This window comes from Monodelphis domestica, chromosome 2 (genome assembly GCF_027887165.1).
Source record: "Monodelphis domestica isolate mMonDom1 chromosome 2, mMonDom1.pri, whole genome shotgun sequence".
Taxonomy (NCBI): domain Eukaryota; kingdom Metazoa; phylum Chordata; class Mammalia; order Didelphimorphia; family Didelphidae; genus Monodelphis; species Monodelphis domestica.
Window position 1 is genome coordinate 164,615,513 of NC_077228.1, and position 144,179 is coordinate 164,759,691.

Genomic DNA, 144,179 nt, shown 5'->3' on the forward strand with positions numbered 1-144,179 from the left:
CTTGTCAGCTCTGGGAGAGGAGGGAGATAACAAGGATCATATAACTTCATAAAACTTGGGTGGAAATTAAAATTAAAGCAATTGTCCATTTCTGATATATATATATATATATATATATATATATATATATATACACACACACCATATAATCTTCTGTATTTGGTTATGTATTTGTTGCATTTTCCAACTTTATTTTTTAAAGTGACTTGTCAGTTCCTCACACAGCATTTTGGGTACTAAGATAGTGGAATCCAAAAGTAATTAATTCCAATGTAATTGATGAGATCATAGAAATTCTGGTAGATGTTTTACTTCATGTCTACATGTTGTCCTCCTTAATTGTTTAGTATATAGATCCTTTTAGGATAATTTTGCTTACCTCATTTCAATTTCTCTAAAGCCCGATACCTTTCTCAATTGTTTTTCAGTGTCTTGAAAGGGGAGATTATGTGTAATCTTCTGTCATCCCATTCTAGAAAGTTTTGTAAATGAGATTGACTTCTAAATCTCTGCTGCCCTTCCTGCTGGATAAATAGACAAAACATTGCCCTGGGAAAATGATTCTGGGTCCTTTGCTTCCTTGTAGTAATTTTTACATAGGAAATGATAGTCTATGTTTTAATTTTGCTCATTTCCCAGTTTTTATAGTTGAAAGCTTATTCTAACATTTTGCAGATGCAAAACTGAACAGAATGCCTTCTCTTTATCATCTCTTAATTTAGCATTGATTTTTACTTTTGTTCTAGTTAATCAATCGAATATTTATTTAGTGCCAATTTTGTTCTAGGCACCATACTAGGCATTGAGAGAACAGAGAGAAAATGTAAACTAATCTCTGCTCTCAAGGACCTAGCAAGTCAGTGATGTGACTGTACATGGATAGATTGTTTTGAGATGACTACAACATTTGTAACCAGTTTTCTCTGTTAGGCAAAAGTTTTGTGTATGTCTGTGTGATCGTTTGGTACATGCCATAAATATCTCCTTCTGACTCTCATTTTAAAGAGAATATTAATCATATGCCGGATGAGGTTTCTGAATAATCTCCAAGCAAGGCAAAATTCTTGATACTTAAATACATTTTTCAACAGTTTTCTTTTTTAGAGAATCTTGTTAGGTGGAATTTCTCTTCTTACTCATCCCCAGCAACAGATGATGTCACCTAAGCGGCAATTATTTTCAGGTGGTCTGTTTGCTTAAGTTTATCTTGAGGGCTACGAGGTAGAGTCACTAAAGTGTGGCATCAAGCAGTGTGGCTCAGGAGAGGGAGGGCTGGACCAGTGTTTGTATCCTGGCTCGGTCATGACTTTGGGCAAGTCTTTTCACCTCTCTGGAATTCAGTTTCCTCATCTGTAAAATGACCTCTATATAGGAGAATTTCTCCCAATCCCTCAAAGTCCTATATTATTATTTTTTTATGTTTATAATGAGAATGTCAATAGGGGCATGCTTCAACTTTGAGACTTTGCCCTGGGATAGATCTGCTTGGACTGGAAAGAAAGTAACTCCTCACCTCAGCCCTTTTCATCTAACTGGGCCCCAGTTGGCTTCATCCATTCAGTCATCATCTACAAGTACCCCAGGGCCTAGTGAACACAGGCATCTTTCCATCTCTCCATCACCTCCAACCCTCTTGACATCTATTGCTGAAGGAATAATTAACCCAACTTTACTAATCCTTTGAGACCATGACAATCTACTGCTCTAAGGATCCATTCATAATCTCTAAGAATGCTTAGGCCAGAGGTTTTTAACCTGGGTTCCATAAACTTTTTTTTTAAACCTTTAAAACCAATACTGTGTATTGGTTCTAAGGCAGAAGAGTGGTAATGGCTAGGCAATGGGGGTTAAGTGACTTGCACAGGGTCCCCAGCTAGGAAGTGTCTTGAGGCTAGATCTGAACCCAGGACCTTCCATTTATAGACCTCACTCTCAATCCACTGAGCCACCCAGCTGCCCACTAAAAATGGTCATTCTTAACATCCTCTGTCTATCCCTTTTTATTTTTATCACTTTGCCAATGGTACTAAATAGAAGGGGACACTATAGAACTGAAGACCCTTTTATATTTTTATCTGTTTCATAGGTTACTCTGGCAAACAACTTAATCCTCTAATCTCTTAATACTCCTTCTGGTGATAAACTGAGCACAGTGGGTCCAAGGGAGCCTCTCTGGATTTAGTGAGGCTGGTCCTTGGACAGCAGATAAAGGCTTTGCTGGAACCATATTAGGAGTCCTGATATCGTGGTCGAACCTGTCAGAGGTGTTTAGTTTTTGAAAATTCTTGCCACCTTCATGCCAAAATGAAGGTCTGGAAGATCTTTGCTGAGTATAGTAGCTTAAATTTTCACAGCTCTTTACTATTTGCAAGGCACTTTGATATACCTAATCTAATTTGATCCTCACAACAGTCCTAGTAGACAGTGCAAATATTATCTTCATTTATAGACAAGAAAACTGAAACTGAGAGGTCAGTTATTTATCCACAGTTACATAGCCATTAAAGTTAGAACTAGCCCTGGAACCCAGGTCTTCAGCTTCCAAAAATGGTGTTCTTTTAATAGAGTAAAGAGATTTTTTTTTTTTGGTTCTGTCTTAGAATGGATACTAAGTTTTGATTCCAAGGCAAAAGAATGATAAGGGCTAGGCAACTGGGGCTAAGTGACTTGCCCAGGGACATTTGAACCCAAGGCCTCCATCATCTCTAGGACTGTCTTTCTATCCACTGAACCACCTAGCTGCTTCCAAAATGTTTTTCTGGGAGTTCTTTACTCATACAATTCTTTTCTGCACTTTTCTCAGAGTTCCTATCTAGGTCTAGGGACTTGGACCCTTGAGATGACTTAATTAGATCACCTGCTCTTCTATATGTCATTTTCCCTCTTGGTCCCTGAAAGGCTCTCTTGGATTAGGCATGGATCTCTCTTAAGGGACTATTCTCAATTACCCTTCAAACTGAAGCAACAGACCTGAATTTCAGGTTGCAAAATATTAAAATATTTATTGTCTAGATTGGCTATCCACAGTTATGTCTATAGGGCAACATTCTCCTATAGTCTCCATCAGCCCAAACTTGCTTGCATTTATTCTCACTCTGCCTATATTACTCTTATTCAATTCCCTTCCCTTTTTATCCTCACTCCTTATTTTACCCATGTAAGCACGTCCTACTTGCCCTCCCCAATCCTAACCATTCCTTGCTTTTATCTAGTTCCTATCATCTTCCTAGCTAATACCCATGAGCTGTCAAACTACCCTCCCTCCCTCCTTCCAGAATTCTTTCTGTCCAGTGCATGGTGTCTCCTCTGCTGAGCTCAGTAATATGTCTCCTTCTCCACCCAGCCTGTAGAAGAAATGGAGCCAGGGTTAATGAAATGGATTAGTAGAGCCTGGTGAAGCTGACTCTTCCAGGCAGCTTGGGTCAGAGCAAGGAGTGCCTGGAGAAGTAGGAATGGGAGAACAAGATGGAGGCAAGTAATTAGGGTTGTAGGTCTAGGGGCTAGAGCCAAACGATACTGGGGGTGGGGAGGGAGAGAGAGAGCGAACTTGTGAGCATGTGTGCACATGCATAAGTAGATTGGAATCTGGTAAGAATGGTGGTAAGTCAAGGGATTTGAGCAAGAAGGCATTATGTGGGGGATGGGTGGGAGGGTATGAAATTGTGAAGTAGGGTTGGGTCCAGGGCTAGACTTACCTCCAGGGTGCTTCCGTATTATACCTTTTCGAATCTCATCATAAAGGAAAATAAGTGCACTATAGGGGATGGCGCAGACCCACCAGACAAATCTAGGGAAACAAGAATGTGGCTATTTAGCAAGGTAGAAAATGATATGTGCATACCCATATACCTTGGTTATCATCAGAGGGAAGGAAGCACAGGAATATTGGCAGCCCTTATGGGGCAAGAGAAAATCCAAGCTTCTCTTCATATCCTGAAACAATAACTCAGACCTAGAACATGTGTGTGTGTGTGTGTGTGTGTTTGTACACACATACTCACTGGAAAAGAGACCAAACAAAGTTAGTCTGGCTGTTAGATTGATTTACAAATATATCTAAGGGAAACCAATGCCAAGCTAATCACACCAGGCACATATAATATACAGAAAAAGACACAAGACTTCCAGAAACTTTTGTACACAGATATGTAACTTATAGAGCTATAATTACACAAAGACTACAAGTAGTCATAGACCCTAGACCCATATTGATACTGAAATTTAAGCCAAAAAGGGGGGGGAGTCAATGTCAAAGAGAAATAATAAGTACAATTGGTTTTCAATTTTGGGATAGAATTTGGAATAAAATGTAATCAATGTAATTATAAAAGGAGTACCAGTGAGGAGGAACTAACTAGTACCTCTGGTGTGAGGGTTTGCTGAGCCCTTTTCAGGGCTGCTCTCCTCCTTTGGTATCCACTTGCCATCCAGCTTTCACCTGTGGCTCCAAAAAAGTCTGGCCTATACAATGGCCACCCCCACTAAACCACCACAGTAGATCCATTGGTGAATTAGGGGAGTATCTACCCCAGGCATCTGAAGACTTGCCCCAGAAGAAGGGGCAGATGAGAACAATTTGTTCCAATGACCATGAAAGTGGTGGAAGCAGGCACTGTGGAGTGCTTAGAGCTTGGTTAGACATCAAAGGAGCCAAGATCATCCTCTCCATCCTGAGCCAATGCCAATCATTTTGACTTGTTTCATTACTGAACTTCAATGACTCTGGAAGAGAGAGTGAGGCTAAAGACTTTGTGTGGTTCTGTCTCACTTAAATACAATTCATTCATGAGTCAAAAAAATTACCAGTCACGTCATTTTGGTCCTCATTGAATATGAAGAACAACTACTAATGTGGCACAATTGAACATTTGAATTGAGTGGTAAGGGCTAGGTCTCTTCTGCCTTGGAGCCAATACACAGTATTGACTCCAAGACGGAAGGTAAGGGTTTAAAAAAAAAATGTCCATTATGTTCAATTGTGCCACATTGTATTAGTCTTTGTGTACAATGCTCTCTTGGTTCTGCTCCTTTCACTCTGCATCAATTCCTAGAGGTCTTTCCAGTTCACATAGAAATCTTCCAGTTCATCATTCCTTTTTGGGCTTCTCTTGTGTCCTGTGTTTGAACTTCAAATTTTTTGTTTAAGTCTGGCTTATTCCTCAGGAATGCTTGGAAATCTAGATTTTGATCTCACTGTGTACTTGATTTAATCAGGCACACCCTTGATTGTCTTGTCTTGGAGCTCCACCCCGAGATTTAGGCAAAAAGATCAGTACTTAGTACTCAGTACTATTAACCACCCCAAAGTGTGAACTAAGTCCTTATCTCAAGCCCAGACTAGAACTCCCTGGACTAGGGCTCTGGATTTCTCCACAGGTTTGCAATTTCAAGGCATATGGGTTGGCTTGTACCACTCTTTGCCCAGGCAGGATCTCAAGGTATGGATATTGGCTTGAGTATAGGTTCCTGAACCTTGGACAGCAGATGTGGGGTGGGGGTGTGTGGCTTGCTCTTCTTTCCTTGCTACAGCTTTTTGCTGGCTCTGTTCTCTCTCACCCCTGTGCCCCAGTTGTTCTTTGCCTTACCGTTTGGGTTTTTCTTTTCTTGAAAATTGTTTTACTGTCTCCTTATTGGTTCTTTCACTCCTGTATTAGTTTTGTGATGATATTTTTATCTTGGTTGAAGAGGATTCCAACTAATTTTTTTTTTTTCAAAATGACAATATATTTTATTCCCCCCTCCACCCAATTGCCTGTAGAAACAATTTAAAAATTGTTTTCTGACATATTGTGAGCCAAAGTTTCTCCCTTTCTCCCTTTCCCAAGACAACAAGTAATCTGAATTTCATTCTAGTAGATTCAGCCAAGATCTTTCTGGATCCTGATGGTGATCCAATGTGTTAAGCTATTTCTGCCCGCTTTGTATCATTTGCAAATTTGATGAGCATGCCATTTGTACCTTTATTAAAGTCTATGGTAAGCATGTTAACCAGAGCAAGGTCAAGCCGAGAATACTGGAACACTCTAATGGAGCCTGCCTACCAAGATATCACCAAATATCAATAACTGTTCTGCATGTAGCCATTCAACGAGTTCTAAAACCACCTAATTACATTATTGTACAGTCCACCTTTTTCCATTTCCTCACCATGTGTGAAGGGGAAACTAGGTAGCTTAGTGAATTGAGAGCCGAGTTTAGAATCAGGAAGTCCTGGGTTCAAATGTAATCTCAGATGCTTCCTAGTTGTGTGACTCTGGACAAGTCACTTAACCCTCATTGCCCAGCCCTTACCTCTTTTCTGCCTTGGAACCAATATACAGTATTGATTCTAAGACAGAAGGTAAGGGTTTTAAAAAAAGAATAACATGGCATATTTTTTCAAAAGCTTCATTAAAATCTAGGTAAACTCTATCTATAGTATTTTCCTTATTTACCAATTTAGCATCCCTGTTTAAAAAATGGAAATATGTTTAGTCTGGTGTAATTTATTTTTTATGAAGCCATGAAGGTTTTTTTTTTCCAAACCCTATCTTCTATCTTAGAATTGATGCTAAGTATCGGTTCTGAGGCAAAAGAGCAGTAAGGGTTAGGCAACTGGGGTTAAATGGCTTGCCCAAGGACACGAATGATGGTTTTTTGTAATATTTCCCTACTTAGATTTCACCAACTGGCTCTATTCTAGAAATTTTCCAGGAAATGAAGTCAGCTCTAGTCTATAGTTTGAAGACTGTTTTCTTCCTTTTTTGAGAATTGAGACATTTGCCCTTTACTAATCTTGTGGTACTTCTCCCATTTCTCATGATCTTTCTAACACTACTGACAGTAGCTTAGCAATCACATCTGCCAGTTCCTTCTGTATCTAAGGACATGGTTCATTTGGACTAAGTGAGTTGAATTCATCAAGGCCAACTAGGTGCTCTCTTACTAACCCCTTCCTTATGCTAGGCAATTAACATTGTTAGTTATTTTGATTTTGTCGTTTCTAGGGAAGAGATCAGTCTAGAGAGAAAAAAGTTGAAAAATGAGAAAGGAACAGCACTTCCTTCCCTTTATTTATTGTCATCCGAAGCAATGGTCCTATCACTTCTTTGCTGTTTCCTTTCCTTCCCCAAAATTCAAGCCCTGTTGTCCATCTCCATCTCCAACTTTAGTTCATTCACAGTCTTAACACTTCTGATACTGTTTTTATAGGACTTTGTCATACCCATAATCATCTTGTCTATTGTCCTTGCTTCCGTAATTTGGAAGATTCTTTAAAAAAAATTAAGTTGTTTTGTAAGTTCCCTATGCATTTATATCTTCAGACAACTACTGTTTTTATTCCTAATTAGGAATGTTCCCCTTTGTGTCTTTAGAATTTAATTCCTCAGCATTTCCCATTCCTCCTGGGCTGACTTCACTAGTTGACTTTTAGTCCATGGGATTGTACCTATTTTTTCTTCAGATCCTTGAGATCTGATTTCCTTAGATTTGAGTAGTCATTTCTCCTACCATTCCTATCATTTCTTCTCCAGTAATCAGTTCTTCCCTATTAGTGCGAATCAGCTCCAGAATAAAAGTTCCCCTTGTTGATTTCTTCACCTTTTGAGGGATGAAATTACCATTAAGACAAGCTGAGAAGTTGTTAGCTGTTCTGTTAGAGAGTTCCAGTCGATGTCTAGTTAATTTGAAGTCTACCATCAATATTATACCTCTTGGCCACTTTGGTGATCTGTTTCTGAAACTATTCTTTTCTGAAGTATATGCCAATGACAGAATCATTTCTATATCTTCCTCCAACTGATTTTCACTCAAATTTTCTGCATTATGCTTCCCCTGGAAATTCCTCATATGAGCATAACTTTTGAATATATACAACTTTTTTCTAAACCTGCTTTTTTAGAATAAATTATGCCCACTCAGAGTCAGAATCTGACTATGATTTTTCATTCTAATAAATCTCAATACCCCCAAATGCAGGGCCTTCTTTGTCATCAATAGTAAAACATTTTCTCCCAAATCTTGACAGATTCTGTTTTTCACCTGTTATCTTTATTTGGCTTCTTTCAATAGGACCTCTAGTTCCTCTTGCTTTGGATGTCTGAAGCAATAGTTTTATATATTCTCCTTAGATTTCACTGGCTATGGTGTTTTGGATATGTTAACTATCCCTCACCCCCACCCCCACCCCCTTTATTGCAGTAACAATCTAAAAATCTATTTTTTTTTAACCCTTACAATTCTGTCTTAAAATCACTATTATATATTGGTTCCAAGGCAGAAGAGCAGTAAGGGCTAGGCAATGGGAATTAAGTGACATGCCCAGGGTCACCCAACTAAAAAGTGTCTAAGGCCAGATTTGAACCCAGAACCTTCTGTCTCTAGATCTGACTTTCAATTTACTGAGCCACCCAACTGCCCTCTAGAATCTAGTTTCATAGTTATATAAAATCAGTCATCTCTCACTTCCATCCTTTTAAGTTAAATTTCTTTTGATTAGACTTGTAAGGCATCAAACAAATAATTCTTTGAAGCTTTTGCTAAGGCATAGTCCTTCTCTGACCAGGAACCTGTTATTTTCAAATTTTAAGCTGTGCTCCAAAGTCCAATTCTATTCTCAGAAAATACTTTCTTTAGTAAACCACTATTTACTTTACAAATATTTTTCCTCTTCACTCTTTGCCTTCCTTTCCTTGTGGTTTCAGTGAAAGACAGTGTCTATTTTCTAAGAATCAACTTAGTTAAACATATGGAGAACCTTATTACTGGTAGGTTGGCAAATAGGTGCTGAATTCATGGAGCATGGCAGCCCATGAAACAAAGAAAAATACAAAATGGACCTTGGCCCTCTTTTTTTTGTTTTGATGATCAAAGTGACAGAAAAAAAAGGAGGGTGTTGTTGATGTTGAGAAATGGGTAAAAGGACATAAAAAGAATACCACTGTAGCTTAAATCTAAAAAGTCAAATAAATCTATTGCCACAATGAGGAGATAAAAAGATCTTAGATAAGCACTGCTGGGTCTATACCCCAAAGAGATAATGGACAAAAAGACTTGTACAAAAATATTCATAGCTGTGCTCTTTGTGGTGGCCAAAAACTGGAAAACGAGGGGATGCCCATCAATTGGGCAATGGCTGAGCAAATTGTGGTATATGTTGGTGATGGAATACTATTGTGCTCAAAGGAATAATAAAGTGGAGGAGTTCCATGAAGACTGGAACAACCTCCAGGAAGTGATGCAGAGCGAGAGGAGCAGAACCAGGAGAACATTGTACACAGAGACTAATACACTGTGGTATAATCGAACGTAATGGACTTCTCCATTAATGGCGGTGTAATGTCCCTGAACAATTTGCAGGGATCCAGGAGAAAAAAACACTATTCATAAGCAAAGGATAAACTATGGGAGTGGAAACACCGAGGAAAAGCAACTGCCTGAATACAGCGGTTGAGGGGACATGACAGAGGAGAGACTCTAAATGAACACTCTAATGCAAATATTATCAACAAAGCAATGGGTTCAAATCAAGAAAACATGTAATGCCCAGTGGATTTACGCGTCGGCTATGGGGGTTGGGGGGGAGGAAAAGAAAATGATCTATGTCTTTAACGAATAATGCTTGGAAATGATCAAATAAAATATATTAAAAAAAAAAGATCTTAGATACCACTTTAGGGAAAAAAAAAACACTTTAGTCAGTAAATATTTCTCTCTTTGCTAAGTAGAGAAATGGAATGATCAAGAATTGGTTTAGAACATAAACTCATTGGGGCAGACAGGTGGCTCAGTGGATGAAGAGCCAGGGCTGGAGATGGGCAGTCCTGAGTTCAAATATGGTCTCAGATACTTCCTAGCTGGGTGACCTTAGGCAGGTCAATATTCCCCCATTGCCTAGCCCTTCCTGCTCTTCTGCCTTGGGAGGATACGTAGTATCAATTCTAAGACAGAAGGTAAAGATTAAAAAAAAAAGAATAAAAACTGATTTGTGAAATTTATGGAAGACAGTACATTATGATCAATATTGCTTCACAGAATATTGAGCATGATTAGAAGGAAAGACAAATTTATAGAAAACTTGGAAGAGATCCAAATATATCTCATCTTCTTGCAAACACTGTAGGACCAAACTCAAATAAAGACAACAGATGAAAAACAGAAAAGATCTATCAAGATTTTGGGGAAAAAAATTTTACTATTGAAGACCCTGCATTTGGAGTCCAACACCCTACTTGCCAATGGCAATCCCATCAGACTGGCAATGCTACTAAATAATGCAAAGTTGGATACCAAATTCTTATCAGAGAAACTTGATTCAATGATGTCCTAGATTACCACGCTCATGATGTTTTGAGGGAATTGTGGCCTCAATTCTTAAGTAGTCTGGGAGAAGGAAAGATTCCAAATTTTTTGGAGAAAATGATAGGTTTTTTAAAAAACTCTCACCTTCTGTCTTAGAATCAATACTGTGTTTTGGTTCCAAGATAGAAGAGTAGTAAAGGTGAGGCAATGGGGGTGAAGTGACTTGCCCAGGGTCACTCAGCCAGGAAGTGTCTGAGGTCAGATTTGAACCCAGGACCTCCCATCTCTAGGCCTAGCTCTTAATCCACTGAGCTACCCAGCTGCTCCCATGTAGATATTATTACTGCTGAAAAAAAGGTTACTGACAAAATGTCAGTAACTATAGCCTCATTTGCTTAATTTCTGATCTCTACAAAATCTTTGTAGGAATACTCTACCCACATATTGAGGGCATCCTTCTATCCTTGCTGAAGGTATGAGAAGGAATAGTAAAACTTGTACAAATGATATTCTAGGAGTGGGCAGAGGGGGGAAGAGGGGGGAAGAGTCAAGACGACAATGTGGCAGGAAGCAGAGCAATGTGCTCCCTCTCAATACTCCTCCAAAGAGATCTAGAAAAAAGTATTAGACTAAACCCCCCATGGGGAAATCAAAGAAAAAGCCCCAGTGAGTCAGCCTGGCTGCCATAAGGAAACAGAGAAATCTGTTAATTCTGGGGAAATGTCTATCTAGGAGTGGCTACACGAAACATTCCAGGATAGGGAGAGGCTGTGCAGTAGGGCAAAAAGAGGTCCCAGACCCATTCCAAGCAGAGCACGGTGGGAGAACAGGTGCCGCCCGACAGCTCTCGTTATCAGCCATTTTTGGGTCTTAGATCCAGGGCTGACTGCAGAAGGAGCCCTCTACCCAGGGATGATGTTCTGGGCTGAGAGGAACAAGTTCAAAAGCAAATAGCAGTACTGTGATTCTGACCTCAGAAGTGGAGCAAGGTTCCAGTTCCAACTTGTAGCCCAGAGTGTCAGCAAATCATTCTTAGCTTGTGGGCTGTATGAGCACAGGTAGGATTTGGACTGAATTTGGCTCAAGGGTTGTCATTTATTGAATCCTTTCTTCATAAGAACTTAGTAGGGCAGAAATTCCAGACTTAACCTTGAGCCTTTGTTCTGTGGCTTCAGAACTAGCAGAGCTTCCTATCTCTGGTAGGGGTTGAACCCAACAGTAGTCTAGTGTTGTTCAGTTACCAACTCAGGTGTAGAGACTTGTAGACTTCAGACCAGATCGGGGGCAGCAGTCAGACTTTGTTTTGAATTAGACAACTTTGGGAACACTGCAAGCTTACAGGTCTTCAACCAGAGCTAATCCAAGAATAATGAAACACTTAAACCCATAAAAAATCAGAAACAGGGTTATCCCAGTCCTTTTCTCTGGCAATGTAAAGAGGTGGGCCCTAGCCTCAAGTCCAAAGTCATGAAACAGCCTGGAAGGAGGAGCAAATAAAGAGAGAATCCTGCCACAAAAATTCGTTATGGTGAAAGGGATGCTTAAGACAAAAAACCCAGAAGCAGAGAATGACTCCAAAACATCGACAAGCAAGGCCTTAAAGAAAAACACCGCTTTTTAAATTAAATTTAAATTTAAATTAAATTAAATTAAAAAAATTTTTTAAATTCAATTAGAATTCCTGGGAGACATGAATTGAGAGTTTAAAAAAAAGAATGAAAACATTTTCTATTGAATGAAATGCGAGTGCCAGAAGAAAAAATTGGAAAAGAAATGAGAGGAAGAAAATTGGGAAGGGAATTAATAATTTGTTGTGAGAGACTCCATAAAAATTAGAATTGACCAAATAGTAGCCAACAACTACACAAGGCAAGAAATATTAAAAGGATGTCAAGAGACTGAAGAAAAAATAGAAGAAAATGCACATCTCATAGTAAAAAGAACTAAGCTGCAAAATAGATCTTGAAAAAAAATTTAAGAATTATTGGACTATCTGAGAATCATGTCCAAAAAAAGAGCCAGATGTCATATATCAACAAATCTTGGATTCAGGGCCTTGTGATACCTAAGGAGGCAAATGGTGTCTTCCCTTTTCTGAGCCACTGAAGGAGGAGGTGGGAGTGGAATAAGCTATCTGAGCAATTATAGTGTAAATAGCAGCAAAGACAGATCATTTGGAAAGAGTCACCCAAAGAGAGAACATAGAGAAAGAGTTCACTTGGTGTTAATTGGATTATATTCATTGGAGATAAATTGTAAAATAGCTAATAGCTGAGTAGATCTATTCCAGTTGTCCCAAAGAGGCTTGAACAGTAGCTTTTCAATTGATTATAATCATTCTATGATTCTTTCAACTCAGGGCTTACCACCAAATAAAATGGAGATGTCCATCTACCCAGCAGAACAGAAAGAACATTGTGTAAGAAGCTTGAAGTCTCTTTAATGTACAACTTGCTTTTCTTTTTTAACTATTAAGTTCAACTTGTAGCTTGGAAAGCTATTCTGCTCCTGATCCCTTCTTTGCCTTTCTTTAACAACTTTCTTTTCTTTTTTGCCACCTTATTCCTACCTTCTTTGCTTTTCTATGCCCCACAATAAACAAAAAGGAAAAGCAAAATCCTTGTAATGAAATATTAATTATCAAACAAAGCCCCACATTGATTGTGTCTAAAAACGTGCATTATATTCTGAATCCTAATCTATCCCCTTTGTCAAGAGGAAGGCAGCATTCTTAATAGTCAATCCTCTAGCATCATCCTTGGCCATTGTCTTGATCAGTCATTCTGTGACATTTTCTAGGTTAGTATTTCCTCTTCTGCATAAGAATAAGAGTTCCATTTCCATAACTGATCCATTTTTGTACCCTGGGTACTTTCCTCTATTCTGCCTGTGAACTGATAGAAATCTTATGGTTTATGTGACAGCTTAAAAGGAAGGGAAGATAGGAAGGTGGGAGAGGGACAAATGCCAAATCAGGACAAATGTCTAGAGATTAGACCCCTGATTTGGGGTAAAATCAAGGTCAGATCTCAGGGTCAGGGAAAGAATGTCCAATTTTGGCATGACTTGCATACAACCATTCCTTAAAAACAACAGTAACAAGAACAACAATCTAAAACCCTTTACCTTCTGGCTTAAAATCTATACTGAGTATAGGTTCTCAGGCAGAAGAACAGGAAGGGTTAGGCAACTGGAGATAAGTGGTTTGCCCCAGAGCTAGGAAGTGTCTGAGGCCAGATTTGAACCTAGTACTCCAGGTCTGTTGATCACAACCATTCTTTAAGACTAACTTAATCAATCAATTAGCGTTTATTAAGTATCTGCTATGTGGCAGGCACAGGGCTAAGTGCTGGATATAAAAAGAGGCAAGAGTCCCTGCCTTTAACATGCAAAGGGACCCTCACAAAGGAAACTATATAGGGGATGAGTCCTCCTTTGTCTCATTTCAAAGAGGACCAGTGACATCTCTTGACTTGTGCATGAATTTTAAGCAAGGCAGAGTTATACAGTCATCAGCCTCACTCTCTCTTGCAGAGTCGTCAAAGTACAGTGGCTGTACAAAAGTCAAGATGATTGGAGGCCTGGGATGCAGTGGATAATCTTGGTATCTTGAATGTCTGACCAAGCTCTAGGCACTCCATAGTGTCTGCTTCCGCTGCCTTTGTAGCTGTTGGAACAAACTGTTCTCATCCACCAATTCTGTTGGGGGAAGCCTTCACATGCTTGGGGTGGACATCTCCTTAAATCACCAAGGGGTTTGAGATCGGTCAGTTACTCTCAACCTGATTCAGCCTGCCTGCTGAGACGAGTTTACTGGGTTATGGCTACTTCACATGCTATTGCTTCTTAGAGCCACCTGTGAGAGTTGGGTGACAGGTAGACACCAAAGGTGGATGAGCAGCCCTGAAAAGGGCTTGGTAAGCCATCATCACACCTGAGGTGCTAGCCCTCCCATCACACTCTATACAAGATAAACAGTAAATAATTAAAAGAGAGAAGGCACTGGAATTAAGAGGGGGCAGGGAAAGCTTCTTGTAGAAGGTGGGATTCCTTCCCTGTTTGTTTTTGTGTTTACCAAGCTAAACTTAGGCTATGAGAAAAAACATGGAATAGTGAAAAGGAATGCTAGATTTGGAGAGTCCAAAGTTCAAATCCTACCTCCAATTCTAACTATGTGACTATGGGCCAGTCACCTAAGCTTTCTGAGTTTGAGTTGCCTCATCTGTAAAATATAAATAATAATATTTGTAGTATCTACTTTTTAGGACTTGTTTTGAGGATCAAATGAGATAATCCACGTATTATACTTTGCAAGTCTGAAGGAGCTCTCTAGTATTGAGCAGAGTTTGCATTTGACCTAAATTGACTTCAAATTCAGTATATACAAAGTCAACATAAGGCAATTTTGGCATAGGAGAACATGGGTCCCCAAAAATATGTGCTCAGGTGTAGCCAAAATTGCCATATGTTGACTTTGTACCCATTGATATGTGTACATGTTGTTTCCTAGGTAGAATCTGATGGTCTACATGAGGATGGGGACTGTTTACGCTTTTTTTGTTTGCTTTTTTTATCCTCTTGGCCTAGATTAGTACCTGACTCATACTATGGATAGGGAAAGGGATCCGATCTCTGATTTCACTGGTCTAGGGAACTTGCAGGGAAGGGGATGTCTTTCTACTAATGCAGGTTGGAACCTTTCTTGCAATTTAAGAGTCAGAGAGTTTCCCAGAGTACTGAGTGCTTAAGTGATTTTTCTCAGAGTCACACAGCTAGTATGTGTCAGAGGACAGAGACTTGAACTTAGGTCTTCCTGGCACAGAATAAACTTCTGATAGTAGGTTGCCCCCAAATTTCTCTTCTACTCACTTGAGAGGGTACATGCGAAGGGCTTGGTCCATGCCTGGGCAGTAAGACAGAAAGGCTGCCAGAAATGTCTCCTCGAATATCCCAAAGATCAAGACTTTGTTCCTGGGAAGGAAATGTGCATAGGTGTCATACAGGAATGGGGAGGAAAGTGGGGAAGATGGTTAAGACTCTTAGGAAGGAGGAGGATAAGAGGGGAAATACAGAGTTAGGTTGTCAAGGTAGAGTAGCCTGAGAACATCCTGAGAGGTGTCTCTTTTATATGTGGCTAAGTGGTCATCTCTTTTGATATCAGGAAGCTATGGAGGCTTAGAATACTTGTGCAGTGGGAAGCTCACTTCATGCCCTGATGGAAGAGAGAGTTTCGACGGGTCTTGCAGATGATGAGGTCAGCCCATTGCACCTCAACAATGCTGATGAAGAAGGCAGTTTGACATGTGAACTCTATCACCTTCCGCTGCTCATAGGTCTGGGAAGAGGGCACATTGAAGATTAAGATCAGAAGGTAGAATGGGGGGCAACTAAGTGACTCAGTGGATTTGAGCGCCAGGCTTAAAGATGGGAGTTCCTAGGTTCAAATCTGAACTCAAGACACTTCCTAGCTGTGTGACCCAGGGCAAGTCATTTATCACCTATTGACTAGCCCTTACTGCTTAGTTTCAAAGAATAAGAAAAAGGAGGAGGAAGAGGAGGAGAGTTGACATAGGGGAGAGTACAGGTAAAGGAGAGGATAGAGTTGGAGAAGGGGGTAGAATCAGAGGGAAGGATTGGGTTAGAGAGGAGGCAGGAAAAAGTGAGCTAGTCTCACCTAACCTAGGATACACCAAAGGTAAGTTATTTTATACAAGGTAAAACTATATACATGGATCACAGAAATATGATCCAGACATGGGCCTGGTCCTTAGGGCCAAGATTCCCAACTGTACTTTTAGGGGTCCACAGGGCATCTGCAGATATCTGAAGGAGGGGGTACTAAAAGGTCTTTAAATAAAATTTATTTTATTTCCTTTTAATTTATAAAATAAATACATGTCTTGTAGTCCTTTGAGGAGGAAAAGGAGTATATTTAGACTTCAACCTAATAATTAATTGGGAATCACTGACATGGAGAGTCAAGGCAAAGCACCTAGACATACAAATTTGTACACATTCTGTTTTTAAGGTGTTTCTTCTTTGGTATTTTTTTTTTGGTGACATCTTTACCAAGATGTTGATTCTTTTTTAATTATTTTCTTGCACCCTTCTCATTTCTTTTCTCAGTTTTCTATCTCTCTCTTATTTGATTTTTAAAATCCCCTTTGAGTTCTTCCAGAGATCTTTTTTGGGCTTGAGACCAATTCACACTTTTCTCCAAGGCTTTGAATGCAGCAGTTTTGACTTTGTTTTTTTCTAAGTTTGCATTTTGATCTTCCCTGTCACAATAAAAACTGTCTATAATGAGTTTCTTTTTTTGGTTATTTGCTCATTTTCCCTGCCTTTTTAAAAATTGACTTTTACCTTTTAAAACTGTTAAAGTTGGGCTTTGTTCCTGCAGTGCACTGTCCCAAGCTTCAGGTTTTTTGTACAGCTGCCTTCAGAGCTAGTTCAGGGGATCTATAAATTTTCAGTTCTTCCAAGGTGGTCTGATCTAAGGTGAGGTGTGCTTATCACTCTCCTGGCCTGTGCTATAGTCTTGTGAGAGATCACAAGCATTCTTTTCTGCCCTGAAACTTTTACCAGAGCCCTCAGCTCTTCTTTGGCCACAAGTGCACATGTGTTTGTACCTCTCTTGCTTTGGGAGGACTACAACCTGGGACTGTGACCTGAATCTACAAATGGGCAATGCAACAGAGTCCTGCACCCAATGTCAGCAAAGGGACCCTTGTAATCTCCTTTTGACTGGTGGTCTGACCCCCTTACCATCAGTGGGCTGAGAGCTCCAGAAGTCATGGCTGCTGATTCAACCACCCCTAAGGCCTGCCCTGGTGTGCTGGTCTGTACTCCAGTCTTACCTTTCTTAATAATCTTCTACGTTATCTTAAGTTGGACAATTATTTCAGCTCATCTTTTTTTTGTGGGTTTTTCTGCTCCAAAAGGTATTAGGGAGCATTATTTTAAAGTTGTTTGGATAGGAATTTGGGAGAGATTAGATGGGTCTCTTACCTTTTCTTTAACATATATACATGTTAAAATGTGGGTGTGTGCATGTGTGTTTATGTGTGCTCTTCCCAATTACACAGAATGGGATTGTAACTCTGCTCTAACTCTACTGAGTTTGTTGATGTTTGGTCCCTCTGGAGAGATATCCTTTAGGTTCTGAGAAATTCAGGGATGGATATGTGAAGATTGTGATCCTAAAAAGCTAGACATATTGTTGTGGAACTTTTTATCTTGTAGTATCTGATGTCAGGAGAAGAAGCACAAGGAGAAGAAAGGGTTCCCATGCTGGTCCCTAGAGTCTTAACTGGAAGCTAAAGGGAGAAAAGCTAGCAAAGAAAACCCTCTATAACATAGGGAAGAGAGATAGGATCCCTGGGCACAAGGGAACAGGATCAACAGATCCAACAAAACTAGGAATGAGCACAGCAGTTGAAATTGGCATAAAAAAGTTCAATGGAAACAATAGAAGAATATTAAGGAAATATTTTTGGGGTTGAGGTCAGTTGGATGGAAGGCAGGGAGAGGAATGAAGGAAAGAAGCTGTGCCTATGAATCCCAATGCCCTTATTCTTCTATTCCTTCCCATAATTATGATTTCCTAACTTCTATTATCATTTTCAGTTTACTTACCCACTCCTGTCCATAACTATCATTCAGGTCACTTACAGATGCATCATCCCAGTGAACTCTGATGCCCAACAGAAAACCGGGCAAGAAACCATTCTCAGCCAGGATCACAAAGTAAGTGAAGAATCCAGCTAGGGCCTGGATCATTCCTGTGGGAAATTGGAGGAAAATAAGGAGGATCTGGGTCAGAGAAGGATGACAGAGTTCAAACTGAGAATGGAAAAAGGCATAGAGGCCAGGGACCCTGGGTGCCATTTGCATTGGTGTATACTCCACAGAAATGTGGGACACTCAGAATTTCTTCAATTCTTGCAGGATCCATTATTCGCTCAACTTAAATGACTTCAATTTACATTTGATTCCTAACTCCTACCTAGATTTTAACCTTGATTTCTTCCAACATCTAGTCAGTCCTCAGTTCCCTTTTCATTCCCAAAGTCCATTTCATTACCTCAAATAATTAAGGTAGTTTCCTATAGTACTCTTCTCCTGCCTCTCCACCCCTCCTACAATCCAATGGGTGCATTATCCCCAGACTATTCCTAAAATGCTACTCTAATGCTAGTCTAATTGTAAACCAGAATTACTTCCCACTTCTTATTGGATGAAGTGAAAACTCCTTAGTCAGGCATTTCAAACTTTCTATAATCTGACTCTCATCTTGGTCCAAACTTTCCTCCTACTGGTTCCCCTTTCGTGGACCCGTGGGTCCCCCCAACATCTATACACTTTGTGGCCTTAGTACTCTGAGCTTGGCGATCTGTAAGGTTGTTGTCTAAATTCATTTCTACTCCCTGGATCTTCCCTTTCTCTCTTCTCCTTTTGTCTAAGTCATCCTCCACTTTCCCAACATAGTTCAATTTCATCCTCCTTTCTTCCCTCCCAGCTGCCTGGGTAGTTGGTCTCTTTCCTGTACTTTCAGGACATTTATTGTTTATACCACTCATCAAGGCTTTACCACCCACTGCCTTATATTGTTGTTTATCTGGTTGGTTCACACGGCTCATGTCTCCAATAGATTATAAATCTTTCATGAGAAGAGAACATGACTTGGAATCCCCTGTATCCCCAGTGGTCAGTGCCCCACCTAATTGTATTTATTGAAGAAGAAAATGACCCTCCCACCCTCAATATCCATACTTGGGCAGCTCATATAACCTTTGGATAGAGCCCTGGGCCTGAAGTTAGGAAGATCTGAATTAAAATCCAGCTGCAAACACTAGTTATGTGATCCTAGGCAACTCACTTAACTTCTGTTTGTCTCAGTTTCCTCATCTTTAAGAACAGGCATAGTAATGGCACATACCTCCCAGGGTTGTTGTGAGAATCAAATGAGATATTTGTAACCAGTGCTTAGCACAAGATTTGGCACATAGTAGAGTAGGCACAGTATAAATGCTTATTCCCTTTTCCTTCCCCACCTTCCCTTTGATTCTTTCCCATTCACTATCTGCCCTCATTTTGTCTCCCAGAGCCACACCGATTTGCCCATAGGCTATGCTGATGAGTCGCTGATTCACCAGCTTGTCTTTCTGGGGGTTCCTAGGCATGCGCTTCATTATGTCACTCTCCGCTGATTCATAGGCCAAGGATATTGCAGGGACCTAGGTGACAGAAGTGACAGAAGGCTCAGAAGGAAACTCAAACTACCTAAGCTTCGACCCTTTTCCTTTCTACAGATGTTCCCTACACCCCATCCCTTCCCACTGAAGAAGCTCTTCCCTTGGTCCCAGCTGGATCCTCACCATATCAGTACCCAGGTCAATGCAGAGAATGGTGATAGTGCCCAGAGGCAGGGGTACGTTGAAAAGGATGAAGACCAAGAAAGGGCTTATCTCAGGAATATTGCTGGTCAGGGTATAGGCAATGGACTTCTTCAGATTGTCAAAGATGAGCCGGCCTGTGGAGATGTAGTTGGGGTACTGGGGAGATTAGATGGGAGGCTGCTGGGCAGGAAGATTAAGAGGTTTTGGGGGGGGAAAGTAATGGGAACTTGTAGGTAGAATTTTTGAGTTCTTGCCAATGCCCACCATAGTTTTCTAGGAAATTGGGGTATTCACTTTGGTTCATGCAGATAAACCTTAGGGCTCAGTATATACTAGGTCTTGATGTGCCACGATTCTTCAGGAATCCATTACTTAAATGATGGGCTGGTTTGGAGGCATCCTGGTTTTTTGTGGAATGCTATAAGTTTATGGACTATATATACTGACTTGAATTCAGTTATGAAAGGATCACAACATTAGTTCCAGGTGACCAATCTGATCTTTCATGCTATTGGGAGGGGAATATCAGATGGATCTAAGTTGCTATATTAGTATCACCATAAATCTACCAGGTTGGAGCTGGTGGTTAACTGTGGAGAGTGCTAGAAGGGAATGAAAAAGAGATAATCTTGGGCATCTCAGTCCTATTGAAAGTGAAGTGAAAAAGGTCAATTCCCAGGTCCGGTGACCTTGCTTCTATCCCTTACCTTCCTCCACACCGGTGACAATGGAAGCAAAATTGTCATCCAGAAGGATCATGTCAGCTGCATGCTTGGAAACATCAGAGCCAGATATCCCCATGGCAATGCCAATGTCAGCCTTTTTCAGGGCAGGAGAGTCATTCACTCCATCACCTGTCACTGCCACGATGGCACCCTAGGTGGGAGTTGGATGTACAAACAGAGGCTATGAGCTAATGCAATGCCCAAGACCTGGATTAGCTCGGAGATCATTGTGGTTACAAGGCTCCTTTTTGCCTTTGTAAAAAAAGGTAGGTAAGATTTAGTCCTTATCTCCCTTGCCAAATTGGAGCCTCCTGCAATCTAGCCTTTCTCTCAAACTGAGTCCATTTCAGGGTCCTCTAATTTAGCCCAGACTCTTGTTATTGGCCTTGAACTGAGTTAGAATCATACTAGCTCTGGTGGACTCAGGAGCTAGGTTCAGAGTTTCTGCATTACTCCTCCGTCTACCTATTTCAAATCTGAAATGACAGAATGTCAGGACTGGAAAGGACCTCAGAGATTACCCCATGGCCCCACCCCCTATTTTACAGGTGAAACCCAGAGAGGTATAGTGATTTGCCCACCATCACCCGGCTAGTTTGCGGCAAAACCAGAACTAGAACCTAGAACTAGAATCTATAACCAGAGATAATAAATTTGAGTCTACTTCCATCTGTCTCTGAAAGGTGATCTTTCTCCCAGCACCTGTCTCTGACATCCTTCCACAATGATGAGCTTTTGCTGAGGTGAAGTTCGGGCAAAGACGATCTCTGGATGTTCTGTGAGGATTTGGTCTAGCTGCTCTGATGTCAAATTCTTTAGTTGTGCGCCATGTACTACAATGGCTTTAGCACTCCTGGGGAGAAAGGGATTCCCTAAGGTAAGTTCTGGGGGGTTGGAGGTCCTGGAGTTCCCAAGCAGGATTTTCCTAGGAGACTCTAGTTTTTTGTCCTATCAATCCCCAGAATTCTCCTAAATATGCCATCCCTATGCATAATCATGGGATTGTAGAATCCAGAAGCTGAAGACTTTTGAAGTCAGCATCCTTATTTTATAGTCTATAGTCTTCACACTCCTATTCATCACTTTCCCCATCCAGGGGCCTCATGGTTTCCTAGCACACTAATTACCTTTCCTAATCCAATTTCTTATTTTTCTGTCCTTCTTTGTTCTCCTGCATTATTTCCCAATATGGAGGCATTTCTCTAGTATATGATGTTTCTGAATATGTATAAATTTGGTAAGTCTCATCTGTTATGTGCCAGGAGACCAGGACAGTTGAAACTGCTGGGATAGAGAGTAAAGGATGAAGGACATGAACTGGGGGGTCTGGCAGGCTCACCTGGGATCCACCTGGCTGAGAGGAATTTGTAGCCGGGCAGCAATATCCTCCACAGTTTCACTATCCTCAGAGATTATTCCAACACCTTTGGCAATGGCCTTGGCTGTGATAGGGTGATCCCCAGTTACCATGATTACCTGGGAGGTGGAGAACTATTATCAGTGTTTTCCCTGGCCTTTCTCTCTCCAAGGCATAGAGGACCATATCTTTTCTGAACAAAGGATTAGATGGCTCAGTGCTGGTCAAGTTCTAAAATAATGGAGTTGTATGAGATGACCTTTACTTTGGTTACCACCTATGAGAATGGATAGTATTATAAGAAGATAAGAACCAGGAGAACCTGGGGGCGTAATTTTTCTAGAACATGAATATATCTTATAATCAGATCCATACAGACAAGATTGTGACTACTAATAAAGAGAAATCTAATTGGTTCCATTACATAGTTAAATCTGGTTCTGGTTTGAGTCCATAAATCAAAACTAGTCCTGAGGTCTAATCATTCCTATTGCCAAGGCTTCTGGGGTTATCAGGTTAGTCTTAGACCTTTTAAGGACCTAGTTAACTCTTCAGGGGCTCATGCCTCAGGTTCAGTCTGGGGGTTTCTTGGTCTTATGCTGGAGTAATTCAAACTGAACTTACTCTCTAAAGTCCTGTGAAAATGGTGCCAAGACAGTTAAAACTCAGTAATAACAGGAATAATTTCGTTTTATATTGCATGATAAAGTTTACAAAGTACTTTCCCCATCCATATTAACCCTTCTATTTCCTCCATTTTACAGATAAAGCCAAGGCTTAAGGGAAATTATGTGTTTTGCTTATTGTTACAAACTAGTAAGTGTGGGAGATGGAATGCAAGTTCAGTGCTCATTTACTTTGGGAATTCAGTGTATGCAGGGTTTCATAATTGTGAGCATAGATTGCAAGCTAGCCCATGCCTCCTCATCCTAGGAAATTCTAGTCCATATTCTTCCACAAATTCTACATAAGGAATTTGCTAAATATTGCTAATAATAAGTACTAAATACAAAAGGGGGGGGGGCTTTAAAAAAGTTGGTGGGCAAATGTATGAAACCCAGAGCCTTTCCCTAGTAGGAAAGTAGTCAAAGGACATGAACAAATTCTTCTCAAAAGAACTGCAAACTATTAAGAACCACATCAGAGGTTGTTCCAAATCACTAACCAATCGAAGTCACCCTGAGGTTTTACTCAGCAAACCGGCAAAGATGACAAAAGATGGAAATAATGTTGGAGGGGCAGCAGGAAGGTAGACTCACTAAGACACTTGGTCAGGTCATGAATTGATTCAAACATTATGGAAAGCAATTTGGAATTATGCTCTAAAAATGGTGTAAATGTCTACACCATTTGACTCAGATCCCATTGCTAGGCATCTATCTCAAGGAAATTAGGAAATTATCTCAAGGAAAGACAGAAAGATTCCCCGTGTATTTAAATAGTTAGTGGTACTTTCTGTGGTAGCAAGAACCTGGAAAACAAGTAGAGACCCATTGATCAAGGTAGTTACTGAACAAGCTACGTTACATAAAGGGAATGAAAATTTATAAGCATACCTGCAGAAATGATTAATATGAATAATTGAGAAGCTTGGAAGACTCAAATGAACATACACAGAGTAAAGAAAACAATGTGCTTCATAATGACTGCAATAACGTAAATGGAACAACAAGGACGACAACAAAACCCTGAATACCATGTAATTATAATGACACCAAGGCTGACCAGAAGAAGAGAGGAGAAAATGCATCTTCCTCCCTCCTTCCAGAGGGAGAGATAATAGGTGAGGGACACAACATATACTGTCAGATTTAGTCAATATTTTGGTTGTTTTTTTTTCTAAATCGTGTTCTTCTTTCACTCTTTTTTATTATTGTTATAAGGGAAGGTTTGCTCTCCAGGGAAGGGAAGAGGGATCTACTTGGAAATGAAGGCTATGCGAACAAATATAAAGAATGTTTAAAGTTGTGTTGGGTGGAAAAGTTTCATTAAGTAAGGAAAGGAACACGGGTTAGGAGAGATTAGAAGATGTTGGAAAAAGGGAAGCTAGATGGTTCAATGGATGGCAAATCAGGCCTGGAGATGGGAAGTCCTGGGTTCAAATTCAACCTCAGAAACAACCCCAGTTGCCTAGAGCCCTTACCACTCTTCTGCCTTAGAATTGATATCTAGTCTTGATTCTAAGAAAGGAGGTAAAGGTTTTTTAAAAAAGGAAAAAAAAGATGATGGAGAAAGATAAAAATGCCTTGTTCTCTTTTGTCTACCAAGACTGATTTTCAGACTGGGAGGCTAATAATACCTAAACAGAGATCTCAAAACTCCAAATAACATGAAAAAGTGATAGGCAAGGTGACAATATTTCATGTAATTGGTAAATTCAAGTCGTTCAGTTCAGAACTACAAACTAAGATACTAAAAGAACTAGTAGATTGAATTGAATTATTGAGCTACTACTTTCATTGGTCTTGGGAAAATATGAACAAACCAGGGATGGGTTACAGACCAATACCCCGATTTTCAAAACTATAACCATACAGCAAACATTTGTGAAGTGTTTACTCTGGGTAAGGTTCTCTGTTAGGTGTTGAGGATACAAAATAAAAAACAAAATGGTCCCTGCCCTTGAGGAGCTTACATTCTACCAAGGGATAGAAAGTAAGCATTTAATTCCTAGTCCTCAGTTTCTGTAAAATGAGGCAGCTGAACTAGATAGCTTCTGAGGCTTCTTTCATCTATAGCATCCCTTAAGGCTCTATTCAGCCACTTGCTTTTTTCTCCATATACTATCTTATCAGCTCCAATGAGTTCCACTATCCTCTTTATGCAGATGATGCTCAGATCTATATGTATCCATCTCTCTTTGGAGCTACAGTTATGACTCACCATTTATCTCATAGACATCTTGAATAGGATGTGCCAGAGGTATCTCAAACTCAACATGTCCAGAACAGAATTTATCTTTCTTCCTAACTCTCCTCTCTTCCAAACTTCCTTCCAACTATTGAGAGTACTTTTACCCTTCCAATCACCCTAGCTTATAACCTCAGTATCATCCTGGGCTCCTCAAGATCATTCCACTAATTCAATCTATTGCTAAATCTTGTAGTTTCTTCCATCATAACATCTCTCCTTCTCTCTACTTATATAGCCATGGTTATAACTCAGGTCTTCATCACCACCTGTCTGGTATAAAAGGGGGATTATTTGTTCTCCTTGAGTTTACACTTATGAAAGGGAATCCTTTATTCTCTTTGCCTACTTGAACTAGGTGGAGGAGCTCACAAACCACTTAGTGAATTCACATCCTACTAAGTGCTAAATGAGAAGGGAGCTCCTCTACCTAGTTCAAGCTTGTGTTGATTCAATCAAAAGGTAGACAAAGGAGAGTTAATCCTGTCTTCACATTCTAGTGAGGTACTTAAGTTATTGTTAACCAAAATGTTAGCCCCAATTAGGCAAAGAATATAAAGGATTCCCTTTCACAAATGTAAACTCAAAGAGAACAAAGAATTCCCTTTTACACTGGACTACTGCAATAGCCTTCTACCTCCCCTCTAATTCATCTGAAGGAAGCTAGGTGGCACAGTGGACAGAGTGCCAAACCTGGATTCAGGAAGACCCGAGTTCAAATTCAGCCCCAGACACTAACTGACCATATGTCTTGGGCAGATCACTTAACCCTGTTTGCCTTAGTTTCCCCATCTGTAAAATGAGCTAGAGAAGGAAGTGGGGAACCAATCCAGTATCTTTGCCAAGAAAACTCCAAATGGGATCACCACAAGCCCTACATGACTAAGATGACTGAACAACAACAAAGTCATATTGCATTCAGCTGCTAAAGCGATCTTCCTAAAGTATAGGTCTAATTTTGTCACTGCTCTGTTCATTGAGCTTCAATGGCTCTCTGTTACCTCCAGGATCAAAAATAAAATCTTCTCATGCAAATCAAAACAACCCTGAGATATTACACCTCACACATATCAGATTGGCCAATATGACAGCAAAGGAAAGTGATAAATGTTGGAGGGGACAAGGCAAAATTGGGACACTAATGCATTGTTGGTGGAATTGTGAACTGATCCAACATTCTGGAGGGGAATTTGGAATTATGCCCAAAGGGATGTAATATCACTACTAGATCTGAATCCCAAAGAGATTTTTAAAAAAGAAGAAAGGATCTCTACTTACAAAAAAAATATTTATGGCGACCCTTTTGATGGTGACAAATATTTTGAAATTAAGGGGGTGTGTATCAGTTGGGGAATGACTGAACAACTTGTGGTATATGATGGTGATAGAATAAATACTATTGTGCTGTAAGAAATGATGAACAAGATTTCAGAAAGAACTGGAAAAATCTAGATGAACTGATGCAGAGTGAAATAAGCAGAACCAGGAGAACATTGTATGCAGTAACAGCACTATTGTGGAATGATCAACTGTGAAAGACTTAGCTACTCTCAGCAATACAATGATCCAGGACAATTCTGAAGGACTCATGACAAAGAATGCTCTCCACCTCCAGAAAAAGAAATGTTGGAGTCAGAGTGTAGATCAAAACATGCGATTTTTCACTTTAGTGTTTTGGGATTTTTGTTTGGGGGGGGTTGTTTTATATAATATTCTCTTATAAAAATGAATTTGGGAATATATTTTGGATGATAATACATATATAACCCATATCAAATTGCTTACCATCTTGGGGGTAGGGGAGGGAAAGGAAGGAGGCAGTTTGGAACTTAACATTTGAGAAAACTAATGTGGAAAATTATCATATGTAATTGGTAAAATAAAATATCTTTACCAAAGAAAACTGATAAAACTGAAAAACTCTTTGGTATTTAATGGTCTTTAGCACCTGGCCTCTTCTTACCTTTCCAAACTTTGTAGACCTTCCTCCCCTTTACACACTCAGTAATCAAGGTCTATTGGCTTATTTGTCATTCCTTAAAAATGACTATTCCTTCCACTCTCTGTCGCTCTACACTGACTGTCCTTCATGCCTGGAATGCTCTGTCTCCTCATTTTCCTGGCTTCCTTCCCTCACAGTTCTAATCACAAGTCTGAAGGAAGTTTATCCTTGTCCCACCAGGTACTTTTGCTTTCATATTTTAAGGTTACCTTTATCTACTTTGTATATATCTTTTATGTAGAATTTTAAAAATTATTTTCTTTGTAAGAATGTGAGTTCCTCGAGGTGAGACCATGAAATGGATTCTATTTTGTAATTGAGTCTATTTTAATCACTGCTAATATTTTGTATAACTATGGAGCTAAAATTTTTTTTTGTCTGAGTTTTCAGAAGTTCAGTTTTCCTTCTGAGTTAAGTTTAGAAGTTGTTTCAAAATCATTTTATTTAAAAGAAAACTAAGGGGCAGCGAGGTAGCTCAGTGGATAGAGTTAGGCATAAGAGATGAGAAGTCCTGGGTTCAAATTTGGTCTCAGATATTTCCTAGCTTTGTGACCTTGGGCAAGTCACTTAATGCCAATTGCCTTACTGTTCTTCTGCCTTCAAACTGATACTTAGTATTATAAAGTAAAGTTTAAAGAAAAAGAAAAGAAAACCTAACATCTCTCTTCCACTAGCTGCTCTTGTATAATTAGAAGAAATCTATCAATACCTATTAAGTTGTTAATTATACTGGCAGATGGACTAGATCAGTCAGAATTTCCTACAGGGAAGGAGGGGTTGTAGCTTCCCGCTAATTATATTGTTCTGTAAGCCTGTTGTAATGCTTTAGATTTTGCAAACAATTCTATCATTTTCTCCATCTATTATGTTGCTTACTGGTTTTTGGATGGTCCTTCTTTTGACGGTAAATATGATCTGTCTGCTCTTATTTATTTATCTATCTATGTTTATTTATTTACTGGCTAGCTGAGATGCTAAAGACCCCTTTTATTGGTAACTGCTAGTCCTACCAATAAAGTAAATGTTGTGCCTCAGTTTACCTTAACTTCAATGGAGACAAAGGACAGGGACTTCTTTTGCCTTTCTTTGAATCCTCCCAGATGGGGAAATGGAGGCAAACAGGGTTAAGAGACTTGATTGCAGTCATAACAGAGCTTAAGTTGTTCTTTACTGATAGATCTCAGCTCCCTGTGATAGTATGCTTTCAAGGACAGCCAGGCAAAGGGCATATTAAAGTAACACAAATTAATTTTGAGAGGAAAAGAATGCTCATGACTGGAAGGTGATAGGGGAACTTGGAAAGGTGTCTCCCAGGAAGGTAGGACATGACTGGATTTGAACTGCCTTTGGAAGGGAGATGAGAGTACATTCAAGAGATTTAATGTCACGAACACAGCTGATGGGTTTGACTGGAAAGAAGAGTGTGTGAAGGAGAGTAATGTGAAATAACAATGGAAGTGGGGTTAGGGAGCTCCAGATGAGGATTTTGTATTTCCTCCTCAAGCAGTGGGGAATCATTGACGGTTTTTTGATTAAAGGGGAGGACCGATGGGGTCAGGTGTGTATGTGGGGGGTAACAATCTGGCTGTGGGTAGAGAATGGATTGAAAAGCGGAGAGACTGGGAACAGGGAGATCAAATGCATCAGGGGGCTACTGCCATGGACATCCAGAGCAGAGATAATGAGAGGCCGGCTTGGGGTGGATGGAGGCTGTGTGACTTGAGAGGAGACAAACATGTGATGTTATCCAGCAGTGATGGGGAACTTATAGCATGCTGAATGAGCTCGGTGGGCATGAAGCACCCTCCCTCCCTGCCCCCCAGAGTTGGTTACCAGAAAGGCAGAGGGACTGGGCAGAGCTGTTCCCCTCCCCCTCTCCATCGTGCCTGACATTTTTCCCCATCCACTGCCCCTCTGCTCAACAGCTCAATGGTGGTGCACAGAGGGTGAGGTGGGTGGCTCACAGGGGGCAGAGCTGGAGGGGAGCAGAGTGCTCCGGCCACTTCCCTTCCCCCTCCCTACACTGGCCAAGGACCTTCCTCACTTCACCCACCCCTCCACCCAGTAGTCCAATGGGAGCACTTCCTCCCTCCCTTTTGTCTGGGGGGGGGGGAGTAGGGAGGTGTAGTGGGGGGAGGGGGAAGGCACATGGTCACTGGGGGTGGGGTGGGCATAGCACAAAGTCTGGGAGGGTGGGATGGGGCAGGGCCTGGCACTCTGTCTCTAAAAGGTTCACCATCTCTGCATAGAGGGTCACATTCAGCCTATGGAAGAATGCTGACAATTCAGTAGAGGAGAAGAAATGGTCAGAAAGACAAGAAAGCAGTGCCCCAGAAAAGGAAGGTAGGCAGTGGGGATGATCAAGAAAGCTGCAGAGAGGTCAAGGAGGAGGAGAACTGAGAAGAGGCAACTGGGTGTTGAGAGAGATAGAGTACTGAACTTGGGAGTCAGAAAAAACAACAAAAGAGTTCAAATCTGGCCTCAGACATTTGTTAATTGTGTGACACTCCCCACCTCCACCCCCACTCCCAGGCAAATTACTTTAACCTCATCTGTAAAATGGGTACAAGAGCATCACATACCTCATAAGGTTGCCTTGAGAATCAACTATATCTAAAATACTTTGCATGCCTTAAAGTGCTACATAAGTGGTTTGTTGTTCAGTTGTGTCCAAGTCTTTGTGGCTCCATTTGGGAGTAAATTTATATATATATATATTTTAATATTTATTTTATATATTTATATATATATTTAAGGCATAAATGCATATATGAAGTAAATGTATATACATATACACATATTTAAGGAGTAAAAAGCCTATCCCATCTAGCTTAATGTATATATATTTTTATACTAATGTGGATAGAACACCCAGCCTGGAGATATGAAAACTCATCATCCTGATTTCATATCTCATACACTCACCCCACATATCCAATCCCTTGCTAAATCAAATGGTTTCTCCCATCACAATACTTCCCCCTCCTCTCTTCTTAGCTATAGCTCAGGCTTTCACCTCTACTTGTTTGGAACACTGCAATGGCCTTCACCTCTCCCTTCAGATTAATCTTAGGGAAGCTAGGTGGTGCAGTGGATAGAGTGCCAGGCTTAGAGTTAGGAAGACTTGAGTTTAAATCCAGTTTCAGATGCTTGCTAGTTCTGTGATACTAAGTCAGTCACAGAACCTTTTATAGCCTCAATTTCATCTGTAAAATGGAGATAATGATGGCATTTCACAAAATGATTGTGAATATCAAATGAAAAAACTTTGAAAACCTTTTAGTTGGGGCAGCTAAGAGGTTCAGTGATTGAGAGCCAGGCCTAAAGACAGGAGATCCTGGGTTCAAATATGGCCTTAGAGACTTCCTAGCTGTGTGACCCTGAGAAAGTCACTTAAACCCCACTGCTTAGCCCTTAGCACTCTTCTGCCTCAAAACCAATATACAGCATTGATTCTAAGAAGGTAAGGGTTTAAAAAAAAAGGAAAGAAAACCTTTTAGTATATAATCAATGCTAGCTATTACTATTATTGTTATTTTACAAATATGATCTTAATATTTAAAACAGAGAGAAACAGGGCAGACAAAGATAACAATAGCTCACAATTCATAATGAACATCGATGCAAAAAATTTAACTAAAATATTAGCAAAATAGCTATGACAAAATATGTAAAAGTTTATCTATTATGGTTGGATTTATGCCAAGAATGAAGGGTTGACTCAATAAAAGGAAAACCAAATATATAGTAAATCATATTCTAAGGGAAGAATTTATGACCAAACAAGATAGAGAACATTATGAAAAATGAAATAGATAATCTTGATTATATTAAATTCAAACGGGTTTGTACCAATAAAACCAATGTACCAAGATTAGAAAGGAAACAACAAACTTGGAAAAAAATATTATAGTAAGTATCTCTGACAAAAGACTCATTTCTCAAATATATAGTGAACTGAGTCAAATTTAAAAGAATACAAAGCATTCCCCAATTGAAGATTGGTCACAGGATATGAACAGGCAGTTCTCAGAAGTTTTAATTTCTTAATATCTGTAGTCTTGTGGGGAAAATGCCTCAAATCCCTATTAGAGAAATATAAATTAAAACAGCTCTGAGATACCATCTCAAAACTACCAGATTCACTAACATAGCTAAAAAGGGAATAATAAATGTTGCAGGGGGTGTGGGAAAACTGGGACACTACTATGCCATTGGTCGAACTGTGAACTGATACCACCATTCTGGAGGGCAATAGGGAAACAGGCTCAAAAGGCCACACAACCATGCATACCTGTTGACCCAACAATACCACTATTGGGTGTAGATCCCAAAGACATCAGAGACAAGGGGAAAGGATCTCTCTGTACCAAAGTATTTCTAGTACCTTTGTAGTGGCAAAGAATTGGAAACTGAGGGATGGACCATCACTTAGGGATTGGAAGAACAAGTTGTGGTATGTGTTTGTAATGGAATACTATTGTATGATGAGGAATGATGAACAGGAGGAGTTCAGAAAAACCTGGAAAGATTTATATCAACTGATGCAAAGTGAAGTGCAAAGAACCAGGAGAGCAATGTATATACTGTAATAGAAATGTTATGTGATTTTGTAAAGGACTAAACCATTATCAGCAAAGCAAGTCTCCAGGATAACCACAAGGGATTCATGATGAAAATGCACAGCCAAAGAAGGAACTATTGAAGTCTGGTTGCAGATCAAAACCTGCCCCCTTCCACTATATTTCCTTTATGAGATTTCTATTGTTTATGTGATATGTGATTTCTATCACAACATGAGAAATATGGAAATATTACATAAATAGGCATTTAAAAGGCTTTTTACAAAATCTAATATCCATTTTTTTAAATCAAAAAACAGTTTGACAACATTGGAACACATGGGTCTTTCTTAAAATGGTACTTATTTATCTAAAACTAAGTCATCAATTTATGTGACAAAGGTAGGATTTTTGTGGAGAGAGTTAATATAGTAAGTGACAAAAATCAATCTTTAACATCTTAGGCTGGGATGATGGGCTGGCATGAAATTTAGTTGATATAAAAGTAAATTCCTCTACTTTTTAAAAAAATAAATTGCACAAGATTAGGATAGATAAGCTGCTCACACCAAAACAATGAGGCATTTTATTAGGCTACAATCGCAATATGAATCAGCAATGGAATATGATAACTCCAAAAGTGAATATAATCCTAGGCTGCATAAATAAAAGGGTAGTGTCCAAGAGAGAGAGAAACATTTTCTTTTGTCTTGACCAGGAGAGTAACCAGGATGGTAAGGGGCCTGGCAGTCATGATATGAAAAGAGAGGTAAAATTAGTACTCGAATTAGTACTGGAAAGGCACTCTAACCTTTTAGGACCCTGAAAGGAGAGAAGTAGTAGCTAAAATTTTGAGAACTCAAAGGACTAGTACAAGTGGGGATTGGAAGAATGCTTTGAGAGAGTGTGCTAATAAAAGGAACTGGAGATATTTGGAATGGAGGTAGCTTAGGAAGTAAAATATGGCTATTTTTAAATAATTGAAGGTTATCATAGTTGTGGAAGCATAAGCCACATTCCCCTTCTGTTCATTGTTTCAGGGATACTAGGAAATTATTTTTCCAATGTTTTGGTTTAAAATCCTTGGTTGAACTTGAATAAAAGATCTAGTCAATTTTCCCTTGTAGAGAAGTGAAGAATATTGTGGTCATAAGTCTTTTTTGCCTCATTCTTTTTTTAAACTCTTACCTTCTGTCTTGGAGTCAATACTGTGTATTGGCTCCAAGGCAGAAGAGTGGTAAGGGCTAGGCAATGGAGGTCAAGTGACTTGCCCAGGGTCACACAGTTGGAAAGTGTCTGAGGCCAGATTTGAACCTAGGACCTCCCGTCTCTAAGTCTGGCTCTCAATCCACTGAGCTACCCAGCTGCCCCCTTTTGCTTCATTCTTATCAGAGACTTAATCAGTTTCTAAATGGAAAAACCTGATCATTGGGAAGGATCCCTCTCCCCATCAGCCAATTGATTAAAATAAGAGGAAGAATGTTTTTGATCAATTCAATTAAGAGAAACATTTCTTCAATTCATATTTGACCAGGAAAAAAAGAATTCTTAGAGCATGAGTTATTAACTTTGAGTCTGTGAATTAAAAAAAAATTTTTTTGAAACCGTATTTCAATTTGTCTCTGTAATCCTACATATTTTGTGCTTTAGAAACAATTTATTCTGGAGGCAGCTAGGTGGTTCAGTGGATTGAGAGCCAGGCCCAGAGATAGGAGATCCTGGATTCAAATCTAGTCTCAGATACTTCCTAGCTGTGTGACCCTGGGCAAGTCACTTAACCCCCATTGCCTAGCCCTTACCACTCTTGTACCTTGGTTCTAAGGCAGAATGTAAGGATTTAATAAAAAACACATTAAAAAAATTATTTTGTGGAGTCTGCCAAAAGGATACATGAGCTTTGGAGCCAAGATGGCAGAATAAGGCAGAGAAGCTCAAGGTCACTATTAGAATCCTCTCCAATCAATATTAAAAGAACACCACAAAATGAATATAGAAGTGAAAGAACCAACAAGGAGACAGACAGTAACAACTTTCAAGAAAAGAAAAACCCAAAAGGGAGGCAAAGAACTTTTGGGGCACTGGGGTGAGCAGGGATCATAGTCAGCAAAACTATAGAAAGGAGTTAAGAGCAAATCAAGAGCAAGCTACACACCCCTACCCCACACCTGCTGTCCCAGGTTTGGAATCTAAGCTTAAACTAATAGTCAGATCCTGAGACCCTGTCTGGGCAAATAGGGGTCCAAGCCAACCAATACCCCTTGAGTTTTCAAACCTGTGGTGAAGTCCCAAATCCCAGCCCAGGTCAGTCTGTGGTGAAGTGGGCTGATCTGTGTGGGCTCAGAGGAATCCCAATCTGAGCCTGTGGTGAGGATATAGACCCCAGCTTGGGGTAGTTGGTTGAAACAAGGGGGGACTGCATCTTTTTGCCAGGGGCTGAGGACAGAGCTCCAGGACAGGGCAATCAGCTGTGTGCCTGATTGGATCAAATACACAGTGAGTCCAAAAACTTGTGCCTAAGACTGGGGCTAGAATTTGATCAACCCCTGAACTGATCAGGTTCAGAGTGAGATCAAAAGCTTATGTCCAAGCCTGAGACAAATCTTTAAGCTATCAACATCTCAATGGATAATTGAATCAGCTGTGGGAGGAGGCCTTCATAGCTCCCAGCCCTTAGGTCATCATACTACCTTGGAAGATCTAAAACTGGCAGAAACTCTCAAAATAAGCTAAGAGCAGCATCAATAAAGGACTGAAGTTTAAGAGGGTATCCCCACCTCCCAGAAAACAGAGTCTACCTACCAAAAGGTAGGAAAGATAAGAAAACAACAAAAACTCTAACTAACTAAAAGACTTTTTATGGAGACAAAAAACAAGACACAAAAGGGGTCAGTAAAAGCAAAGCAAACACATGCAAAATCCAAAGGAAAAATATGGATTGGACACAGATTCTGGAAGAGTTAAAAATGACTTAAAAAACCAACTAAGAGAGGCAGAGGAAAAGTGGGGAAGAGAAATGAAAGTTATGCAAGAAGAAATGGGCCAATTGAAAAAGGAGAACCAAAGACTGACACAGGAAAATCAGGTTTTAAAAATCAGAATCGACCAACTAGAAACTAATGATTTCATGAGAAATCAAGAAACAACAAAGCAGAATCAAAGGAATGAAAAAACAGAGGAAAACATGAAATATCTTATTTAAAAAAAAAACCAACTAACCTGAAAAATAGATCCAGGAGAGCTAATTTGAGAATTATTGGACTATCTACAAGAAATAATTAAGAAAAAAGCTTGGACATAATAATACAAGAAATTATCAAAGAAAACTGTCCAGATATCCTCAAACAAGAAAATAAAATTGAATTTGAAAGAATTCACAAATCACCTCCAGAAAGAAATCCTTGAATGACAACTTCCAGGAATATAATAGCTAAATTCAAGAGTCCCCAAGCCAAGGGAAAAAAAATACTACAAGCAGTCAGAAAGAAACTATTCAAATACCATGGATCACCCAGGACCTAGCAGCGTCTATATTATATGATCAGAAGACATGAAATATGATGTACAAGAAGGTAAAAGATCTGAGTATATTTTTCAGAGGGAAAAATAGACATTCAATAAGATAGAAGATTTCTAAGCATTCCTGAGGAATAAGCCAGATCCAAACAAAAAAATCTGAAGTCCAAACATGAGACCTAAGAGAATCCTTAAAAGGTAAATAAGAGAAAATTTAAGAGATTCATTAAAGTCAAAATGTTTATATTTCTACATGGAAAGAGAATATATGTAATTCTCAAAAATCACTTTTAGTAGTAGAGAAGATAGAAGGAATATACTTAGAAAGAGGGTGGGGAAGTAAACTGACTATTGTGAATCTTAAAAACTCTCAGACCCTACTTCATAAGATTTGGTTAAGACCATTCCCCATTTTAAACAATGAAGGGACTTAGTCAGGAATGTGAGAACTCTACTCCACCCATACTTAAGCATACTTTAGGGGAAGATAAAGTTGTAAACTCTTTACTGAATAATGAAAAAGTACTTAACTCATACTTATAGTGAAGCAAAAGCCTTAAGCTAAGTCTATTTTTAGATCTAATACAAAAAGGTGCTAAGTACCTATGAAGGTCAAATTAATCACCAAAAGGTCAAGCAACTTGCAAACTTGCAAGGGACAAAGAGGTGTGAACTTACTCAGAAGTTTTAGTCTACTCAGGTGTGAATTACTCAAAAGTTTAGTCTACTCAGGTGTGAATTAAGAATGGCCTGTCCTTTGGAAAATGTCTATTGTGATTGGTAGATGTGAGAACTTAGGGGAGGTGATATAGGAGAAAATTCTCTTTAAAAGGAACTCTTTCTGAGAGAACTGGGTGGCTGGCTGAAAATTCAGTTTGCCAAAGCTGAATTGGAGCTCTGACTAGTTGGAGTAACTGGGTCTCTCTGAACACTAGAATCTTGCTTGGGACAAATCTTGTGGTGAGTGGATTAAAGACTGACTAATCTCTCTTAGGGCTTGGGCTGAGGTGGGCCTAGGCTGGCCTGGGCTGGCCTACCCCTTTTCTCATTATTTCCTCCTTCTCTCTCTCTCCCTTTCATTAATTCCTTAATTTGTATTAATTAAAATCTCCATAAAAACTCAGCTGACTTGGGTATATTTCATATTTGGGAATTTTCCCCTGGTGACCACTTTATATTTTGATTAAAATCAAGACACTGTCTTGAACCCGTATTTCTGGGTCACAATTTAAGAAAAACACTCTTTTAACTGCCACAGTTTATGTCAAACACTCTTTTAATTGTTACACTATGATGATATGATGTATATGATGATATATGAGATGATGTATATATAAATGTGATGACATGAAACAATATGCATGATATGCTATATAAGCATATGATGTAATAGTTAAAAAAATCAAGGGCTGAAAGAGAGGGTTTCACTGAGAGAAAAGAGAAAGGAGAGAAGGAATGGATAAATTATATAACAACGAGGCATAAAAAACAATTATAGAGAAGGGAGGATAGGATGGTAACGGGCAATGCTTAAATTTTACTCTCATTGTAACCGACTCAGAGAGGGAAAAACAAATATACTCATTGGGCTATTGAATTATATCTTACCCTATAGAGAAGTAGAAGGGGAGTAAGACATGGGAGGGGGGGTGGAGTGGGAAGTGGAGAGGATGATAAAAAGCAAAATACTGGTGAGGAAGAACGGAGTGAAAGAAAATAGAGCAGGATCTAAAGAGGAAAATAAGGTGGAGGGCAATACACTGTTAGTAATCATAACTTTGAATGTGAATGGGCAGATAGCAGAGTGGATGATATGAGTATTGGATGTGGGGTTTTGGTTTTTAAAAGATTATTACAAAAATGATTAATATGGAAATAGGTATTTAGGGATAATACATATATAACCCAGTGGAATTGTTTGTTTACTCTGGGATGGGGGAGGGGAAAAGAGGAGGGAAAGTACATGAATCATGTAACCATGGAAAAATACTTAAAAAAATAAAAGGGTACATGACACCAAAAATGTTAAGAACTTTTGCTCCCTGATGAAGTAGAGGAACTGAATGGTTCTGGAGAAATGGTTCTCCAGGGCACACACAAAAGTTAGGTCCTGATGAATCAGGATTATTGCCTAGATTTTGTCCTTCTGTTTGATCTTGAGTATAGAACTTTGTCCTTGTTCTTGAATCCTATAAAGTTTAATTCAAAAGGGGGTTAGATAGACTTTCAAATGTAGCAGACACTTTGTCCCTTTGAATTTTCTCTCTCTTTAAGCAAAAACTCTTAGAAGAATTTAATTACTAATTTGTTTCTGGTAGATTTGTGTCCCAAATGCGGAAACAATTTTTCTTCCATATGTAGAAAAATGAGCAGATTTGTTATACGTCAGAGAGAAGAACGAGGAGCAACAAGTAGAAGTTATAGAGAAATGGATTTCAGCTCAACATAAATAATTTTCCTCAAATTAGGATTCTTTAAAAATGGAATTGATGGACTCAAAGGTTGCTAGTTTCTTACTACTGGTGGTCTTGGGCAGAGACCAGATAAGTATAGCATTCATGCTTTGGATAAAGTAGTTGGATTAGTTAACCAATGAGATCTCTTCTAATTCTTTAAGTTTTGAACTACTCAGGATGTATTCAGAAGGAAAGATTCTTTTTTTAAATTTTTATTTTTAAATATTTTCCATGGTTACATGATTCATGTTCTCTCCCTCCCCCTGCCCAGAGCTGACAAGCAATTCCACTGGGTTATACATGTATTATCACTTGATACCTATTTCCATATTATTCATTTTTGTAACAGTAATCTTTTAAATCCAAAATTCCAAGTCCTCTACCCATATAAACAAGTGATAAATCACATATTTTTCTTCTGCATTTCTCCTCCCACAGTTCTTTCTCAAAGTCCCTCAGGATTGTCCTAAATTTGCTACTAGTAGCAAAACCGATGATATTTGAGTGTACCACAATGTTTCTGTTACTTTGTACAATATTCTCCTGGTTCTGCTTATTTCACTCCACATCAGTTCATGAAGGCCTTTCCAGTTCATATAGAAATCAAGCAGTTCATCATTCCTTTGAACACAATAGTATTCCATCACCAACAGATACCACAATTTGTTCATCCATTTCCCAATTGAAGGACATCCCCTCATTTTCCAATTTTTGCCACCACAAAGAGTGCAGCTATGAATATTTTTGTACAAGTCTTTTTCCTTATTATCTCTTTGGGGTACAAACTAGTAGTGGTATTGTTGAATCAAAGGGCAGACAGTCTTTTATCGCCCCTTTGGGCATAGTGTTCCAAATTGCCTAGAAGGAAAGATTCTAAAGAGAAGAGACTAGGGAAAAGGAAAACAATTAGGAGGATAAGGACAGTCTAAAATGGGGTAGGTACACTGAGAGAGGAACTGGACACTCATTAGATGTGGGGGTTTTTAAGCAGAAAGCATAAAAAAATGATTGAGTTTCCCAGCCTGGGTAAATTATGGGGGAAAGGTTCTCTTCAGGAAATGTTGAGTTTAGTTTGAAATAGGATGAGTTTGAAAGGCTGGCAGAACATTCAAATGGAGTCCTTGTTGGCAAATCAAAATACAGGTTTGTAGTTCAATTCTAGAAAGATTAAAGCTGGGGATGTTTGTCAAGTCTTGTTTATGGTGGTAAAGATCTTATATAGAAAGCAGTTAGTTTATTGGAAGAATCAGGACTACTGAGATTTTGAAAAAATCGAGATCATAGACTTCATTTTTTGCTGCCACTTATACTCTCCTTCCATTTTATTGTCTTTTTTTTCTGTGAGAAAAATCTGTGATAAGCTAGCTATATACATCATCTATTTTTTCATATCTATAGGTGGTTGTAATTATCAACATCTTTTAATTTTAAAAGAATTTAGACTAAATTTTTGTATCCTTAATTGTATCCTAAGTGTTTTTGTTAAAAATGGATTCATCTTTTGGACATATTTGCTTAATCTGGCTGGTACAATAATTTGCTTTACTTTGTATTTTGAATTTTTTTGACTAAGTAAGAAGTTCACTTTTGGATTTTTTTTGAAAAGGCTAGCTGATTAGCTTGTTGCAAATGAAGTCAAGATGGGTACCTAATAGTTGTTCCCATAAAAATATTAGCTGTTGTAATTTAAGTGTCTTATTCTGATTTAGAGATGATCTTAAGCTTTCCTTAATAATCCTGTTTTGTGGGAATCTTTAAGGGTTCTGCTTTTCTGAGAAAAGACCATACCTTGTACTCTAATTCTTTGGAGTTTCTAATATAATTTTCTAAAGTACATAAAATTTTTTTCTTCTTGTTTTTAAGGGTTATTGGGGGCATATAGATAACTCAGTGGATTGAGAGCCAGGCTTAGAGACAGGAGGTCCTAGGTTCAAATATAGTTTCAGATACTTACTAGCTGGGTGACCCTAGACAAGTCACTTAACCCCCATTGCCTAGCCCCCAAAGCACAGTATTGATTCTAAGACAGAAGGTAAGGGTTTAAAAAAAAAAAAAGGTTATTAAACTCTGATGACTGCCTTTTTGTGTTGGGTTGGAACTCTCTCTTTTCCTTTAATTCTGGATGATTTTGTTCAGCTTCCACCTTTGTCTGGGTAGTTTTTTGGGTGAAGTCATTACACAGACTATGGCTGGAAAGGATTTCTCCCTTGGGAATTTCTTTTTTTCTTTTTTAAACCCTTATCTTCTGCCTTAGAATCAATACTATGTAATGGTTCTAAAACAGAAGAGTGGTGAGGGCTAAGCAATGGAAGTTAAGTGACTTGCTCAGGATTACACAGATAGGATCTCCTGTCTCTAAGCCTGGTTCTCAATCCACTGAGTTACCCAGCTGCCACCTCCCTTGGGAACATAACTCCCTCCATAAATGAGGAATCACTGTATTTCAGGTTGACTGTCCTGAGATGGAGTGTCTTGAGAATAGGGATGTTGTCTCAGTCTCTTCAGATCTTTGCCCCCAAACAGGATAGAGTTTTAACTGAAGAAAGCTTATTTGCCTATCAAGGGCATGCCTATAGAGGAACAAATCACTGAAAATTCCTAGGAGTGTGATGACGGTGTGGGGGCTCAAAGTCCAGATATCCTACCTTGATTCCAGCACTGCGGCACTTGCTTAAAGCATCAGGTACAGCAGCCCGGGGTGGGTCAATCATCGATATGAGCCCCACAAAGCAAAGATTATGTATTGGGAAGTTAATTTCCTCTGCATTAAACTCAAAGTCGCCATTGAATTCCTCAGGGAGGTCCAAAAAGCAGAATCCTTTGGGAGAAAAAAGTAAGGAACAAAGATAATTCCATTTCTCCCTCCCAACACTTTCCTGTTTCTTAGCACCTTATAACCACCTTCCCCAGTCTTCTATGGCCAGTTTTCTTCCCTAGCTTCTAGGGTCTTCCTACCCCCCTCCTCAAGACTCCACTCTTCCAAACCTTTCCTTCTCTTCTATCCCTTTTCTAGTTTATGTTCCCCGATGTCCCTCACCCAGGACACGCTCCCCTAGCCCTCCCAGTTCCATGTAGGCCTCCTGGAATTCATTTTTAGCCTCATCGTTCAATGGCTTCTTTTCGCCATGCAGTAGGATAGTGGAGCATCGATCTAGGACCCGTTCTGGAGCCCCCTTCATCACCAGCACATGACTCTTGGACTCCTCATCCCAAAGGTGGATCGATAACTAGGGGAGGGGAGAAAAAGTGTCAGGGAAGGAAGAGATGGGGATTGGGAGAAGAGGGGCCCTTGTTTCTTTTCCCTCAAAATGGGGTTTCCACTACATTGTTCCAAATTCTGCTCAAGGTTCAGCCATTACTCATAGGATTGAAAATTGGAAGGAGCCTTAAAAGATTATCTAACTTAACCCATTTACTTACTAGATGAGGAAACTGAAGTTCAGAAAAGAGTGGCAGTTTGGCTGTGGTCCCTCAAGTAGTAAGGAGCAGATCTGGCATTCAAACACAGATCCTGACTCCAAATGAACACTTTCTACTATACGGCAAAGTAGATGCTTACTGCCTTTGAATTCAATTCATATCAACACAACTGGTTTTTGTTTCCTACTTTGTATACAGTAATAGTAATCCTGCTAAAAATGGCCATTTCCCTTCATCATTACATAGTTCTTACCAATTGATGAAATGCCAATCCTTTGATTTTGTTTTAACATTTTCTTGTTTCATGAAATCATTGCTTTCCATTTGGCCCATTTTAATTTTCAGGGTGTTGAATTCTGTGTATGGTTAACTATTACCTGTTTTAAATTATTCTCTTTCTGTTTCTTTCCTCCCTACGCATAGTTTCCTTTAACATTACATTTCTTATTTCATTTCTTCCAGGTACTCATAAGTCCTTGTGACTAGGACATCTTTGTCTCTAAGTTGCTGGTAGCTTATACTCTTTCCCACAGCAGAAGACTGACTATTCATATCCACTTATTTATGAGGAAAGGACGTTTATTTGTTCTTACACATTGGAATCAGTTCCTTAAATGTCTCAGAGATGAGACCTTTAACAGAGAAAAGTGCTAAAAATATTTCCCCCTCATTTACCTGTTTTCTACCTAATTTTAAGGGCTCTGGTTTTGTTTAGGCAAAACCTTTAAAATTTTATATCATCGGAATTGTCCATTTTATCATATTGTCCATTTATCATATCATATCATATCATATCATATCATTCTTCCTCTTCATGGTTGTGGAAGGTAATTTCTTCTTTGTTATTTTAATTTATCATGTTTGCCACATTTTATATTTAATCATAGATCCACCTGAAATTTATTTTGGCATATAGTGTGAGATGTCAGTTTATACCTAACACTTGCCAGGCTTCTTTCTACTTTTTTCTAGCAATTTTTATTATATGGTGAATTCTTATGCCAGTAACTGGAATACATGGTTTTTGTTAAATACTATGCTACTATGTTCATTTGTTTCTGTATAGTTGTTCTTGTTCAGTCATTTTTCAGTTGTGTTTAATTCTTCATGGCTCCATTTGGGGGTTTTCCTTCTTCAGCTCATTTTACAGATGAAGAAACTCAGGTAAACAGGGTTAAGTGCCTAGCCAAGGGTCACTCAGCCACTTTTGGCACAACATTTTCTTCATTCCATCACTCAGTTGCCCTTTCAGTATAATGTCTGATGCCTCATTTGTTCCAGGAATTGACTTCATTATTTTATAGCCAGTGCCAAATTATTTTCATCATTACTGCTTTGATATGCAGGTCCTCTTTCTGACCATTAAAAAAAATTCTTTTGGAATTCTTTACCTTTTGTTATTCCAGATCAGTTTTGTTATTTTTTCCCTAGCTCTCAAAGTAATCCTTTGATAGTTTGATTGGTATAGCACTGAATATATTAATTTAGGTACATACACTGCCTTTTTTTTTTAAACCTTACCTACCTTCTTAGAATTGATACTAAGTATTGATTCCAAGGCAGAAGGAGGTGAGGGCTAGGCAATGGGGAATTAAGTGACTTGCCCAGGGTCACATAGCTTAGGAAGTGTCTGAGGTCACATTTGAACTCAGGATCTCCCATCTCTAGGCCTGGCTTCCTATCCATTGGGCCACCCAGCTGCCTCTGAATTGTCATTTTTATTATATTGACATGGCCTACCCAGGAGCAACAGATATTTCTCTACTTATTTAGGCTTGCCTTGGTTTTTCTAAAGAGAATTTTTAGTTGCAGGCTTGTAGTTCTTGTATGTGTCTTGGTAGATAGACTTCAAAATATTCTTATACAATCCATTGTTATTTTGAATATAATTTTCCTTTCTCTTTTTCTTGAATTTCTTGGTAATATACTAAATGCTGATTATAAAAGCAGATTTATTTTACACCCTGCAATTTTTTTTAAAAAAGTTATTAATTGTTCCAATTAATTAAAAAAATTTTTTTGTTCTAGGGATAAACCATTCTATCCTCCTCAAAAAGTGGCAATTTCCTATTTGCTGAGGTTTATTCCTTTGATTTCTTTTTCTTGTCAAATTGTATAGCTAGCATTTCTTGCATAAGAGTAAATGACAATGGTGATAATGAGCGTCCTTGTTTAAGCCCTGATCATATTGAAAAGGGGTCTAACCTTTCTTCATTTGATAAATTGATGACTTAATTTTAGGTAGTTAATTACAATATTAAGGAAGGCACGTTTGTTTCTATGTCATTTCATTTTTTTTTTACAAAAATGGATGTTTGATTTATAAAAAGCCTTTTAAACCTCTATTGATATAATCATGTGGTTTTTATTATTTTTGTTATGAATGCAATTTATCATGTATATGGTTTTCCTTTTATTGAGCCAACCCTTCATTCCTGGTGTAAATCCAGTTATAATGATAAATTTTTTAATATGTTGTAGCTTTGCTAATATTTTAGTTGATGTTTTTGCATCAGTGCTCATTAGGGATATTAGTCTATAGTTTTCTTTATCTGCCCTGTTTCTTTCTGTTTTAAATATCAAGACTATATTTGAATACTACCACTACTACTAATATTAATAATAATAATATTAGCTGATATACATACACCAAGAGGTTATTTGTTTGTTTTTTACCCTTACCTTCTGGTTTAGAATCAATACTGCATATTGGTGCCAAGGCAGAAGAATGGTAAGAGCTAGGCAATGGGGGTTAAGTGACTTCCTCAGGGTTACATAGCTAGGAAGTGTCTAAGGTCAGATTTTGAACCCAGGACCTCCTGTCTCTAGGCCTGACTTTCAATCTATTGAGCCATCCAGCTTCCCCCACTAAGAAGTTTTCATATGTGTTTGATCTTCATAATCACTTTGTGAAGTAGGTGCCATTATTAACCCCATTTTGCAGATGTAACTGGAGCTGTAGGAGGTTCTGTAACTTGTCCAGAGTCACAGAGTTAGTAAGTTTCTGAGGCCAGATATGAATTCAGATTTTCCTGACTCTAATACCAAAATTCTATATCTTCCTATATTTGTCACCCACCTGCCTTGTAACAAACTATGGAAGGATCCTTTCCTTTCCTATATTTCTAACTAGTTGATATAATATTGTAATTGTTTTTTGCATGTCTGATGATTCACTTGTAAATTCATCTAGTCTTATTTAAAAAAATTTTTTTGTAGCTTAGTGAAGTCTTATTTGATTTCTTTTTATGATGTTGGATTTTTTAAATGATCTATTTTATTTGAATATTTTATATATCCAAATTATCAGTTTCATTGGCATATGATTGGATAAAATTATCTTCTGACAATTTTCTTTATTTCATTTTCAGTTGCTATGAATTCTTTTTTATTTTTGGTACAAACAATTTGGTTTTCTTCCACCTTTAAAAATAAATAGTACCAGCTATTTGGTTTTCAGTTTCATTATTATTACTTTAAATCAGGCTTTTATTTATTTACTTAATTTTTAAAACTTTTCAATTTTGCTATCTCTCCTTCAATTTCAGAATTTCTACTCTGCTATTTGTTGATTTTTTTTAAAAGTTCTAGTTTTTTTTTACCTATGTGTCCAATTCAATGACCTGTTAAAATGTAAATACTTCATCATCATATAGTCCTTCCCAAATGATCAAATGCCCATCCTTTTTATTCTGTTTTAATAGTTTCTTGATATCTTATGGAATCATTGCTTTCTGTTTGGCTCATTCTAATTTTCAGGGTGTTGAATTCTTGGGCATGGTTTATGGCCATTTGTCCTAAGCTACTAATTCTCCTTGTTATTCTTTCCTCTGTATTTATTTCTTTTAATATCCCATTGTTTATTCCATTTCTTCCAGGTTCTCATTGTCCTTTTGGCTAGGACATCCTTGTCTCTGTGGCTCTACTTGGACTTGTGGAGCTACTCACTATCAAGTTGATAAGGAATGGAGCTAGAATTCAAATCCATATCCAGTGAAATTTCCACTACACCATGCTACAATTCAGTGCAGAGTTTTAAAGCCAGCAGACAAGTATTAGACACCCTCTTTATTCAGGGGAATGTGTACGACAAGCTATATGGACAAAAGTGAAAGCTGTCAACTTCACTTCTCATTCTTCTGTTTTTGAGAGAAGGAAATACTCTCAATGAAGATAACAACCTTGCCATTCATATCCTGATGCTGTGTTTATGAACATTGCCTAATAACCAATTAGGTTAATAAAGCGTAATCCTTGTCTCCCAAGTTTTGCCTGTCTGCCCTCCCCTTCCTGATTTTATTCTCTTTGCATAGTCTTCCTTAGCTCCAAACCTGGTACTTGTTGGTGGAGTTGAAGGGGATCTCTGCCTTCTTGGGATTAATTTCCCTCATCTTCATCACTGGGGCATAACATTGTTCGATGAACTTGAGTAGGGCTGATTCAGAAGCATCACCTGTTGTTTCCCTCTGCCACAGAGAGACTGGAGTCACCCCTAGGAGTATAGCTTTTGGGCACCAGGATCCGGGAGTGTCCCTGGGAGCTGTTGGGCCCGCCCGTGGAAACAAGGGGATGAATGGCCTGGGGAGAAGCCATGCATGCTGGATAATGAAGCAAGTAACTGAAGGCTGGGAGGATGGGACTTTGGTGATATTTCCTTTCACCATCCCGATACCTTAGTGATAGGGGTGTGTTCCTGATCTGGTTTAAATTCGGCTCTGTTACAGATAGCAGCAACTAGGGCCAAGATGTGCCAGGTTTTAGAATCCTTGTCAAACTTGGTCCCTGAGGAAAAGAGGAATTTGTGAGTGTGACTACCAGGGGCTAAATTGGGGAAATACCTTTATATCCCGTTTTTCATTCAAATACTTCTTAGGGTCATCATTCCTCTTCTTAAGCCCCAAATTTCTCCCCTCCCCCCAATCCTGCTATTCCCTTCCTTCCAATTCCCTCAACTCCTCCTTTCTTCCACTTCCCCCCCAAATGCTCCCAGTCACCAGTTGAGTCCTCAGTGGTGTCAGATGCAAATATTTCCCGGTCAAACCAGAGGTGAGCCACAGTCATCCGGTTCTGGGTGAGGGTGCCTGTCTTGTCTGAGCAGATGGTGGAGGTGGAGCCCAGGGTCTCCACAGCCTCAAGGTTCTTCACCAGACAGTTCTTTCGGGCCATTCGCTTGGCTGTCAGGGTTAGGCACACCTAGGGTGAGGGTAGTAGCAGGGAGAAGGAAAGTCAAAGGAGTTCAATCTGGTATTTTTTTTTGCTGGAGTTGTCACCTCGACCCCCTAACCGTTTACATCCCAGGCTCAAAGCTTTCTGTAATAATAATAATAATAATAATAGCTAATATTTATATAGTGCCTAATGTGTCCCAAGCATTGTGTTAAGTGCTTTACCATTATCATCTTATTTGATTCTCACAACAACCCTGTGAGATGAGAAAACTGATACAAAGAGAAGATAAGGGACTTGCCCAAGGTGACATAGCTAGAAAGCATCTAAGGTTGGATTTGAACACAAGGTCTTCCTAAAACTCCAGGACCATCACTCTGCCAACTGTGTCACCTGGCTGCCTAAAGCATCAAGAAGATACTTGTCCAAGAAGCTGCTGTCCAAGCTGAGGTTTTCAGAGGGTGGCTTCCACCTAGTAAGATTTGCTCAAGTGCTTCAGAGAAATGAGCCATAACTAGTCAGAGCCTAATTTGATCTAGGATATGAAGAATGAAGGCAGCAGAGACCATAGATTTGATGCTGAGAGGAGGCAAGAGCTAGGAACAGAGAGAATAATATATTATTCTTCACATATATTATACATTAATATATTGTATTATATGTAATAATAAAAATAGAACATCTCATGCTTCCCTAGTTGTTTTACAGATGAGGAGGCTTAAGTCCCAGAGAGGTTAAATGCTTTGTCTAAGGTCACACAGGTAGCTGGGATTTGAACCTAGGTCCTATGACTTCAGACCCCTGTGTTCTTGCAGGAACACGTTTAAATATAGTGCCTACAATATGGAGTGCTAGAATAGTTTCTGGAGGAAAACACCAAAGAAATTGAAGCTATAGACTTTGACCTTTCTGAATCTTAAAAATAGAAGAGGGAGCCAAGAGAAGCACATACACATGTAGACATGCATTCACATGGCCCCACACACAACACACACAAACAGAAGAAATGTATCAAAGAACACATAATCTGAAAAAAATTATTGAAGCCCTGCAAAGAAATGCCCTTTCCTTTGCTGAGGTGGGAATTAAATTACTGTGGGGGTGGTACTATAAACCTGTGAATATTTCCCTGGGGAGAGAAAGATGAGCTCTACTGAAATCAATCTGGGTAGAACTTTGCAAATGTGGCAGATTGATGCCCTGCCCCCAATCCCTGACTTTGGAAGTTGGAAGTTGGTGGTAGGGGTTGAGAGGGGTCAGGGACCCATTAACTTGGCATGAAAAGAGAGTTCTGGGAAATGAATTGAGGCATGTCTAGGGAAGGTACAACCACTGAATTTTCTCCTAAGGCTAGTGTAGTAGTGGATCAGCTGGTGACTAAGCCAAATGCCAATTAAAACCAAAGAAGGGTCTATTTATCCCGATCATTACTGACCAGACTAGGGATGCCTCTCCTCTGAAGTCCAGCTCCAATCATAGCTGATTGAGTTGTGTTAGAAGATCTGGGTATAAGTCCTGACTTTGCCACTTTATTGACACTGTGACTTTGAGCAAGTAACTCAACCTTTCTGGACCTTGGGTTCTTTATCTGAAAAATGGTAAAGTTTGACTAGATGGCTTCTAAGATCCCTTCCAGCTCTAAATCTATGATCCTGGTAAGTCCTACCAACCTGGAAAGGCTGCAGAGAGCCAATCGAGCTTAGTTTGGAGAAACTTATCATTAAAAAACTGTCTGCTAGGTGATAGATCTTTTTACTGAGCATAAGATCATATGGATTGAGAATCAGGCCTGGAGATGGGAGGTCTTGGATTCAAATATGGCCTCAGATACTTCCTAGCTTTATGATCCTGAGCAAGTCACTTAACTCTGTCTAGCCCTTACCATTCTTCTGTCTTGGCACCAATGCTTAGTATAAATTCTGAGTCGGAAGGTAAGGGTTTAAGAAAAAAAAAAGATATGGAGGGTTTATCGTATATATTGGTAGAAGGGGCACCTCTCATGACAATGAAATCATAAGTCATTTACAATATTCATGTAAAGATTATTTTCTTATCTGTAGCTCAATACTTCTTTTCTCGGTGTGTAGTTAAAACAATTTTTGTTAGCTTATTTCTCCTATGTTAACAGTAAAATACCTTTTCAAAAACTCAGCCTGGGTTTGATAATGCAGTATGGAGGAAAGAAAGTAGTGTGGGAGCCAAGAGAAGCAAAAAACAGGGGTAGCAGGAGAAAAACTGTTAGGGTTTCTAAAGCTTTGGGGTGATGGTGAGTAAAGATCTAGTAAGAGTTTTATAATAAAAAGAGGAAGTGGTCCAAAAACTCAGGTGGGAGTAGAATCCAAATGGTCCCTTTTTCTGATTGGAGTCCTGAAGCTTTGAGTGGTAGATATAGTATTGGTATGGTAAGCCAGAAGTTGAGTTAGGCTATGACCCTATTGGACAATAAACATGGAGAAGATAACACAGCATCCTGTGTGAGGGAGGTAGTAAGGAGTAGGGGCAAGCGGTCTGGACTTGAAATGACGACGGCCTGGGTTAGAATCCTGCCTCAGATACTTAATAGTTGTGTGACTCTGGGAAAGTCCCTTAGCTTCTCTATGACTCAGTTTTCTCATCTGTAAAATGAGAAAGTTGGACTTGATGACCTCTCAGCTCTAAATCCATGACCTTATGATTCAAGGAATAAAGGATTTCCCCTGGGGAGATGACCTAAGGTGCAGTTGGGAGTTTTCTGGTAGGCAATCATCTGACAGGGAGATGAGTAGATAAAAGTTAATTTCAAGTCAGTTAATAAACAATGCTGAAGCACCTACTATGTGCCTGGAAACTGACCTAAGTGCTGGGAATACAAAAAAAGAGGCAAAAGACAGTCCTTGCCCTCAAAGAGCTCACAGTCTAAGAGGTGGAGACAACATGCACACAAATATATACAAAACAAGCTATAGAAAGGAAAAATAGGAAGGATTTGCTAGAGGGAAAGCATTGGAATTGAGAGGGTAGGAAAGTCTTCCTTTAGAAAATGGAATTTTAATTGGGACTTGGCTCCAGGAAAGCCAGTAGGTAGAAATGGAGAGGGAGAACATTCCAGGCATCAGAGACAGCCAGAGAAAAATACATGGAGCCTAAAGATGGAGTGTCTTGTTTCAGGAACAATAAGGTAGACCTGTGTCACTGGGTTAAAGAATTTTTGTCAGGAAGTAGTAAGGTATAAGAAGACTAAAGGTAGTTAGAAGCTAAAATTTGAAGGGCATTGAATGTCAAACAGGTATTGAATATATTTGATCCTGGGAGCTGTAGAAAGGACTGAAGTTTGTTGAGTAGGGAGAGGATAATGTGGTTAGGTCTGTTCTTTAGGAAAACCCAAGGGTGGCTGAATGGAGAATGGATTGAAGTGGGGAGAAGCCTGAGGTAGGTAGACCCACCAGCAGGCAAATGCAGTAATCCAGGTGTGAGGTGATGAAGGTGTCTGCACCAGGGTGCTGACAGTGTCAGAGAAGAGAAGGAGCTGTATTCAAGAGATACTGAAATCAACAGGGCTTGGCAATCACTTGCAGACAGTAGTGAGAAATAGTGAAGAGTCAAGGATTACACCTGAGAGTCTGAGGGACTGGGATGATGGTCCCTTTGATAGGAATAGAGAAGTTTGAAAAGGAGAGGTTTTGAGGGGAAAGATGATGAGTTCAATTTTGGACATGTTGAGTTTAAAATGTCATATGAAAGACATCCAGTTTAAACTATCTAATAGGTAGTTGGAGATGTAGAACTGGGCAGTAGCAGAGAAGTTAGAGCAAGATAGGTAGATACGAGAATGATTATCATAAAGATGATAATTAAATCTATGGGAGTCAATGAGATCACCAAGGGAAGTAGGAGGAGAAAAGGGCCCAGGACTGATCCCTGTGGAACACTGAAGGTTAGAGGGCATGCTCTAGGTGATGATCTAGCAAAGAAGACTGAGAAAGAGAGGTCATATAAGTGGGAGAACTAGGAGAGAGTGATGTTCCAAAAACTTAGAGAGAGGAGATTATTAAGGAAGAGAGGGTGATCAACAGTGTCAAAGAGTGCAGAAGGGTCTGCTCTAGAGAATGAAGATTGAGAAAAGGTCATTAGATCTGGTAAGTGAGAGAACATCAAAAACTTTGAAGAGAATAGTTTTGGTGGAATGATAAAGTAGGAAGCCAGATTGTAAGGATTAAGAAAAGAGTGAGAGAAGAGAAAGTGGAGTTATCTTTTGTGGATTGATTTTTGAGGGGTTTAGCCACCTCAAAAAGGCCAGAAGAGATGGTTAGGATAGCAATTACTGGGGATAGAAGGGTCAAATGAGTTTTTTTGAGAATGAGAAGACATGGGCATGCTTATAAGGTCCTAGACAAGAAGCCCATAGATAAGAAAAGATTGAAAATAAGTGGCAAAATGGGGACACAATAGGGGAAATCTGTCATAGGAAATGAGAAAAAGATGGGAATTGTTTGAGTAGGTAGAGGGATTAGCATTGGCAAGGAATAAAAGGCCACTTCATCATCTGAGACGGAGTTGAAGGAGGAGATGGTGGCAGAAGGCAGTGTGATATGATATAAGAAGGAGCTATTAGTGAATGGCCTCAGTTTTTTTCTGTGAAATATGGAACAGTTCTCAGCTCAGTGTGAAAATAGAGGAGGAGCCATGGGAGATTTGAGGAGAGACGAAAAAGTTTTCCAGAGGGTGGTATTGATAGGGACATATAATAGGAAGGGCCCCGTTGAGGTAGTATATCAAATTTGTTGTGGACCCAAGCAGAGTGGCTATGTGATTTTCTCCACCTTCACTCACTAACATAGAAGTGAAGGTGGCAGATGGTGGGAGTGATATAATGCTGAGGCTTGGCTAAGTATAATTGACAAGGAGGCTAGAGATTCAAGAGAGGAGGACAGTGGTGAGTTGAATTAGTTTACCGATGAGGAGAAGAGGATAGAGTGGCTAGTGAAGGAGGGATGGCCTGGGAGAGAATTTAAAGGTCAAGAAAGAGAAGATCATGGTGTGGGTAGAAGTAGTTTGGTAAGGGAAGGCAGAGGGAGAGGTAGAAAACCAATGGATTATAGTTGGTTATGGGGATTTTGGAATTCTTAAACATGGAGGTGGTATATCTGTGGGTTGTGAAAAGATCTAAGATATGAGCATCCTTGTGTGTGACTAAGGTAAGATGAAGTAAGTCAATGGTAGTGAGTAGATGGAGGAACTGACTGGTTAGGGTATTTGCTAGAGAGCCCATATGCATGTTGAAGTCATCTAGTATTGTGGGTAACAGATAGAGAAGAGAGAAAAAAATATGAGTCATGAATCAAACTCACTGAAGAAGGAAGGGAAATGACCTGGAGATTTCTAGACAACAGCTTCCAAGATTTTAATTGGGCGGTAGAGATGAGTAGCGTGAAGTTCAACCGAGCAAAAAAAAGAACCGGGAAGTGGCAATGGGGAGTAAGGAGTATTCTAATTTTCTCAGGTGTCCAGAAAGGCTATTGTTGGGGAAAGGGAAGAACAGGTATATATATATATGTGTGTGTGTGTGTGTGTGTGTGTGTGTGTGTGTATACATATATATATATATATATATAAATAGAATATGGAAGGAATGGGAAACCAAAAGTTTAAAGATAAAGGGAACTTTGCTGCCCACAGGTCAGGTTTCAAAGTCATATCCTGTGTCTTCAAGATCAATATCTCTTAGCACTGTTTAACCAATATAATAAATTCAGTGTCACAACAAAGAGTCCCAAATTTCCCCACTGGCAAATACTTGACTTAATGGCAGCCATAAGTAAGGTTGGTTTAGAATGTAAACTTGTAAAATCTTATGGAGATGAATAATGGAAGATTATTGGCAGCTTCACTTCATAAAAAGAATAGTGGACAGTAAAACCAGTTTAAAGAAAGCTTGGTATTTGACCTTAGAGAAAGAATTGAGAAAAGTTCTGTGCTTCTCTTTATAGAGGTGGGGGACTTTGGGTATAGAATATTTGCCTATTGTTATGTTTGTTTTGCTGAACTGCTTTTTTCTTTTTTTTTTGTATTTTTGTTATAAGTGTATCAGAGTGTTGTACTGGTATATATTGGTAGTTTTTCCTTGGAACTGGGGTTGTATTGGAGGACCTCCCATGGAGCTGGACAAAGGTACATGGGTTTCATGGAGAAGGACATTTGTGCACTGTATCTCTGCTAAATGTTTTACATGACCCTCTAGAGAATCTTGAGTGGGACTTTGGTATCCATGATGGGGATTGGGGGTAGGTCAAGCTACACCAAAGGGCTAAGCCAGGAACAACTGCATACTTTGTGAGTCATAAACTGCTTCCAGTTTCTTTCTTTCAAGGATTCTTCTTTGCTAGCACATAGCCAATGCCCCTTTTGTCAAGATGTTGGGGCATGGTGAAGATGGGGTCTCTCTTCTCTTCCTCCCTCCATAGAAACAATGATGGTATTTTCATGTACATAGCAGTGAGAAGTTGAACTTGTCTCGGTGAGCTTGAGATGGACTTCTCAAGTCTGTAGCTAACTTTCATGCTTCCATAACTTGAATAAGAATACTGTGAGATGGATATTTTTAGCCTTGGTAGCTTGCCTTGTGAGCATAGGGGGTCCCAAATCATTGAACTGGGTCGTGGCTGTCAATGAGGGCTACTCTCTACAACATTGTCTTTGTCCAAGGCGATGAATACAAACAAGAGGATGAACAATATGTGCCTGGCTAGCCAGAAGACAATATAGATCCACGGCGAAAGGGAAATACCTGTTCTGTAAACCCACAAAATGGCTCAGGTTTACATACCAACCTCTTGATAGAGTACTATAGAGATGGTGGTTTAAAGATTATATTTTAATTATGTATACATGTGTGCTTATGAGTCTTTTGTGCTTTAAGCATTTCTTTAGTGGAAAGGAAATAAATCCTATACCTGACGTTTACCAGTTTGTCAAGTATTTTTTCTGGAAGGGAATGCTTTTCACAGGAAACTTAGACATGAACTATACTTAAATTTGTTGTAGAGATTCCCCCCAGAATTCAGGAGTGGGAGAATGATGAGACGGTGCAATAATCCCCCCAATATTGAATCTAGTCTGGGATATGAGTGCTTTCTGGGTCACACACAGATAATTCAAAGGATGTTTGCTTTGGTGAGGAGACAAAAGAATGGAATATATTCAGAAATTAAAGTGATGTTAAAAAAAGATTAAAAGGGGGGGGAAGAAAGATTGGCAAGAAACTCATATAAGCAAAATCATTACAGGAGTATTTAAGGATGAGACTTAAAGAACAATAAACAGATGAAAAACAAAAAATCTACAAAGAATTTTCTTTTTTAAACCCTTCCATTCCATCTTAGTATCAGTTCTAAGATAGAATGACAAGGACTAGGTAAGTGGGATTAAGTGACTTGCCCAGGGTCACATAGCTAGGAAATGTCTGAGGCCAGATTTGAACCCAGTTTCTTCTGACTCTAGATCTAGAGCTCTATCCACTATGCTACCTAGTTGCCCTTAATGTACAGAGATTTTTATAATGAATTTTTGAGCATAAAGAACAGTAGAGTCATCATACTTTGACTATAACTTCTCAGTTTAAGAGAGTCCTATAGAAGAAGGAAAAGTGGCATGAAAGAGAGCAAAAATATGCAGAGAAGATCTGGGTTGGAATCAATTCCAAAAGTATCTGAAAGATATAAAGATGCTAACGGTATGGACAAAAACCTTGGACCTTATTGATACCTTTTCAGATAAACTCAAATTAATCAATAAACATTTATTAAGCACCTGAAATACATAGATAAAAGCAAAACAGGTCTAGCCCTCAAGGAGCTTACATTCTATTGTGTGAGACTACATATACATATATAGTCTATGCAAAATATATAACTAAGGATGAGAGTCAGTTAATCAGTTGGTCAATTATTATACTCCACTTAAAGCATGTGTTAAGATGCTATACTTTGATATCTTCACCAGGTGATTCTCTATTGAATCAGTCAACCATAAGATTTATCCTAAATGCAAAAAAGTTCTTGATCAATTAAAATATCTTTGAAAGCCATTGATTAACCTGGAGTAACATTGAACAGTAATTGGTTGAAGAAACTTGGTCATGCCCTATGGATCATTTATAAAATATTACAATTGCTTAGAATTGAGGATATGAGTGTCTGCAGGAGAAATGCTGAGCCCCTGAATTATAGTGGCTGTGTTAGTGAAGAAAAGGGGACAGATGTTAGAGATTGGTTATTGGAAGACCAGATAGGATTTGGCAACTCATTGGATAGGAGGGATCAAAGATAGTGAGGAGGCAAGAGTGATCCTGAAATTGAGATACCTTAGGTGTAGAAGGATGTTAATGCTACCGAAAGAAATAGGATTGACTTTGAGAAAAACATAATGAATTCTGTCTTAGACATGTTGAGTTTGAGATGTCTATGGAATTTCTAGTTTGTCTTACCCGGACAGCTGAGTGACTCAGTGGATTGAGAGCCAGTCCTGGAGATGGGGGATCCTGGATTTAAATCTGGCCTCAGACACTTCCTCATTGTGTGACCCTGAGCAAGGCACTTAATCCCAGTTGCCTAGCCCTTACCACCCTTCTGGCTCAGAACCAATATTTAGTATTGATTCTAAGACAGAAGTTAAGAGTTTAAAAAAAAAAGAAATGTCTAACAGATAGTTGATGTGGCAATGAAGCTTAAAAGAATGACTAGGGCTACATATGTGAGTCATCTGTATAAAGATGGTAATTAAATCCATGAAAGCTGATTAGGCTACCAAGAGGGGACTGGGGAGGGAATCGTGTGGAACTCCTATTCTTTTTTTTTTTATTTTATTTGATCATTTCCAAGCATTATTCATTAAAGACATAGATCATTTTCTTGTCCTCCCCCCCAACCCCCATAGCCAACGCGTAAATCCACTGGGCATTACATGTTTTCTTGATTTGAACCCATTGCTTTGTTGATAATATTTGCATTAGAGTGTTCATTTAGAGTCTCTCCTCTGTCATGTCCCCTCAACCGCTGTATTCAGGCAGTTGCTTTTCCTCAGTGTTTCCACTCCCATAGTTTATCCTTTGCTTATGAATAGTGTTTTTTTCTCCTGGATCCCTGCAAGTTGTTCAGGGACATTACACCGCCACTAATGGAGAAGTCCATTACGTTCGATTATACCACAGTGTATTAGTCTCTGTGTACAATGTTCTCCTGGTTCTGCTCCTCTCGCTCTGCATCACTTCTTGGAGGTTGTTCCAGTCTCCATGGAACTCCTCCACTTTATTATTCCTTTTAGCACAATAGTATTCCATCACCAACATATACCACAATTTGCTCAGCCATTCCCCAATTGAAGGGCATCCCCTCGTTTTTCCAGTTTTTGGCCACCACAAAGAGCGCAGCTATGAATATTTTTGTACAAGTCTTTTTGTCCATTATCTCTTTGGGGTACAGACCCAGCAGTGCTATGGCTGGATCAAAGGGTAGACATTCTTTTGTCGCCCTTTGGGCATAGTGGAACTCCTATTCTTAAGGTCTTGGAGGAAGATGATGATCAAGCAAAGGAAAGAGAATGTGAAATAGTTGGTTAAAGAGGAAGACGGCCAAGTGGCAACAAGGCCACCAGAGCAAAAAGAAGAAAGCATTCAGGAGGTGTGGGTTGTTGACAAGTGTCAGAAACTGAAAAGAGATAAAAAAGATGAAGAATGAGAAAAGTTCATCAATTTAGCAAGAGATCACTGATAATTTTTAAGGAGAGCACTGTCAGCTAAATGAGAATGGAAGGCTGATTATGAAAGGCTGAGGAAGGGGAAGAAATGAAGGAATTAAGTGTTGAAAGCTTTTCCCAAGAGTTGGCTGAGAAATATAGGTAGGAATATATAGATTGTCACTTGACGTAGAATGTAGCTTGAGTGATCAGTGGGATTAAGTGAAATTTTTTTCCAAGTTAGTAAGTGAGTTGTGTATATTTACAGGCAGGTTGGAAGGAACCAAGATAGGGAAGAGATTGAAGATAAGAGACGCAGGGGATGATTGCGAGAATAATATGCTAGGTTTGGGTATGGGTTTGAGTTTAGGTTAGGAGGGGTTGGGATCAAAGGTACAGGTTGAGGGTTTGGCCTTGGGGAGAAGGCCCACCTCTTTATTTGAGACTGAAGTAAGAGAAATGATAATGAGAAATGTTAAGGTTTTTTGAGATGTAAGAAGTTTGCTGCAAATTTTTTCTGTTTTCTCTTTGTTCTCAGTAAAGTATCAGGCAAAGTTCTCATATGAGAGGGTGATGTGAAGGGTTAGTGCAGGAGGCTTGAGAGGAAGAGGGACTGTTTAGAACAGTTCTTGTGGGAAGTGCAATAGAAAATCAATAAGAGAAAAGTAGAAGGTTTACTTTACTGTAGTGGGGGGCCCTATGAGGCTAGATAACAAAAATTTGCAGGGAACTCAGGCACTGCAATTGCCTAATTTCCTCTAGCTCCATTCAGCAGCATGGGACTGTGAATGGAGAATGCATATGGTAGGAATAATTCAAGACTGGGATTTAGCAGGACAGGATCGGCAGAACAAGGAGCTGAGGGATTTGAGGACAGTGTATAGTTGAACATGTTATTATAAAGTCAAGATTGGGAAGGAAGGAAGGAAAGTGATGTCAAGTCAGAGGTGATGGTTTGGTAAAGAACTGAGCAACTGAGGTGGTTGAGGTTAGGTGAGGATGTAGGGGAATAAGGCATTAAGAGAGACAGAATGATGGGAAAATTTGTTCAGATAATGGGATTTCACCCTTCCTCCTAACTCCCCGATTTCTGTTGAGAGTATCACCATCTTACAGGCACTGTAGTTTGCAACCTTGGCATTGTTCTCAACTATCTATTTTTTTCTTCATCTCATGTGTGGTCTTATCTACAGACATAATATTTTTTTGTATCTGCCTCCTTCTTTCTCCTCATTTGCTTACCACTCCGTTCAAATTCTCATCTGTATTATAGCAATAAACTCCTACTTTGTCTTCTTGCCCCAAGACTCTCCTCACTCCAATTCATCCTCCCCAAGGCTGCCATATTTACGTTCTGAAAGCACAAGTCTGATCACATCACTGCCCTGTTCAAGCCATTTTCTACGGTCTCTCGGATAAACCATCAACTTAGGCTTTTAAGCCCTTCTTTGTCTAGCTCAGCTGATTTCATATCTACTCACACATACTGTATTCCAGTTAAACTGACCTACTTGTTTTCCTGTCAGATGACATTCTGCCCCCACCCTCTCACCCTCTCTCCATTCTACCTTTGTACAAGCTGCCTCCAATGTTTGGAATGCTCTTCCTTTTCTGATCTGTCTCTTGGAATCCCTTGCTCTTTTAAAGGTTTATTTCAAGTACTAACTCCTATGGGAAGCCTCTCGTTATCTTTCAGTTATTAATAAATGGTAGCATAATTTATATTTATAGTTACTTATCTTTAAACATGTTATTTCCTACAAGTAGAATGTAAATTTCTAGAGGACAAGAACTTGCATTTGCACCTGCTACATATCCTGACAAATGATACGTGCTTAATAAATGCCTTAAAAAGACCCTTACCTTCTGATTTAGAATGGATACTATGTATTGATTCCAAAACAGAAGAGCAATAAGGGCTAAGCAGTAGGCACACAGTTAGGAAATATCTGAGGCCAGATTTGAATCCAGGACCTCTCATCTCCAGGATTGCCTTTCTATCCATTGAGCTGTCTAGCTGCCTTTTTAATAAATGCTTATTGAATTGAGTGAAACAGTAGAATCTGGACAGAGAAAAAGATTTCTTTCGTGAGTAAGAAGTTAGACTACATGATGAAGATCTCTTTCTAAGGTTCCTGAGCGCTAAAATTCAAATTTTCTGAATAACCTGAGACCAAGAGAGGTTAAATGACTTATTCAGTGTAATAGTTAGCCTCTGACCTGCGATGAGAAGCCAGTTCTGATTTTTTCACCTAACCTTTCTTCTTTACACCATATTATATCTCATGGAAGGGAAGACATTGGGAACTAGAAGGTCATGGCAGGGTAGGAGGTGGATGGAGCAGGCATGAGTACAATGTTGAGAGCAAAATAATTTCTGTTAACTATTCCTAGCTAGTCAGGATCTTAGAAATCATCTAGTTTAATGCCCTCATTTTACAAATAAGGAAAACCTGGAGGTCTAGAGAATGGAAGCGATTTATCCATAGTCTCATAGGTAGAACATGGAATACGAAGCAGAGGCGTTTGAAAACAGATATCGGTTAGTACAATGTTGTGTGGAATGTCCTAGAAGTAGGGGATGAAGACCCCACTCTGCCTGAAGCTTCCTCTAACCACCCCCAACTTTTACCCTTGCCTACTCACAGTGACAGTGGCCAGTAGCCCCTCAGGCACGTTGGCCACAATAATGCCGATGAGGAAGATGACAGCCTGCAGCCAGGTGTAACCCAGGAAGAGGGAGAGCAGGAAGAAGGTGATGCCCAGAAATATAGCCACCCCCGTGATCAGGTGGATAAAGTGCTCAATCTCAGCAGCAATGGGTGTCTGGCCGGCTTCCAAACCAGAGGTCAGTGAGGCAATGCGGCCCATCACTGTGTGGTCTCCAGTGCAAATCACAATGCCTCTGGCTGTTCCTGTGGATAGAGTGAGAAGGATGATTACTGAATGTTCTCTTTTCTTACTATGGGGAGGGCTTTTGACCTGTTCAGAGGAAATAGATAGTATCCAAAAGTGAACCAGAGACTCTTGTCCCTTTGTGGCTCTTTCTCATTTGGAGAGGTGGTGTGGTTTTGTGTTTAAAGTACCAGCCTTGGAATCAGGAAATCTTGGAAGAATTTAACTTCTTGAGACTCTTTACTAGCTAAGCTATCATAGGCAGGTCAATTACTCTTGGAACCCTCATTTCCTTATCTAGTAATTGGGGATAGTAATATCTACCTCATAGGGTGGTTGTGAGATTAGAATGAGGCCGTCTATGTAAAGCATTTTGCAAACTATAAAGTACTATATAAACTTATTAGGCATCTAGCCTTTGGACTGTTTCATCAGGTGTGACAGATGGGGTCTCTCCTATTCTAAAAGGTTTGATAGTACATTTCATAATCCCTTCAGACCAATGTTTTGTTATCTAATTGTTTAGATTAGTTGAGTCTTTTTTTTTTTAAATGCCAAACTATAAATCCATTTACTCTTCTTTTTCCCTTGGTTGCTGAATATTTTTCAAAATATCTAGAAATGGAGCCATGCAGTCTTCTTTCTGGTAGTAGTGTAAGGCCAAATACCTTTCTTATCTTTACTCTAGAACCTTATCTTCAAGCATCCTAAGACACTTGGAGCCTTTTGCATTCTAATGGTCAGCACAAGAATTCATGTTTTTGTCTTTAATTAGCTTCTTCCTTTCTCTTTTACCAGTACTTACACAAATATATACACTATGACATTAAAAATAATAGGTGAGAAGCTAGCTTCAAATAAAAACACTTGTAAGGTCAGAGGGGAGAAGGATCATTATTGATGGGAAGATTGGCTACCTGACCATCTGAATTGAGAGATCAGGAACTCTCTGGAACTCTCACTGTACTAATTGTCATAATAATAGCATTTTTATAATGCTTTAAGGTTTTCAAAGGCTTTCCTCACCACAACCCTGTAAGAGTGACAGGTAGTGCAGATATTATTGTCCCCATTTTACAGGTGAAAACTGTGGTGAAACAACTTGCCAAGAGTCACACTAATAAATAGTAGAGCTGAGAATTGAATCCAGTCTTTTATGCCTCCAAGGCCAATATTCTTTACAGTACCCTGCAATTTGCTTCTTTTTTTTTTTAACCCATATCTTCTGTCCAATATTCTGAATCAATATATCTTCTGAAGCAATATTGTGTATTGGTTCTAAGGCAGAAAAGTGAATAGGACTAGACAAGGGGGGGGGGGGTTAAGTGACTTGCCCAGGGTCACACAACTAGGAAGTGTCTGAGGCCAGATTTGAACCTAGGACCTCCCATCGCTAGGCCTGGCTCTCAATCCACTGCTGTCCCCTGCAATTTGCTTCTTACATGTTTCAATTTCTCCTTTTTTTTTTCTGTAGCTTTCAAATCAAGACTGAGGTCTGATGAGCATCCATAGACAGGACCTCAGAAGCCCCATATAATCTATAAACAATACCTGAATAGGAATTTCATTTTAATGATCATCTAGACTCTTAGGAAAATCTTTAGTGAAAGATAGGTCTCTTATCCTATCTCCAAAGGTATCTATTCTGATTTTGGACAGCTCTAATCATTAGTGAGTTTTTTCATCTATTAAACCAAAATCTGCTTTCCCCACATTGCCCTTAATTCTTTCTCTAGAGCTGAAATGAACAAGTCTTCCACAGGACAGGTCTCATGTGTAGCCTAAGTCTTTTCTTCAGGCTAAACATCCCCAGGTCATTTGGCTGATTCTCATATGATATGTTCTTCATCCCCCCTCACTATCTTTGCTGCTCTCTTCTGGATGAACTGTGGGTTATCAGTGTCCTTTCTGTTTGCCAGGCACATCAAATTTTCTCCTTACTACCCCAGGTCCCACTTTACCTCACAAGGAGAGAATTTCCTTTCTGGGTCAGAAATTCTGGGAGGTGTTGAAATGATCTGCTGAAAAGTGACTGAAATGGAATCCAAACCATTTCCTTCTTGCCTGTCTTTCCTGCTCTGCTAATTAGTGAGCAGATGAGAATTTCATTACTCCTAATGGTGACTCTTAATCTCAGTTGGATTAAGCTAGTTGAACTACAAACTTCACCTTCCACACAGTTGGTAGAGAAGAAGCAGATGTTCCGGGTTTCCAGGGGATTTGGGTCAGTGTAATCAGGAGACCGGCTTTGTGGCTCTGACTCGCCAGTCAGAGATGAATTATCCACCTAGAGTAGAAAAGAAAAAGAGAACAACAGATGGGCAAACATGAAATCAGACACATGAAACGACCAGTAAGTGTTTTCCAAACATCTACCGAATATTAGGTACTGAGGAGAAAAAGACATCTCAGCTTTCTTACAGGGGTGGCCTTGGAGCATTGCAAAGCCATTCTTGTGCAAGGCAGAGCTTCATGGGAAATATTGCTGATGCCCCCGAGTTCCTCTTTTCAAAGTCCAGCTCATCTGCCATTTTGAGAGACTTTGATTCCAACTTGTATGAACTTATTATCCAACTGTTGCAAGCTCAAGTGCTGTTTTTTTCCGTCAGAACTGATAGGTTTATAGATCACATGTGTGTATATATACATACACACACAGAATGTATATATGTGTGTGTATATGCACATACACACAAAATAGTTTTACAAAGGAGAACTTTAGGAACCAAATACACACAGAAATCCATAAACATTCTATCATGAACAGGACACATTCTTACATAGTCACAGAATCATCGATTTTAAGAATTGGAAGGGATGGCAGCAACTATTGAGCCCAACCCACATGCAAAAAGGATCCCTACTCTGACAAACCCAACAGATGATCTAGAGATGGAGCTTGAGTTTAAAGACTACTAAAGAGGTCACAAAGTCCTAATGCATAGCTACGGAGACACACAGATGGATAGGCACAGACTTAGAGACACAAACACTACCACCCTCTATCCCCAGGACTGTCCTCTTTCATGATCTTCTTGGGGTTTGAGGGCCAAGATCATGTGTTTCTTTTCTGGGTCTATAAACAATATCAGACTTCTAGTGTCTTTAGTTTTGTTTCCTCCCCAACCCCTCCAATTCCCAACTCTGTCCCAAGGAAGATAGTTCAGCTAGTACCTCTTAAGCCTGCAGACTCACCTTACATCCTTGGGCAGAGATGACCCGGAGATCGGCAGGGATTCGGTCTCCACCCTTCACCTCTACCAGGTCTCCCAAAACCACTTCATTTACATTGATCTGCATCCTCTTTCCATCTCGTATCACAACAGCTTGCTATAGAGAGGTGATTGGAGGTTATCATCAAGGTTTTTTCCAGTGACTGGGTTGCCTCTGTAGAACTTTATCTGTATGGGACTAGACTATGGAAACTTTCATCCAATTCCCTTCCCCAATAGTAAATTGCCAATAGAAAACCGAAGCAGAACCTTTTCACCTATGTATGTATGTAGCTTTTGACTGTCAAGAGACATGCTAAAGATAGCTTTGGGGCTGCTTGCTTCCCCAAACTTTCCCATTAACCGTCTCTTTCTACTCAGATTTCTCCTGCCTATAGCTAACATGTTCCTCCAGCTAATTTCTCCATTTCTTACTCCTTGAATTCCTAGAATCCAGGCACCCTAAATTAGGCATAATCTCTTTTCTCTTACTATCTCATTTCCCTCAATGTCTATTCTCATTCCTATGTATATGGATTTCCAGGGCCACTCCCAGATACTTCCTCTGTTATCATACAGGACAGCCAGGCTGGACTTAAAGATCTAAAGTGGAAGAAGGAACTCAGATTTGTTGATGCTAAAAGCCCATCAGGACTTACTTCAGCATCTAAGCATCACTGTGGTTAGATCAAGAGACCTCTGACCAGTTGCCTTTGCCCTCTATCCTGGGTGATTGGGACAAGCTACTGCAGAATAACTTCTCTTACTTCTCTTACTTCTCTACTGCAGAATAACACTCTTCCCTAGACTGTGCTTCCATAAATGTTCTGAGCTGGCTCTGACTTTGAAAGGGAAGGTACGACTTCTATTTGTTAGCTGAGGAAGATTCTTTTAAAAGAGATCTGTTTCAGGGGTATCTGGACTGCTTGGTTTCACTTTTGAGGATTTCTCTCTGCTGGGAGAAACTGAGATAATTTTTTTGTTGATGTTGGGGAGGGGTTCTTTGTTATGGATGTCTGTGGTGAGGTTTCTGTTTGGAGGTTTCCCCCTTAATCATTGGAAGACCTAAATGCCTTTGTTTTCAACCCTGTAACTAGATTGAAAGGCTGAGGCAGGAAGGATGGACCATATCTTCTTTGATTCAGAGTCTAATTATGTGACTCTCCTGTTCAAGAAACTTCTGTGGCTCCCTTTCACCACTAAGATAAAATATGGACTTCTTGATATTCAAAAACCCCTCACCATCTGGTTCCAACTCTATCTCTATAGATTGATTTCACAAACTGTTTCATAAATCCCCTCATATATTCTACATTACAGACAAACTGACCTACTTACTGTTCATGTTCTACATTGTTTGTCTTCTCTCTGAATCTTTACATAGCCTGTGCCCTGTGCCAGAAATGCTCTTTCTTTTTACCCCTCCACCTCCTGGAATTTCTATCTCCCTTAAAGGCTTAACTCTATAAGAAGTCTTTCCAATCAACCAATTTTCATCTCTTCACTCCCCACCCCAAATTACGTTGACTTTACTGTGTAGATATAGCTATTTCCTTAGCCATGTCTATACTATTTCCCTCCTGTAGAATTCATGCTCATTTGGGGGGCATTTTGGGACAAGGAATATTTCATTTTTGTCTTGCATCCCTAGCTTCTAACCAAAGGCCTGGGAGGGAGGAGCACTCAATGCTTGAATAATAATGCTATTTGTAGGATGCTTTAAGATTTGTAAAGCAATGTATATGTATTATTATCTCATTTGAGGCTTAGAGCAACAAAATAATTTTCATATTATCATTTTAACCTTATCACCTTTGCTCTCCTGGTTACACTCCTTTAGATACTGTTTTGCTTGTCACTCCATGATGTGTGCTTAGAGCATACAATAATACTATAGGAGCCTAAGATTACATTGGTTTTTTGGACTGCCACATCTCATTTCTGTCCCATAGTGAATTCATAGTCCTGAATCACAGGTGTATTTTTCATATGATCTGTTTCTGAGATACCTCCCTGCATTTGGTACTTATACAATTGATTTTTGGTCTCCATGTTTAGGACTTTACATTTTTGCCTATTGTATCTTATTTTGTTAGCTTCAGTTTACTTAATCCATCCTGTCAAGATCTTTTTGAACCTGAATTCTTTTATTCAAGAATTCATTACGTACTTACATATGTGTGTGTATAATACAATTTACATATATGTATGTAAATGTATAATTCATATACATTTTTGTCATTTACAGTTTAGATAGTCAACTATGCCTTCACTCAATTCATTGTAAAAAAATGTTAAATAGGACAATTTCAAGATCAAAGCCTTGACAAAATCCATTAGAGACTCTACTCTCTAGTTTGACATCAATTCTTTGGTCACTGCTCTTTGTACCCTGTTATTAAACCAGATCAAAACCTGCTTGATCCACCTGCCTTTTTAGTAATGACAGAGTCTTTGTCCATTGCATTGCAGTCCCATTTTACTAGTTTACTAATTCGGTCTAATAAGTTGATGAGATTAGTCTGTCATGGAATCTCATTAGTTACTAGGGTTGTTGGAAGTTATCTAGTCTAATTTCCTGACCAGGAATGTTCTTTGTAGCTTCCTTAATAGATAGTAATCTAGCCTCTAATTGAACACCTTCAGTGATAAAGCAGAGTGGACTTATTATTAATGGACCCATGCTTATTATCATTTTTTCTCTTTCAAGAGCTTAGAAAATAGCCCTTTACTAATCTTATCCTAGAATTTATCAGGAGTCAACAGATAGCTTGTAATCTATATAGTTCATCCCCTTTTTGAAATGCAGGATATTTGTCTTCTGCAATCCCTTGCAACTATTCCATTTATCTGAATTCTTCAAAGATCATGATAAAATCTAGAAATCGCACTGCAGCAGAGAAACAGAAAAATAGGAGGAAGAAGTTTCATAAGTGGGAAGAAGAAAAAATGGAAGTAGGTTAATAGTTTAGCAGACCTGAAAAAAACCCCCAAACTTCAAGACAACAAGATAAGGGGTGCAACTAGGTGTCTCAGTGGATTGAGAGCCAGGCCTGGAGACTGGAGGTCCCCAGTTCACTCTGGTCTCAGACACTTCCCAGTTGAATGGCCTTGGGTTAGTCACTTAATCCTCATTGCCTAGCCCTTGCTACTCTTCTGCCTTAGAACCAATACATGTATTGATTTTTAAGAAGGAAGATAAGGGTTTTATAAAAGAAAAAGAAAACAGGATAAGATGAAGAAACCTTAAAAGAAACTTCAAGAAAATAGCATAAGATGAAGAACTTTTAAAACAATAGTATAGCAGGAATGATGAAGGGAATTCCAGAACTGCTTGTCTGTGGCATCAACCATGGAAATGGACATGTGCTGTGGCCCCTTGCCAAAGGACATGTGCCTCACTGAGGGGACAAAGCAATTCCAGATTGAATCCCAAGACTAGGAGTTGTAGATGATCAGAGACTGAGTGAAAAGAAGCAGTTAGGTAACACAATAGATAGAGGTTTTGACCTGAGCTCAAATCTCACACTTGTTAGCTATGTGACCCTGGGCAAGTCACTTAACCATGTTTGCCTGAGTTTCCTCAACTGTAAAATGAACTGGAACAGGAGAAGCTACTCCACTCTGGTATCTTTGCCAAGAAAACCCCAAATGGGATCATGAGGAATCAAACTTAAATGAAAACAATTAAAAGCAACAACGAGATTAGCCACTTGCTCTGTTGTATCTAAGAAGAGTGAGTACTAGCAGTTCTGTTGCTTTGGGGTACTTCTCTTTTTGGAGCTCTTCTAATGCTTTTTTCCTATTTTGGACTTTCAGCAATGGGGAAAAGAGGTTTTTCTCTCCTCTTCCCATTCTCAAGGGCATTGCAGATTATATTTAGATGGCAGTGGGAACACATATTGTCTACGTAGGCCTAATACAAGACTTCCAATTCCTGGTTGCCTCTCTGTTTTTTCCTTGGGCATGAGTCAACAACCACGGATCCACAGACATTTGAATCCTTGAATCATGAGTTTGAGAGTTTCTTAGTCTAATGATGGCTGTCCAGGAGGTACTATCACTCTGTGTGTGTGTGTGTGTGTGTGTGTGTGTGTGTGTGTATCATTTTCTTCCATTCTCCTGGGCTGCTAGAGATTAGAAAAAGCAGCTCATAAACTGTTAACAAAGTTGGGGCAGCAGTCAATTGCCTGAGAAACTGCTCAGGAGAGTTTCAGAGCTAGAAAACCACACCCTAAGTTAATGAGTTTGTAGTTTAAATTTGTGGGGCTTTGAACTATAATAAGAAATACAGGAGGATATTGGAAATTTCCAGTGATCATTTGGATTCCAGAATTCATCTAGGAAGGTTCCATTGTCCCTACAGAAGTTAGGGCAATGGTGGTCCTTTTACCATTTTGTTGGGTAAGACTTTCTCTTTCCCCTATTTATGACTCTGATATGGAAGGGAATGATGAGAGGGAGGGGAAATGTTGAATTCCTCTTCTCTACAAAGGTCCTCTACTACCTGCAGCACAAGGGCTTGGCTTATCATTGCTAAAAGGCACTCAACTGCTCCAAAGCTTAATCCTCTAAAGCCCTGATTTCATCTAATAAATGTATGACTCTCTACTACATTTTTCCCTTTGGGTCCCATCTAGGTGGAATGGAGATAAGAATCTCAGTGGGTTGGGAGCTGTGAATATATATTCATGATTTCTTACTTTTAAAGCCTTGATTGGGCCAAAGAAGAACTCAGCATGCACTGTGATGTTGGGTAGTATATGTGCAGAAATCCAGGTGAAAAGTCTAACTCTATCCATGTTGGAAAGAGGTCTGTGTCAAAGTAGCCTGACCTCAGGGCACCACCTGGTGGCATGTTAGGTCCCCAGGGGTGGCTGCTACCAGAAGTCTTGAGAACAGGAGCTGGGTTTTTGTTTTTATTTTTGTTTTTGTTTTAACTGCTTTTGTATCCCAAATATTTAGCACTGTTCCTGGCACATGGTAGACTCTTAATAATGCTTTATGACTTGACTCTAAACTAGTGGTTTATTATGACTTAGGCTATCAAGTGAGCAGAGAAGAGTAACATAAAAGACATAGAAGAGTAAGAAGGGGTCAGGTGGTAAGGAGCTTTAAATGCTAAATGGAGGAGTTCATATTTAATCCTAGAAGGAATAGGAAGCCACTGTAGTTTATTGAATAGAGGGTTGATAAGCTTAAGGAAAATAACTTTGGAAGTTTTTTTGAAGAATGGATGGGAAGGGGGACAGACTAAAAGGAGAGAATAAAATCAGTAGGCTATTGGAATAGTTCAGGCAAGAAGTGATGAGGACCTGAACTAAGAGTAGTGACTGTATGAGTGTAGAGAAGAGGATTTTGTAGAGATATGAATGACAAGATTTGGTATCGGATGGGATATGTGTAATGAGGAAGAGTAGGAAATTGAGGTTGGCACCTTTAGGGTTTTAGAAGGCACTTTATTGATTACTAATGGGAAAATTCAAATGGTTTTCAGGAAAAGACAATGAGTTCTGGTGGGATGCGTTGTGTTGGATATGTCCAAGAAACATTGATTTTGAAATGTCCTGGAGGAAGTTACCATTGGTGACTTAAGCTCAAGAGAAAGACAAGAGATGGACATATAGAACTTAAGATCATTTGCATCGAAATATCTACTCATTGAATCTGTTGGAATTGGTATGTCATTGAGAGAGTACAGAGAGAGAAGAGAAGAAGGCTGAATTCCACTATAGTTAATGGGTATGACAGGAATGAAGATCTAGTAAAGGACAATGAGAAGGATGCAAGTAGGAAGAGAATCAAGAGAGAACAGTATTATGAAAATCCAAGAGTACCCCAGAGAAGAAGGTAGCTAAAAGTGTCAAATACTATAAAGGTGTCAAGAAGAACAAGAATTAAGGAAAGGCCATCATATTTGGAATAGAAAAGATCATTGGTAAATTTGGGGAAAGCAGGTTCAAATGAAGAGAGAAGTTGGAAGCTGGATTATAGAAAGTTCACAGAATAGTAAAAGAAAAGGAAATAAAGACATTGAGTATATAGAAAGATTTTTCAAGTTTAGTTGAGAAGATGAGGAAAGGTATAGGATAATAGTTAGTGGGAACTAGTAAATGAAGAGTTAAAATGAAACCTAAGTGAAGCAATGCTGTGTAGCTGTCTTCAGTGATTGAAGTACCAGGCTCAAATGAACTACATCAGAAAGAGAGACAGAGAAAAAGAGAGACAGAGAGAGACAGAAACAGGGATAGACAGAGAGAGAAAGAGATATAGAGAGACCAGATATAATTTCTGAGCTACTATCAGTGATTTCTGAAGAGTGATGAGAAATGAGAGAGAAGTTATAAGCCTGTTATAATCCCCCCTGGCCCCCCAAAAGAGAATCAGTAGAAGTTTCAGATCTTATGGTAGGTAGATTTTTAGTTTCCTAACAAAATTCTAGAATGAATTATTGAAGGGATGACAAGTGGGCATTAAAAAATTTCATTTGTTTATTTGGGTTTATATTTGGGGGTTTGGGTTTTATAAAATTATTCATTTACATAAATGAACAATGTGGAAATGTTTTGCATGATAAATCACAAAGAGAAAATAATGTATGTACAGAAAAAATGACAAATGAAACCTACTAGAGTAGGGTAAAAATTAATAGACATTGTTAGAATATGGCAAGAACTGTCTCTCTAATATTGCTTTTTTAAAAAAAATATACTGTTGGAATGATGTGGTGGTACCTCTCTATAATCCTGGCTTCTGGAAAGGCTGAGGATTTCTTGGGCTGTCAGGAGATATGAACTGCAGTGTGCCAAGCTAATCAGATATATATTTTTTATTTTTATCTTTAACCCTTACCTCCTGTCTCTAGGCCTGGCTCTCAATCCACTACCCAGCTGCCCCCTAATCAGATATTCTTACTAAACCAGAGACCAATATAATGAAGCTTTTCTCAACCTTTCCCAGGCTCCTGCCTTGGAGAGTGTAGGGCCACCAAACTATCTAAGGAAAAGCAAACTGGTCATGGTCAAAACCTTATGTGTAGATCCAGAGTAGAATTAGGCTCTTGAGTGATCACTGCACTTTCAGCCTAGGTGAGATGGACAGATCCAATCAGAAAGAAAGGAAGAAAGTAGAGAGGGAAGGAAGGAGGAAGGAAGAGAAAAGGAAAAAATGATGGAGAAAGAAAAGATGGAAGAAGAAAGAAAAGTTGAGTTAGACCCATCCAGAAAGAAATATTGTGGACATTTATAAAAGGAAGATCATGATGGTCACTAAACGTCTGTATGGATTCTTTGGGAATAGGTCATGCCAAATGAGCCTCATTTCATTTTAGATAAGGTTATTAGATTAATAAATCTGGGAAATGCCATGAATTTCAGCAAGGCATTTGACAGTTTCTTATGCTAACAAGGAGACATGGACTAGATAATAGTATAATTAAGTGGATTTAGAGACAATTGTATGAATAGATTATAAAAGACATGATAAACTGATCCATGAATTGGGTCTTATTCTGCTTAACATTTTAATCAGTGACTTAAATGCAGGAAGAGAGGGGGTAGAGAGCACTTGTATTCATTATTAATGAATTAATGAATTTAAATGAAAATTTTACATTTTAAATAAATTTTTTAAAAATTTCAATTTAATGAAAAAAAAGTGGGAAGGAAAGAGGTCTAAAAGTACCCAATCTTAAACTATAGTACAAATCACTAATCATCAAAACAGTTTGGTAATGGGTAAGAAATATAAAGGTTGATTGGACTTGAGCTCAAACTTAATCTCACGTACTTGCTGGGTGACTCTGGATAAGTCACTTAGCTTTTGTCGCCTCAATTCACTGGAGAAGGAAATGGCAAACCACTCCAGTATCTTTGCCAAAAAAAAAAATACAAAAACCCTGGACAATATTGTTGTGTGATGATGGCCCATGGAGTCAACAAAGAATTGGACTTAACAATAAAAGTTCAATATGATTTAATGTGACAGCAACCAAAAAAAGCTACCCTGATCTTAGGCTATATTGACAGACGCACAGTATCTAGAGCAAGGAAGGTGATTATCTCATCCAACTTTATCCTGGTCAGACCACATATATGGAGTACTGTGCTTAGTTCTGGGATCATATTCTATGAAGGTCATTTTACAGATGACTAAAGGAAGCTAAGAGAAGTTAGGCGACTTGCTCAGGGTTACACAGCTAGTAAGGGGGCACATTTGGGATTTGACTCTAAAACCTAGGATTCTTTCCATTTTACCTTGCCCATTCCGGATGACTTCTGGGCTTTAGCAGATGTAAATATGTACTTTTCTCCCTTTCCATTTTAACTCAAGCAGCTCTAAGCTTTTAATGTCTATATAGCCCGTTTAAGTTTAGTCTCCAGACAAATTCTTCCTATACTTTATAAGGCACATTCCATTCCTCTCCAAGAGCCTAGTTATTGTCATTATTGTATCTTCTTACCACACCGCTGTGTTCATATCACTACTCTGCCCCCAAGAATCTACTGTGTGGAGACAAAAGAATTAACTTGTTCTTCTCAGGATGGGATTCCATTAGAGAAGGAAAACCTTTTTAGGACTTCTAAATAACATCTCAAGGACATTTCTTTCAAGTCTAGATTGTAAGTTTGGCCCCAGACCAAGGGTATCAAACAGAGTGGGTGGGGGTTTGCGTCAAGAATCTATAAAATGCTTGTATCTGCACCCATGCATTGGATGGACATCACCATTAGGGTATGATTTCTTCTCATGGGAAAGACTAAACCTTGCTGCTGTTCATTTAAAGTCTCTATTTCTTTAAGTCATATTGTCTCATACACTACCAAAATAAACAAACTCTTTATCCTGACATTCAAAGATCATCATAATTTACCTCCAATTTTTCTTTCCAACTTTTTGGCAGATTCCTTCCTTTACCTGTCAACCAAGCTGTGCTACTTTTTCTCCCCTTCATCTCCAGTCCTTCCTACCTTTGTTCATATAATCCCCTGGGTCTAGAATGGGTTCCTGTTATTCTGACACCACTTACTTCTCTTTTGAAATCCTTTATTTCCTTCAAAGCTCTACTCAGGTAAACCCCTAGCTGAAGAGAATCTTTCTCTCCTCAAATTCCTCAGAGCTCTCTATTTGGATGTCTCCTGTGCATTATCACATTCTTCTGTGTTCTTTACATAGCTTATGTTTCTATTAAATTGGATGCTCCTTGAAGATATGTGATTTAATACCTGCCCAGTATTTAGTAAAGTGCTTACACATAGCAGGTCTGAATGTTTATTGAATCCTCCCTCTTTCCCTCAACACCTCCCAAGATCTCCCAGCTCCTTGCTCATTCCAACATTCAATTTAGGAGTTCCCACTGAAGGGGACCAGTCTGGCTGTCTCTAATACTAGAGTTAGATGAAAAAACTTTGCTCTCTAATTTGTAAAACCTTACCCTAGAAGCTAAGAATACAGAAATGCCTCTTTTCGAGTCTATCACCAATGAAAGAAGAGCTCTAGTCTTATTCCCTAGAAACTCTTACTTATTGTCAGTTCTATGTCTAGATATTCTTAAATCTGTAATAGGACTGCCTGGCTAAACAGCTCTCATCCTCCTCACTCCTGAGCTTCAGCCCTAACTCTGACTTAAATCAGTAAGAGTTAGCCCACAGGGAACCTAATCTTTGGCCAAGACCACAAAAGATCCTCCAGATGTTAGGTTATACCTTGTCCCCCTATCAACAAGCCTTACCTCTGGCACCAAGTTCTTGAATGACTCCATGATCATAGAACTTTTGGCCTCCTGGAAATAGGAGAAACAGCCAGTGATAACGACCACAGCTGTCAGCACCAATCCCAAAAACAGCTAGAGAGTAGGAGAAAGCAGATCAGGTCAGCCTTGTCAACCTCCCTGTCTCTAAGACAAATAGTACTGACTAGCAATGGGCCTGACATGAAATCCTAGTTTTCCTAGGGCACCATGTAGAGGAAATAACAGACAAGGGGCTTAAGACCAGGAGGGAATGGGGATGGGAGATGGAACAGAAGGAATCAGATTCAGCTAAAGCTACATAGTTGTTCTTGGAGAAAAGCCTAGGGTATAGGTTTGGTTGGGGGTGACGGGATGAGTAGAAGTCAGAGAGGGTCACACTCTTTCTGGTCCTTGGGGGCAAAATAGGGGTTCCTTAGCATGCCAAAGTAGGAAAACAAGCTGGAAAGTCCTGGGGTGATCAGATGAGTTGATTAATAAAGGGTAATGCTTTCTCATTAAGCTGAGTCATAAAGTTCTCTGAAGGGGAATAAGGATACAAATTTGGGACACAGAGGCCATGGGGTGGGGTGAGGGGTGACTCATTAGTTAGACTAGAAAGATTTAGGGGTTAGGTTGTGGAAGCTGAGAGGGAGAATCCACTAGGTACTCAGGTATCTGAGCTCACATTGTCTTTGTTACTTTTCGTTTCCACGTAGCTCTGAATGCCATATGCCAAAAAACAGAGAATTGCACCGATCCACAGCAGGATGGAGAAGCCCCCAAAAAGTTGACGACAGAACTTGACCCACTCAGGAATGGTGGGGGGTGGGGTGAGGGCATTGGGCCCATCCCGGAGCAGGAATTCCTTTGCCTGTTTGCTGGTGAGCCCCTGGGTGAAGGGGTGATGGTGGGATAGAAGAAGCAATGAAGAAAGAAGAGACACAATGGGAGGAAAGGGAAGGATCACAGGCTGGTAAAAGGAATACTGGACACAGTCAAAAGACCTACTACTCTCTAACTCTGATTGCCTATTTTTTCTTAAAACAATGTTGCTAATCTTTAAAAAATATGGATAATAATACCTGTTCTATTAATTTATTAAAGCTCAATTGAGGGAATGGATGTAAAAGTTTTCTGTGAATTGTAAAGCACTATAAAATATGGAGTGTTATTATGATTACAGCTCTATCTAACATGGGCTTCCCTAATCCTTTGAAAATAGAGGCAGGGGAAGGAAGAACAGACTCAGTAAGACCACCAAAAAAAAAAAAAACTGTACGTGTGTGTGTGTGTGTGTGTGTGTGTGAGTGTGTGTAAGGATGGGGGTGAGGGTGGGACATATAGACCAGAAATGGGAGGAATTTATTCTTCTTCCCATCCCGAAGCCCCTTAACTCACATTTACGAGGTCAACAGTATACTTTTTGCTTAACTCCTCCAGAGTCAGCTTGTGGTCATCCTGAAGGGGCAGCAGAGAAAGGAAGTTAAGCCAGAGGTCAAATTGCTTTTTCAGATAGGGCTGATAAAGGTACCAGGGAAAAGAATGGATTTTGTCATGTCAGGTCAGTTCTTGAGGAGGGTATTAAAGGGTCATAGGGTTGCTTCTGTCCATTTTCTGGAGGGTCTTACCAAATCCACTTCCTTCTTTAGGTCATTCAAATTTCTCTTTCCTTTCTTATCATCAAGGGACTTTGCAGATTCAGTATGGACTATCTGAGACATCTGAGCAGGTGGAGAATAAGGATTCATTCAAGGAGCTGAGACTAAAGTGCTTCGAGTAATTGAAATAGAGCTAGTGTGAACTGTTGGGCTAGAAGAGTCAAGGTTGAGCAGCAGGTGAACTAACTTTGGCTTCAGCTTTTGGCTCAGGTTCTGCCTCAGTTTCGGGTTGAATATCTGGCAGGTTCAGACATGGTGGGAAGCTAACTGCCCACTGCTTCTCTCCCAATGGGAGTGTGGATAGCCGGTTGTCATGGTGATGACCCTGGCTCTGGCCTGCTGTGCTCTGGCCCGTCTAGGCTTCTCCATTTATACCTGCTTCCCCCCCCCCCACCCACCCCAATTGAGGAGTGAGCTGATGGGTGCTCCAGGCTCAAGGAGTGGGAGTTGAGGGCTCTTGGGTCTGCCTCGGAGGCTCCCCTGGAGGATGTTGGAGGCTCTGACATCCTTTTGTTTTTAGGGAAACCCAGTGACTAAGAGTTCTGGAGAGCTGGGGAGCAAATGAGTGAAAGGGGCTCCTCTGTATGTGCATAGGTCTGGGTGAGATGAATGTCAGGTGATAGATCTGAGCTTTATTGAAGGCTGTCAACTTCTAGGATCATAGATTTGGAAATTAAAAGGACATTAGTTGGGGGACAGCTAGGCAGCTCAGTGGACTATTTAAAATGTAAGGGAGAAAAGGGGTTAATTTTAAAAAGTGTTGGACTAGTTTGTTTAAGAGTGTGGTCACTAGGAATTTAATTAAGAAATCAGAGGGAGGATAAGGTAAGATATCTAGCCTAAACACTAAGTAATTTACTCTGGGCCCCTGGGCAGAGAGAGTTAGTTCTTAGCTGGAGGAGCCTCCAGTCCACCCTTGTAGCAGAGGCCCTGGGGATCCAGGAAGCCTCTCTCAAGAGGATGCATCTTTCCTGAGATCAGTCTCTTCAGAGAAAAACCAGCAGTTAAGAGTCAGCTTTTCACTCACCTTGCGTCAGTCCAGTAAGGAACAGGGTCTCAGGTCCAGTCAGTAGACAAAGAATGAAGAACTGCCAGACCTAGTCACCTAACCCTATTGCCTATCCCTTACTGCTCTTCTGCCTTGGAATGTACACACACTATTGATTCTAAAACTGAAGGTAAGGATTTAAAAAATCATAAAAAAGAAAAGGGCATTTGAGGTCCTTTAGCCCAATCTTCTCATTTTACAAATGAGAAAACTTTAAGGCCTGTTGAGGCTGAGGGACCTGCCTGAGATCCCAGATAGTAGAGCTCCACTTCACTCCACTGTTTCTCTTCATCTGGTCCACCTGACCTCGTGTTATAGATGAAGAAATTGTAATTTTACCTATGTCTTACCCAGGAAATAAATAGATCTAGATTTTAAACCCAGCTTTTCTTATCTAGATGTATTGTTCTTGTAACTATGGTGGAATTATCTCAGTGAAAAGTCATCATTACCACTACTGCTGAAAAGAAAAGAAAAGAAATAAATAACTCTCAAAATGTATGCTCAAATATATCATCTTCATTTTACTTCTTCAATACTTCACTGTTTCATAGGCGTGGGTACTTTTTCCATCCACAAAAACAGCAGGCCCTTCATGCCTTTGTTAAAAATCTTCTTGAGTTGCCATGACCACAAAAATTCATTACCTAGAAGCCAACCTTCTGGTCACAAGCCTCTCTAAGCTTAGTTTGGTCCTAATAAAATAGTTGCTGCAAAGCACATTGCTAAACTGGTACTTGAAGCTCTTCTGCCTTTTTTGTTCTTCAGTTGTTACAGTCATGTTTAACTCTTCATGACCCCATTTTGGGTTTTCTTGGCAAAGATACTAGAGGGGTTTGTGATTTCCTTCTCCAGCTCATTTTACAGATAAGGAAACTGAGGCAAACAGGGTTAAGTGTCTTCTCCAGGGTCATACATCTGATCTCTCCTGTGAGATTTTAATTCAGAAAGATGCTAAGCCTTCTTGACTGCAGATATGGTACTCTATCCATTGTACCACCTAGCTGCCCTCTCCTATCTTATTAGGACTTCATTGGAGGAGTAGCAGCACTCTACTGTTGTTGTCTTCTGATGCTTTTGCTCTTCCGATGGGTCAGAGTGATTCCTTCTTCCTGCAAACCCATGACTCTTTTCCTCCTGCTTTTCACGTGCCTTTATACTATGCTTGATTCCCAGCTACAGTGATTAAGGCATTCAGGGAGGACTAGTACTTCTGGTGTGAGGGCTTGCTGAGCCCCTTTCAGGGCTGTTCATCCACCTTTGGCGTCCACATCCCAGTAAAACACATTAGATCATTATTATTTAGTCGATTAGTAAATATCCAATTCTTCCTGATCCCATTTGGAGTTTTCCTGGCAAAGGTACTGGAGTGGTTTCCCATTTCTTTTTCCAGCTCATTTTACATATGAGGAAACTGAGGCCAATAGGGTTAAGTGATTTGCCTAGGGTCACACAGCTAATAAATGTCTAAGGCCAGATTTGAACTCTGGTCTTCCTGACTACTTTGCAAGAATTTGAAGAGGGAGTAGATATTGAAGAAGCTGAGACATTGAGAATAAACTTCTTGCTCAAAAAGTTTGAATGTGAAGGGGAGAGAAGAGATAAACAGTGTCTAGAAGGGGGAAATGGATTGAGAAAAAAAATTGTATTGGAGAGAGGACACCTCAAGATAATTCCTTTTCTTTAAAAAATAAAAACTCTTATCTTCTCTCTTAGAATCAATATTAAGTATTGGTTCCAAGGCAGAAGAGAGGTAGGAGCTAGGCAGTTAGGGTTAAGTGACTTGCCCAGGATCATACGACTGGGAAATACTTGATACCGGAATTGAACCCAGAACCTCCCATCTCCAGGTCTGGCTCTCTATCCATTGAGTCACTTAGCTGTCCCTATCTGAATATATTTTCTGAGGTGCAGGGAGGAGATTGTGGGAAGGACTAATAAAGATCCTGGGGGAAACATGAGAGAATTAAATAAAAAGTTACTTAAGTTTTTGAATGGGAAAAAACCCAATAGATGAGCAACCTCCTTGGCATAGAATTTTGAATTTTATATGTACTTTTCTGTCAAGATACCCAGAAATTCCCTTAGCATCTGCCCTTCTCCCAATTCATAGAGAAGCAACATAATGAAAGAAATTTGACTTGAAGTATGGAAGCTCATGTGCTAGATGTAACTCTGCTACCTAAAAGCTGCCAGTCTTGGGCAGCTTAACTTAACTTCTCTGAGTCTCTGTTGTTACTTCATGCATAAAATGGGGATAATGATATACTGTGCATGCTAGCCATCCCACAGGGTTATTCTGAGAAAAGTTCTTTTTGAAATGTGAAATGTTAATATTATGTACCCTTAGTAAATAATATTAATCAGTAGTAAATTCCTTCATCTACTACTCCATCTCCATCTCAGGATTTCACATAGCTCTTTGTTGCATTTCTCATGTACCATTAGAAGGCAATGAAGTGGCAGAGTTGGAATCTTGAATTTAGAGTCAGGAAGACCAGAGTACAAACTTGACCTCAGACACTTACTAGTTGTGTGACTTGAAACAAGTCACTTAAAATTCTCTCTGCCTCAGTTTCCTTCACTGTAAAATAGTTAATAATAGCCCTATTTTTATAATAGGACCTGCCTCACAAGATTGGCATGAGGATCAAATGAGATATTTGTAAAGTACTTGTAAACCTTAAGGCACAATATGAATGCAAGGGATGATGATGGTGATTGGTTATTATTACAGTTACTAAAGTAGAGGAAAGATTACAAGGTTCCCAACTAGAACTCCTGTTCTAGTTCCAACACTTCCCAATTCTGTTTTGGTATTTATAATATAATAATAATAATAATATTTTGATTACTTCAATTATAAGATAGGAGCAATGGTGGTACTATCTGTTGTTGTAGTAGTAGTGCTACTAGAAATACTACTACTAGTAGTAGAAGTATTAGTACTATGAGTAGTAATACTAGTACTATTATTAGTACTAATATTACAAGGAGGAAGAAGAGGTTAAGAATGCTAGAATTGAAGTCAGAAAGACTTGAGTTCAAATCCTTCCTTAGATACTTATTAGCTGTGTGACCCTGGGCAAATCATTGTTTTAATCATTATCTGTCTCAGTGTCTTCATCTGTAAAATGAGGACAACGAAGACCTCTACCTCCCAGGATTGTTTGTGGATCAGATGATAGGAAATGTTAACAGTACTTTGCAAACCTTTTGTTTAGTCCTTTCAGGCATGTCTGAGTCTTCATGAACCCATTTGGAGTTTTCTTAGCAAAGATACTGGAGTGGTTTGCCATTTCCTTTTCCAGCTCATCTTACAAGTGAGGAAACTAAAGCAAACAGGGTAAAATGATTTGTCCAGGTTCTTACAGTTAGGAAGTATTTGAGACGGGACTTGAAATCTAGGTTCCTGACTCCAAGCCCAAGGCTCTGTCTACTGTATCACAACACTATAGAAAAGTGTTATCATCATCATCACCAATATTATTATTATTATTATAGATCCCTACTTGATTATAAGTTCTATGAGGGAAGGTATTTTTATCAAAATTTTATATGTTACACAGAACATAGTATAATATTCTACATATAGAGCAGATCCTTAATAACTACTTTTTGAATTATTTAAGTGAATCATCACTGCTATTTAGCTTCACACACCCCCAACCCCTACCCCAAGCCCAAGTTTCCTTAAAAGTTATTTACGCCACATATTGGTCAGTCAATTAAAAAAATTCCTAAGCATTCATTTTTTTCTTGTCCATTCTTGGGATATCATCAATGTATGGGGTTCCTTCTACCAACGCAATCAGACCCTTCTCTGCAGTTTAGTCTTAGAAGTATGCCAGAAATACTAAGAAATAAAATGATTTGTTCATCCATGTGTTTGTTAGAGGCAGGTCTTGAACCCTAACCTGTCTGATACAGAGATCATCAGTATTCTATTCACTATTCCCACAATGCCTTTTGAGCATTCTATGCCTATTATAATAAAGTGAGTGGCATTTTATATAATACTATATGTTATCACATTTTACAACACTGAGAGGGAGAGTAGGAGCTCTTTCCATTTTGTAGATGAGGAATCTGAGTTGCTTATGATTAGAAAATGGTAAAACTGGTCTTCAGACTCAAAATTCAAGGTAGTTTCTTTTGTGCACAGCAACATCTCCCTGTCTCTCTATTAGGATATGTGGAGTATACAAAAGAAATTGGTGTTCCTATCCTTGAAAGATAAGGAATAATAATCAGGAAAGATAAGAAAGGAAATTCTTTAGATGTAGCAATAAAAACAAGTACTATGATACATAAATGTATTGGGATATAACTAGGTTATAAGAAACTAATATGTTGAATGCAGAGAAACATGGAAACAGTTACATAATCTGAGGCACAGTGAAGTAAACTGAGCCAAGGAGACAATATTCACGATGACGGTAACATTATAAACAGAAAGAGCAAATGTAAAAATATCAAAAGTGAATGTTGTACATTGGAGGGAAAGTGGAAAAACTGGGACATTAATGCATTATTGGTAGAGTTGTGAACTGATTCAACTATTCTGAAGAGCAATTTGGAACCATATCCAAAGGGCCATAAAACCATGCATACTCATAGACCCAGCAGTACAATTTCTAGGCCTCCCCAAAGAGATCAAAGAGAAAGAAAAAGGACCTGTATGTACAAAAATAGTTATAGCAGCTCTTTTTGTGGTAACAAAGAATTGGAAATTGAATAAGTTGTGGTATATGATGTTCTTCACTTCCTGAGATCTATCTTTATTTGTGTAAAAAGAATTTTATAGTTGTATTCATATGTTTGTCTTGGCAGGTAGTATTTTATGTAGTCTGCAGCTATTTTAAATGGAATTTCTCTTTCTATCTCTTCCTGTTGGGTTTTGTTGGTAGTATATAGAAAAGAGGAAGTCCAAAAAGCCATTAAACAAATGAGTGCAGGCAAGGCATCCGGTAAAGATGGGATCCCAACCAAGGTGTACAAGGCCTTAAATGAAAAGGCGCTCCAGGCATTCCACATAGTGCTGATCAGCATATGGGAAGAGGAAGACATACCCCCAGAACTCAGAGATGCCTCCATAGTAACCCTATACAAGAACAAAGGCTCATGAGCAGCCTGTGACAACTATAGAGGCATCTCACTACTCTCCACTGCTGGAAAGATCCGCGCCCATGTTATACTCAACAGACTCCTGTCATCTGTTTCAGAGCAGAACCTGCCTGAATCACAATGTGGCTTCCGACCAGATTGCAGCACCATCGACATGGTCTTCATGGTGAGGCAAATGCAGGAAAAATGCCTTGAGCAGAACCTGAGTCTCTACATTGTCTTCATAGACCTGACAAAGGTGTTCGACACAGTGAACAGGGAAGCATTGTGGGTGATCCTTAGCAAGCTCGGTTGCCCAGCAAAATTCGTCAAACTGATCCAGCTCTTTCATGTCGACATGACAGGGAAAGTCCTATCTGGTGGAGAGACTTCCGCTCGCTTCAACATCTCCAATGGTGTGAAACAAGGCTGTGTCCTCGCTCCAGTACTATTCAACCTATTTTTCACCCAAGTATTACGACATGCTGTGATGGATCTAGACCTGGGCGTCTACATCAAATACCGACTGGATGGCTCACTACTTGACCTTTGCCGCCTGACCACAAAAATAAAGACAACAGAGAGACTCATCCTGGAAGCTCTCTTTGCAGATGACTGTGCTCTCATGGCCCACCAAGAAAATCATCTTCAAACCATTGTGGACAGGTTCTCCACCGCAACAAAACTGTTTGGCCTGACTATCAGCCTCAGCAAAACAGAGGTGCTGTTCCAACCTGCACCAGGGAGGCCAACGAACCAGCCGTGCATTACAATCAATGGCACGCAGCTTTCTAACGTCAACACTTTCAAGTACCTGGGCAGCACCATCGCCAACGACGGGTCCCTAGACCACGAGATCAATGCCAGGATCCAAAAGGCCAGCCAGGCACTTGGGCGGCTGCGCTCCAAAGTCCTCCAACACAGCGGTGTAAGCACTGCGACGAATCTCAAAGTGTATAACGCAGTGGTCCTCAGCTCACTCCTGTACGGTTGTGAGACATGGACACTGTACCGGAAGCCCATGAAACAGCTGGAGCAATTCCACCAACGCTCCCTCCAGTCAATGATGAGGATCCGATGGCAGGACCAAATCACCAATCAGGAAGTCCTCGACAGAGCCAACTCCACCAGCATCAAAGTCCTGGTCCTCAAAAGCCAGCTACGATGGTCTGGACACGTCATCCGAATGGACCCACAGCGAATACCAAGACAGGTATTCTATGGTGGACTGTCAGCTGTAATTTCCTTGCTAGCATTTTATTTAAAATTTTTGCATTGATTTTCATTAAGGAAATTGGTCCATAGTTTTCTTTCTCTTTTTTCTCTCCCTGGTTTAGGTGTTAAAACCATATTAGTGACATAAAAGGAATTTGATAAGATTCCTTGTTTACCTATTTTAACATATAGTTGGGGCTGCTAAGTGGCTTAGTGAATGGAGCACCAGGCCTGGAGATGGGAGGGTGTAGGTTCAAATCTGATCTCAGATACTTCCTAGCTGTATGACCCTGGGCAAATCACTTAACCCCAATTACCTACCCCTTATTCTTCTTCTACCTTGGAACTGACAGTATTAATCTTAAGACAGAAAGCAAGGGTTAAAATCAAGTTTATATAGTATTAGGATTACTTGTTCATTAAATGTTTGGTAGAATTCGCTTATAAATTAATCTAATTCTGTTTTTTTTTTCTTACTTCACTGATGGTTTGTTCAATTAATGTTTGTAAATTTTAAAATTACTCCACCCTAATTAGACATACTTTAGGGGAAGATAAAGTTGTAAACTCCTGATTGAACAATGAAAGTACTTAACTCATACCTTATAGTGAAGCTAGAACTTTAAGTTAAGTCTATTTTTATATCTAATATAAAAAGGTGTTAAGTACCTATAAAGGTTAAATTAATCACAAAAAGGTCAAGTAACTCACAAAAGGTAAGCTTAACAAAGAAGTGTGAAGTACCTCAGAAGATATAATCTAACCAGAGAAGGTGAGAACTAAAGAGTGGATAGTCCTGGAGAAAATCTAATCAAAGAAGGTGAAAACTAAAAAATGGACAGTCTTGGAGAAAAGCATCTATTGTCATTGGTAGATGTGAAAATTTAGGGGAGGTAACATAAGAGAAAATTTCTTTCTTTAAGGAGACTAGAAAGGTCAGTTGAGTCAATTCAGTTCGGAGTGAGTTCAGTTCAGGACTGAAACTCAGCCTGGAGGATCTCCCTCAGACAGCTTCCTGGAGACGATCTTGTGGTGAGTGATAAGACTGACTCCCTTTCCCTTGGGCTCAGGGAAGCCACTTTGGCCAAGGCCTTTAACTACTGCCTAGCTCAGCCTGAGCCGGAGCAATTGACATTAACTCTTTTCTCTCTCTCTCTCTCTCTCTCTCTCTCTCTCTCTCTCTCTCTCTCTCTCTCTCTCTCTCTCTCTCTTCCTTAATTCCTTCTCTCTATATTAATTAAATCACCATAATTTCCAGCTGACTTGGGTATTTTATTATTTGGGAATTTTCCCTGGTGACCAAATTAAATAGATTTCAAGTCACAACACTAAAATTATCCTTTACAGTTTCCAAGAAAGAGATACTTAAGTTTTCTATTTCCTTTTCTGTCAATCTAAGCTTTATATTTCTATATATTTATATTTCTGTAAGTATTCATCCATGTCACTTAGATCATCAGTTTTACTAGCATAAAGTTGGGCAAAATAATTCCTAATAATTGTTTAAATTTCATCTTCATTCACTTTTTTCCATTTTTGTACCAGTAATTTTACTTTCTTCTTTTTTTTTGCATTATAAATCCTGCTAAGCTATTTATTGTACAACTTTCAGATACATTATGTACTTTTGAAGAGAGTTCCCTTACTCCATTTTTTCCATCACAATCATTTAACATTGATTTTTCAATTTGAAATTATCCATTTAATTAATTTAGAATATTTTCCCATTGTTAAATGATTCATGTTCTTTCCCTCCACTTCTCCCCACCCCCTCCTGTAGCCAATGAGCATTGACTTCCTGTAGTTTATATATTTTATTGTTTTTTTCTTCATGAAATCAACTCCTAGTTTTATTTGTTAGTTCAATGGGTTTTTTACTTTCAATTTTATTAATGTCTCCTTTCATTTTTAAGATTTCCATTTTGGTGTTTAATTGGGGATTTTTAATTTGTTTTTTTCCTCTTTTTAAAAGTTGCATACCCAATTCATTCATCTGGTCTTTATCTCTTTTTATCAATAAATATGATTTAAATTTCTCCCTAAATACTGTTTTGTGTGCATGCCACAAATTTTGATACATTGTTTTCTTATTGTCATTCTCTTTAATGAATTTATTGTTTCTATGATTTTGTTCTTTGACCCACTGATTCATTAGGATTAGATTATTTAATTTTTCACTAATTTTTAATCTATGCTTCCATGGCCCTTTATTGAATATAATTTTTTATTGCATTATGTTCTGAAAAGGGTTGTGAGGTTTTATGTCCTAATACATGCTCAATTTTTGTGAAGGTGTTATGTATGGCTAAAGAGAAGGCATATCTCTTTCTATTCCCATTGATTTTCTCCAGACATCTATCATATGTAACCTTTTAAAGATTTTATTCATCTCCTTGACTTCTTTCTTATTATTTTATGGTTAGATTTATCTAGTTCTGAAAGGGAAAAGTTAAAGTCCCTCACTAGTATAGTTTTCTTGTCTATTTCCTCCTTAATTTAACTTTTTAAGAATTTGGATGTTTGCATAGAGTCAAGATGGTGGCTTAGAAGCAGCGGAAGCCAAAACCTCGGTGACTATTTTTCTATGCCTGTCTTTTAAAAGTGCTTCAAATAAGACAGAAATCCAAACTCAACAATAAGATGAAGCCACAGGACTCTCCAACTTGAACATAACTTTAAAGGTTCATGGTGTAAGAGAGGAACTGGGACTTAACCTGCCAGAAGGAAGAGAAAAGCAGATTTTGCAGGCTGAAGGACCAACTGGAACCTGGGAAGGGCAGGAAAGAAAGAGAGTTCTTTCTGAAAGAAGGAGAGAGGAAGTAGAGGATCTGGTCAGTTGGGAACTGACTTCTTTCTGGGAAACCCAAAAGAAAGAAGGACCTGAGCTGACCTATGAGCCAGCACCCTCCTGCTGTGACCCAATTTCCAGAAGACAAGCTGAGTGAATAGGACTTCAACTGGAAGCTATAAGAAATTCCTCTGAATCCCCTGAAAGTCCTTGAACTTGTTATAATAGCCAAAGTCGCCAGAAAGTCAGGATATCTTCACAACTGCCCCCGGGGAGATGGAGGGGGGGGGGGAGGAAGAGGGGGGCGGTCAGGCAAGCAAAGCCTGATCCTGCTAGACTTTGGGGAGAAGGGGTTCAGTTACTTCTAGGATCTCCCCACTCCCTCTTTCCCAATACCTCATTCCTCAATTCAATTGTCCTACCCTTCATTTGTTCCCTTAGAATAAATAGCTGTTCATAAGAACAAGTGACTGGCTTCATAGTATCTAAGAAAGGAAAGAGACTTTGAAGATTGGAGGAGGGAAGTTACATTTCTCTCCTTAGAGAGTGAGAAGCTGTTTGTATCATACTTGTTTCAACCAAATCTCTGAGGGAACAGAAGTTTGTGATATTGAAGGCAGCCAGAGTGAGGTTTGCCAGGGAGAAGAGAGAGGGCAAACCATGCCCTTTCTCTTTCTACTTGACTCCATTCCACCTCTACCTCACCCTGGTCCTGACTCAGTAGGGGGAGACTCCATTCTCTCTCTCCCTTATATTACAATGCAGAGTTGATTTCTAGAGCATAAGTGAAAAACCCAACACCCTTCCTTTATCTACTGCACTGAGACCTAGGATAGAATTTAGGCTGACTGGGATTTCAGAGCAAAGGCTGCAGCCTCCATGGTATACCTTGGTACCACCACATAAAACTCAGGGCTCTGACTTCTGGGGCTGGCAAGGAGGTGACTGACGGGAGGGACAGGGGGAGGTCCAGGTGGGTGGGTATCTTCCGCCTCCACAGTGACTGGTGAAGATTTTGCCTCAGGGTAGGTTAGCTCAGCAGATCAGCTCAACCAGTCTAATCTAATATACCAGCTAATCAGAGAAGCAGATCTAAGATCCCCTCAGAGCAGGAAAGCTCAAATACATAGACCCAGTAAACAAACAGAGGGGCAAATGTACAGTCCACAAAGAGAGGGAAAGAAAAAAAAATATGAGTAAACACCAGAAGAAAAAGAAGGAAATTGCGATGGAAAGTTTCTATGCAGCTAAAGAACAAAGAACAGAAAAAACCAAGGGACATCAAGAAAAACCTCAAAAATCCAGGGAATTGAACTCGGGCTCTGACTGGAAGTGATAAAAAAAAGAATTCAAAAAAACAAATGACAGATTGAAGAAAATTGGGAAAAGAAGAATTTAAAAAGCAAAATTAGGTCATCTGGAAATAGAGGCACATGAGCTAAAACAAAGAAATGGTACTTTAAAAACCAGCCCGAAAATGAGTCAAATAAGTTAAAAATATGAAAGGAATGACTTGAAAAGGAGAATAGATCAAAAGGAAAAGGAGGATCAAAAGGTCATGGATGAAATTCAGTCTTTACAAATTAGAATTGAACAATTAGAAGCTGATGACTTCACAAGACATCAAGAAACTATAAAAGAAAAAAAAAGCCTAGATTACAGAAAATTATCCAAGAAAACTGCCCTAATATCTTTGAACAAGAAGGCAAAACAGAGATTGAAAGAATCCACAGATCACCTCCTGCATTAAATACCCAAATGAAAACTACCAGGAACATTATAGCCAAGTTCAAGAGCTCCTAGGTCAAAGAGAAAATACTATGAACAGCTAGAAAGAAACAATTCAGATATCATGGAGCCCCAGTCAGGATCACATAGGATCTGGAAGCTTCCACATTGAAGGACTGGAAGGCTCTGAATATGATATTCCAGAAGGCAAGGGAACTGGGACTACAACCAAGAATCAGCTACCAAGAAAAACCATATTCTTTTAGGGGAAAATATTGTCATTTAATAAAATAGAAGACTTTCAAGTGATTATAAAGAAAAGACCAGACTTAAACATAAAATTTGAGACCCAAATATAAAATTGAAGAGCAGCATGAAAAAATAAATAAGAAAGAGGAAAAAATTAAAGACTTCAATAAGATCAAATGGTTTATATCCCTATGTGGAAAAATGATATTTGTAACTTAAAAATTGTTATCATTATCATAGTAGTTAGAAGAAATATACATAGAGGTGGTGGTTAGAATGATTAGGATGATGTGTTAAAAAATAAAACGGGGAAAAAAAGAGGACAATATTAAGAGAAATGGGAAAAGAAACATAAAATGGTAAAATATATAACATAAAGAAGCATTGGGGTCGATGGGGGCAGAGAAGACCAATATAATGGAAAGGAGGCAGAGTTTGGTGACAGGTAATACTTAAGCCATACTCTCATTGGAATTGGCTCAGAAAGAGAAGAACAGCCAGACTCAGGGGTGTATAAAATTGTCACTTCCCCAATAGAGAAGTAGAAGGGGAATAAGAAATGGGGGGAAGGGAGGGGGTGTAGTAAGATAAGGGAGGGAGAGGTTGGGGGGGATGAACAAAAGGCCCTATAGTAAGAGGAGAATAAGAAGGGAGGTGGTGGTGAGGGGAATAATATAAGGGAGGGGAAAAGGGGTGGGAGACTGACAAAAAGAAAAACACTGGAAAGAAGGGAAAGAATGAAAAGAGAAAGTTCAGGATCAAAGAAGGAAGTCAAAATGGAAGGGAATACACAGATGATAATCATAACTGTGAATGTGAATGGGATGCACTCACTCATAAAACAGAAGCAGATAGCAAGAGTGGATTAAAAATCAGAATCCTCACATATATTGTCTACAAGAAACACATGAGGCAGGTAGATACACACACGGTAAAGGTAAGCGACTAGAGCAGAATCTATTGGGCGGCAACTGAGACAAGGTAGGAGTAGCAATCATAATCTCAGACAAAGCTAAAGTAAAAATAGATTTTATTAAAAGAGACAAGGAAGGAAATTACATCTTGACAAAAGGTAGCATAAACAATGAAGAAATATCAGTATTAAACATATATGCACCAAATGGTACAGCTTCTGAATTTTTAAAGGAGAAACTAAAGGAGCTTGAGAAAATAGATAGTAAAAACATCCTAGTAGGGGACCTCAACTTTCCCCCATCAGAACTAGACAAATCAAACCAAAAAATAAATAAGAAAGAAGTAAGGGAAGTGAATGAAATGTTAGAAAAATTAGAGCTAATAGCTATCTGGAGAAAATGGAATAGGGCTAAAAAGAAATATACTGTTTTTTCAGAAGCACATGGTACATATACAAAGATCACCTATATATTAGGGCATAAAAACATCGCAAACAAATGAAGAAAAGCAAAATAATAAATGCAACTTTTTCAGATCATAATGAGATAAAAATCATAAGGGTTCACTGAGAGGCAAATTTAGAATCAATTGGAAACTTAATAATCTAATTCTTCAAAACTGGTGGGTCAAAGAACAAATCAAAGAAACAATTACTGATTTCATTGAAGAAAATTATAATGAGGAGACCATATATCAAAATCTACAGAATATAGCCAAAGTAGTACTCGGGAAATTTTATATTCCTGCATTCCTATATCAACAAAATAGAGAGGGAGGAGATTAATGAATTGGGCATGCAACAACAACAAAAAAAAAACACTAGAAAAAGAATAAATTGAAAAACCTCATATAAAAGCGATTGTAAATCATAAAAATCAAAGGAGAAATTAATAAAAATTGAAAGTAAAAGAACCATTGTGATAATAAATAAGACCAAGAGCTGGCTCTTTGGAAAAATGAAAAACAAAATACAGTACTGGTTAATCTAATTAAAAAAGAAGAGAATCAAATTAACAGTATCAAAAATGAAAAAGACAATAACACCTCCAATTAAGAGGAAATTAAAGCAATTATTATGAGCTATTTTGCCCAATTATATGACAATAAATATGACAATCTAGGTGAAACAGAACAAAAATATAAATTGCCCAGATTAACAAAAGAGTAAATAGAAATCTTAAATAATCCCATGTCAGAAAAAGAAATTGAACAAGTCATTAAGGAACTCCCTAAGAAAAAATTCCAGGACCAGAGAGATTCACAGGTGAATTCTACCAAATATTTAAAAAACAACTAATCCCAATACTATGCAAACTCCTTGACAAAATAAGCAAAGAAGGAGTCTTACTAAATTCTTTTTATGACACATAGTACTGATTTCCAAGTCAGGAAGACCAAAAACAGAGAAGGAAAACTATAGACCAATCTCCTTAATGAACATAGATGCAAATGTTCTTTGCATCTTAAAATCTTAAAATACTAGCAAAGAGACTACAAGTTATTACAAGGATTATTCACTATGACCAGATGGGATTTATGCCAGGAATGCAAGGCTAGTTTAATATTAGGAAAACCTTCAGCATAATTGACCAACAACCAAAATAACAAAAATCACGCGATTATCTCAATATATGCAGAAAAAGCCTTTGACTAAATACAATACCCATCCCTATTGAAAACACTAAAAAGTATAGGAATAGAAGGGCTGTTCCTCAAAATAATAAGCAATGTTTATTTAAAACCATCAGCAAGTATCATCTGCAATGGGAACAAATTAGAAACTTTCCCAATTAGATCAGGAGTGAATCAAGGATGCCCATTACCACCACTACCATTTAATATTGTACTAGAAATGCTAATGGTAGCAATTAGAGAAGAAAAAAAATTGAAGGGATTAAAGTAGGCAATGAGGAAACTAAACTATCACTCTTTGCAGATATATTTAAAGAATCCAATAAAATTAATGAAAAAGCTAGTGGAAATAATAACTTTAGCAAAGTTGCAGGGTACAAAATAAACCCACATAAATCATCAGCATTTCTATATATTTCCAACAAAACTCATCAGCAGGAGTTAGAAAGAGAAACTCCATTTAAAATCACTCTAGATATTATAAAATATTTGGGAATCTATTTGCCATGATGAATTCAGGAATTTTATGAATGCAACTACAGAACACTTCACACAAATAAAACTTGATCTAAACAATTGGAAAAACATTAATTGCTCATGGCTAGAATGAGCTAATATAATAAAAATGACAATCCTACCTAAATTAATCTACTTATTCAGTGTCATACCTATCAAACTACAAAAAAAAAAACACCCTTTTTTCCCAATAGAATTAGAAAAAATTATAACAAAGTTCACCTGGATGAACAAAAGATCAAGAATATCAAGGCTACTAATGAAAAAAAAAATGTGGAGGATGGCCTAGCAGTACTAGATATTAAATTGTACTACAAAGCAGTGATCATCAAAATAATCTGGTACTGACTAAGAGACAGAAGTGGAGGATCAATGGAATAGACTAGTGGTAAATGACCTTAGCAAACTAGTGTTCAATAAACCCAAAGATCCCAGCTTTTGGGAAAAGAACCCATTATTTGACAAAAACTTCTGGGAAATTGGAAAACAGTATGAGAAAAATTAGGTTTAGATCAATATCTCACACCCTATACCAAGATAAATTAAAAATGGGTAAATGACTTAAATATAAAGAAAGAAATTAAAAATAAACTAGAGGAACATAGAATAGTATACCTGTCAGATCTATAGGTAAGGAAAGAATTTAAGACCAAGCAAGAGATACAGAACATTACAAAATGTAAAATGAATAATTTTGATTATATTAAAAGTTTTTGTACAAACAAAACCAATGCAATCAAAATTAGAAGGGAAATAACAAACTGTGAAAAAAAAATTATATAACAAAAGTCCCTGACAAAGGTCTAATTTCTCAAATTTATAAGAAACTATGACATATATGCAAGAAACCAAGCCATTCCCCAATTGACAAGTGGTCAAGGAATAGGAATAGGCAGTTTTTCAGATGAAGAAATCAAAACTATCACTACTCAAGTGAAAAAAATGTTCTAAATCCTTCCTGATTAGAGAAATGCAAATTAAAACAACTCTGAAGTACCATCTCACCCCTAGCAGATTGGCCAGTATAATAGATAGTAAAGGAAAATAAATATTAGAGGGGATGTGGCAAAATTGGGATACTAATGCATTGTTGGTAGAGTTGTGAATTGATACAACCATTCTGGAAGGCAATTTGGAAATATGCTCAAAGGGCTTTAAAAGAATGCCTGCCCTTTGATCCAGCAGTTCCACTACTAGGGTTGCACCTCAAAGAGATAATAAAAAATGGTGTTCAAAAATATTCATAGCTGCACTCTTTGTAGTGGCAAAAAATTAGAAAATGAGGATATCCCTCAATTAAGGAATGGTTGAACAAATTGTGTTATATGGTGGTGATGGAATATTATTGTGCTATAAGGAATGATAAACTGCTTGATTTCTATATGATCTGGAAAGACCTACATGAACTGATGTGGAGTGAAATGAGCAGAACCAGGAGAACATTATACACAGTCACTGAAACATAGTGGCATGATTGAATGTAATAGACTCTGCTACTAATAGTAATATAATGATCCAGGACAATCCTAAAGGATTTATGAGAAAGAATGCTATCCACTTTGAGAAAAAGAACTGTGGGAGTAGAAATCCAGAAGAAAAAATATGAGTCATCACTTCTTTATATGGGTGTATGATTTGGGGTTTTGGTTTTTAAAAGATTATTCTATTACAAAAATGAATAAAATGGAAATAAGTATTGAGTGATAATATATGTATAACCCAGTGGAATTGTTTGTCAGCTCCAGGAGTGAGGAGGGAAAAGGTAAGGTAAAGAACCCATAAATTTGGATACTAATGCCATATGACATAGTTTTGCTCTTACTCCATTGTCTAAACTGCCTTTTAGCAAGATGTAGTTTTCTTGCTTATCTCTTTTAATTAGGTCCAATTTTGCTCTCATTTTGTCTCACTCAGATCATGAATGCTACCCCCTGCCTTTTCTGGCATTGCTGAAGCATAATAGGTTCTGCTCAAGCTCCTTATTTTAACTCTGAGTGTGTCTTTCTGTTTCAGGTGTGTCCCTGGTAAACAACACATTGTCAGATTCTGGTTTCTAATCTATTCTGTTATTCACTTCCATTTTATGGGTAACTTCATTCCTTTCACATTTATTTCTAACTGGATTTCCCTCTATCCAATTTTCTTCTGTTTGTACTTTTCTCTCAATCTCTCTAACGTTTGTTTTGCTTCTGACCATTATCATTTTTTTATTCATTTTTCCTTTTATCACCACTCTCACCATCTCCTTTTTTTTTATTCCCTTCTCCTCCTACTTCCCTGTTTGGTAAGGTAGATTTCTGTATCCAACTGAGTGTGAAATATGGAGACAAAACCAGTGAAGTGTACCTTTTAACAACCTTTTGATATTGCTCAGCAAAGTGATATCTACTTACTCCAAAAGTAAAATTTATTTGCTTATCATGCACTATGAAAATGTCTATCAATTATTTTCCTCCTCTCCCCCCCCCCATATTGGTATTAATCTTTCTATAGTTATCTTAGACCCTATATTTTGAAAGCTTTTTATTTCACATATTGTAGAGACTATTTAATTTTAAATAAATTAAAAATATAGCTTTAGATCTTTTAACTATTGTGTGGGATTTTGCTTATTATTTTAAATATTGTTTTGCTTACATCAAATTGGGAAATTTTATTGAAATTTTTTAATTAAAAAATTTTTTTTATAGTTTTAAATATTGTTTTAGGTCTCATGCTTTGTAATGATCATGGAGGTTTTTGTCAGGATTCTTTCCAAATCTTTTACAGTCCATTTTTACAATTCTAGATATGTACAAACTGACATTGTGTAGGTGTAAATTGCTTTAAATGTGTTCATTCGGGGGCAGCTGGGTATCTCAGTGGATTGAGAGCCAGGCCTAGAGACAGGAGGTCGTAGGTTCAAATCTGGCCTCAGACGCTTCCCAGCTGGGTGACCCTGGGCAGGTCACTTGACCCCCATTGCCTAGCCCTTACCACTCTTCTGCCTTGGAGCCAATACACAGTATTGACTCCAAGGTGGAAGGTAAGGATTTAAAAAAATAAATAAATGTGTTCATTCCATTCAGCTCTGATTTCAGAATGCCAGTAAGTCTCTTGATGCACATCTAGTGTCTTATGCTCAACGAGTCATGCCTGGAAAAGACCAAGGTATCATCTTCTCCTACTGGTTCAATGTGACATCTGGATTTAAACTTAAAGCTTATTGCCTCTCTCTTTCTTTGATATACATTAAGAATTTTATATTTATCAAGTCCAAATGACATTCTGATATTATTGGGAAAAGATTCCACAAAATATAAGAGCAGCTTAATTTGTTTTTTAGTGGAGTTATATAGTTTGATAACATCCATATATATTATTAATAAGGCTTTTGGTTCATCTCATTTAATTTAGAAACCATACTTCCTTCTTTTGAAGAGCAATGATAATAGGATTAATGCTAGGCAAAACTATAATGGATAAAAACGGCACATTTTATATGAATGGTTCATGCAATTATTAATGCCTTGGTGGTGCATTTTAAATAGAGAATGGCATTCTTTGTAAAGATCAAATCCTCACTATTCTAGGGTATGTTTATATATCTTCAGGATGTAAGTAAACAATGAATGAGGAACTGGCATAGTCTTTGTGATAATCCACAAAGGCAGGATTTGTATTATGGTTTTTTGGGGCTGTTTGTTCAATAATTATTGAATTAATAAGTTGCTCTTTCTATGAAAAGTCTAGTACCAAAAAATGAGAACACCAGTGACTCCTTCAAATAAGGACCAATTATGTGTTTATGTGCTGCATACAAAGTATTCACAACCTGGATCAACATTTTTAAACAATTATTATTACAAAGGGGCAAAAAAATGTGCCAAAAAGTCCCATGGGATTTAAAAAACATCGTTTCTTCCCCCCCCCCTTCCTCCTCCTCTTCTTCCTCTTCTTCCTCCTCCATTTCCCCTAGTTAGACCACATCTGGGGTTTGGGAGTCTCTTTTGGGGGTCAGAATCAGAAAGTACATTAGCCAGTTGGTGGCTATCCAGAGGTAGGTGACCAGGATAGTGTCCCAAAGTGGAATGAGTTGCCCTTGTAGACAGTAAATTTCTCAACTCTAGAAGTCTTTGAGGCGAAGTTAGTTTCTAAATAGTCACTTGTTAAAGTTATTTAGACAGGATATATAGATATATATATATATATTATACACACACATATATATATATGTAGTAGTTAACTAGATGAACTCTGAGATACCTTCTGGCTCTGAGCTTTTATGATTCTTTGATAGCATACCTGCCTCTTGACATCATTACAAACTAGAAGCTCCATGTTACTGCTTTGGGCAAATGCTCCTCGACCTAGAAATCCTTCCTGCCCTCACCTCTTTTCCCAGATTCTCTAATCAATGATTGGTCTTTCTCTCAGGCCTCCAAACTGATCTTTAAGAACTTCCTCTTATCTTCAGCACAGTCATCATCAACAGACCCTTCTGTTCCTAGTCTGGAGTTAAATAGTCCCTGACAGTAGGTACCTCACTAAGTCATGGCAGTGTCCATCCACCGAATCATAAGACTCCTATGCTCAAATGACTTCCCTTGATTCAAACAGCTTATTCTGGTTTGGCCTTATATACAATTTAAATTTAGAAGCAAGAAAAAGTAGAGAATCATTACAGTTTCTAGCTTTTATGCCTCAGATCTTCCTTTTTAAAAAGTTTTCACAAAGGGCTATTTACTTCAAAATCATAACAAGAACAAATATGTTTTCCCCTAAAGAGCACACTCTTCCCTGGCTTATACACATGGGGGGTGGGGCAGGAAATGGGCTCTAAAAATGGGGAAGTTACATCAGCTAAGCAAGTCAGCAACTAGACCCTGGTAACACTCTCCATCTTTGAAAAGTTTGTAGTCCCTGAACCCTATAAGTCCTAAGTTATTTTTTTGTTTGTTTTCTTAATTTTGTATTTAACAAACACTCTTTTTCCTGTATTCCCATATACAAAGCAGAACAGAAAAAGATTATATACGAAAACATAAATCTCCATTATGCCCCTAGATTCTTAAGACTTAAGGATAAAATGGTTCAGGTATGCAACTTCCCTCCTCCCCTTCCAAAGTCTTTGGAGAAGGTGACAAAAGTGAGATATAGGAGAGTACAGTGGAAAGAATGCTGAATTTGGAGTCAGGGAACCTGAGTTCATTTTCAAGCACTACTCGTTCACTGCTTATATAACTTTGGGAAAAGTCACCAGACTCCCCTGGTTTCAGTTCCTTCATCTATAAAAAGAAAGGGTAAGACTAACTGGCTTCTCCAGTTCTAGTTCTAGGATTCTGTGGAGTTGATGCTTTTACTATTCACTGCCTCTTCTGCCTCCTTCTCCCTCAATATGTTTGGGGTCACATTTCACAACACTGGACCATAGGTCTTTCCCCAACTCCCCCTCCCCCAACCTTTCCCTCCCATTTACCTCTAAGAGATTTGAACCAAGGGCTCTCTCTTCTTCAGGTCTCGTCCTGACTTTTATTGACAACCATTTGCCTCTTTTCTAAGAACCAACACTGAAGCAGGGACTATATGGTTAATTCACTGGAAAAGAGTACGAGATCTGAAGCCAGGAGATTTAGGAATCTGGGCCAAAGCTCTGACTCTGACATTAGTTCTATTAGTTCTGTGATCTTGAGGAAGTCACTGGGCTGTGATATAGAATCAAAAGATTCTCAGAGACTCAGAGAAGAAAAGTGGTTTGTCCAAAGTCACATTAGCTGGTAAGTGGGATTTAAACTCAGTTCCATTATTCCAAACTCAGGTCTTCCCTCTGTACCATATTGTTTCCCTATATAGTGGAAGAAGAACTAAACTCAGTACAAAAGACTTGGGTTCAGACCTAGACTGCTACTTGCTACTGTGTGATCCTGGGCTAGTTACTTAATTTCTGAACCTCAGGTTCTTCAGATCTGTCAGACAAGGGGCTGGACCAGATAATCTTGAATGTCTCTTCTAGTTCTAAGACCTTTGAACCTTATCTGTCTCATGTGGTATCAAGGTGATAATACCAACACTACCTGCATCACAGGTGATGGACACAAACTGTCTGGTGAATTGTAAAGATCTCTATAAATGGGAGCTATTGCTGAAATAGAAACATTGTTATTCTTGTTGTTGTTGTTGTTGTTGTTGTTATCTTTCCTCTAATATTTAGCACAGTATGAGCAGTGAATCAATATTGCTGATTGAATCAGTCCTCCCCCTCAACCCTGTGAATCTCGCTAACCTTGAGATTGTTCACATCATGTTAAGGAACAATTTAGACCAAAGCAGTCTCATGGGATTCTGTTTCCACAAAGTAGGATGAGATCTGACTCTTGTCTCTCTGAGGTGAGGGTCCAGGGTTGGGATTACCAGCCATGAGGAAGAAAGCTGAATGCCTCTGGAGGTAATTTTTAAACCAATCTTCTCTAATTCCCTTTCTCTATAACAACTTCATGTTTGTGTAGTAGTAGTAGTAATAGCAGCAGCAGCAGTCGTGATGCCAGTGGCAGTAGTAGTAGTAGTAGTAGTAGAAAACACTTAAGTCATATTTTAAAATTTAGGAAGTGTCTTACATACATTATTTCATTTATTTTCCTTAGAATATTTGTGAGCTAAGTGCTATTATTATTTCCATTTTATAGCTAAAGCCACCGAGTCAAAGAGGCTATTATTTCTTATTGTCACATAACTGGTCCAAAGAAGGATTTGAAATTAGATTTTTCTTGATTCTAGATCTAGAAGTACTCTTTTCCCTTCCTTATAACAGCCCAGTGAGGTAGGGAATGTAAAATATTATATCCATTTTACAGATAAGGAGACTGGCATTCAGAGGAGCCACAGTTCAATTGCTAGGATGTAGCAGAGCTTAAACCCAGGTCTTTTGAGTCCAAGACCAGTCTTCTGCGCCACAGTGCCTCTGTAGATCTATCATGCCTTGCTTCTTTCCCTATTCCCCACTCTTTCCCCGCCTTCATTACCCCATCCCTTTATCATACTCTTCCCCTCCACACTATGCACCAGCCCAAATCTGCATAGACATTTGCTCCCAACATACACTCATACCTTTGTAACTTTCTCACATGTTCCCTTATGCCTTCAATGTCCTTCCCCCTCTTCTTCAGGTGACAAAGTCCTAACCAGCCTTTAAAACGTGGGTCAAATGTTACCTTCTCTGACTTCTCAGTCCTAAAGATCTCCCAGAGTATTTTGTTCTCTAACATACTATTGGGGGCAGCTAGGTAGTGCAGTGGATATTGTGCTGGGCCTGAAGTCAAGAGGACTCATATTCATGAATTCAAATCCAGCCTCTGACACTTAATAGCTGTGACAAGTCATTTAATCTTATTTTCCTCACTTTTCTCATCTGTAAAATAAGCTAGAGAAAGAAATGGCAAACACTCTATTATCTTTGCCAAGAAATTTCCCCCCAAATGGGGTCATGAAGAGTCAGACATGACAAATGACTGAACAATAATGCTTTATCATATATTCTAGTTCTTCGTGTTTGTCTTTCTCCCCTGCTCGATGAGGGTAGGGATAGTATTTTATCTAAACTTTGTTATCTCTCCAGCACATTAGCACAATGTCTTGCATGGAGTAGGAAATTTCAAAATATTTGTTAAATGAAGGAATCTTTTCCTTTACCTCTATCTTTCTAAAAGTCAAATATAGCTGCCAACGACAACAAATAGACTGAAACATCTTCGGGGGGAGAAAAATGAGTTTAAATTAGTAAGATATCTGAAGTAAAGAGTATTTTTTTTTAAAAAGGAAATGCATTTTTATTATTTTTAAAGTACATACAGTGACTCAAACTAAAGGCAACAAAGGTTCACCAAGTCTTGGAGTTTCTTTAATGAATGAATAAAAATCATTTGTAATTAGCACATTCATAGTAATTCATTGTAAATAAATGCTCCTAAGTGGCTATAATTTGCTTTGACTACTAAATATGCCCCCCAATAATCCTGATTATGCTCTTATTTAATTTTTCTTAGGAAATTCTTTTTTCCCATAGATAATGAGAAGTTTTTTGTCCAAATTTTCATTCATTCCAAACTTGTAGGGTTCAAATTAAGGTGTTTTTTCAAAGACAAGATTTTTAAGCATTAGCTGACTTCTAATAAAAAAAAGTAACTGGTACAATTCAAGAATATGGGCAGTCAACTGGGATTTTGTTATGGGATTTGCTCTATATCTGTTTCTCTTCCTTACCTATTAGTTTTTACCCCTTTGTAGCCACTCTTCCTCTCCTTTCCCCCTTTGGTCTCTCTCGCTTGCTCAATGCTTTCTATAGGGCATACATACCCTTTGCTCCTTGAGCTAGAGTTGGAAAAGAGGATAAAAGTGCCCAGAGAGTGAAAGTACTAGGTTGGTAGTTGTAAGGGAAAGGAGTTCAATTATGGTAGGGATCAGAAGTGATCCTTCTGTTTCGTGGAGATTGTATAATGCCAAGTGTTAATGAGTGTTCAGACTATGTGAAAGGCATTTGTCTGGACAGAAATTGCCTTACATTCTTAGAAACCAAAGGCTATTCTTAAAGCAGTGGTTTTACTCCTTTTTGTATGAAGGCCGTGAACCAAGGTGATATACTAAGCCTGCCTTGGATTGTCAAAGAAGTTTCAGTCTTTGGGCTCACAATTTCATTCTGAAAACTTGGGCTTTTTCTTCCAGGCACATTCACCACGACAATGCATAAATTCTTTCAAAGGGACTCAGGGAATAGTGACCTGGTAAGTTCTTTCTTCCACACAATTAGGAGGCTCTTGAGGACTCAGCATCCCATCCCAAAGAACACTATGAGGGAGAAGTTGTAGTTGCCTTTTTGTTTGCCTGGAACCCCTGGCTCTTGTTGTAGTTGGAATCTGAGTTGCAACTTCCTATGCTGTTTTTTGTTTGTTTGTTTGTTTTAGCATTACTTGCCACTATTCTTTCAAGAATTCCAATTTGGATGTCTGCTGGTTGGGTCCTGCCCTCTTCTACAACAGAGACACATCTGGGGCAAGGCTTGTTGATAAAAATGTCAAAATGCTTCAAAAGCCACCGTCACCCGTCTCTTGTAATCTGTTTCTTTCAGCAACTGATGGCTGATCTTACCCCTACACTCTCTCCTAGCTATCTCCTTTCTGTTCCCCCCTCTCCTTTGTTCTCTATTTGGCCTTGTCTCTCTCTGAATTAGAGCATTTCTACCTGTTTCATACTGTTCCCCATGTGTGGAGTCCCTATGGGGAAGGGCTGTTCTTTCGCTCCTGTTTCGCACACTCCCATTTCTCACTAGCAGAAGTAGATGGTGGTTTTGAGGTCTGGGGCAGGGAAGTGGGGACCATTGAGGACAGAGTTGGATGGAGAGAAAATGAATAGGTGGTAACAGGGAATGAAGTGAGGTGAGATAACAAAATGGCTCTAGGTCATTGAGGACCTAAATGGTTTTCTCTCCTCTCCAAGCCTGGGCATTATCCTCAGATTCATATAGACTCCTCTGCCATTGCAACCTGATCTCTATGGGGAGTTATGGAGGGCTAGAATGATTTCAAGCCTCCATGAAGAGCAGAAGAGATGAACACAGTAGGGGTAGGACCTGGGGAGGGGATCCCAACATTTAGTGTCTAGACTGATTTTTCACAGTTAGGTCTACAGGGCAATCACCCTACACCCCATTCCTATCCTACCCTGGCCCAAACCTCAGTTGGATGGGCTGCCCTCCCACCTCCCTACAACCCTCCCACAACTTTATCTCAGATGTACCCACCCTTTCCCACCCCCCGACAGGGCACCCCTATCTGTTTGGTGCCTGGTTCATCCTCTGCTCAGCTCAGTAGTATGTCTCCTTCTCGACCCAGCCTGTTGGAGAAAGAAGTTCAGGATGAGGAAGATGAGAGATGGATTTCTTAGGGACTTAGGGTAATGATGGCTTATGTTGAATGGGCCTTGGAGGGTTGGGGCAGAAAATGACTGGCAATACCAAGGGGTAAAAGAAGGAGATGGGGAGAAAGTAGGATCACAAATGGTAAAGGCTGCATAGGAAAAATCAGATGGGAATGAAGTATAAATAAGACTGATGAATGGGAAAACCTTGTGTCTAGCACAGGGTAAGGAACACCTAAGGGACCAGTGAATGTTGATTTATTGAAAATAGGCAGATGTAGGGGCTGCAATTATAGGTGAGAGAAAGATTAGAATTCTAGGGATCATAGGACAGTAAAATCAAAGCCCAAAGGGATCTTAGAAATCATTTAGTATAACTTTTTCATTTTAAGAATGAGGAAATTGAGTCCTTAAGTATCAGAAGTAAGACTGAACACTTCAAGTCTAGCCCTTCACCTACTATACTACTCAGGGAAAGAATGCTGAACACTAGAGCCCAGGATTTTGGACCCTAAGGCCTAGAAAGAGAAGAGTGCCCAAAGCCTGGAAATCTAGGGTCTTAGGGCCCTAAAAGTAAATGGCAGGTATCTGTATTTGGAGGTGGGGTTTGGGGATAGCTGAGGCTAGGGGAATCTCACCACCAGGATAGCGCCGCAGGATGAGTTTTCGGACCTCATCATAGATGAAGATAAGGAGACTATAGGGGAAGGCACAGAACCACCATGTGACCCTGTAGAGAATGGGGGAAAGAGTGGGATCAGAATATGGGCCAAGTACATAGAAATGGACAAAGAGAGAGACACCCAGAGCAATCCAGGCTGTGATTACAAAAACAACCACACCCCACCCACATTCCCTCTGCTTCACTCTGCCTCCTCTCCTGGGCACTCACTTGAGTGGGTACATTCGTAGAGCTAAGCCCATGCCTGGGCAGTAGGACAAAAAGGCGGCCAGAGCTGTCTCTTCCAGCAGTCCAAAGATCAAGATCTTGTTTCTTGGGAACAAAAGAGAGAGGGGGGAGAGAGAGAGAGAGAGAGAGAGAGAGAGAGAGAGAGAGAGAGAGAGAGAGAGAGAGAGAGAGAGAGAGAGAGAGAGAGAGAGTGTTAGAAGGGAGCCTTCCTTTCTGGTCTCAGTGTCTTAAGTGCTTACTCACAGTCACTCTCTTCAGCCTGACTACTTTTAATTCGTCTCTTACTGATTCCTTAGAACACTCCTCATATCAGCTGTTCAACACCTTCAACATCCTCACAACACCCTCTCTCAGGAGATGACCTCACATCCTATTTTACTGAGCAGATTGGGGCCATTCTTTAAGAAGTCTCTCTTCTTTCCAAAATCCCTTTATTTTTATTTTTCATTTTATTATTGTCCAAAATTCCCTCAACCTTGTCTACTCTGTTCTAATCTCAGGGGTGGAGGTGGCTCTTCTCTTTTCAAAGGTCAGCTTCATTTGCATTCTGGATCTGGTCCCTTACTGTCTATACAAACTTTCCCCAGCAGTCATGCTCTCTGTCTCACTTTCATCTTCAGTTTCTCCCTATCTATCGGCCCCTTCTTCATCATCTATAAAGGAACAAACATGTTTCCTCTACTCCTAAAATAACTTCAATCCTTCCTTCTCCTCAAGACATCATTTTAGATCCCCCCAACAAGAGAAGATTTTTCACAGTGGATCTCTTCTTCTTTTCTTCCTACATATAACAACTTCTGAATTCCACACCCCCTACTCTTTTATCCTTTACTCTAATCTCTGTGGCTCTCCTCTTCAGCAAAGCCAACTCCTCTACATACATATATCCTTGATCCCATCCTATCCCAGGCAAGTTGCCTTCATAAAAATTTTCTCTCTGTCTCTGTCCCTGTGTGTACATCTCTCTCTCTTTCTATCCTCTCTTTCTTTCCTTCACTCCCTCCTTTCCTCTTTCCCTTTGTCTCTGTCTCTCTCTCTGTATATCTTTCTCTTTGTCACTTACTTTCTCCCCCCCCCCCTTCCTCTCTTTCTGTCTGTGCTTCAGTCTTTGTTTCTACCCATCTCTCCAGTCTTTATGTACTGGTTCCTTCACTTCCCAAACTCCAAATTCCAGCATTAGCTATCCACCAAACTTGACTTTATCTCTTCTCCCCATATTTCATGCAGGCTACCCTCCATGCTGGGTATGAACTTTCTCCCTACTTTCTTCAGAAACTCTCCCTTCCTTCAAGACTATGCTGAAGTGACATCTTCTAGGTGATGTCTTTCCTGATCCCCCCAGCTGAAAGTGAGCTCTTCCTCCTCACATTTTCCTTGAACACTTTGACTGGATCTCATACCCGTCACACCAGACCTTGTATTTATAGTTATTCCTGGACATGTGAAATCATTCCCTCTCTTCTCTTCCCTCTTCTAACTCCCTAATGTCAAGGACTATGTCATTTTTTTCATCTTTGTATCTTCAGGGCCTGGCATGGTGCCTTGATATCATAAGCTCTAAAATTTTTATTGAATTTGTCTATCAGAGAAAGTGAAATGTTTCTAAGTGCCATCTTCCTTTCCCCTTCTCTTCTACCTCCTACATCTGAAGGCCATTTTCATTTTACCTTCCTGAATTTCACCAGAGTTTAGTTCTTCATTATATACTGTCTTATAATAATTACTCTCTACTCATGTCTTGTTCCATAAACAAGTCTATAAATTCATTGAGGACAGAGACCATGTCTTGTTCCTTGACCTTATGTAACTTGAGTCATGTTTGCTATCTAGGGTCCACCTAGAAAAGGCTTTGGCTTTGGTTAAGTAACTTTTCCTCTCTCTTTGAGCTTGGTTTCCTTATCTTTAATATGAAAGGAACGGGCTAGATGATCTCTAAGGTCCTTTCCAGAGCTAAATTTTTATGAGTCTGTGTTTTTGTTTTAATGTGGGGTAAGGGAAGAGAATTTAACAGAAGGGGTGGGAAGGAAGGATAGGAGTGGCACTCTCCAGAGATTTGTACCCACCCAGCATCAGGAAACAGAATTAAAGCTGCCAAATCCTCCTCCTCCTCCCCACCTTCAAGCACTACTGTGGCTGAAGCTGAATGAATAAAATCTGATCCTGACCCCAACAGAGGAAACTTGAGGAGCGCATGTTCAGAATGAATCAAGGTTGTAGGATCATGATCAGACAGGGGAAATGGGATGGGCTTTGTGGTGGGGAGCTCACTTCATGCCCTGCTGGAAGACAGAATTACGGCGGGTCTTGCAGATGATGAGATCAGCCCATTGGACAACTACAATGCTGGCAAAGAAGGCTGTGTGGCATGTGAACTCTACCACCTTCCGCTGCTCGTAGGTCTGGAAAAAGGGCACAGAAGGTATTAGAGTGAGAGGGGAAGTTGTGGTCAGAGAGGAGAGGGAAATTATAGAAGTCAAGGTCAGAAGAGAGAATGATGAATCTGGGTATAGAGAAAGATGGAGTCAAAGAGGAAAATGGAGTCAGAGAAGACATCAGGGGTCAGAAAGAAAAATGTTATCAAGGGAGAGTTTAGTTATAGGAGATAGTTGAGTCAGAAAGGAAGGATTAAAATCTCTCATCTAATGATTTGCCTCTCTATTGCCTTGTCACTCACCCACTCTTGTCCATAACTATCCTCCAGATCATTCTTAGAGCGATCATCCCAATCAAGTCGGATGCCGAGGAGCCGTGAAGGCAGGAAACCATTCTCCGCCAGGATCACAAAGTAGGTAAAAAAGCCACCCAATGCCTGGATCATCCCTGTGTGTTGTAAGGTCCCCAAGAGAAGGGGATGAGTTAGAGAAGGAAACAAGATCCAACTTCACTTGAGAATGCTAACTGGATCTTGTCTTGAACCACTTTTGAGAGTTCAGCTTTCTTAAATGTTGGGAAACAGCCAGAGCTGCACAGTACAAAGAGGACTGGTGCTATGGTCAGAAATCCTGGGTTCAGCTCCTGTGTGACTATGGACAAGTCATTTAACCTCCCTGGGTCTCAGTTTCCTTAATGAGGTTGGATTGGATGGCCTCGGAGGTCCCTTCCAAAGATCTATGATCCTATCATACATACATCCCACCAGGAGGCAGTGAGTCCCCTCAAACCTCACCAATTTGACCATAGGCCATACTGATGAGCCTCTCATTCACCAGCTTGTCCGTCTGTGGGTTCCGAGGCTGGCGTTTCATGATGTCACTTTCAGCTGCTTCATAGGCCAAGGAGATAGCTGGTACCTGGAGTATGGGAACAGAGGAAGCTGAATCCCCAAGAAAGGAGGTGTGGAGAAGGGAAGGAGATGGAAATAGCACTGGTGGGAAGATGTGAAGTTTAGATCAGCAGAGTCCATGCTTTCAGTCTTTTAAAAATTTTGATTTTGAGGCCAGCTGGGTCAAGTGATTAGCCCAGGGTCACACAGCTATTAAGTGTTCAAAGTTAGATTTGAACTCGGACGATGAGTCTTCTTGACTTCAAGCCTGGCAGTCCATCCACCTCACCACCTAGCTGCTCCCTCCATAAAGAACATAGTCTGGTAGATTCAATAATATTCTTGTGCTACTTTAAGATTCATGAAGAGATAGGAAGCTACTCAGGTAAAATTCTTGGGGCCAAAGCTTTTTCCTATGAGACAGGAGTTCTATTTGGGCCAGGTATTTGGCTTAGATTCTCCACAACCCAGTAGTTCCTTCACACCTTGTTTTCCCCCAGTCATTTCTCTGGACTTACCATGTCAGTGCCCAGGTCAATGCAAAGGATTGTCACAGTGCCCAGAGGCAAGGGAATGTTGGCAATGATAAAGAGCAGGAAAGGAGTGATCTCTGGGATGTTACTGGTCAGAGTGTAGGCAATGGACTTCTTCAGGTTGTCAAAGATCAGGCGGCCTGTGGGGAGATCCTTAGAGCATCAGGGATGCCAGAGGGGCTCCCCCTCCTCCCATGCCACTCCATGAAGTAGATCAGATCCTTGCATTTGGTCTACTAGTCTATGAGGGAACTGGAAGGCTTTGAGAAAAGACTAGAAGAAACCCAAGGACAACATAGTGTGAGTGAGGGGAAAGAAGACCCTATCAATGACCATCTCTCTGGTTCTAGGTTTCCTTATATGCCTCACGTTTTCTATCTCTCTCCCGAGAGAGGAAAACCTTGAAGTTGAGGAGAACTGAAGCAGACTCTGGAATAAAAAGCTACTAATGAACTCCTACCTCAGGATATATATGATATAGTGAAAAGGACACTAGGCTCCAGTCCCAGTTCTGCTTTATTACTGCTTATGGCACTTTAGACAGTGTTTCTGGCCTCAGTCTCCCCATCTATAAAATGAGGAGAGTGGACAAGAAAATTCCCAAGATCTCTCTCAGGTACAAATCCTAGCTATCTATAATTCTGCAATCCTGGGCAGAGGATTTAGATTGGAGTGAAATGTCAGGAAAAAGACAGTGCAAAGAGAAGTGGAATCTAGCCTTCTGCCCTTCACTCTGGCCTTTGGTGAGATCTTTGTGAAAAATGGTTTCCTGCCCTGATGGCTGCTTGGCATCTGACTCAACTGGGGAAAATGTGCCAAGAATGAACTGGGAAGCAGCCGTGGACAGCCTACTTACCCTCCTCCACGCCAGTGACAATGGAAGCAAAGTTGTCATCTAGTAAGATCATATCAGCTGCCTGCTTGGAGACATCAGAGCCAGAGATCCCCATGGCAATGCCAATGTCAGCCTTTTTCAGGGCAGGAGAGTCATTCACTCCATCACCTGTCACTGCCACGATGGCACCCTGGTGAGAAAACACCATCAGAAGCAGAGTCTCAGTCTGCTAGCCCTCCCAATCCCAAAATCTCAGGGAGGAGTAACCTAAGAGGGCATTTAATCTATTCTGCCTTGTAATAAAAATTGCAGGCTCACAGGCAGCTCGGTAGCACAGTGGATAGAGTGCCAGGCCTAGAGCCAGGAGAACCTGGTTTCAAATCTGGTCTCAGATACTGTGTAACCCCTGGGCGAGTCACTTAACTCTAACTTCCTAGCCCTTATCGTTTTTCTGTTTTAGAAGTGATTTAAAGACAAGACAAAGATTAAAAAAAAAAAGAATCGTATATTTAGAGCTGGACGGGGTCTTGGAGGTCAAATCCAAATCATCTCCTGTCCCATCCCACCAAGAGGAAAATGAGGCTCACACCCAAGCTATGAAATGATCTCAGGATTTTTTTTGCTCCATGTTCAATGTCCCTTTCCACCATATACCTCATTGCCTGTCTATAATCCCCCCATCACACCCCAAACAAAGGGTCCCTTAAAGAACTCCAGTAATGAGGAATTTACTTCCTCTTAAAGGTAGCCCATTCTGCTTTTTAATGGTTCTAATTTGGACAATTTAGTCTTTTTAAAAAACTCTTTCCATCCATTTTAGACTCAATGCTGTGTACTGGTTCCAAGGCAATCCTAGTTCTATTCTCTGTGACCAAACAGACCAAACTTGATCTTTCCTTCGCATAAGAGCCTTTCAAATAGTCCAAGTGGTTTATCGTGTCCCTACTTCATCTCTTTTATTGGAGAGGTACCATGGTTTTTCAGCCCTGTTATTCTCCTTTCAGCTCTTTGTGTCCTGGACCTGGCTCCCCCATCCTATATACCCATGTTTGACAGTCTTTCTATTCATCAATGATAATCAAAAACCTTGCCTGCCTCCCTCCATTCAGCTTTCCCACCTGTCTCTGACAGCCCTCCACAATGATGAGCTTCTGTTGTGGAGAAGTTCGAGCAAAGACAATCTCTGTGTGATTCTTGAGGATTTCATCCAGATGCTCTGATGTCATGTCCTTCAGGTCAGATCCATGCACCACACAGGCCTTGGCTTCCCTGGTTGGTTAGATTGGTTAGAAACAACATGCAAGTTGGCTGACTTTTCTTCCCATTTCCCAGGTTTTAGATCCCTTTATTCCTCAGTTCTCATGTTTTGCTACTCTCTGGGATTTGGTTTTTTCATTGCCTTGCAGGGGCAAGTCCTTTTGGGAAAGAGGCAAGAAGATTCCAACCTCAACATGAAGGAACTAGGACAATGAAAGCAAGTCACCCACGAGTCCAGATATGGGGGCTGAAGAGCTCCAGGGATGTGCACTATGAGCCTTATAGTAGAACATTCAGTTCTGAGGTAGTATAGGATAAAAGAGACACCCATCCAGTGCAGTAGATAAAGACAGTATGGGATCAGAGACAGTGGCATGCTGGTAAAGGTTTAACAACAGGCTGTCTATGAGGGGGAAAAGTATGTAGGACACACTTTTAAAGTTAATCTACACATTTTCTCCAATTATTTCTGATGTCTAGACAATCAACAAAACAATAAATCAAGCCTTGATTTCTAGTATTTATCAATTTCCTAGGTATGAATGTGAAGACTGAAAATTTAACAATCTGCTCTCAGTTCAGCTGGCTCTAGCACATCCCTGTTCAGGGGTATCCAACAGGGGTCTCACCTAGGATTGACCTGGCTGACAGGGATATTGAGCCGGGCAGCAATGTCTTCTACTGTCTCGTTACCCTCTGAGATAATGCCCACACCCTTGGCGATGGCTTTTGCTGTGATAGGATGGTCCCCAGTCACCATAATCACCTAAGAGAGGGAAGAAAGAAGAGATAGGGAAGAAGCTTTTAAAGTTAAATGGAATCCCCAAAGAAGAAGCTTCATGCAGGGAACAGAGGAGCACTGTGGAGTCTGATCTGGATCCTGCCATTATTAAACATGGGATCTTGGTGACTACATATAGTAGGAAAAAAATACTGACATGGGAGTCAAGAGACCTGAGTTATAATCCAGACTGACGTTCACTAGCTCTATGAAGTTGGGCAAGGTAATGACTCTCATAAGCCTCAATTTTCTCATCTATAAAATGAGAGAATTGGACAAGAGCATTTCTAAGGGCTTGTTCTTAAAGTCAATAGACTTTAAAGTTTAAAATGGAGGGTTGGTATAAACATTTAAAATAGAGGCTTCCAGTTGCCTGTTATCCACCAAATCAGGGGGCCAATTCTGTTCTGCCTCCCCCCCAATTTTTAAAAAGTTTACAAAGCACTTTTCTCAAAAGCCTGCAGGGTTGGCAGCATAAATATTATCATCCTTATTAAAAATATGATAAAACCATAGTTTAGAGAAATCAGACAGCCAGTTAGTGTCAGAGCTCAAACTCAGACCTAGGTCTCTCCTGACTCTGAATCCAGACACACATGAACACCCCCTCCCCAAACACTCCCCTTTAACACTGCCACCCCAATTCAGAATTGTAAAGGACCACAGTGGCGATCTAGTCCAGCCTACTCCTGCAAAAGAATTCCCTCTCTACCACTGCTCATAAGTGGGCATCTGGTCATTGTTCAATGACCTCTAAAGAGAGACAACCTGCTTTGTCACAGGGCAATCCAGCCTACTTTTAAAAAAATTCATACTATTATTTTTAAAAAGTTTTTTTTATGCATTACATTACAAATATTTACAGATTAAATACCAGATATTTTCTATGGCACAGATATGGTCTTGATATTTAAACCAGGGTGAATCAAAAAAGAAAAGAAAACTAAAGACCAATGTCCCTAATGAACACAGATGGCAAAAGTTTAAAATAAATTACTAACAAAGAGGTTAAAAGAATATATCATAAAGATTATATACTATGACCAGGTTGAATTTAAATAAGAAATATAGGGTTTTCTTAAGATAGGGAAAGAATAAACTTAACACTATTTGAGGAACCATTCCCATTTTACACAAAATCTGCAGAAATAGCCTATTCTTCTTTAGCATCAAGATACATTTCCTTCTATCAAATCTTAATTTGCCTTATTGCTACTTCCATCAATTGCACTAGATCTTCCCTATGGGGCTAAATAGGAGAAGTCCAATTTCTTTCCTGTGTCAGCCCTTCAAATACTTGACAACAACAATCATATTTCCCCCAAGTCTTCTCTTTTCTAGACTAAACCATCTCCTGTTCTTTTGATCTATGTTCATATAGAAAGAATTTATGTGGGCCTTCATCATCATGGTTGTTATCCTCTGGACACTGTCCAGTTTATCACAACATTCCAGATGAAGTCTGCCCAGAGTGGACTTTGGTGGGACCATCTTCTCTATTCTCGGAGATATGGCTCTCTTGATGTAGCCCAAGCTGACAGTACTGTTTTGGCTGTCATATCATGCTGCTGACTCAGAGCTTGTAGTCCACTAAAATTCCTTTTTATAAAAAAAGAAGAACACTTATCTAACCATACCTCCCCTATCTTGTACTTGTGAAAATGGATTTTTGAATCCAAGTTTAAGGCTTTTAAAATCCTATTTGATTCAACCTAACACCCTAGCCCAGGTGTCAGCAAACTACTGCTGGAAGGTCAAATCTGGCCTGCTACCTATTTTTTTAAAAAACTTTTACCTTCTGTCTTACTATCAGCTCTAAGACAGAAGAGCAGCAAAGACTCAGCAGTTGGGGTTAGGTGACTTTCCCAAGGTCACACAGCTAAGACGTGTTTAAGGCGGCTGTTGCTTATTCTTATATTGCTTGCAAAGAATTAAAAACAATTTAAAAATATAATAAAACTTTATTTCAAGATGTAAAAAACATTCCTAGCTTGTGGGTCATATAAAAGCAGGCTTCTGGCAGCAATTTGCTTCTGTTCTAGCTGTCAAACTCTTTTTTGGCTGTAATAGATATGCCATCTGTTGTGTGGAAGGGCTAAGCCTTCTAGCTTTGTATTACCTGCAAATCTTATAAGCATGCTATATACACCTCTATCCAAATCATAAATAAAAATGTAAGCAGCATAAGCTAAGCACAGCCTTTGGAACAGTGCTGGAAAGGCCTTGTTCCAACAAAAGTAGCAAGACAGTCTATCAAATGCTTTGCTAAAACCTTTTTAGAAATTCATGACATGTATATCTTTTGCATTCCCCTGATCTACTAGTTTCTTAACAGTAAAAAAAAAATAAAAAGAGGAAATTATTGGCATGGCATGATTTGTTCCTAACGAGACCAAATTATTGACTCTGTGGCCACCAATTCCTTTCCTAATCATCACAGTTCACTAACCATCTCTTTAATAACCCTCCCTAAAATTATTCCAATAATTGAATTCAAGTTCACTAGATTCTAGTTTTTAAATTCTACTTTTTAAAAATTGTGACATTTGCCTTTCTCAAATCTTGTGATACCTTTCTTATTTTTCATGATCTCCAAAATATTACTTTCATAGCCAAATAATCACACCTGCTAGATCTTTCCAAACTTGAAGTTGTGGTTCATCAGGGTCAGGTGACTTTAATTCATCAAAGAAGAAAGGGAAGCAAGCATTTATTAAGCTCCTACCATGTTCCAGGTACTGTGCTAAGCTCTTTACAAAAAGTAAAGATCATTTGATCAAAGTCACAGAGTCAGATGTGACTGAACAACTTAGGTGCTCTCTCTCTCTGTCTCTCTCTGTCTCTCTGTCTCTGTCTCTCTGTCTCTCTGTCTCTCTCTCTCTCTCTCTCTGTCTCTCTGTCTCTCTCTGTCTCTGTCTCTCTCTGTCTCTCTCTGTCTCTCTGTCTCTCTCTGTCTCTCTCTGTCTCTCTCTCTCTCTCTCTCTCTCTCTCTGTCTCTCTGTCTCTCTCTCTCTGTCTCTCTCTGTCTCTCTCTCTCTGTCTCTCTGTCTCTCTGTCTCTCTCTCTGTCTCTCTCTCTCTCTCTCTGTCTCTCTCTCTCTCCCCCCTCTTTTTTAAAATCCTTACCTTCTGCCTTAAAATCAATACCAAGTATCATTTCTAAGGCAGAAGAGTGGTTGTGCAAGACATCTTTATGGCTCTCTATCATCTATCTATCTATCTATCTATCTATCTATCATCTATCTGTCTGTCTATCATCTGTCTGTCTTTGTCTATCATCTATCTCTCTGTGTGTCTGTATGTTTATCTGTCTGTCCATCTATGTTTGTCTTTCTCTATTTCTCTCTACCTACCCACTTATCATCTTTCTCTCTCTTTCTCTCTCTCTCCTTATCTGTCTGCCTATCTGTCTATATATCTATCTATATACCTGTCAGTCTTTTATTATCTCTCTTTTTTAAAAAACTATGGTGCACCCTTTTTGCTTCTGTACTCCAGACTTTGATCACAGTATTTTGGAGAACTCCTAGAGTTTTGGGGTAAGGCAAGGGGCTCACACATGGTGTAAGAGTTGCAGTTTGGCCACTTGATCTCTGAAGGGTTCACCATCACTGCCCTAGAGTTTCTGCATGGCACAGATTGTCAACTTATAGAGCCCTTTGGGTAGATGAAAGGTGAAATGACTTGTTCAGGATCACACAGCCAATGGCCAAGGCAGACCAAGTCTTCTTGAATCTAGAGCCAACCTCTTAGTCATTATGACACAGTTCTCTTCTAAGGTATATTCTTTTTTTTTTAACCCTAATCTTCTGTCTTAGAATCAGTATCCATTCCTAGGCAGAAGAGTGATAAGGGCTGAGCAGTTGGGGTCAAGAGACTTGCCCAGGGTCACACAGCTAGGTCAGAGTTGAACTCAAAACCCCCCATCTCCACGACTGACTATCCACTGAGCCACCTAGTCCCTGATTTCATCCTACCAAATATTAGTAATACTTATAATGTCTATTTTGACCCCTTGCATTGGGAGCTCTGGTTAGTTCAGCTTCTTGCTTAGACTTTGTGCATTTTTGACCATATTTGACCATTGAGGCCATGAATTTTACAACTGGTTTCTAACTTTATTTTCCATGACACTATATAGTGTCTCTCACTTAGCTTCTCTTTGCTTCAGTTCCCTCACTTATAAAATGAAGAGACAATAATAATATTATACATATAATAATAATATCATGCTGATTCTGATTATCTCATGAGATTAATATAAGGAACAAATGAGATTATATATATATGTATATATATACTTACATAAACATATATAAAAGATATAGCCCAACATACAACATATAGTCATACACACATGCACCTATGTATACATTGTATATATATACATGCTATATAGGTATATGGCATATATTTATACATGTGACATGTGTAGGTATATACAAGAGTACTTTGTAATCACAAAATGCTGCATGTATGTGTAAATGCTGCCTGAGAACACATGGATCCTTCCCTAGGGCAGATGATAATATCAGCTGGCATTCATACTGCATTTTTCAATTTGCAAAGCACTTTGCATACAATTATGTCATGTAAGCCTCATGACTAGCCTTACAACCACCAAGGAGCCACGTCCTCGGGTCTTGAAAGATACTAGACATGACGCTTGAGCTTCTCTCCGAACTATTTGAAAGGCCACGGAGAGTGGGAAAGGCGCCCCAGGACTTATAACCCCCATTTTACAGATAAAGAGATTGAGCCTCAGAAAGGTTCGGTAGTTATCTGTGCCCATGCAAAGTGCCCGAGGTAGGGTTTGACTCCCCAGGTAGTCCTTTATTCACTAGGCACAGCAGGGCTTGAAGAGGTCCAGCCTACTCAATCATGGCGAACAAAGAGGAGTGGAGCTGCTCAGCCCAAGGAGATGCTGTGTTTTCTACACAAAGAGGTTCACAGGTGTGGAGAAAGTTATTTATCGGAACCCTTTTTGGCCTCCAAAACAACCTTTTGATTTTAAAGCAAAGAACCTTAGGTCTGAAGCTCTGAACGATACTCTCTTTGAGGCCATGGATGGAGTCCTCCTTCCTGTTGTCTACCATGCTAGGAGACGTTGTACATGTGTTGGGTGGTCATGCTAAATACCTCATGGATACTCTTGGAGTACAGAAGACCCTTCTTTTGTCTGGACTGAGGTCTGAGTCTGCCAATAGCTCAGGAAAGGGGTTTCAGGAAGAACATAATTTTTTTTAAACCCTTACCTTCCATCTTAAAATCAATACTGTGCATTGGTTCTAAGGTGGAAGAGTGGTAATGGGTAGGCAATGGAAGTTAAGTGACTGGCCCAGGGTCACACAGCTGGGAAGTTTCTGAGGCCAGATTTGAACCTAGGACTTCCTGTCTCTAGGCTGGCTCTCAATCCACTGAGCTACCCAGCTTCCCACAGGAAAAGAATAAATTGGCAGAAGGGACAGGAAGTTGCTCTCTTCTCTTAGAACCACAGACTAGAAAGGGCTCAGGTCCTGTCTGGGCTCTGGTCCAGGTCTGGCTCAACCAGCTCAAGGAGGAGCTGTTAAAAGAGTGCACTGGCCACAAGTAGCTCGTGCTTCTCTCTTTCTTTCTCTGGCCTGATTTTTGCTATTTAATAAATAATTATTAAATTATGATATAATCTCCAGAAAAATTTAATCATGACAGGTGGCAGTGTGAAGCTCAGAGAGACAAGTCACAGATTTGCCTTGATGGCTAAAGATCAATAAGGACTGTAAGGGGAAGATCGTTTAATCCCTATAGGAAGGGGGTTGAATTTGATGCAAACAGGGATAGTTGATTTGGTTGTCTTATTATGCCTTTCTCAAACTTCTCCATCTCTGCCATTAAAGAAAAATTTTCTCAGGATTGATGGGGGTCCAGGAACTTCCACCTGAGCCCTGGACCTTCTTTCACATGAGGGGGCACTGAATTTGACGTCAGGAGACCTGTATTTCTGTCTTTATCTCATCACTTACTAACTATGTGACAAAGTAAAACAGAGATGATTGCACCAACCTCACAGAGATTTTGTGAAAATGAAACATGATAACTCTATATGAATATAAACTGCTCTGATGATAATGATGATGACAGTATTTTATAGTACTTTCCACGGGACTCTGGAAAGTTTAATTTCCTCATAAATGCTAGGAAAGCCCTTTTGAAAAACCCAACCTATTTCTTCACTGACTAAAGAGCAAAGAAGAGGATTTCATGGTTGGACTAGACAAGGGCCAGTGGCTTTTGAAGAAAGATATAGAAGGGGCCTCATCCCAACAGCTTTAGAATGCTAGAAATAAAAGATAGACAAGGAAGAGACTCTAAGGTATATCGAATCTGACTGGTTATTTCTTGGCTCTGCCTCCTGTTTCTTCATGCACTGCATGCTTATAAGCAGAGAGGAGGGTCTTTTCCTGCTCTTAACATGAGTCTATAAAGTAAATTATGGTGAAGATGGAGAAGTTTCAGAAAAAGATTCTTTTGATAAAAGGGACTGGAGTGAAAATACAAAGGTAAGAGTTAGATTTTTCCTAGAGGATCAAGAGATGACAGAGAATAAAATTATAGATTTAGAGCTAGAAAAGATGCCACTGAGTTCAACCCCCTTGTTTTACAAATGAGGAAAGAGCTCAAAGCTTGGAGAATGGATAAGAGAATATGTCTCTAATGTAATGATGTTGAATTTTTCAGTTCACTAGTTCCAAGATCCTTGGTTCTAGGTTAATTATCTTACCCAGACAAATACTAAATACCTGAGGCAGAATTTGAACCCAGATCTTTCTTAAAACCCTTACCTGGGGGCAGCTGGGTAGCTCAGTGGATTGAGAGCTAGGTGTAGAGATGGGAGGTCCTAGGTTCAAATCTAGCCTCAGACACTTCCCAGCTATGTGACCCTGGGCAAGTCACTTGACCCCCATTGCCTAGCCCTTACCACTCTTCTTCCTTAGAACTAATACACAGTATTGACTCCAGGATGTAAGGTAAGGGTTAAAAAAAAAAAACCCTTACCTTCTGTCTTAGAGTTGCTACCATGTATAAGGCAGAAGAGTGGTAAGGGCTAGGCAATAGGGTAAGTGACTTGCCCAAGGTGACAGAGCTAGGAAGTGTCTAAGGCCAACTTTGAACCTAGGACCTCCTATCTCCAGGCCACTGAGCCACATAGCTACCTTTGAATTCAGATCTATCTTTCCAAGTCTATCTTTCTTTCCATTAAATTGTATCATCTCTCTATCTAAAGCTGGGAAGAGACCTCAGAGGCTATCTAGCCCAACTCTTTCATTTTACAGTTAAAATAGAAAATCAAGAAATTTAAGAACTTGTCCAAACTCAAAAAAGTAGTAAGAATTAGAGGAAGGTTTGGGTCCTCTGACCGTGGAGCCAGTGTTCTTTGCTTTGAAGGGCAGAGCCTCCTCTCAGCTGCAGAAAGGAACAATCAAAGGGCTCAACCTCAGAGTAGACTCATGGCAGCTTGTCACACTTAGCAATGCCTCCAAACTCCCTGGCTATTTTTTTAAGCCCTTACCTTCTGTCTTAGAATCAATTCTGGGTATTGGTTCCAAAGCAAAAGAGTGCTAAGTTCTAGGCATTGGGGGTTAAGTGACTTGCCCCAGGTTATCCAGTTCACATTTGAACCCAGGACCTCCTATCTCTGGACCTGGCTCTCCATCCACTGAGCTACCTACCTGCCTCTCCCCCCACCCTAGAGTATTTAGGGAGTCAAAATGTTTCTTTGGTAATGGTGATCATTTTTGGCATGATGGTAGGAGATCTGACTCCTGGATGATTGAGATAGAATATGTCAAGAATAGAATCCAGGGTGTGTGATGAATAAAATAGGTAAAGTTAGTTTGAGGGTTTCCAAGGAAAGTATGTAAGCTAGAGGGAAAGAGGAAATAGTAAGGAGATGTTCTGGTGTGGAAGATCCACAGTGTATGGATTAGTCCAGGTGCAGACTCTCCAGGAGTTGGTGTTTACTCCTAGAGTCAACCCAGAGGTGGGTACCCCTAGTTTGTGCAGCTATACAGCCTGGGTCCCAGATTGTGTATGGGCTGATTTGGAGAGACTTCCAGGATGTGGTTCCATTACTAAGTGGAGAGAGCACAAGCCCTCAAAGCTTGGAGAATGGTTAAGAGAGTGAATGCATCTCTAACATGATGATCTGGAATTTTTCAGTGCAATAGTTAATTCTAAGATTCTTGGTTCTAGGGAAGAATGAAAGGGGGGAAAGGGAAAAGGGACTGGGGCCAGTACCTTGATCCCTGCACTTCTGCACTTGCCCACAGCATCAGGCACAGCAGCCCTAGGAGGGTCAATCATGGACATGAGCCCCACAAAGCAGAGCTTTTCTGTGGGGAAGTTCAACTCATCGGTATCAAACTTGAAGCCCCGAGGGAATTTCGCAGAGGGTAGGTTGAGGTGGCAAAACCCTGGAGGGAAGGAAAAAGAGCCATGAGGAAGAGTCTAGAATCCAGGCAGACAACAAGAAATGTATTCAGGCTGGTTGTATTGAAATGTATTCTGGCTGTATTCAGGTTCTACTCAATGATGCCAAGAGAGAGGCTACCCCTAATCCTCTCCTTAACTCCATCTTCCCCCAGCCCCAGGTTCCCTGGATCTCTCACCAAGCACACGCTCCCCCAGTCCTCCCAGCTCCATGTAGGCATTTTGGAAGGCATCCTGCATCTCCTTGTCCAGAGGAATCTCCTTGCCCTGGACAAGGATGGAGGAGCATCGGTCCAGAATCCTCTCCGGAGCTCCCTTCATCACCAGCACATGGCTCTGGGGACTGTCTTCCCGCTCATGGATGGACAGCTAGAGAGATGGCAGAGACAATGTTAGGGAGGGCAGAGGCAAAGTTAAAGGAAAAAGAGAAGACTGGGGCCAGGGACAGTTTGGTAGAGTGGACTTGAAGTCAGATTTTCCCTTATATAGAATCATAGGATCATGGATCTCCAGCTAAAAGGTGCCTTGGAAGCCATTTAATTCATTAGACATTTTAAAGAAGAAACTGAGGCCCTGGGAAGCTAACTGTCTTGCCCCAAGGCACAAGGATAATAGACTGGATTTGAATCCAGATCCTTCCACTCTAGAATCAATGTACCATGCTCTTGCTAGGTGAGCTGGGTGAGAGGATTAAGATTTTAGAGTTGGCAGAGATCCCAGAGCAAATCTAAATACAACCCTTTCATTTTGGTGATGAGGAAATACATTTTATTAGTGAGAAAGCCAGGATTCAAATCCAAATCTTCTGACTCCAAATCCACTGCTCTTAAAAAAAAAATAAAAACTATTCTATGCTCACCTAGGGAGTCATGTGATTCAACCTCCATTTCCCCACCCATGAAATGGGAATAAAAATAATTTTAAATCATAAAAGTGCTATTTAAACATGTTATTTTAAACTACTTCACAGAGTTGTTGTGAGAAAAGCATTTAGTAAGCTGTAAAGTGTTAGAGAAAATGTCAGCTATTATAAGAAATGGGGACAGTGTCCTGGTTAAAGATAACAATTCACGTTTTTATGATACTTTAAAGCCTCCAAAGCAATTTCCTCAGAATGCACAATGCCATGATTCAGAGAGAGCAGGTATTATTCCCATTTTACAAATGAGGGAACCAAAACCCAGAAAGACTAAGTAACTTGTCCAATGTCCCCTAGCCATTCTTAGAGCTTAGACCTGAAGCCACCTTCCTTCTGACCAGACAGTGCTCCTTTTGGTACATTACTCTAGAAAAGGTGGTGGTGGTGGTGGTGGTGGTGGTGAGGGATATGAGTGAGGTTTGGAGTCACAGAGATACAAGGCAGAAGAGGGTTCTAAGAAGACAGTTGCTCTAGTCCCTAACAAATCTTTTTACCCCTCCTACTAGGTAGATATTTTCCCCTTATACCTCACAATGAACTTTAACTTTCTATCTTTCTTACTAATTTACCTTCTACTATTCCATATTATCTGTGTTTCGTATCTTTATTGTTATCTGTCTCAACTCCATCCAACTGTAAAGTCTTTAAGAGAAGAAACCTGGTCTTACTCCAAAAGTATTCTTTCCCCTAGAGCTTGGCTTGTTTCCTGATGGAGGTAAAAGCTATTCTGCCTCCTTTTCTCCCAGCATTTGTCCCACCCTTCTCCCCTGGGCCATTTTGGGACCATCTCCATACCTGGTACTTGTTGGTGGAGTTGAAGGGTATTTCAGCCACTTTGGGGTTCCTTTCCCTCATCTTTCTGACGGAGCCACATGATAGCTCAATACACTTGAGCAGAGCGGACTCAGAGGCATCACCAGCTGTATCCCGCTACCCAAACAGGTATTGTGGTTACAGGGTTGTCAAGGGCTTGGTATGGGGGGGGGAAGGAGGTGGGTCACTGAGGGTGGCATGGACTCCCTATGGTCACAGAGTAATCACTAAGACCTCACCGAAGGGGTTGAGAGAAGGGACACATTACAAAAGTAGGGGGCTGGAACCAACGGAAAAGTTTAAGTATGAAAAAGCAAATATGTCTCTGAGGGAGCCACAGGGTAGATTTCAAGGATAAGGGAAGCCTTTGGAATAACAGCCATTATCAGATCCTGATGCCCCTCTTTAATCCTGGCTCCCTTTACCTTAGATACTGAGATATTCTCCTGCCCAGCCTTGAAGACCGCACGATTGCAGAGGCCAGCAATTCGAGACAAAGCAGTCCAGGTGGGGGAACGTTTGTCAAATGTGGCACCTGAATGATGATGATGATAATGATGATAATAATAACTTTTGTTTACACAGAATTTTGTAGGTGCTTTTAAAAGTTTTCTATTTTCATTTGAGTCTCAAAGAGATCTGGTGAGTATTTTTATTGGATTATTATTGAAGTATTATTATCTCCACTTTACAGATGAAGAAATAAATTCAAAGCATGTTAAGTTACTTATTCAGGGCTTCATAGAGCATACATTTAGTTGAGGAGCTGTGATTTTACACCTGCCTCCTTACTCTTAATTCCAGAGAACTTACCATTTCACCTCATGGTGCCTGACATAAGCATATGGAGGAACTATGGACTTGGCTCCTCTTTTCCATGCCCCTTACCCAAATAGTTCTTTATTTTATCCTCACCCCCTACCCATTTCCTCCTAGTGCTTTCAACTCCCTCCCAGGTGCCAACACTCCCAGCCAGATTGTGTCACCAGACTGGTCTTCAGTGGTATCAGCCTCATGGATCTGGTTGTCAAACCACATGTGAGCCACAGTCATCCGGTTCTGGGTGAGGGTGCCTGTCTTGTCTGAGCAGATGGTGGAGGTGGAGCCCAGGGTCTCCACAGCCTCAAGGTTCTTCACCAGACAGTTCTTCCGGGCCATTCGCTTGGCTGTCAGGGTTAGGCACACCTGTAGGAGAAAAGATAAGAGGGGGGAAAAGGAATTACATCTGGTGCTAGGAAGAGCCACCCATGACTAAGACTGCCCTGCCTTTCTCTCCTCATGGTGCAGTCCCTAATTCCTAAACTCGAATTCCCTTTCTAACCCTACTACTGACTTTCATTCATTCACCAACAAATCTATTCAGCAAATATTTTCTGAGTACATACTATGAGACACAAAGATGTGTACGACATAGACCCTGCCCTCTATAAGCCAGTGCTCTAAATGGAGAGATAAAAAACAAATACACCTCAAAACTATGAATATTTTTCATAGCTGCACTCTTTGTGGTGGCAAAAAATTGGAAAACGAGGGGATGCCCTTCAATTGGGGAATGGCTGAACCAATTGTGGTATATGTTGATGATGGAATACTATTGTGCTCAAAGGAATAATGAAGTGGAGGAATTCCATGGAGACTGGAACGACCTCCAGGAAGTGATGCAGAGTGAGAGGAGCAGAACCAGGAAAACATTGTACACAGAGACTAATACACTGTGGTGTAATCGAACGTAATGGACTTCTCCATTAATGGCGGTGTAATGTCCCTGAACAATTTGCAGGGATCTAGGAGAAAAAACACTATCCACATTCAGAGGAGAAACTGTGGGAGCAGAAACACAGAAGGAAAACAACTGCTTGAATACATGAGTCGAGGCAATATGATTAGGAATATAGACTCTAAATAAACATCTTAGTGCAAACACCAACAATGTGGAAATAGGTTCTGATCAAGGACACAAGTAATACCCAATGAAATTGTGCATTGGCTGTGGGAAGGGTGGGAGGAGGGGAGGGAGTAAAATAATGTGATTCGTGTATACCAAGGAATAATGTTTTAAATTGATAAAATAAATTAATTTAAAAAATAAATATAAGGAAACTCTTCCCCCCCAAAAAACAAAACAAAACCATGAATATTTTGAGTAGCTGTGGTGTGAGTACATATAGATAGATCTGTGATTTCCAACAGTGCAGACTGTAATGTCTACAATCCAACTTCTCACTGTGTGACTCGACAATGTTTTCTCCTAAATCCTCCATTCGGCCCACAACAATTAATTATCATTAATTATATGTTGCAGCTTATTCAATCCCAACATGAGTCTCTTTGTTGCCCTTTGGGCGACCTATAATTTTCATTCCTCCTCGTCTATGGTGTATTCCATGATTCATAGTCCTATAAATTCATTGGAAGAATATCAGTATTTTTAAAATGGAATTTTGTTTCAAGAGGCTTGGGATCATTGAAAGTCCTGCATGATTTCCCCAGAAGTCTTTCATTTTCCTGTTCAATTCTGGGTCCAGTTCAGTGTCCATTTCCCATTTTTATCCAAGATAGATATACTGATGAATCAATTTTATGGGATATCCATCCATATGCATGTACTAATCTGGAGAAGAGGCATTCTTCATTTGCTTGGTTCTCTGTGGATGATTATACTGAACTCTTTTGAATGATTATGGGTATTAATCGCTTAGAAGTCTTTGTGGTTTTACAGAGTTTGACATAATTGGCAAAATACTATGTAAAAATAAGATCAGCGATAGGACTTCCCAGTGGCAGCTCCACAGCACAGTTTGTAGTGAGTTGAACTTGGAGTCAAGATGCCTCAGACCACTTATTAGCTATGTGATTCTGAACAAGCCACCTAACTGCTTTCTGACTCAGTTTCATCATCTGTAAAATGAAGATAATAATAGCATATACCTCATAGGATTATCGTAAAGATCAAGTGAGAAGGGGGCAGCTGGGTAGCTCAGTGGATTGAGAGCCAGGCCTAGAGATGGGAGGTCCTAGGTTCAAATCTGGCCTCAGACACTTCCCAGCTGTGTGACCCTGGGCAAGTCACTTGACCCCCATTGCCTAGCCCTTACCACTCTTCTGCCTTGGATCCAATACACAGTATTGACTCCAAGATGGAAGGTAAGGGTTTAAAAAAAAAAGATCAAGTGAGATAAGTTGCATAGAGTTTTACAAACCTTAAAATACTATATATATATATATATATATATATATATATATATATATACATATATTAGCTATTATTATCTATAAGGAATCTTTCTTCACCTTGGACTTTGTGCTAAACCATGACAATGGCAAATGGCTTTGCCAAGCACAGCATGTTTTGTGCCTTGTTTGATAGCAATAATCATCAGTCAATAGACTCAGTATTAGTAATGGAGGAAATGATGTATTTTGATGGATGTTTTCCATGGTGTTTTTTTTTGTCTGTTGGTTATCCCTACAGTTTCATCCTTAAATACTCCCAGAATGATCTGGCTTAATTGGGTCTTAACTCAAGCTTTCTATAAGCTTATTTTTCCTCCCACTTCATGGGAGGTGTTACCCCTCATAACCTTTCATCATCCTCCTCTGCATAATTTTGCAAATGAGTTTATTTTCTAAATTGGTGTTGGTCTTGGCTGCTATATCTCTTCTCTTGGCAAGAAGACCAAGTATTTACTGGATAAGGAGATTTTTTTTTCATGCATTTGACCCCATGGTTGTGACAACTAAAAAATAACCAAAAAATGCCAAAAAACTAGGCTTTTGGTTTCATTGGTAGGGAGTACGCAGAGAGGAACTTCTAACATAGGTTGACACCTTTTCTGTAACTTGTGGTTGTAGAAAGTTGCAAAATGAAATGAGTAGTTAAATTATTTGCCTAAGATTATATAGGTTATCTGGGGGACTGAACCCAGGGCTTCCTGATTCTGAAAGTGGTTCTTCCTCCCCTCTGTCACACTGCCTCATGCTGCCTTGCTTTAGGCTGGTTACATTTTTGTAGGAAATGGTGATGATAGTCTGTGTCAGTATCTATGACTTTATCTAAGCAGGTCAGATAGATCAGTTTGGACTTGTTTTTATTGCTGGTTGTAATTTCTTTGATTTTTATTCTTTCTTTTAATTAGGCATTGATTTTTAAAATCTTTGCTTGAACCCATCAATGATCTGATTATATACAGATAGCTGGCTTTATATAGAGACTGTCTATATATAGACAGAAATGACTTTCATATTAGAAGACAGAAGTTTTCTCTCTGTTAATATATGGAAATTTCATTTAAAAAAATGGTTCTCTCAAGTTTGCCATGTCTAGTGCCCCTAGACTATCCTTAACTAGTCTAGAAATAAAGGCATGAAGCTTCCGTTTAATCTGCATTTCTTTGGCCTCTATCATTTTTTAATCCACATCTATGTTTTCCAACACATTTTTGCATCCTCACCTATAACAACCTTTGCTTTGAAGACATTGAATATTAAAGTATATTGATTTAACCTGGATGGTTTTGCCAAATTCTTCACAGAATTTCTCTACTCTCATCCTAAGCTGGAACATTCTCCCTTACACACACAAAACACACATACATTTGTATACATACATGTTTGAGGATAGAGATAGATAAATAGACAGATAATAAGTTATAGATGAGTTATGATCTGCATTGATGAAAGGCATTTCTTCCTGGGAGATCTGTACTTTGATAAAATCACCCATCTTTTCCACATTTGCATGTGTAAACATACAAAGTCCTCATTCCCCTCACATATTAAGTGTTAGATAAACAGAACAGGCAATAAATGTTGTGAGAGTTTAGGGGAGGGTGGAAGTGGTCAAGAAAGAAGTTATAAAGGAAGATCTGAGCTAGGCTTTGAAGAATAGATAGAATATAGCTGGGGGAAGGAGAGGGCCATTCCATATGGAAGGAAATGCCTTAAACAAAGATGTGAAGGTAGGGATAAGTACAATTTGTTTGGGGATATTGAGTAACCATTCTTGTTAGTAGGATCATAAAATCTTAGAGATGGAAGAAACATAAGTCTTTTCATCCAATCTCCCACCCATTGCAAGCATCTATAACATTCATGACAGATGATTCTCTGACTTAGACTTCCAGTTGTTTCCATGGTTTCAGTCATTATTTCTGTGCAACTGATTTCCAAATCTATAGCTCTAGTCACAGGCTTTATCTTGAGCTTCAGGATATACCAAACACTATATTTCCAACTGCTTAATTGACATTTCCATCTAGATGTCCTGTCAGAAGCTCAGATTCAACATATATAGAACTAAATCTACCATCCCTCCTTATATCCCCATTTCAGTTGATGGTACCAACATTCTCTAAATTATCCAGGTTTTGTTCTTTAGAGTCCCCATTGAATTTTTTCTATTCCGTATAACTAATCAGATACAATGCCCCTTTGCTTCTATCTTTGAAATGTCTTTCAAATTTTTTTTTCATTTCTATTCTCCCTGCTATCATTGTAGTCAAGACCCTTATTGCCACTCTACAGGAGTATTAAGCTAGACCCTTAATTAGACGAGAGGCAGGATGGTGTAGTGGAAAGCATACTGGTTTTGAAATTAGAAGACCTGGGTTAAAATCCTGACTATTACTTATTAGCTGGGTGTAAACCTTTTTACTTCTCTAGTAAAATGGAGAATCTTCAGTAATATGAAATGGCTATAATAGTTCATAAGATCTCTTTCAATCCTAAATCTATGATTTGTGACTCCCTTCCTCTAGTCTATTCCTCTACAATTCATCTCACACAACACTGTCAAAGTATCACATCTCTCCACTGTTCTAAAATCTCATACAAAGTGAAGTCTAAATTCTTTGTCAAATAGAGCACCAACCTGTTGTTCCAACCTTATTTCTCACTGCTCCAAGGAGCTACCTGCTCTAAGAAAGAGTCACTCTTGCTTTCCTCAGTATCTCATAACATTTTATGTTTTAAAACCTATAGCTTAAACATTCTGCTTCTAGATCTCATCATGATCTGTAGACAACTTTAGCTTTTCAAAGGCTATGCCAGTGGAGCAGTTCTTGGCAAACTGGAAGGACTTCAAATAAGTGTACATCCATAGATTGTGTCTACCATTTAAGAACCAACCTAGCTGGAGGAAGGTAAGAGGAGAGAGAGAGAGAGAGAGAGAGAGAGAGAGAGAGAGAGAGAGGGAGGGAGGGAGGGAGGAAGGAAGGAAGGAAGGAAGGAAGGAAGGAAGGAAGGAAGGAAGGAAGGAAGGAAGGAAGGAAGGAAGGAAGAAAGAAAGAAAGAAAGAAAGAAAGAAAGAAAGAAAGAAAGAAAGAAAGAAAGAAAGAAAGAAAGAAAGAAAGAAAGAAAGAAAGAAAGAAAGAAAGAAAGAAAGAAAGAAAGAAAGAAAGAGACCTAGTGAATTCTGGAAAGACTCATCCTCTTGATTCTAGGCAACCCCAATATCTTAGCCATAGCAACTCAAATACTATGTAGCTAGTTACATAGGATCCTCCCTCTCTCTGCCTCTCTTTCTCTCTTCTTCTCCTCTCTCCCTCTCTCTTCTTCTCCTCTCTCTCTCTCTCTCTCTCTCTCTCTCTCTATATATATATATATATATATATATACATATATATGTATGTATGTATTTACATATCTGTGTGTGTATGTGAAATCATATAGCTGGAAGGAACCTCAGAAGCCACTTAATCTAGGCCCCTCATTTAATAGATGAAGATACTGAGGCCCAGAGAAATTAAGTGACCTGTTCAAAGTCATTCAGGGAGTAAAGGTCAGAGGTGAGATTGAAACTCAGGCCTTCTAGAGTCAGTATTCCTTCACTGTACATTGCTGCCTTTCTGATCTCCAAGAGTCTGTATTCTATATTGGTACTGGGAACACAGATGAAATCAGGGTTATGCCAAGTATCGAAAATACGTAACACATTTTTAGGTTTGTACTATAGTTGTTTATACATTTTTTCTTCTTTCTTCTACTAGTTCAAAAGCTCCTCAACAGGAGAACATTGTACAGAGACTGACACACTGTGGTACAAATGAATGTAATGAACTTCTCCATTAGTGGCAATAAAGTGGTCCTGGACAACTTGGAGGAATCTACAAGAAAAACCACTATCCACATTCAGAGGAAAAACCGTGGGAGTAGAAACACAGAAGAAAAACAACTGCTTGATTACATGGGTCGAGGCAATATGATTGGGGATATAGACTCTAAATGATCATCCTAGTGCAGACATCAACAACATGGAAATAGGTTCTGATCAAGGTCACATGTAATACCCAGCGGAATTGAGCGTCAACTACAGGAAGGGTGGGGGGAGGGGAGGGAGGGTAAAAAAAAATAAAAATTAAAAAAAAAAGCTCCTCAAGGCCTTGGCCTGTATTTCATCTTCTTCACACTTATTTCCCCAGGACTATTTCACAAAGTCAATGCATTTAGTGCTAATTTTAGATTTGAAGTCAGGTTCTCAGATCTTGGGTTTAAATTACGGGTGACCTCGGGCAAGACCTTTCCTCTGTCTTGGGTCTCAAGGTCCTTTTCTGTAAAACTCGGACGTTGGCCAAGATAACCAGTAAGGTCACTGGCAGCTCTAAAGCTTGGCAGACTAGGAAGCAAATGGAGTATGGAGGAGGTCGTGGGAGATGAGTAGTCCAGCTTGTGAAGGGCCTCGAATGAAAGGACAAGTTTGCGCTGTGTCCTGTAGGCATCCAGGAACCATTAAGGGTTTTTGAGTAGAGCAATAAACTAATGAAAGCAGCCTAGCGTGGATTAGATGGGAGAGAAACTGAAGCGAGGGGGGCCATTGGAGAGGACAGCAGTAATCAAAGCATGAGGTAATGAGATACATTGGATACAGCCTGGACAACCTGTCTTCAGGCTGCATAGAGGTGGGAACAGAAAAGAAGGCTGAAATGTGTAGACACTTCAAAGCTAGGATCCTCAGGATTAGACAACTGGTTGGATGGGGGGGATAAGGGACATATAAGGGTCAAAAATGACTCACTGTGGGGGAAATATTACTATAAAAAAACAGGGGAAGTCAGAAATAGGCACTGTTTTTGGTGAGAAGGCAATTCCATTTTATATGTGAGATGGACAATTATAGGGACATCCAAGTGGAAATGTCTAGTAGGCAGGTGAATATTAGCTCCTGTAAGTCTGGAGGGAGGTCTGGTACAGACAAGAGTTTGGAAGGAATACATATGCTGGAAAAACTTAAAAAAAGAAGTAAAAATGCAGTGATTAGCAAAGATTTTAAAGAGAAAAGACTTAGGGAATATCCAAGGTTAGGTGGTAGGAAGAGGAAGAAGGTCCAGGAAGGAGGCAGAGAAGATGGAGAAACAGGACAGTGTAGTGTCCTGGAAGTCAAGGGAGAGAGGTTTAAGAAGGAATGGAAATGTCATATCAAATGCCACAGAGAGGTCAAGAAGGGTGAGAAAAGGCTAATGGATCTGGCGATTAGGTCTCTGGTGACCTTTGGGAGAACACTTTCAGTGGAAGCTGGGAGTGTAGGAATGAATGAGTAATGAAGAGTTGGAGGCTATAGGGTAGCCCTGGATTCCAGAAGGGTTGTAGGAGGCTTAGGAACATAAAGTAAATTAACAGTTCCCATCTCCCCCAAGTCCCCAGAGCTCCATTGGAATGAATGTATATGTGGGGAAGAGTGATTCTGCCTCTTGACTCCCCCTCTTCAGAATACTTCTTCTCCCCCTTCCCAAACTCAGGTCTTCCTGATATTAGATTTTATAGACTTGGGGATGAATAGTTGCAACTAGTCCTTCCTTCTTCATTCTGTACCTCTGGGACATCTGAGAAGTCTGAAAGGTGTAAGGGGTGTAAGCAGAGACACCCTCCCCTCCCTCTTCAAGGTGGGGACCAAAAAGCTTAGGTCAGGGTGGGGAAGGGGAGGTAATGGGGTGGATATCGTTGCTCTGTCCCCAGGAAGTAAATGCTAGGGTTTATGGGTCTCCCAGGACTCGCATCCCCTCAGATTCTTCTACTTGCTCCTTGTTCCTTCCATAGAGTTAGTACAAACGCTTCCTCTGATTCTGGGACTTGAACCCACAGCTCCCCAAGTCTTAGTTCTTCCCCTTAGACTCCAGCCTTGCCAAATACACTCCCTTGGAAGGCAAAGTCATCTCATGGCTCCTCTAGCATGGTCGCCACATCCCAGCTGCTGAACTGACAGCTAGATTATTGCAGCAGATGGATCTTTCAAGTCAGGCTCCACCTCTACCCCAACATTCATTTGATTATTGAAGGGGGGGGGGGAAGTTGTGTGTGATCATTGCTCAGAGTCTACTTTTTTTTTAAACCCTCACCTTCCATCTTGGAGTCAATACTGTGTATTGGCTCCAAGGCAGAAGAGTGGTAAGGGCTAGGTAATGGGGGTCAAGTGACTTGCCCAGGGTCCCAGCTAGGAAGTGTTTGAGGCCAGATTTGGACCCAGGACCTCCCATCTCTAGGCCTGGCTCTCAATTCACTGAGATACCCAGGTTCCTCCTTTTTATCCTTTTTTTAAGGATGAAAAGTGGAGACTTGGGAACCTGCAGAGAATCTACCCACAGGCATGCAGCTAGTCAGCTGTCAGATCATGATTCTAACTCAGAGCTTTTGACTTGAGTCCCAAAGTGGGCACCACAATGTTTCTCCGTATTTATAGGCATCCACCTCCCAGGGCTGTTATGAGGATCAAATACTCAGCACTGTTCCTAGCCTGGCACATAGTAGGTGTTTAAAGGCTCGTTTCCTTCCAGGAGATTGGGGAGGGGGGAGGTACTAGGCTCTTTACACGTGTCAGGGAACAGTCTCAGAAAGAAAACCATCATATGAAAACCAAATGTCACAGTTGGGATTAGAACCCAGGTCTTTTGACTGAAAGCCCGACATGCTTTTCACACCACCACACCATCCCTCTTCTGTGTAACCATAATTTTCTAGGGAAATGCAAACTCCTGCTACTCTATCCAAGGCTCATGGTTTCTGTTGAAGACTAATCAGCAAAGACTTACAAAGCAATATGAGCACGAGCACTCCTACTCATTAATAAGACAGCACCCCCATTTCTATTGACACTCTTGTCCCTTCCCAGTCCTATCCACTTACAGTGACAGTAGCCAGGAGCCCCTCTGGCACGTTGGCCACAATGATGCCAATGAGGAAGATGACGGCCTCTAGCCAGCTGTAGCCCAGGATGAGAGAGAGAACGAAGAAGGAGACACCGAGGAAGACAGCCACTCCAGTGATCAGTTGGATAAAGTGCTCGATCTCCATGGCAATAGGTGTCCGACCAACCTCCAGACCTGAGGCCAGAGTGGCTATTCGGCCCATCACAGTCCGGTCACCTGTAGCTATTACGATGCCCCTGGCTGTGCCTGCATACAAGAAGAGGGCACCTGGATCAGGCCATGGGCACACTATAGGAGAGATCTTACTGGCTACTAGAGATGTGAAAACCAAGCCAAATGAACATTAGGACTAGAAGGGAGCTTAGAAACCAACTGCTCCAATCCCTTGACAGTTGAAGAAGCCAAGGGGAAATGTCTTCTCTTGGATCAGCCAGTGAATCAGTGGCAGGATTGAGATTAGAACCCAGGTCTTCCTGCCTCCCATTACAGTCATCTTTCCTTTATACCTCCCCAGGTTAGTTGTTGTCTCCCAAGCACAACTAGTTAGTGAGGTCAATTAGATGAGGACTATACTCCAGCCTTGCCTTCTAATCACCCTGCAGAAAGGTGGATACCTCTGGAACCCCTTCCAACTCTGAGACTCTAGGACACTGATATCACCCATCTCCACTCAGATAAATTCCGTATAGCTCTCTCACACATCCCTTAGATGGAATTATAAGGATCTTTGCCTATTCTTCTAAGCAAGAATTTTTTAAAGGAGGGAGGACTATTTTGCCAAGCTTTTCTGAAGAAAACAAGTAAGCACAAACTATGGGAGACGCAATGGGGGACTATGGGAGACACAATGCAAAGAGCAAAATTTTAGTGCATTAACAAAAGATATCAACTGAATCTATAGGAGGGAAAGTGTAGATTGAGAAAAATACAAATTGTGTTAATAAGGGTCATTATAATAATTCTAGCTTCTTCAAGATAAAAGTGTTCAAGACAGAATTATTGAATCTGGGCATATTCTGTATAATGTTTCCTCAACTGATATTTCCTTGGAATAAAATGATTGATTTGTCATCATCCAAAAGTCATGGGCCCAACACTAATGTTGCTCCATCCATCCATTAGTTGCCCTTACATAAAATTTATAATGTATTTCCTTTGGAACTCACTGCCCCACAAATGCATTGTTTTATTTAATATTGTGATTTGCAACTTTAACAATATTTAATATGAATAGAGTTTGTGATACAGTGGAAAGAGAAAATAAAATTAATGTCTGGGTTCATATCCCACTTCTATACCTTACTGTGTGATTTTGGAAATCACTTAAATTTCCTCATCTGTAAAATAAGGGTGTAAAAGGGGACTCAGTGCTTCTAATGTTTCTTCCAAATTTATAACATTAGCTGGCATTTATATAGTTCTTAAAGGTTTTGTGAAGGGCTTTACAAATATCTCAAGATCCAATTGCCTTCCTCCTCCAACCCATTCCTCCTCAACCTAAAATCCCTTCCTAGAATGACCTTTCCTCTGCTCTCTCATCACACTCAAATGGAAAGAATGGAATGGCCACTGAGGTCACAAATTCCTAAAGCCACTAGGTCTGGGGTTGGTCAGATGTCTCCTAGGGCTTTCAGAGAGTGGCTAATCATGACACCACATGTCTGCGAGTTGGGAGCTACTGGAGTTATCTGGATGAATTTCACATCTGATGTCTCTGGAGGAGCTTTGGATTTTAGAGTCAGGAGTACAGCGTGCAATTCCTGGCTCAGCTATTACTTAGAAACTATATTATCTTGAGTAGATGCTTCACTAATTTGGGCATTAATTTCTTCAGGTGTGAAATGAGGAAGTTGGATTAGATGAACCCTCAAATTCTTCTGAATCTTATGATTTTTGATCCCAAGGATAGAATTAACACATTAGCTATCTATTATCTATCTATCTGTCCATATCTATCTATCTGTTCATCTATCTGTTTGTCTTTCTTTGCCTCTCTCTACCTACCTACCTATTATCTATCTATCCATCCATCCATCCATCCATCTACCTATCCATCCATTTATCTATCTATCCATCTATCTATATGTCCATATCTATCTATCTGTCCATCTATCTGTTTGTCTTTCTTTGCCTCTCTCTACCTACCTACCTATTATCTATCTATCCATCCATCCATCCATCTATCTACCTATCCATTCATTTATCTATCATCTATCTATCTATCTATCCATCTATCTATATGTCCATATCTATCTATCTGTCCATCTATCTGTTTGTCTTTCTTTGCCTCTCTACCTACCTACCTATTATCTATCTATCCATCCATCCATCCATCTACCTATCCATCCATTTATCTATCATCTATCTATCTATCTATCTATCCATCTATCTATCTGTCCATCTATCTGTTTGTCTTTCTTTGCCTCTCTCTACCTACCTACCTATTATCTATCTATCCATCCATCCATCCATCCATCTACCTATCCATCCATTTATCTATCATCTATCTATCTATCCATCTATCTATCTGTCCATATCTATCTATCTATCTGTTCATCTATCTGTTTGTCTTTCTTTGCCTCTCTCTACCTACCTACCTATTATCTATCTATCCATCCATCCATCCATCTATCTACCTATCCATTCATTTATCTATCATCTATCTATCTATCTATCTATCTATCTATCTATCTATCTATCTATCCCAGACAATGATTCTTTTTTGTTTAAACCCTTACCTTCTGTCTTAGAATCAATACCCACAGTATTGGTTTCAAGGCAGGATAGAGGTAAGGGCTAGGCAATAGGGGTTAAGTGACTTGCTCAGGGTCACACAGCTAGGAAGTATCTGAGGCTAAATTTGAACCCAGGACCTCCAGTCTTTAGGCATGGCTCTCAATCCACTGAGCCACCTAGTTGCTCCCCAAACACGATTTTTTGGGCAAGAAGAGCAGATAGGGTTTGGCAATTAACTTGAATACCACCTAGGAGTGATACAGAGCTCTTCACCTGGTAGGTAAGAGGTTCCTTATTACAACAGCTGCTCCTTGCCTCAACAACATGATTCTTCTCAACTAGAGCTTCCCTCTGGTCTGGGATTCTGATTAAGCTGGAGAGAGGTAAATAACACTTTTGCTACATCCTCTGAAATAATGGTGAAGATTCAAGGAAAGGAAAGATAATTCTGGGCAAACTCAAGGTCCCCTGGGAGACAAGTTTAGTTCTGGGTCCCTGAGGCTCTGGATCTTGCTTTTAGAGGCTCTTTTAAATGCACTAGAGCCTCAGGGTGAAACTGAGGGGGGTAAGACTCTCTCTGCTCACCTGCCTTCCAGGTGCGCCTTTCCTGCCCCCTGCTGGGTTCAACAACTGAAAGCATCCTGGGTCTTTCCCTGTTTAATCCACCCATCTCTTCTGTAGGTTTAGCTGTCTGTGCTGGGGCAGTGCCAGTCTCACTCTGCTAACCTTTGTTTGGGCTCGCCCTTTGGTCTAGAGAAACTAGATTCTACTCCTGGTCATTGTCCCAGCAAAGATAAGAAGGGAACAGGTGAGAGCATATGGGACCTGGGGCACCAAAAGAGACCAAGTAAATTTAAATATGATTTGTCAGATTCAGAGTCAGAGTGGAGTTTGAAGACTTATTTTATTCCTTACTAGTCATTTTGATTTTCTAGGCCTCAGTTTCCTCATCTGTTAAATGGAAGGGGTTAGACTAGATCAGAGATGTCAAACACACAGCTTACCAGCCTCCCAAATATATAGAGGCAAGTTTAAATGTAATTAAAATTTAAAAATGCAATAAAAGAAAAATAATATTATATTTTTTTAAAAATCAGTATCTCTCCTACAAAGATCTTTATGTGTTGATTGGTGGTACAGTGGGTAGGATGCCAGGCCTAGAGCCGGAAAGACTCATCTTCCTGAGTTCAGATTCAACCTCAGATACATACTGGCTGTGTGACCCTGGGCAAGTCACTTAACCCTGTTTGCCTCAGTTTCCTCATCTATAAAATGAGTTGGAGAAGGAAAAGGCAAACCATGCCAGTATTTCTGCCAAGAAAACTCTAAATGGAATCATAAAAAGTCAAACGTGACTAAAAAATGACTAAACAATAAAACAATTTCTATTTGAATTTGGAGACTAGACAATCCCCCAAGTCCCTCCCAGTTCTATATCTGCATTCAACCTCTAGCTCATTTTTATATTGTACTCTTTAGTTTACAAAGCACTTCTTCTCCATCAGGAAGGTTGGTGAAAGTGTTATCACTCCCATTTTACAGATGGCAAAGCTAAGGAGGCCATGTGGTTTGATGGAAAGAACACTGGCCAGAGTTCTAAGGAGCTGAGTTCAGATCCTTACTTGCTACCCGAATGAGTTAGGCAAGTCATCTTACTTCTCTGGACCTCAGATTCATCACTGAGGGGTAGGACCAGAAGAACTCTGATGCTCTAAACCTTTGACCCCATGATGCTCAGAGAATCTAAGTGACCTGCTCACAATCACATCCTTATTAAGGCAGCAATCGTCCCACTCTGCTCTGCTGCTGTTCTCCCCTCCTTGCCAGCACCCAAAGCCAGCAAGGTGCATTTTTCTCTTGTTTCTCACCTCACAGTTCTACCACTTTTAAAGAATTATCCCAGAGAAGAAGAGAGACAGCATCGCAGCGGAGCCCAGATCTCTATCTGCAAGGCTTCCCTTTCTGCTTATTCCGGGATAAGGACAACCTGGCTGAAGTTGGGATGGGCTCATCTGGGAGATGGTTCATTCTTCCCTGTCAGACATTTCTTTGGGTACCCAATCTGGATCTGCCTCTCACCTTCCACACAGTTGGTGGAGAAGAAGCAGATATTTCGGGTCTCCAAGGGATTCTCATGGGTAAACTCAGGGGAACGGGTCTGTGGTTCCGACTCGCCTGTCAGGGATGAGTTGTCCACCTGAGGATAAAGAGACAGCGTGAAGAAGACTCATCAGATAGATGCACATTTACACGAAGACAAGCTCACATCTCCTTAATCTCAGATACAAAATATCTGAAGACATCAAGAATACTAGGTCTGTAATCAGAAAATCTGTGCTTACATTCCATTTTCCTACACTGCCTCCCTGAGAACAGTCATGGAGAGCTTGATGCCATCTTGGAAGGAAGTCACTAGTGGGGATCCTCTGAGAACTGCGCTTGTTCCCCTATGCTTGGCTTGCACTATTTAATAAGTTGATCAGTGACTTGGATAAATGGCATACTCATAAAATGTACAGATGACACAAAGCTAGGAAGGATAAGCTCATACAAAAGTTGTGGTGGGGTTCCCAAAAAGACTAGATGAGATAAAATGAGGGGCCAAATCTAAGAAGAGGAAATTTCATTAGATGAAATGTAAAATCTTAACATTTGGGTTCAAAGAAAATAATTTTGCAAGTAGAAGCTATGGTAAAAACATTGCAAAAATGATCAGGGGGCTTAGTGGGCTACAAGCTTCATATGAATTCACATTTGTGCTATGAAAACCAAGGAATTGAATGAGATTATCAGCTGAATTAAGAAAGATTCAGAGCCAAAGCCTGATGAGAGATGGCAATGCCACCATGCTATACCTGGAAGGGTGGGTTCAGGTGTCATACCATGATTCAGGAGAACCTCTGGAGAAGAGTAACAAGGATGTAAAGGAGTCTCACAATAACTGTATATAAAGATCATTTTGAGAATCTTACAGGAAAGAAGAGTTAGGAGGAACATGATCTTTGTCTTCAAGAATTCTAAGGACTGTTATATGGAAAAGGAATTAGACTTCTTCTGCTTGGTTCTCCAAGGCAAAACGGAAGAGACAAATTTAGGCTTGATGTAAGGAATACTTACTGACAACTCAAGCTATCCCAAAGTGGAATGGGCTATCCTAGAAGGCAGAATTTTTTTCTTCATTGAGAAGTTCTCAAGCAAGGGTTGTATTACTATTTGTTAGGTATATTATAGAGAGAATTATTTTTCAGGTACAGGTTGGGCTAGATAGTCTCAAAGGTCTTTTCCAGTTCTGAATTGGGTTGTTGGAGTCCTGGACTCCAGATCTGGAGATCAAGAGATCTGGGATGGAATCCTGGACTAAGTGAGCTCAAAGGTTGCTTCCAGCTAGAAATCTATGCTATTCTGGTCTTTGGGTATGACCATGTACGTCCATCTAATGTTACTATTATCTAGCCCATATCTTTCTATATCTACTATGCCATGTTTATTTCACCAGAAAAAAAATTTTTAGATGCTAACATCTCACTTTACTAATGTATTCTAAAGCTTACAAAGCAATTTTCTCACAAGATCTCAATGGAGTAGATCAGACAGTGAACCTCAATCAAGATTTGAACCTATGAGGTAACAGACATCCAATTGGATTTCAAATTCAGGGCATTAATACAGATAGAATAAATAACAGAAGAATAAGATAATCCATAGACACTCTATTGAGAGGAAGGTCAGATGGATATCATTGAACACCAATAGGATGACAGCTGACTAGCTTTGACCAGTTCCTACTTCTACAATCCACCCAACCATACATCAGTCTGGCTCCCACCTACTCACTTTGCAACCATGAGAAGAGATGATCCGGAGGTCAGCTGGGACACGATCTCCACCCTTCACCTCCACCAGGTCTCCTACCACCACTTCCTCTGCATTGATCTGCATTTTCTCACCCTCGCGAACCACCAGAGCTTGCTATGGGATCATAATGGGGGCATCAGCACCACCCAGACCACCATTATATTCCTTTATTTCCTCCCACCCCATTCCTGCTTTTCCATACCCTCGCCCACCTGAGGAGAAAGCAAGGACCCCACGTCTAAAAGATCTTCAGAACTTTATCATGACTAGATGAGACAATAGGGCTTCCCCTCACCAAGTTTCCATAGTGGAGAGCAGGAGAAGCAGGGGAGGGATCAGATAATATCCAACCCTGTCATCTACCTGTGGCACCATATTCTTGAAGGAATCCATGATCTTGGAGCTCTTGGCCTCCTGATAGTAGGAGAAACAGCCAGTGACAATGACCACAGCTGCCAGGACCACACCCAGGTAGAGCTGGAGCAGTAAAAATGTGTTAACTAAGCCATGCAACTCCTACCTGATCCCAGGAAAAGCAGCTGCTTCAGGGTAGGAGCGGATGATTTTGCAGAATATAATTACCTTATGCAAAGCATAAGATTTTTTGTTCTCATGGTGTGTGGGAGCCAGCTTGGGCTTGTGGGAAATTGTTAAATTTTCAGTATAAGTATTTATGTTTTGGAAATCAGAAAATGATATAAATCAGGCTTTGATTTTATTATTTTGTTGATTGTCTAGATGCAAGAAAATGATAGAGAAAATGTTAATGCAAATTCAACTTAAAAATGTGTCATTTGGGGGTAACTAGGTGACTCAGAAGATTGAGAGTGAGGCCTAAAGATGGGTCCTAGGTTCAAATCTGACCTCAGACACTTCCTAGCTGGGTGATCCTGGGCAAGTCACCTAACCGCCTTTTAGCCCTTACCACTCTTCTGCCTTGGACCAATTCATTATATTACATTATATTATATATGCAAGGTGTTATTATTTAAGGCTCTCACTTCTATATCACATCTCCCCCAAAGGATTTACATCCATAATTTAATCTTCATAGCTACCTATTATTATATTCATTTTACAGATGAAACTGAGACTGAAAGGTTAAAATATGCATAAGTTTCACACAGATAAATAAATGTCTGAGGTGGGATTTGAGCCCAGGTCTCTTCCTGATTCCAAGTCCTGTGCTTTACTCACTAAGTATGATGCCTTATTTATTATTATTATTCCCATCTTTTTGCCTTGGCAGCAGTCGTAGGGTTTTCAAGCTGCTGATCACAAGTATATGAGGCATTTTTGTTTTTTTAGCACCAGCTCAGGAGCCAGCCTCCTCTCTAAGTCACAGCTCAGTCAGGTCCCAGCTTCTGTAAATGAAGAATTTTGCTCAAGGATCTAATGCTGGAGATTGAGGATTTAGGGATTCCAAGATAGGGAGGGCTAGAGGGCAGGGCCAACTACACAGGCTAGGAAGCAAATCTCAGGCTCACATTGTCATTGGATGGCTCATCTTCCATGGCTGCCTGGATGCCATAGGCCAGGAAGCAGAGCAGAGCCCCAATCCAGAGCAGGATGGAGAAGCCCCCAAAGAGCTGTCGACAGAATTTGACCCATTCTGGGGTGGTGGGTGGTGGAGTGAGAGCGTTGGGTCCATCCCGGGCCAAGATATCCTGGGCCCGCTGGTTGGTGAGGCCCTGTGGAAAGGTGATGAAAGGAGTAGACTCAATGATCATTAAGGTCCTTTCCTGTTTAATCATTCTATAAGATTCCATGATATATGGACTATATACATTCTATAACATTCCACACAGTGGAGTGAGGTAATGAACTAGGTACCAAGGATGCCAAGATTCTGGGAAATTGTAAAATTTTCAATGTAAGTATTTACATCTTGGAAATTAGAAAATGCTACAAATCAGGTCTTGATTTGTTATTTTGTTAATTTAGTCTAGACTTAAGAAAATGATAGAGAAAACGTTCATGTAAATTTAACTTTAAAAAGTGCGTCTTGCAGGGGCAGTTTTCCCACTTCCTATCTTCTTTGCCCCGATACCTCGAGTTTTCCCCATAGTCCCAATACCTTCTTTTCTTCCCAGCTCTATTCCCTAGTTTAATAACCTCAGAAGGGAAGATCTCCAAGCCCACTGCAGAGGCAGAGCCAGACTTGAGATAGCCAAAGATGGGACCAAAGACCTGCAGGATAGAACTTCCAGGCAAGAGTCTCAAGAGCCCTCTCCTCTCAGCCCTTCTGTTCCTACTCACCAGGAAAGTTGAGGAGAAATCTGTTGTACTCGTAGTCAAGACTGCCCAATTTATCATTTGACAGAATGACAGAATCTGGGTAGATTCTGTAGATTCCAGGACTTGTCCAGTCCAATTCAGATTTAAATAGGAATCCCCCTTACAGCACACCTAATGAGACATCCTTGAGCCTCTGCCAAAAGACTTCCAGTGAGGGAGGATTCTCTATTCCCTAGGAGAATCCATTTTACTTTTTAATCATTTTGATTGTCAAGGTTTTTTTCCCTTTCTTCAAACAAAATTTGCCTCTGAAGCTTCTGCCCCCTCCTCTTCCTTCTGTCATTATGTTTATTAGATTTGTGTTGGAGCGACGGTAGGGTAGAAAGGTCACTGAATCAAGAAGCCCAACGTTTCTAATGGAATGATTTGGGGCAAGTCAATCTCTTTGGGCTTCCATTTCCTTCTTTCTAATTCTCACATTCTGTGCATCCTTCGTAGACCATAACACTGAGAAGACAGAGACCATCTTGTGGCTAGGGGACATTCCCTCAGAGAGTGAGGGAGACCAGGAGCAAAGTAGGGGCTCCTCTTCCTACCCCCAAGGAAATCCCCCAACTCACCTTGGACAGGTCTACCTGGTACTTTCGACCCAACTCATCCAGGGACAGCTTGTGGTCATCCTGAGGAGGAAGCAGGCAGTTACTTTAAGGGAAGAAGGGAATTCAAGGAAGTGGCTTGGAGAGATCTATGGGCATGAAAGGAACCCAAGACTTTTCTAGTAGCCAACCCTGGGAATGACACAGCTTTCCCCACTTGAGGAAAGTCCCATTTCAAGGGGTGGAAAAGACAGAGTAGGTTCTAGGTCAAGAGGTTGTCCTCACCATGGCCACTTCCTTCTTCAATTCATCCAATTCCTTCTCTTTTTGCTTCTTCTTGCCGCCCCCATTTTCTGTGGTGGTGGCGGCAGGCGAATACTCTCGGCCAGTCTAAAATAAGAATTAATTCCATGGAATTAGGAAGAAGAGAGGGCTCTGGGGCTGCTTTCCTTAAGGATAAGGATGCTGTTTCAAAGGCAAGGGATTTTCTAGGGGGCTTTGAAAGAACTGGAGTAGAGTGGAAAGAGTAGAGAATTTGGAGCCAAGAGGGCCTGGATTTGATCCCTGCTTTGCTATCTATTACATATATGACCTTGGGAAAGTAATTTTACCTCTGTGGGTTTTCATTACCAGTTAAAATGAAGGGGTTGTTTGTCCTAGATGATATCGAAGGTACATTCCAGCCCTATTATCCTACAAATTCAATTCAATAAAGGCTTATTAAAGGGGGAGCTAGGTGGCTTTCCAAAATAAAGAGCCAGGTCTGGAGAAAGGGGGTCCTGGGTTCAAATGTGGCCTCAGACTTTGCTTCCTAGCTAAGTGACCCTGGGCAAGTCATTTAACTCCCCCACCCCCTACTACCTAGCTCTTACTGCTTTTCTGCCCTTGAACCAATGCACAGTTTTGATTCTAAGAGGGAAGCTAAGGGTTTTAGAAAAAAAAAATAAAGGCTAACTAAGTATTTAGTATGAACAAAAACAGGGGATAGCTACAAAGTCAAATACAGCTAAGTCCCTGCCTTCAGAAGAGATTGTAATATTTTAGTCTTGAAATCAAGCCTGAAGGAAGTCCTAGGCTGTTTAGGAGAAAAGTAGAAGGTGGCAGGTTAGGAGAACTGTATCTGGCCTTGGGGTTTCTCTGCCCATATGACCAAGATCACCTGGAAATATCTTAGATTTAAAAGGGGGAAGTGAGAATGCTGGAGAAAAGAGAGGCTTTGGGGGAGCCAGGGCTGAATGAGCTTAGGGATTAGGGGACCAAGAGGAGCTGAGTCAGGTTGAGAAGCTTGAAAGAGTAGGCTAGTGATGATATAAGATGGGTGAGAGGCTTGAGGGACGGAGTGGAAGATAGGGAATGGGGACTTTGCAAAGTATATTTTTCTGGGAGCCCTGTTTACCCTGGAAGTCTGCCCTCAGTTGCCATTTTCATCTCCCTTTCTGGGGGCAGGGTGACCCCTGGAGGTCCCTTCAGACCCATGTCCTCATTTTGGCTTAGTTGGTCACATTTCTACCCTCATTTCTATTCATAGACATGAATGGGGTAAGATGCGAGCCCTGATAATCCCTAAATATACGAATTTCCAAATTCAGGATCCATCCTCTAGGAAGCCATTATGGGTCAATCAACAGTCAAATCAATAAGCATTTATTAATTTAAAAAACCCTCATCTTCTGTTTTAGAATTGATATAAAGTATTGGTTTCAAGGCAGAAGAGTGGTAAGATCTAGATAATTGGAGTTAAGTGACTTGCCCAGGGTCACAGAGCCCACTTTTGAACCCAGGACCTCCCATCTCCAGATGTGGCTCTCTATCCACTGGATCACCCAGCTATTCCAAGAAACACTTGTTAATAAGCACTATGTGTCAGGCACTGGGCTAAGAGCAGTGCAGAGCTAAGGTACCTTAGCTAAGATAGTTGAGCTTTAGAATTTGGAATTTAGATTTGGGTCATAGGAGAATCCGCCAGGCTCCTGGGATCCAAAGTGAAAAAGCCTGTGCCCCAGGGTCGGGAACATTTCCCTCCAAAGTGGCCTCAGCCCAAAGATCCACTTTGGCATGTTGCAAGGATTGTGACTCAGCTCCGGTGTGGGCACAAGAACTCACCGGAAAGGGATCCTTTTCACTTCAACCTCCCCCATTCTCTTCTCCCCACCCCCACTCAGGGCACAGTGACCTTGCCGTGAGAAGGCTGGGCTGAGAAGGTTTGGTTGGAAGTCAGGGCTTGTTGGCTTCATCACAGGGCCTGATCAAACCTCACTAAGAGGCCTCCCGGATTGTTGCCACCTCCATGCCTCAGTTTCCCCCTCGGGATTGTGTGGAGGGGTTTGTGACTGGTTTCCCCCTTAGTTCTACCTCTCCCTTTCCCACATTTCCTAAGAGGATTTGTGGGCATCTTTTTAGATTGGACAGATTTTGTAAATAAGAATTTCAATTCTTTGAATTCTGACCCCATACTTTGTGGGAGACAGGTTGCTAGCTGAGGAGGCAAGGGGGGCAGTTGTGCTATAAAGGATTGATTAAGGCAAGAGACCAAACAATTTCTCTACACTGGACAAAGTCTTCAGGGAAAGGTTAGAGTACCTGGGGTGGAGGAACAAGGACCAAGGTTAGGAATTTAATGTATGTTTTGATATAAAAGAAATGATGTGAAAAATGAATTTCAAATGTATTTATTTTCTAAAGAACCACTAGCCTAGAAACTTTTGGCCATAGGATGCAGTCTGCTTTTAGCAGCTCCTCCTTTCCCCCCACCATCCCACTCCATTCCCCAGCAGGCCTTGAGCTTGGGACAGACTGCCCCCTCTCCCCCCTCCTCCTGTCCTGGCAGGCATCTTGGGCTCTGGAGCCAGGAGCCCACAGAGAGCCAGAGCCAGTGGCAGCCTAGGGAAGAAAGGGAGAGAGGAAGGAAGGACCCCTCTGCCTCTTAACCCCCCCTCCCCTTTACCCACTCTCCCCTTCTCAGGGTCCTGAATGTGGAAGGAGAACAGAGAGTTCTTTCTCAGAAAGCCAGAGGCTGGGACAGAGCGGGGGCGGCTGGAAATCAGCCCAATCCCCCTCCCACCCTACCTCCCCACTGCAGCTGGAGAAGGCCCGCATCCCCCTCCCAAGCCTGTTATCCCTCCCCCACCTCCTAGGCCATCCCTCATGGCTATGGGGCAATATGATGAGACCAGCTTAGGGCTAGGGACCAGCAGTCCCTTATGGGACCAATAGGAAGTTGACAATTCTGGACTGGGGAGCAGGACCCTAGAAACCAGAGTCTGGGGAGTCAGTCCTGTCATGGAGAACAGGGTGTCCTTCCTGATGGCCTGGAATCCAAGCTGCAGCCACCCCCATCTCACCCTGAATCCTTCAGCTAAAGCAGTCTGTTTTCCTTCCTTACCTGACTTTTATTACAACCTGTGTCACCAAAGGGAGAGTTTCAGGGTCATTCAGAGACACTTGAATGTTGGGAGATTAAAGCTGGGGCTAGCAAGTGATCTAGAGAATTCTACAATTTCCATAGAACCTATTTCCCTGAAAATAGGCATCCCTTGGTCCTCAGTTAGCATCACCTTCCCAACAGTACCCCTTGGATTGGAAGGAAACTCAGATGTCCTAAGGTGAAAGTGGGAGAGTAACTCTCCTCTTGTCTCCCCCTCCCATGATCCCTAGTACCTGCCCTTCTTCCCATCCTTTAACTCTCTCCCATACTCTTCATACCAAATACTGACAGACTCACCAGGAACTCCTTCCCTCCTCCAGAGATTCATTGGTCCTATCATTACAGAATCCAAAGCCCATCTGAAGGGCTCTGGACTATGGAAACTCCCAAAGATATAGAACATCCCAAAGGCATTTCTTCTGAGACACTAATGTGTGTGCAAGCACACACACACACACACACATACCCCAATGCATGATGGATGACAACTACAGTTGGCCCTTGTCACAAGTTGAGTTTCTTTGACATTTTCACAGATAGATACAAATGTGCATCCTCCCACATATACATGCACATATACACACACTCACACATAGAGATGCATTCATGGACACAGATACAGGGCCACACACTGTGAATCCCTCACCCTCTATTTATAGCTCTCATCCAAGCCCAGGAACCCTGGTGTCCCCACCCCACAGCTTTCTCAGCTGTTGAACTCAGATGTGTCCTGGTCTGACCCTTCATGATTCCCTTGTCCTCTGGGAAGTCTCTCTGCAGGAGACCCTCTCCATTTCTCACCACTGACTCCAGTTTTTCTCTAGAAGACTTCTAGTCTATGCCCTTGCCCAGAAGAAAGGGGTTGGTGGTGCTATGATGTATAAGGGGATAGGGTCAATCCTCCCCAGAAGCTTCCCCCAGTGTCCAAAAGATAGCCCTGCCCCCAGACGCTCTATTATCTGCTCAACAGACATTCCATTCCTTTTGCCCAAGAATGCCAGGGGCAGGGGCGAGGGGGCAGATTGCTCTCACTAACCACTGGGAAAGTCTTTGCTGAGCCTAGCCCTAAGCCCAAGGACAACGCTGCCCAGGACAAGGCAGGGGGCTGTCACTCCTCCCCCCTTCTCTCCCAGCTGTCCCTGGCACTCAGTGCCCAGGGAACTGGGTGTCCAGAGTTGTTTGGCTACCCAGGGAATGAGATGCCGAATCCCTATAGCTTCCGCCCCTCCCAGTCCTCAATAAGCAGGGGTGTTTTCTGCCCTCTCTGACTGGCAGTCCCAAGGGGCTGTCTTTTGGGTCCTGGGAACAAACGGGACCAGATGACCCTTCAGTTGGATACTTAGGGTGGGAGAGAGAAAGCAGCAAGTGAATGGGAATACGGGAGTGTTAGCAAGAGGATTAAAGCGTAAGTTTGAAAAAGTTCAGGGCGGGTCGGAGTGTGGGAGAGGGGATCTATGACTGGAATACGAGTGGAGCTGTGTGAAGCGGCTGGGTTCAAATGTGTGAGTGAGTGAGTATATGTGTGTACCCACCTCCCAACTGCCTCCCTGGATGTTCTCACCACATCCCACTCTCTCCTCTCCACCCCACCCCCCAGGCCCCATCCCTGGTCCCTATTCTGACAACAGCCCGTCCTCGGAGCTCCATGCTTGGTAAGAGACATGGTCGCGGAGGGCTGGTGGGCTCAGCTTTCAGGGGTACTCACCCCGCGGCCCATCTTGGGGCAGAGGAACTGCAGGGACTGAGAACGGAGAGGCCAATGGGAAGGATCGTCAACTCGGACAGGCGGGACAGTCGGAGATCGAGTCAGACGGACAGAGACAGCCGAAGTAACAGGGTAGCTTTAAATAGGTCTCTCTCCCCCTCAGCCCCCCTCTCCTGCTCGGGAAAGAGCCGCTTGTTGAAATAGGATCCCTGAGGGCTCCTCCCCTCCAGCCCCTTCATGCCTCTTGTCCCGATGGTTGCCTTCCCTCCCCAATTTCTGTCTCCCCGACTTGCCTTTGGCAGCTACCAACGGAGGGAGTGGGGAGATCTTGGGGAGGGGGGGTTGGGGAAGAGAAGAGGGTAGAACCTCTTCAAAATAGTTCTTATAGAGCAGAAATGATTGGAGGGAGAGGTCCGTTCATTTAGATCCTCAACCCTAAGCCCCATGAAGAGGGAAGACAAAAATGGAGGAGAGGATGTAAGGAGAGGGGAATTGGGGACCTAGGTAGGAGTTTATAGAGCTGAAAGAGACTGCCTATTCCAGGACTGTTGTTCTGCAAACGAGGAAACTGATTAAATGACTTGCCCAAGGTCACATAGCCAAGACCAGAATGCAGAATGAACCACAATTCATTCGCCTAGGATGCCTTTGAACACTGAAGGAAAGCTTAGTCATGGAAGTCAAGGCAACCTCTTGAGAAGGTGCTCAGGTCTGCAGATGGGGGAGCAAGGGCTTCCCTGGTCTGTTTAGGAGCTAAAAGGTAGACATGGCTGTCTTCCAGAGGAACACGGACAAGGGCCTCTAAATTCTGCATTAATCTTCCTAGGAAATCGATAGGACTAGGGGTGGCAATGGAGGGATAATGTGGGAGGGGCAGACCAAAGTAGCAAAAAGTGTCCCTGGGTGCTCCTGGATTCATTCCAGGTGAATGGTATGTGGGATGACCCTTTCTCCTGTTCCTTTGCCTTAGAACCCAAGAGTTTTCACACCTAGTCAGGATAGAATCAAGAGGAGAGGAAAGGTTGGGGAATGGGGTTAGAAAGGGAGGTGGGAAGGGAGATACTAAGGAGTAAAATGAAATGGACAACAGGAATGCAGTCAGAAAATCAACTCAAAACAGTTTTCAGGTCTATAAAATGGGACAAGGGTAAGTGAGGCAGTCTAGTGGCACAACAGATAGCTCTATGAACCTGAAGTCAGCAAGGGCTGAGTTCAAACGTGGCCTCAAACATTTCCTAGATGTATGGCCCTAGGCAAGTCACTTTACCTCTGTTTGCCTTGCTTTCTTCTACTGTAAAGTTTGAATAATAATGGCACCTACTTCTTCCCATAGTTTGGGGGAGAATAAAAGGAGATAATCACTAGAGTGCTTTTGCAGACCTTAAAAGTGTCATAAAAATGTTAAGTATCATTTCTAGTGAGGACCCAGACAGAGGAAGAGCTGAGGTCAGACTTCAAGATTCTCATACTAGGAAGGAGCATAAGATTCTGGAACAGGTCATAGGATTTAGAACTGGAAGAGTCCTTCAAGACCTTCTTATCCAATGCCCTAGTTTTATAGATGAGAAGCTAGTGCTGAAGTGAGATGACTTGCTTAAGGTCATTTGAACCTTAAGTCATGGATCCAAGATGTCTTTGCTGTTGGAAAGTGAATAATCTCTTCTGGTTGGGATGCCTTTAACTGGATGTAGATGGTGGTTGCATGGTGTGCATCCAAGAGGCAGGATAAATTAGATGACTGTTGAATGGGATCTTCTGGGCCCCCTAAATTTGGGGATATGTAAGGGGGAGAAAGAGCACAGACAGGGGTCAAGAAAAGTTCTGAGGGGAGACTAGACGAGGAAGGAGAAAAATCTCTACCATCTTGGGACAGACTTTTCCTTCTTTGGGGATGGAAGCTGGACAAAAGTAGGGAGTGAGAGAGAGGCTATCATAGCATAGACTTTTCTAGTAGTACATCCCTGTTTCTCTGGGGAAAATGAGGACCTAAGGTACCCACAAAAGAGAATGGAGAGGAAAGAGTGAGGAAGAAAGCAAGGAAGGGCATATCATACAGGCTGAGGTCCTAGGGAGCATTGGGCCCCTCCAAGGCTGAGTCAGGTCTGTCTCTGACTCCAGAGGGGAGCTCCCCACAGAGGGATTATCGCCTGTTCTCTCTGGCAAATCCGATCTCTGTGCTCAAGGCTCCGGCCTGAATTCCCCAAATAACTGACTCCCCCCTTCCTGCTATGCCGCTGGGATTTTCCATTACAGGGATCCGGTGGGGGCACGGCCCACTTCCGAACAGACATGCCTGCTGGAGGTAGAGCAGAGCCCATAAGTTCCCCCCCACTACTCCTACTTGGCACCCTCTCTTCCCCCTGCAAAGGCTTCCTCTGTTATATAGCCTAGAGAGGCTAGAAAGGGAGGGAGGCAAAAAAGGGGAAAGGGATGGAGGTGCAGAAAGATGACCAGATCTTAGTTTTAGCTCTCTAAAGAAGTAGCGGTATGTGAGGAAAGGATGAAGAAGAAGGGGCAGATATTGTACACCAGGGACATTCTGGTAGAAGAGACCCTAGAAGGGGGAAGCAAGAAAAAGTAGAGGTAGTTGGTAGCACAGTAGACTGTGTATTGGGCCCAGAGACACTTATGTGTGACCCCTGGCAAGCCACTTACCTTCCGTCTGCCTCAGTTCCCTCAACTGTAAAATGGAAATAATAAAAGCACCTACCTCCCAGGGTTGTTGAGAGAATCAAGTGAGATAATGTTTGGGGGAAAGACAAATAAAAAATGCATAGCAGGTGCTATCTCTTTTTGGACCCTAGTTATTGGGGAGGTGACTGAAGAGATCTTGTCTAAAAGAAAAGACTAGATAATGAATTTAGAGCAATCTGTCTTCCACAACTGGGCCTTTATTGGGAAAAACTAGGCATTAAGACTCTCTTCAGGCCTTGATCCTCTTGGGAACTCAGTTTTTCTACTTCATGAGGGCAATGAAGAACAAATATAGGGAAATCTCTAGGCTCAGAATCTCTCCCACAGTTAAAAATAATTTCATGATGGGGGCAGCTAGGTGACTCAGTGGATAGAGAGTTAGGCCTGGAGATAGGAGGTCCTAGGTTCAAATCTGACCTCAGATACTTTCTGGCTGTGTGACCCTGAGCAACTCACTTAACCCCCATTGCCTAGCCTTTACTTGGAAATATATATGATATTGATGGAAGGTAAAGGATAAAAAAAAAATACCAGGCAAACCAGAGGAGTTGAAAGAGAAGTTCATCTACTTCAAACTATTCATTTTACAGATGACCAAACTGAGACCCAAATTAGGAAAGTGACTTGACTAAGGTCACACAGCTAGTGAGTGGAAGAGCTAGACCATGGACTCATGCCATCAGACTCTTCATTTCAGTGAGCTTTCCACTACACCATGATTTTTTTTAAAACCCTTACCTTCTGTCTTGGAGTCAATACTGTGTATTGGCTCCAAGGCAGAAGAGTGGTAAGGGCTAGGCAATGGGGGTCAAGTGACTTGCCCAGGGTCACACAGCTAGGAAGTGGCTCTAGGCCTGGTTCTCAATCCACTGAGCTACCCAGCTGCCCCCATTTTCTTTTTTTTAAGAAAAATAAGGCCCTGGTGTTGAGACAAGAGCCAGG

At 40.3% G+C, this 144,179-nt stretch overlaps 2 protein-coding genes across 7 annotated transcripts; both read right to left on the minus strand.

Annotated features, from left to right (window-relative positions):
- Positions 1 to 2,975: 2,975 nt before the first annotated feature.
- On the minus strand, positions 2,976 to 74,163 carry LOC100029754 (sodium/potassium-transporting ATPase subunit alpha-4). Of its 6 annotated transcripts, XM_056816161.1 has the most exons (23): positions 74,021 to 74,163; positions 72,964 to 73,056; positions 72,734 to 72,793; positions 72,021 to 72,224; positions 71,336 to 71,449; positions 61,589 to 61,723; positions 60,563 to 60,680; positions 58,145 to 58,413; positions 45,619 to 45,817; positions 45,297 to 45,406; positions 44,956 to 45,090; positions 40,242 to 40,431; positions 39,850 to 40,022; positions 21,744 to 21,880; positions 21,107 to 21,257; positions 20,387 to 20,555; positions 19,659 to 19,813; positions 19,394 to 19,517; positions 17,917 to 18,062; positions 15,486 to 15,616; positions 15,151 to 15,252; positions 3,696 to 3,787; positions 2,976 to 3,344 (listed from the first exon to the last, which is right to left on the minus strand). In XM_056816161.1, the coding sequence occupies exons 2-23, from the start codon at positions 73,054 to 73,056 to the stop codon at positions 3,316 to 3,318; spliced, it is 3,036 nt and encodes a 1,011-aa protein (XP_056672139.1). In that variant the 5' UTR covers positions 74,021 to 74,163; the 3' UTR covers positions 2,976 to 3,315. The 6 variants fall into 6 exon arrangements, with proteins under 6 accessions (XP_056672139.1, XP_056672138.1, XP_056672143.1 ...); XM_056816160.1 differs by lacking the exon at positions 74,021 to 74,163 and having other exon boundaries at positions 72,964 to 73,301; XM_056816165.1 differs by lacking the exons at positions 72,021 to 72,224; positions 72,964 to 73,056 and having other exon boundaries at positions 74,021 to 74,135.
- Positions 74,164 to 95,966: 21,803 nt separating this feature from the next.
- On the minus strand, positions 95,967 to 140,838 carry LOC100029759 (sodium/potassium-transporting ATPase subunit alpha-2). Its single transcript, XM_001379393.5, has 23 exons — positions 140,544 to 140,838; positions 135,700 to 135,804; positions 135,439 to 135,498; positions 134,068 to 134,271; positions 132,944 to 133,057; positions 132,560 to 132,694; positions 130,805 to 130,922; positions 125,967 to 126,235; positions 116,840 to 117,038; positions 116,279 to 116,388; positions 115,836 to 115,970; positions 114,301 to 114,490; positions 113,930 to 114,105; positions 105,502 to 105,638; positions 104,734 to 104,884; positions 103,637 to 103,805; positions 102,766 to 102,920; positions 102,152 to 102,275; positions 101,660 to 101,805; positions 101,254 to 101,384; positions 98,968 to 99,069; positions 98,714 to 98,805; positions 95,967 to 98,051 (listed from the first exon to the last, which is right to left on the minus strand). Exons 1-23 carry the CDS (start codon positions 140,553 to 140,555, stop codon positions 98,023 to 98,025), a joined length of 3,063 nt encoding a protein of 1,020 aa, XP_001379430.2. The 5' UTR covers positions 140,556 to 140,838; the 3' UTR covers positions 95,967 to 98,022.
- Between the last annotated feature and the right edge of the window lie 3,341 nt (positions 140,839 to 144,179).

What these genes read in the sequence shown, in the direction of transcription:
- LOC100029754 (XM_056816160.1), bottom strand. Translation starts at nt 73,083, where the DNA reads ATGAATCCTTATTCTCCACCTGCTCAGATGTCTCAGATAGTCCATACT. An exon ending in CGAAAAGTAACAAAGACAAT is followed by an intron (nt 71,450 to 72,020) that starts GTGAGCTCAGAT and finishes CCTACTCTCTAG; the next exon opens with CTGTTTTTGGGATTGGTGCT. An exon ending in ACTCCACCAACAAGTACCAG is followed by an intron (nt 40,432 to 44,955) that starts GTTTGGAGCTAA and finishes CCCCTCCCCTAG; the next exon opens with TTATCGATCCACCTTTGGGA.
- LOC100029759 (XM_001379393.5), bottom strand. An exon ending in ACTGGGGGAGCGTGTGCTTG is followed by an intron (nt 114,106 to 114,300) that starts GTGAGAGATCCA and finishes CCTTCCCTCCAG; the next exon opens with GGTTTTGCCACCTCAACCTA. An exon ending in CTACGAATGTACCCACTCAA is followed by an intron (nt 98,806 to 98,967) that starts GTGAGTGCCCAG and finishes CATTCTCTACAG; the next exon opens with GGTCACATGGTGGTTCTGTG.